Source organism: Schistocerca gregaria, chromosome X (assembly GCF_023897955.1).
Source record: "Schistocerca gregaria isolate iqSchGreg1 chromosome X, iqSchGreg1.2, whole genome shotgun sequence".
NCBI lineage: Eukaryota > Metazoa > Arthropoda > Insecta > Orthoptera > Acrididae > Schistocerca > Schistocerca gregaria.
Window position 1 is genome coordinate 71,580,657 of NC_064931.1, and position 144,179 is coordinate 71,724,835.

At 40.9% G+C, this 144,179-nt stretch overlaps 1 protein-coding gene and 1 non-coding gene across 3 annotated transcripts; both read right to left on the bottom strand.

The window, feature by feature from the left end:
• Positions 1-37,442: 37,442 nt before the first annotated feature.
• On the bottom strand, positions 37,443-37,517 carry Trnas-cga (transfer RNA serine (anticodon CGA)). Its single transcript has one exon. It is a non-coding gene; the product is annotated as a tRNA-Ser (tRNA).
• Positions 37,518-56,633: 19,116 nt separating this feature from the next.
• Positions 56,634-109,807, bottom strand: LOC126297803 (PRA1 family protein 3). 2 transcript variants are annotated; one of them, XM_049989006.1, is made up of 4 exons: positions 109,499-109,807; positions 94,073-94,290; positions 92,761-92,874; positions 56,634-57,321 (listed from the first exon to the last, which is right to left on the bottom strand). In XM_049989006.1, the coding sequence occupies exons 1-4, from the start codon at positions 109,693-109,695 to the stop codon at positions 57,236-57,238; spliced, it is 615 nt and encodes a 204-aa protein (XP_049844963.1). In that variant the 5' UTR covers positions 109,696-109,807; the 3' UTR covers positions 56,634-57,235. The 2 variants fall into 2 exon arrangements, with proteins under 2 accessions (XP_049844963.1, XP_049844964.1); XM_049989007.1 differs by lacking the exon at positions 56,634-57,321 and adding an exon at positions 83,713-83,798 and having other exon boundaries at positions 109,499-109,806.
• Between the last annotated feature and the right edge of the window lie 34,372 nt (positions 109,808-144,179).

A 144,179-nucleotide genomic window follows, 5' to 3' on the forward strand; every position in this document is an offset into this window, starting at 1 on the left:
GCGATTGTGGTGCAGAGGAACAGTCAATAAGACATACCGTGAAGAACTGTACTCCAGTCTTTTAGTAGTGATCTGAAATACTTGCACGAAGTGATACCTAGAGCCTCGACCTGGTTATCAAATTTAAAGTGTTGGACCTCCCTTTGTCCAGTGTAGTGCAGCAGTTCGACGTGACACGGGCTCAACAAGTCGCTGGAAGTCTCCTGCAGAAATAATAAGCCCAACTGCCTCTATAGCCTACCATAATTGTGAAAAGATTGCCATTACGGGATTTTGTGCACGAACTGACTTCTCGATTATGTCTCATAAATGTTCGACAGCGTTCATATCGGGCGAGCTAGGTTTCAAAGTCATTCGCTCGAATCGTCCAGAATGTTCTTCAAATCAATGGCGCACAGTTGTAGCCTGGTGACATAGCGCTCTATCATTGAATGGCTGCAAATAGCCTCCAAGTAGCCGAACGTAACCATATTCAGTGAATTTTCGGTTCAGTTGGACCATAGGACCCAGTATATTCCATGTAAACACGGCACACACCATTATGGAACCATCACCAACTTGCAGAGTGTCTCGTTGACAACTTGGGCCCATGGCTTTGTGAAGTCTGCGTCACACTCGAACCCTACCGTCAGCTCTTACCAAATGAAATCGGGACTGATCTGGCCAGCCCAAGGTTTTTCAGCCGTCTAGCGTCCAAACGATATGGTCACAAGCCCAGAGATACGCCGCAGGCGATGTCATGCTGTTAGCAAAGGCACTCGCGTCGGTCGTCTGCTGCCATACCGCGTTAACAGCAGATTTCGCTTCACTGTCCTAATAGATACATTCATCGTAAGTCCTGCATTGATTTCAGCAGTTATTTCACGCAGTGTTGCTAGTCTGTTAGCACTGACAACTCTACACAAACGCCGCTGCTCTCGATCGTTAAGTGAAGATCGTCGGCCATTATGTTGCCGTGGTGTGAGGAAATGCCTGAAACTTCGTATCTTCGGCACACTCTTGACACTGTGGATCTCAGAATATCTAAGTCCCTTACTATTTCCCAAATGCAATGTCTCATTCGTCTACTATCAACTACCATTCCGCGTTCAAAGTCTTTTAATTCCTGCAGGGTACCCATAATAATGCCAGAAGCCTTTTCATATGAATCACTTGAGAACAAATGACAGTCCTGTCCATGAACTACCTTTTTGTACCTTGTGTACCCAACACTACCCATCTGTACATGTGCATATCGCTAGCCCACACCTTTCCTCACCTCAGTGTATAATGCCAAACGATAATAATAAAAAAGGGGGATGAACTATCTGCATTGGATAGTTAAAAAAACCTGTGATGAATTGGCAGCATACAGACGTCGGTTTATTGTCAGAATACTATGAAAATGCAATCAATCTACGAAGGAGATTGCTTACAAACGCTCATGCGACCCACCCTTGAATAACGGTCAAGTGTATGGGACCTGTACCAAATAGGACTAACAGATGATATTGAATGTGTACAAAGAAAGGTTTCTTTGGCCCTTGAGATGACATCACGGATATGCTGAAAAAAATTGTACCAGTAAATGCATCAAGGTATAGACAAAAAATCCTGTGAAAGTCTATTTACAAAGTTTCAAGAACCAACTTTAAGGGCCGGCCGGAGTGGCCGAGCTGTTCTAGGCGCTACAGTCTGGAACCGCGCTACCGCTACGGTCGCAGTTTCGAATCCTGTGTCGGGCATGGATGTATGTGATGTCCTCAAGTTAGTTAGGTTTAAGTGGTTCTAAGTTCTAGGGGACTGATGACCTCAGAAGTTAAGTCCCATAGTGCTCAGAGCCATTTGAACCAACTTTAAGTGAAAAATATAGTCATATACAGTCCCCAACGTATCTCTCCAATAGTGATCACGAGGACAAAATGGAATTAATTACAGCGCTCACAGAGGCGTTAAAGCAATCATTCCTCCTGCACTACATATGCGAAGAAACCCTAATGGCATATACAGTGGGAAACGCTCTCTGTCATGTACTTCACAGTGGTTTGCTGTGTGTGGCTGTAGATGTATTTGTACCATCTGCTTGCAGGGTATCAAATCCGATGGGTTAACTTAAACTTGTGTCATTGCTAATATAGGTCACAGCTAGTTATTCGTCCATTATTAATTATTTTCGCAACCAAATAATTTGTGTATGAAACTTAAGTGACCAGTAATATATTGAAAACGTAATGCCCTCATTACGCCACAAAGGTGATCATGTAATACAGGACAACAGCTACCCAATTTGCCAAGTTACACTACACAAATAATATGCCCTGTCTATCGACATGCAAAATAACAATGACAGTGTAAATATACGAGAGTTGCCCAGAAAGTAATGCACCGTATTTTTTCTTCAACAATTTTTTATTGGACTTCATGAGAATTACATACAAGAAAGAATGTGTTTTATCTACACACCCTATTTTTCCATGTAATCTCCATCCCATTCTATGGCCTTCCTCGAGCGCGGAACAAGGGCGTATACAGGGTGGTCCATTGATAGTGACCGGGCCAAATATCTCACGAAATAAGCATCAAACGAAAAAACTACAAAGAACGAAACTCTTCTAGCTTGAAGGTGGAAACCAGATGGTGCTATGGTTGGCCCTCTAGATGGTGCTGCCATAGGTCAAACTAATATCAACTGCGTTTTTTTTAAATAGGAACCCCCATTTTTTATTACATATTCGTGCAGTACGTAAAAAAATATTAATGTTTTAGTTGGACCACTTTTTTCGCTTTGTGATAGATGGCGCTGTAATAGTCACAGATACATGGCTCACAATTTTAGACCAGCAGTTGGTAACAGGTAGGTTTTTTAAATTCTATTTAGCGACGAAGCGTCATTCACAAACAGCTGTAACGTAAACCGGCATTATAAACGGAGAATCCACGATGGCTGCGACAAGTGCATCAGCTACCTTGGCGGGTTAATGTATGGTGCGGCATTATGGGAGGAAGGATATTTGGCCCCCATTTTATCGATGGCAATCTAAATGGTGCAATTTATGCTGATTTCCTTCGTAATGTTCTACCGATGTTAATACAAGACGTTTCACTGCATGACAAAATGGCGATGTACTTCCACCATGATGGATGTACGGCACATAGCTCGTGTGTGGTTGAAGCGGTATTGAATAGCATATTTTGTAACAGGTAGAGTGGTCGTCGAAGCACCATACATACCATGGCCCACACGTTCACCGGGTCTGACGTCTCCGGATTTCTTTCTGTGGGGAAAGTTGAAGGATATTTGCTATCGTGATCCACCGACAACGCCTGACAACATGCGTCAGCGCATTGTCAATGCACGTGCGAACATTACGGAAGACGAACTACTCGCTGTTGAGAGGAATATCGTTACACGTATTGCCAATTGCATTGAGGTTCACGGACATCATTTTCAGAATTTATTGCATTAATGTGGTATTTACACGTAATCACGCTGTAACAGCATGCGTTCTCAGAAATGATAAGTTCACAAAGGTATACGTATCACATTGGAACAACCGAAATAAAATGTTCAAACGTACCTACGCTATATATTTTAATTTAAAAAACCTACCTGTTACCAACTGTTCGTCTAAAATTGTGAGCCATATGTTTGTGATTATTACAGCGACATCTATCACAAAGCGAAAAAAGTGGTCCAACTAAAACATTTATATTTCTTTACGTACTACACGAATATGTAATAAAAAATTGGGGTTCCTATTTAAAACAAAAAAAAAACGCAGTTGATATCCGTTTTACCTATGGCAGCGCCATCTAGCGGGCCAACCATAGCGCCATCTGGTTTCCCCCTCCAAGCTAGACAAGTTTCGTTCTTTATAGTTTTTTCGTTTGACGTTTATTTCGTGAGATATTTGGCCCGGTCACGATCAATGGACCACCCTGTATGCCCTGTCATACCAATCCTTGTCCTGGTGGTGGAGCCCATGCTTCACTATGTGAATCATCTCACCATCATCCTCAAAATGTCTTCCACAAATTGCATCCCTTAATGGCCCAAACAAGTGGAAGTCTTAGGAGGCTACGACAGGGCTGTAGGGTGGTTGGGGTAACACTGTCCAACCCGGATTTGCGTTGAGTTCAGCACTCATATGACTTGTGTGGGGCCGAGCGTTCTCGTGTTGCAGCGAAACATCTCCTCAGTTGCTGTAGTGTCGAAGTCACCTGAAGTGAGTCTCGAGTTTTGTTAATATGTTAATATATGCTTCTGAATTAATAGTACCACTTCTTGGCATCACATCAATGAGAATCACACCTTCACAGTCTCAGAACACAGTGACCATGACCTTACTGGCAGAAGCAGTAATTTCGAATTTTTTCTTCTGTGGGGAGTGAGAATGGCGCCATTCCATTGACTATCGTTTTGTTTTGGGCTCAAAATAGTGAACCCAGGTTTCTTCACCTGTCACAATTCACCACAAGAAGGCCTCCCTGTCAGGTTAAAAACGTTGCAAAAAATCAAGACAAATGTGTTTTTTTTTTTTGTGCAATTTGTGATCCACCGTTAGACACCACAGGACCCATCTTGCACACACTTTTGAATATCCAAGGGTGAGGATAATTGCATCCACACTTCCTTTGCCGATTGACAGATGCAGCACCAGTTGTCAAATCGTAATGCGTTTGTCCTCGCGAATGACAATATGAGCTCGCTACAACATATCAAGTGTGACAGCCGTTGATGGTCTCCCTGCCGCTACAATTCGTGAAGCTCCGCCGAACCGTCTTCCGATGACCTCATCCTCCGTGCCCATAGACTAACTGTACTTCTGTCGACAGCAGATACTCCATAGACTTTGCACAAGCGTTTGTGAGTATTCCCCACAGTGTCTCTCCCTGCAGTAAGAAATTCGATGACGGCACGTTGCTTGTAACGTACATCACCTACAGACGCCATTTTGAAACTGTCATGCAGCTACGCAATCTGTCGGAAGAGACGGAAATTTAGCCCACTTACTCAGGAGACTTCAGATAATTCATACGTAACGTTTCCCATTCGTAGCATTGTTTTCGGCTGAGAAAAAAATGTGGTGCGTTACTTTATGGGCAACCCTCGCATTTTACAGGGCTTTATGAATCCTTATACAGAACTGCTAGAAATTCCATCAAAGTGCGGTTAGAACAAAAGCATTCACTGTTGGGTCTCGCCGTATTTTTTTTCCAATTTTACTCTCAGAAATGGAGAGGGAATTACAATGTGTCTCTCTTTCATTGTTTGTGACGCGACCTTGAAGATTGGGACGACTGAAGTTTGTGTCGAGGAGCGGAGAAAGGTTAACGGAGATGTGTGTGACGCCCACGTATTCGCACCAGCGGAGAAAGGGAGAGCTTACTTTCACCGCACTCGCATGGTGGCCGCAGAAAAAAGAAAAATATCCCGCTTCAAGAAAGTGCTCCGTGGCTGTGGGAGAGAGACCTAGTGCCACGTGATGCCTATTTTTCACTCTTCCCGGAATACATTAACAGCCGCGAATTCGTAACACGGGATCTTTTTGAGCAGCTATAGGTCTCAGTATTTGTACAGAGTTTTACTTATTAAGACTTTCATTATAGTTAGAACGCAACATACACGGATGGTGTTAATCGGCAGAGAGGTTTTAAGTACTCGCATTAGCAGCCTGTATAATATGTAGCCTACACAAGGCGAAACACAATCATATTATTCACACATGACACTTATCGATAAGTAGGCTTCACAGCTGGAAACTCACATATAGTTTCAGAACAAAACTAAAAGGGAATTTTGGTTACTGTACTGAACAGTCGTTCGCTTTCGACGACGATAAATCAAACTTATGTTCATCATGAGCTGCAAGAGGTAGAGAGGTAGCTTTCCTTTAGCGCAGGAAAATTTTGATCAAGATTAAGTTGTATCAACCGTACACTAACCGTATACGCCGATCGACAAGCAGATTTCTGCACATGCAATCGGTCAACGCGTATCTTGTATGTTCACACTCATGATAAACGACCCAGTTTATTGTAAGCTTGATAGTCAATGGAATGGCGCCATTCCCACTCCCCACAGAAGAAAAAATTCGAAATTACTGCTTCTGCCAGTAAGGTCATGGTCACTGTGTTCTGAGACTGTGAAGGTGTGATTCTCATTGATGTGACGCCAAGAAGTGGTACTATTTAGTATTGTAAGGATTTCCAGCAGCAAGTAGCTACGCTCTCAGAAATGATATTTAATTTTCAATGTGGTACATCAATTCGTAATAGAAGTAATTGTTTTATGTCCAGTGTTCGCAACTTGCCTTGCAGAAAAAGCGTACCTGTGTCAGATGCGCAAAGAACGGTCAGGATGGTCAAGACAGTGTCTCTTTAGGCGAAGGTAGTTTTCCCACATTAATTTATTTGGCGCGCTACACGGCGGACCCGAAGTCTGGTCGGACTATCGTATAATACGTGTATGAGGAAAGCAGTTTCACCTCATGAGGGGCTAATAGCGACGTTAAAATTGATGGCAACGGGAATAAATTTTAAAGAACTGGAATTTTCGACTGCACTGTCCAAGCAAGTACTGAGCGCTATCATACTGAATGCTAGAAAAGCTTTAATACGTTCATTTCAAGACGGATTTCGTAAAGACAAGAATTCTTCAGATCGAATAGAATTCGTTACTTTGACTCTTTGAGGTAAATAGTCAGCAATCAATTTTTTATTAGTGTTTCCTTGTTTGCTACGTGTCGAATTGCTCTCATTTTCTCTATTAAAGAATTATTTTAGGCTGAATTCTAATCCAAATCTCTGTATTCCTTGCTTTTTACTTTCCACATACATGTGTGACTCATACTCCAGTTAATTCCGCGTTGAATTCTCTGGAGCACTGACAAACTGAACAAACATGCGAGTGAGACGCATTACGACGTTGCGTTTTCAGTCCACACACTATCATTAGCCTGAGAGGATGTGATCTGTACCTTCAAATTTGAGCTGTTTTGGATAAATTTGTGATTACAACTTCTAGCATTACGCATATTTCAAGTCTGAGCAGATATAATGTGTGTGCTTCATGCTGTTTACCTGTAGAAGAGACTGAGTTCGAAATGCCAAATTAGAGCCTACGCAAGTGAAGTGTTGAAGGAAATCTGTACATTCTGAAACTATTGTAAGACAACTATGCCCAGGACATATTCATGCCTTGCCCATTTGCATTCGTTCACGTTAGAGAAGAATGATGAGGCATATCGTTGCTTATACTTAATGGTCTATTGCTAATCTGGCTACAGTACACGAAAAACTTCGTGTCTTCCTTCGTGTGCACAACAGATCACAGTGTGGCTCTCTTTAACTGTCCCAGTTGCATGTGAGACTTGCGGAGGAAGACTGAGGTTTAACTTTCCGTCGGCGTCGATGTCATTAGAGAAGGAACACAAGCACGGATAGGAGTAGCAAATCGGCCTTTTCCTTCTGCATTTTAGATAATGTGCATATAGTTGGTCAGGGAACTACACTTCAGGTACTCGAAAAACGGAGTCTGTTATCGTAACCACTGCATCACGTTGTTCGGTGCATATTCTGAAACGATTTATCAGCACTTCTCTCAGATACTGTCAGTAGGAAAATATCGTCACTGGATGTTTATCAGATAAGTGAAACGCTTTCGACAGTATTTTGGTGTATTGAATGGTATGTGTACCTCATTTTATGTGGATAACAGCTAGGACTTGTCGATAAGAAAGCAAAAAAATTAGCACCTGCTAACAATTCCTTCTGGAGCATGTCAGAGTGCATAAATACCAGTGAGCTATACTAGACGGTCTAGTCACATTAATGTGACCATAGCCCATGTTCGACTTCAACGTGCAATAACCAGTCACAGACGGCAGATGGCAACACTTGCGCGGGAAACAGTACAGTTGTCATAATGCTGATACGGAGCGATTTACCTGACATCCAAAACGGCACGATCATTGGCTTTATGTCCAAGGGTGGAAGAATTTCCGAAACGGCTAAATTTGTAACTGTGCACTTGCCACAAGGCAAAATAATGGTACTATCCAAAACAGAGCCGAGGCAACTGTCGTGCACCAGGGGCCATAGATGACAAGGATCAACAACATCTGCAGAGATGAGTACGGGTGAACAGATGTGCAACTACTGAGCAACTGACGACCCAGATGAACCGAGGAGCTCCAGACAGTCTCCCCTCAATGACCATTCACCTAACATTGCTGCGTATAATACAAAACGTGCTGCCCTTCTTTGAACTCTCTCCACGTACTCTGTTAATCCTTTCTAGTAAGGATTCCACGCTGTGCAACAGTACTGTAAGAGGGGATGGACAAGGGTGGTGTAGGCAGTCTGTTCAGTAGATCTGTTACAAATCAGTTACTTCAAGGACAACTCCGAGCCAGATGTCCTGTAATGTTCATTCCTCCGACCCCAAACCACCATGATTTGCGACTTCGGTGGTGTCGTGTGAGAGCTCATTGGAGGAAAGCATGGAGGTCTGTTGTGTTTTCTGATGGAAGCTGGTTCTACCTTGGTGCCAGTGACGGCTGTGTGTTGGATAGTAGGAGGCCAGCTGAGAGCCTGCAACCAATCGGTCTGCATGCTAGACACATAGGACCTACACCTGGAGTTACGGTCCGAGATGCAATTTCATATGACAGTAGGAGCACTCTTGTGGTTATCCCACACACCGTGACTGCAAATCTGTACATCAGTCTTGTGATGCGACCGGTTGTGCAGCCATTCATGAACAGCATTACAGTTTTTTTTTTCAACAGGATAACGCTCGCCCACATACCGCTGTTGTAACCCAATGTGTTCTACAGAGTGTCCAGACGTTGCCTTGGCCTGTTTGATCACCAGATCTGTCTCCATTCGAGCACATATGGGGCATCAGCGCATGACAACTGCAGCATCATCCACGAACAGCGGTAACAGATCGTGTATTGACTGAGCAAGTGCAACAGGCTCGGAACTCCATGCCACAAACTTATATCCAGCACCTGTGCAACACAACACATGCGGTTCTGGCGATTGGATCAGTTGTTAATGTACCAACATCTCAAATATGGAATGGCTTATGTCGCACTTGCGTTAACCTGTGATCTTAAGCATGTTACCTAGACAAATGTATTCCCGAAATTCTGTAATTCTACATTAATTTTTTGATGCTGTGATATTTTATCTGTCGTCATATAAAAAACGGTAACCACACAGACCTAATCGTCAGCTGAGCTTGGTAAGTGATGTCATACACGTCGGCTTTAAATGGTCAGTCATCAGTGCTCAGTGTGAATTACTTCCCACCAATCGAACATGGCAAAAGGGTTGGAGTATGGTGCTGATAGGTTAAGAATCGTACAACACAATTTCAAATATCACTGTATCAAACTGCACCCACATCTGGGAACTGATGAAGTTGTGCGAGTACATCACGGCAGATACAACATTGATGATTTCATCGAATATTTAAAACAGGCAGTACCAGATTTCGAGTTACACGCGGTCATCAGCACACTTAAAACTGAAATGAAAATGGCCGAGCACGTAATAGACTTTACAAACGAAAATTCAGTCAGATCATTATTTGATTTCCCAAAGAATCGAATTCTGCATAAAGGCCCGAAAAAAAAAAAATGACGAGTCAGCTCATTCAGCCGATATACTACTAGTTAGCACAATCCGAGTCGAGTTTAATATTGCAACGAATTTATTTCTCAATGACAAACTAATTCATATCACCTACAGCTTCTTACAGAATATAGCATTGTGGAGACACCACGGAACGGAATTTTCTCTCACAGTGACTGTTCTGGGGCTGAGGATTGTGGGCTAGAGTGACAGTCTTGTCGATGTTCATGGTGGAGAGATCATGATATTCCTTCATTTAAAGCAGAATGGCCGTTCATTATAAAACCCCATACACATCAAGCAGCACTTCACTTAGCAACTGAAACACAACGTGTTAACACGGAAGAATGATAAGTTTCTTTAATATTTAGGCTTGAAACTGTGCAAGAACAATGTCACCACTCTACATAACTTTAGTTGGGTATGAAGAATTAATCATTCGTCAAGAATACTTCTCAAGCAAACGTTTTTGCATCATCAACATTCAAGAGCAATGATGAAATCGGCATTGTGACCCAACTTCAGGATTCTTTGACCATTCCAAGCAGGAATTACCTGTAGGCCCTACTCGGAAAGTCAAATCACAAAAAACGATGGGACTCCCACAACAGTATCTCATTTTAGATGCAGCACATTCGTGTTCCTCTTTCAGGAGATAAGATACAAGTTGAATAGTGTAGAAACCGACTGCAGTAGGACTGTATATATGACTTCAACCTTAGTAACATACATTTCAGTACCATATTCCGACTTTAACAGTTTAGAAAACGCAGAATGTTTTATGGATATACCACCATCAGCAAACAGGTACAACCAATTTGTGCATGCATACCTCTCAGAATTGTTACAGTGTAGTTTGAGGATATGAAGATGAGTCTATATAACGTGAAGCAGGAACTTATATTAGTAAGAAGCGGAACAGACAGTAATGCTTATAATCAAGGTGCCAATGGAGAAGAGACCAAAATTTTACCCAAGAAATTAATTTACATGGTGCCTCATGTCTCTGTAAATGCTTGAACTTTTAGAAGTACTTTAATGAGGGATTCACCTGCTTTTAAATTTCATGGAAGCTGTTTGAATATCATCTGCCTTGAAGCTCATCTTGTCATTCGTTGACCGTTACTATATCTCCTGAGTTAGAAATGCCTCAGTTTATCATTCTTGCATTTCAAGCTGATAGGAAAGAGAACATCAAATGTGCTTCAAGTGAATTTGACAATTGTAGTTTAAGAAACGCTTAGGTATACTTAAATGCTGAATTTTACCCATATGACAACTTACAGCAAGATTGGTCTGACATACAGCCTGCTTTTTGATCAGTATGCTATGTTTTGTTCTGCATACTATGAGAATGAGGAATCCAAAAGAGTTTAAGGAGTTAGCTCCAATTTTCATGATAGACTGCTCCAAATGGAATGAATGAGTGAAGGGTGGTCCTTTTGCTGTTCATATTGAATTTGAAGCCTCTATAAACTTCCCAGAAATCACAGCAGTGTTCACATTAATTCTGCATGATTGGACCACCAACTACAGCCCTCTTACTGGAGTTGTGTAGAGACTTGTAAAAATTGATAGGTGCAGCATAGGCAGCAGACCATTTCATGATGTAATCTCAAACTGCTAACACTGTAATCGATGTCCAAGGCTGTCATGGTGAAAATGTACTTTCCACATTTAAAGATGTTGCATTTTTCACCTTTATGAAGGAGGGGCAGGTTACCTCAACATTTTCAATAATCATAGCTTCAAGTGAACTCTTCAGGGACATGTACTGCCTCAAGACATATAAAAGTGTGTCATAGTTGAGCTGATATTATCATAGCATCAATTGGGAAGAAGATGGAATGATTTTTGAAGATCTAGTGACATTACTTCAAAATTGTGATCATACAGACTCAATTGTTTACATAAAAGGTGGTGAGAAATCTTTACGTATATGAGATATTTACAAGACGTCACTGTTAGAGATCTGAAAACATATGGATGTCCCCCACTGCATCACCTTAGTCTGTAAAAGAAGAAGAATCATTACGTATGTGCAATAGATAATGTAAAAGTACTATGTAATTGGGTTATAAATAAATTATTTTAAGACTCATGTTTTCTTGTTTCATAAAAACCCTTCCTCCTTAGGGGCTGTGATGACATGCATCCACTCCTGGTGAAAGCTATAAACATACTGACTTAATATTTCTCTCTACTTTTCAATCCTCATATGCTGCCATGCCTTTATTACTACATCCCACTGACCTTACACGTACACACCCTCCACATACTCTCCCAAAGAAACTTCAACCATCTCCCCATCCCAAATCATGAGCTTTGCCCTGACATTTACCCATCCTATCAGCCATAAGTCCATCCAACCATTCCCCCCTCATCAGAGCTGCCTGTCCCTTCCCTCCATAAATTTCTTTATCCTCCTTTCTTTCTCTGTCTGCCTTTCTTTCCCCATTCCCTTCTTCTGAACAGCTATTAGCCTCAACAATACCCCACTCCCCCACTACTCCACTCCCTCTTCTGTCTCAACAGCCACTCTTACCTCATTGATACTATGCACCAGTCCTCCATCCTTATGCCACTACATTTGTACCCTCCCACCCCCCCTCCCTCACCAGCCAACCTTTCCCTCTTCAACAGTAGACTCCCCATCCAAATGCAGGTACTTCCAGGTTTTAGTGTCAGAAAAATTCTTCTTTTAAATATCAGTGTTTCAGCACCATGTTTTAAATGTTTTTAAATGTGCTGTTATTGTGTCTCGTTCTACCCTTTATTATTACATTTTTTAACTACAGGTGCAAGGAGTCCTTTCTCTTAGATATACAAGAACTTACATTTTATTTTCACCTATAAAAAGTTTTAAAGTAATTGCTACATCTCACCTTTCTGTTACTTGCTTTTCTTTCATCTAGTTTAATTTTTATTGCCAATTGCCTGAAGAGGGTGTTGCTATACTACTAATAGCCCCCCAACACCACACGCATATGGGGCTTGGGGTTATTTAATAACAATAAAGAAAAATAATTATCAATGTGAGGACTGAAGAGTGAGTCTTTTTGGAAGTCAGGAATGCAAACATAGTTGCAGAGCAGAGGTGCGAAGGCAGGTGGGTGAGCAGGTGCAGGGCACACGGCACTTCATGCAAAATTTGCAGATGTACAAAGTGCATTGCATGTGAACTGCAGTCAAGTCTCTCCCCCATTAAAGCGGAATGGGGTGGGGGAGAGAGGATGCTAGGGGTGAGGAGCGCTTCATGCAAAATTTGCAGAAGTGCAGTCAGGATTATTGTTTTGCTTTTTTAGGGCACAAAAAACAACTGAGGTCATACGTGCCCAAGTCAAAACTATACAACACAAACACACAGATGAGGGAAATGACTATATGTCAGTCCTAAGGGGCAGAATAGAAGACAGCTAAAAAAGGCATGTGGAAAAAGGGATAAAAAAAAACACCATACAAAAATGCGTGCGTACAAAGTGGTGGGGCAGCGGCACTGAGCAAATGATGATGGCTAAAAAGGCAGTGCCCAATACACATCCAAGTTAAAAGAATCTCCTCCTGGCAGGAGGGACGAGAGGAGGTTCTCCAAGGTGCCGGGACAGGTGTAATAAGCCAAAGCTTATTCCCATGAAGGGAGGACCATTGGCAATGCCAAAGGGACACCACATCCTGACAGACGGCAATGCAGAGATCATCGGAGGGAACAGATGTACTCAAAGGCTGTGGTACGAGGACTGCAACCTTGGCTGCAGTGTCAGCAGCCTCATTTCCTGGAACATCAACATGATCAGATACCCACAGAAACATAACATTGTCTCCGCCAATACTGAACAAGTGACAGTTTTCCTGGACTTGCTGCACTAAGGGATGAGCAGTGTACAGTCCACAGAGACTTTGGAGGACGCTGAGTGAGTCTGAGCAGAGGACACAATTGGGAAGGCTGTGTCGCCGGATGTACTCCGTATACCTGATACAAAGCGAAACACTTGGCTGTAAATACTGAGGAGTGTACTGAAAGCCGATATCAAAAGACAGGTGCCAATGACGAAGGCACACCCGACTCCATGGTCAGTCCGAGATTCATCAGTGTATACAAAGGTACTAGCGCTAAGTGCCATGCAAAGGTCATGAAACTGGAGGTGATAGATCAAGGCTGGAGAAGTGTCTTTATGAAGTGAATGAAGGCCAAGGTTAATATGGGCCACTTCACAAAGCCAAGGTGGTGAAGGGTTGATACCCACAGGGAAATTGCAGGTAGCACAAAGTAATGCCTCCATAGCAAGTGATGAAAACAGACTCCAGCAGGTAACAGAAAGAGAGACAAGCCCCATACATTTAAGGAATCATCAAAGGAGGGGGCATAGGGAGGGTGGCCACGCATGGCAGACAAACAGCACGAATACCTGCTGAGGAGAAAGTCATGACTGTAGGACAGTGGTAGTTCAGCAGCTTCAGCATAAAGACTCTCAACCGGGATGGTGTAAAAGGTGCCCGTGGCCAAACGTATGCCATGATAATGGATAGTGTTGAGACTGCATCAAAGGGATGGGTGTGCAGATGCATAAACAAAGCTCCCATAGTAGAGTTTCGAATGGACAAGGGACCGGTACAAATGGAGGAGGGTGGTTTGATTGGCACCACAAGAAGTACCATTGAGGACATGTTGGACATTGAGGGACTGCATATAGCGGGCTACCAAGTAAGAGACATGGGAAGACCAAGAGAGTTTCCTATTGAGCATCAGCCTCAGGAATTTCATAGTGTCAACGAAAAGAATGGCAACAGACCCAAGATGAAGAGATGGTGGGAGAAACCATTTGCGCCGCCAGAAATTCATACAGACGGTTTTGTCAGTGGAAAAGCAAAAGCCATTGGCGATACTCCAGGAGTGAAGATGATCAAGACAGTGCTGAAGACGCTGCTCAGTGAGACAGGTCCATGGATAACTGCAATAGATGGCAAAATCATCGACAAAGAGGGAGCCAGAGACACATGGCAGGAGACAGGCCATTATAGGGTTCATGGCAATAGCAAAGAGGATGACACTCAGAACGGAACCCTGAGGCACACCATTTTCCTGAATAAAGGTGTCCGACTAGGCAGAACCACACACCTTGAAAACTCAGATTTGTAAAAATGCCAGAAGAAAACAAGCAGGTGCCCATGGAAGCCCCATGTGTAAAGAGTACGGAGGATACTAGTTCTGCAGCAGGTGTTGCAGGCCTTCTCCAAATCGAAAAACACAGCCACATTCTGGGATTTCCGCAGAAAACCATTCATGACATGTGTGGACAAAGTAACAAGGTGGTCTACTGTATAATGCCGCACTAGAAATCCACACTGTGCATTCGTGAGTAAATGGCAAGACTCAGCCCACCACACCAGCCGGGCATGAATCATATGTTCCATCACCTTGCAAATGCAGCTGGTAAGAGAGATGGGGCAGTAGCTGTAAGGAAGGTTTTTGTCCTTACCGGGCTTAGGTATGGGAATGATGGTGGCTTCACACCAGTGTCTAGGAAATGTGCACTCAGCCCAGATGCAGTTGTATGTGTTAAGCACAAAGTGCCTGCCTGCAAGAGAGAGGTGCTGCAACATCTGAATGTGGATAGTGTCTGGCCCTGGGGCAGAGGACTGGGATGAACTGAGAGCATGATTTAGCTCCCTCATAGCGAAGGCGGAATTGTAGCACTCATGATTTGGAGAAGAGAAACGTATCACCCAAGCCTCCTCTACCCGTTACCGATGGTAGAAGACAAGGTGATAGTGGGAAGAGCTAGAAACTTCCGCAAAATGGCAGCCCAAGGTGTTGGAGATGGCAACGGGTTCCACAATGACATCGGCACCTACTGTCAGGCCAGAAATGGGGGAATGGATCTTGATTCCAGAGAGCCATTGGAGGTTGGCCCACATGGCAGAGGAAGGTGTGGAACTGTTAAGAGAACTCGTGAATGAAATCCGACTAGCTCTTTTGCTATCCTGAAGAACTCAATGACACATTGCACACATCTGTTTATAATGAATGCAGTTTTCCAGCGTAGGGTTGCAGTTAAAAATGCGGAGAGCACGTCTCCGTGTACAAATTGCATCACAACATGTCTCAGTCCACCAAGGGACTGGAACACAATGTGGTAAAGAGGAAGTGTGAGGAATGGAATGTTCTGCAGCAGTAAGGATAACGTTGGTGAGATGCCCAACTGGTCATCACAATTGAGGAAATCTGGTTCTGCAAAGATCATCAGGGAGGAGTAAAGCCTTAGTAAGCTGCCATTTGGGCATGCATGTGGATGGGGTTGGAGGCAGCAGATAGGGAGCACATGGGAAATGGTGACTTGAGTAGGCATCAGAAAGAACGGACTACTCAAGACGATGGGCAAGCTGGGCAGTGGAGAAGGAGGGGACCAAATGGGAACAAGTGTGCGAGGAGTCAGGAAGGAAAGTGCGCTGAGGCACAAGGCACGCGGTGTGCCGCGGCACGCGGTGTGCCGCGGCACGCGGTGTGCCGCGGCACGCGGTGTGCCGCGGCACGCGGTGTGCCGCGGCACGCGGTGTGCCGCGGCACGCGGTGTGCCGCGGCACGCGGTGTGCCGCGGCACGCGGTGTGCCGCGGCACGCGGTGTGCCGTGGCACGCGGTGTGCCACGACACGCGATGTGCCACGGCAGAAGGTGTGCCACGGCAGAAGGTGTGGTAAGGCAGAAGGTGTGGTAAGGCCGAAGAGGTGTTAAGGAAGAAGGGGTCGAATTGGTTAAGAAGGTCAGCCAAGAGGGCACCTCTCTGGCAGGTCCTGGGAGAACCCCAAAGGGGGTGATGCACATTAAAGTCACCGAGTAGCGAAAATGGGTGAAGTAGCTGCCCAGTAAGCTGAAGGAAGGCTGCTCTGCTGACAGCGAAGGACGGAGGTACATAAATGGTACAAAGGGAGAAAGTCAGGTGGGGAAAGGAAAGGCAAATGACAACAGCTTGAAGATGGGTTGACTATGAACGTCATCCTGTATGAACATCCTAACACCCCTATGAGATGGCATGCTGACCTCAGGGGGAAGGTCAAATCGAATTGGTAAGTAATGTGAAAGCTCAAAGCTGTCTTGAGGACTCAATTTCGTTTCCTGAAGTCAGAGTACAAGGGCATGCTGCAATGGTAGAAGCAGCCGTAAATCCTCTTTGTGAGACCAAAGGCCGTGAACGTTCCATTGGAGGACAGTCATGAAGAGGAAGAGATGTAGGAGTGTCAACTCGGTAGCTGCCAAGACACAGTTGGTGGAGAGTGACTACTACAGAGCACTAAAGGAGGAGTATCCTGCTCCATGGGGTCCACAGAAGCATCGGCATGCTTGTGGATTCAAGCGCTGAAAAACGGTTGGTGGTTTGGTGGTGCGCGCCGGAGAGAGGTTGGCCGGGCTAAGTGACCACATGGCAACATTGTCGAGCAGGATCTTAGAGATGATGAAGGAGAAGAACATTTGTCTTTAGCGGACTTTTAGAGCCCTTCTGGTTAGAGGAAGACTTGAGTGTTGTTTGGCTGGAGGGACAGAGGAAGTTGTCAGGAGTAATCCTTCTCTCCTTTCCTGCCTGGTGGTTGTGTAGTGGGTAGCTTCGCCTCTTTAGGCGAGAGGTTGACAGTTTGTTGCACAATGGGACGGGGGGATGGCAATGTTACGTTGACAATGGGCGACTAAACAACCTCAGAGCCAAATTTGAGGTCTCACGTCTGTGTGACTATGTCCTTCATTGAGTGAGGGGTAACAAGAACTGAACTATAGGTGCCTGATGGGAGAACCCAGGGTTTGCGACTAGTCAGTAAGTTGTGAGCTATTGGGTAAGATACTTTTTCCTTTACCCAAATCTCTTGAACAACCCGCTCATCTTGATACATGGGACAATTCCAGGAGGATGCAGCATGGCCGCCATTGCAGTTGATACAGTGGGGAGAAGGAGGTGGACATTAGCTCTCGTGTGTATCCCTGCTGCAGGTTACACATATGGGTGGGTTCGACAAGACATTCTAGTGGGATTAAACCAATTACACTCGTAGCAGTGCATCAGATTCACAATGTATGGCCAGACTGTGATGATTTCGTAGCCTGCTTTAATCTTGGATGGCAGCATCACCCTATCAAAGGTGAGAAAAAGAGCATGAATGGGCACCAAGGAGGAATCGAACTTTTCCGTTACGTGATGGACAGGAATGACACCCTGATCAGAGAGTTAAGACTGTATTTCAGTCTCGGTTAGACTGTCAAGCAGCTTGGCGTAAACTACACTACAGGAAGAATTCAAAGTTCTATGTGCCTTGACACGAACAGGGTAGCCGTGGAGAAGCAAGGCAGGCAGTAGTAGTTGTGCTTGAAAACCAGAAGCCATCTCCAAAAGCAAAGTGCCATTCCGTAAATGAGAGCAGGATTTCACAGGGCCAGCAGTGGTATTAACACCTTTCTGAATAATAAACGGATTGACCGTGGTGAAGGACTGACCATCATACTGACTGTCATCAGTACGTGATACCACAAGGAACTGCGGTGCAACGGGAAGGGTCTTCGAATCAGTAGCCTCATCGACATCGACGTCGATGGAGAGGATGATGGACTCATCATGAGGAAATCCCCCATGATTGACAGCGTCTCTGATGGCGTGCTCCTACCAAATGGGGCCCCCTTCACAAGGAAGTGCACCACCACCACCACCACCACCACCACCACCACCACCACCCCCACCACCACCACCACCACCACCTAGAGAGAAGGCTGCACCACTCACTTGTGGGGTGATGCAAAGTGGGCCAGGGTTGGCGTGGCGCTGTGCTGAATGAATCTAGATGCATGGCCTGCAATCTTTGTGAAACAGTTTTACAGAATCCGTTCCAAAAAGAAATAATTGATTTCTTAAATATATGTAGCTTTATATGCCAGCTTCATTCTGAAGTGCTCATCATTTCTACACTGGCCATAACTATAGTGATATTTCACATATGAGTATCAAATTCGAGAGGATTGCAATCAGAAATAGGGGTCACTATGAATTTGTGTTTGGTGGATATTATACATTCTGTTGCTGACCATGAGATGCAGTGAGATTTTGAAATTTTCATAAAACTTGGGATCAATATCTGCCTCAGATCTTAAAAGAATTGAGCATCTGCAGCAAGTTCACTTCCGATCGCCAGCATGCGGGAATGAATATGGTAACACCTCTCATATCTCATAAACTGCTGGAGATATCGAAATGAGCTTTTGGCAAGTGGTACCATGTGAAGAGGAGAGTACTTTGCCGTATGGTTAAAATATGGAACTTTATCTATCGCAATATAGCAGAAGCTATAGTTTATAATTCTTTTTATCAGTAATGTAATTGCTTAAGACTTATCAATAGCAAGTGAAAACGTATGAGTACAGGATGTAAATAATATTGCGATATACATGATAAAACATGGTACACTTGTGAAAAATACTCTGTGATAAACTATGGTCTTTCTGAACAAGATGACTATTATTTGCACTCACTTGAAAAATTCTGCACTAATACTGTGTATAATATTAAATTCCTCCCCCTCTAGTATCATAAATAAAATATTGTTTCATTTTGCAGGTTTACATTTGAGAGTCTAGTATTAAGTTAGGATATAAAAGTTAGCATCTAAGCCAATGGACATAAAATTTGTATTGCTCAACAGTTCACATTCCCAAAGCAAACAGTAATGTTTAACTCACCTGTTCTCAGAAACAAAAATAATCATGCTTTGTTATTGTAATGTAAATTTGCTTCCCTGTAATAGTACGGCAGATCCTGAGCATGTAATGAGCTGATTGCAGTGGTTGACTTTCTCACAAGAGTTGCAAAGAACTTTACAAGCCTGATTGACAATACTCTGCAGGTAAAAGAACTAGCAACATATGTGTAAGTGAAATTTTAGATGTCTTCTTGACCATGATGGTCAGCTGTTCAAAATGCAAACAACAGTATTTTTATCAATATCACCTGTATATAAGTCAACACTGAAAATCTACAAACCTTCATTAGACACTTGCAGCTGTTCGAATAGGCCAATGTATCAAGCTAAAAACATCAATAATAAATTTAACCTACTTGTAGATTAATTTGTTCTATTGTTTGAAGCTGTATTTCCTAAGAGAATTACTTTAAGTGTCTACCTAAGTGACTGTAGGAGAGAGTGACTCACTAAGGGAATCAAGCTATTCTGTAAAACAAAGGGAATGCTGTATACAATATGAAGAATTCTATTAAACTTCAGGACAAGGGACACTACAATTCACATTTGCACTTCAGTAACTCCATGGGTAGATCAGAAATTACAGCTGGTGACTACAGCAAGTTTAATTCTTTGTAATATGTAGATAAATTACTGTAACATGAGAAATTCAGTCCTCAACATGCTTAAAATAATATCATTGTTAATAGTTTATGTTAATGTAGGATGTATAAAACACTTGAAGTAATGAACAATAATTTATTTAAGTCAGACATATGTACATCTACTTCCTGAAAGAGCTGTTACAAAATCCAGGGAACAACCTGGTTCCATATTTCCATCTTAAAAGGCAGTAAGCCTTTTCTACATTCAGTTGAATTACACAGAATGATTGATTTGTTGTACACATTTGATATATTGTATTTCGTGAAAATACATTACCAGTCTTATTGTCTATCATATTTAATAATTGTGACTAAGGATGACTTATGTTTCTGACAAATGTAGTAACTCAGACAGAGTAATAGAGCAACAAAGATTTGTTAGAATGTATGTGACAAAGATTTGTTGGAATGTATGCACCATGGTGTGAAGGTGTCACTGGGATGATGCACTACCGAAGGACATTCAACAAAGTGAAAATGTAGCTAGTCATTGGAAACTAATAATTAATGGTAATACTGAGTATGACAACATATCAGAGCAACTGAATACCTGAATACCTGCAGCTGAATACCTGATCCACAACTGAAACAACTCTTTTATATCGTTACTGCACAGCTATACATTTGTTGAAAAATCCTGCCATAAGCTAGAAGCAGATCAGTTTCCTTGTAATGAACTTATGTGTAAACAAAATAAATCAGAGGAACTAATTCTGGGATTAACTAAAGATGTACAACATAAATCAAAACTGTAACGATTTTACATTGATTCCAAATTAAACTGAATGGTGTATGATATAATGCAGTGACAAAACACTCCTCAATGTTTGCAAGAATACTCTCCATGTAAATAGGACACACACACACACACTACCTTAAGAAAAGAAATTCTAGCACTCTTTCACTTTATTCCTGCCATAGAATAAATTGTCTCAATTAAGCTGAGTGCATGGAACACCTATTCTGTATTTTAATACTTTCACTTTGCATTCTAATAAAAGAGAGTCTCTTAAAACTAAGAGAGCAATGAACTTTACATGAATATGACAGTTAAAGAACAATTTTTTCACTTGGTGCTGAATAGTGTGCTGTTACAAAATTTTCTAGCAGATTAAACCCATGTGCCCTCCGAGTCTGGCACACAGCCTCACACTGCCAAGGTGTTTTATGAGTTAGTAATAAATTAAGACTCACAGTCTGGATGAGATGAAGATTTGGGAATGGAGACCAACTACTGTGTCTGATATTGAGCTATTCCAAACTGTGAGTGGAATAAGCAACTACTAGAATGTAACTGTCTCTCAGTAAAATAATATGAGCAAGGCAATAACTAATTGTTACACGTATGCAACAATACTGACAGCCTGTATCAAAATTTAGATGGACAGCTGTTGTGACACATAACTACATGAGGAAACACCCTGGTATCATTCTGATTGAGGAAAATGGAAGCAATCCATTTTGGGCTTTCTCTATGTAGTATTGTAATATGCTACTGGAAGTTTTGTGTGTCTGCATGCCAAAATAAAAGCCTCCAATTGTGTACATAGTTGTAATGAACTACATGAGGTTTAATACAAAATTACTTAACAGATTTCTTCTTGTTGGGCAGCACAGGCTCAACAAATCAAAAGGAAGATGTAAATATTTTTGCATAGAATAGCTTTAAGACATAAAGACTTTACTAGGAAAAACTGGCCCAGTTTCAACCTTAGGCCAATATAAGGTGCACAAATGGGTTGTGTGTATACAATATGATAACATTTGACAATGATGAGGTTGAAACTAACCATTAGTGCTGGATAAAGTATTTACTTCAGCTGAATAGCCTGCATGGAAACAGTTATGACTTTTTGACATTTGAAACTGTTGGAAGCAAACTATCCAAAAACTACAGGCTATATGGACCAAATGAGAATTAGTGTGCATTCAGTTGAAGGTACTACACCAATATTGATCATAGAACCTTCCTCTGCTTTCACTGGACCAAATACAGTTTAACTGAATGTGTGACAATTAACAGAAATTTCCTGTGACATCTGATAAATGTCCTAGCATGTAAACTGTACATAAATTAAAGTGTGTCAAGTTTCCATTTCTTGAAAGCAGCAGTAAGGATGTCATTCTTTTTCTTAATGTAATTGTTTAATTATGCATTGGTGGATGACTAACAACTTCAGTATTTTGTGTGTCGAATGACGACTATTGCAAACAAATCTTTCACCTGAACGGCATTTATGGCTGCATTTTGAACAAGCACCCTTTGACTGTTGGATGACAAAAATGTCTTTTCATTAGGGGCAGATATTAATTTCTGTACAGTAATGTAAATAACAACATTCACGACAACAGGCTGAGGGGAAAACAGATCTCCCCTCCCCTCCCCCCCCCCACCCCCCCCCCCACCCCCCCCCCCCCCACCCTTGTCTGAATTTTTAATTTAACTAAGATGTTGGTCACCATGCAGGCACATTTCTTCATCTAAGACAAGGTATTTGCTGCACAACTCACACTGCTGTTTCTTCAGTACAGTGTGAACACAATATCCTGCTAAATATGTTAACATTGGATGGTATGTATCTGCCTGCCTGAAATCTTCCTCCAAATACATAACGTCAACCATAAACTTAGAGTCTGTTTATATAGTCTCTTTTGTGTCATCATTACAATTAAAGGTGAACCCTTCAGCAACAGGCAGTTTACCCAAAGTACTTGAATTCAACATGAATGGTAACACGTTCTGCATCCTCACCTTGGCTTCCACCTCAAAAATCTGTCTCACAGATATGAGGTACTGAGAACAGCCATTGATCAGTAGCTGCTAAACCTTGTTTCCAGAGAATCAGTTTGAATTTTTCCAGCCAAAAAATAAGTGAAGCCAAGCTCTTTAGTACAGTACCTTACCATCTCAATCAAACCATTGGTTGTGTGTGTCAGAGTTATATGGGTTTCCTTTGAAAGAGTATTATTTTTCAGGCCTGAGTCCTTCCACTTATCGAGCCACACAAGAAACTTTTCCAGAAAAACTAATTACTACTTAAAGTCAGATGGCACTGGAAGGGATTATTTAGTCAAACACCTTTGTGAACTGTCTTAACATTTACAGTTTTCCACCAAGTATACTTGTAATAAATTCTACAGTTGCCTAGTAATGTAACACATTTTTCTATACTCCTATAGTTAAAAGCTTCAGCTGTATATTCATTGAATACTTGCAAACAAAACAAGGCTCACATTCTGTTTCTCAAGTGAAGATTGATAAAGAGACTTCAAAGTAAGACCTTAAGAGTGCTTAAGTAGACCATTACATTCAATCTTATGAAGCTGCCTCAATGCTTCAGAAGATGCCATTAACACCTGAGAACCATCACTGCTTCCATCAAATTGTGGATATCTGAGCAAAACTTGAGTCCTTTTGATTAACCCAGTTATTATGTATACGCTTAAGGATGTGGACAAAATCAATTATAAAAAATAGTGGCCGAGTTGGATTAGCTGGATGTGGGTAAACTATACTGAGTTTTTGAGATGAGCTGAAAAATGCTATAGATTTTCTATTTATAGCATTGTTGTCACTAACTACACAAATAACTTTGAAACCAACATCAAAAAGGTCACACAATATTTTCTTCACATACAAAAATAACTGTTCAGCTACAAGGTTTCTCACTGGAAGGACATGCACTACTTCTGTAAAAGAAGACAGCAATGATTGTGTCATAAAGACATATTCTGTAGTAGCAGCCTTGTCACTACCAAATGCTGCCCCCACAATGTTTCCTCCCTTGTAATCAAAATAAGGCTTAATATGAATTCCATCCATCATTAAAGAAATGGTACAATCACTTTCCTGCAAATATTTAAATCTTTCCTTAATATACAGGAGCATAGCCCCTTCAGTTTGCTCATTATGAGGACCATTACTATATGAGGAACATATTTTCTGTAAAGTTCTTGGATGAGGAAGAATAAGATTGCCAAAACACATGAAAAATTTGTAGACATGGGGGGGAGAGAATGCAGGATACAACAAAATACAGAAAAGTGAGGATTAAACCTGTAGTTTTCCTCACTGCTACATAGCAACTTACTTGCTCACTTAAAAATTGAATTTGTTTGTTTTTCTTCATCTACAGGACCACATATATTTCCTGTATAAGAAGGCAGTGGCTTTTTAATGAGTTTTCTTTTGCACGGACTAATTCTTTCACTTTGTCCAATACTGTAAATAAATCATTGATATTTTAAAGTTTGTCTGATATTTTGCTACAGCCTATCTTACTTATCTCAATGTTACTTTGATAGGCAGACAACTGCAACTCATTTGTCACTATAATGGATACAGAGACAGATGGAGTGGCTAATACAGTAAGCAATAGAAACAGGACACAGTCACTTCTCCTAACAATGGTCCAATATCTGGGAATGGTTTCTCTTTCTAATCACTGCAGAAATGCTTAAAAAATAGAAAATAGCTTCCTCGAATCATACTCTGTTTTGGTTACTACACTATCATTAATTGCTTTTAGCAGACGTTTATTATCTAATCTAGCTTGCCTTTCCTCTGCACTTTCTCAAGAGCTGGTGGATGGAGTAGACAAATAGCTTGGGCAGCCTGGTAACACTGATGGAACAGCAATCTCTCTAAGTCTTGCTTGGTCTTGAAAGCTTGACAGTAAGCTTTGTGCCTTTCACTTCATCATAACATTCCGCATGCCGGCAGACATCATATTTAAGTGAAGTTCACAAACCTACAACAGAGTATTGTGAGTCAGTACAGTATACAGCATGATATATATATATATATATATATCTGTGTGTGTGTGTGTGTGTGTGTGTGTGTGTGTGTGTGTGTGTGTGTGTGTGTGTGTGTGTGTGTGTGTGTGTAAGCTCATTCATTTTCCACCAATATCAACTTGACTGGTCACACCTTAGTTTGACTGATGACCTCAGCAGTTAAGTCCCATGGCGCTAAGAGCTATTTGAACACCTTAGTGGAAGTACATAAACCATTTAGGACTAGTGATAATATACCGTGATCTGCAACAACATGCATATTGCATTGTAATATTCTTTTATTAATTAGAACTACAAGCACTAGGAGCATCCATCAACATGCATCAGTATATGATGAATATACATGTGAATTGCTTGTGTTACAGCAGTACTGTGATATTTATGGAACTACAAGAGTGAAGTTCCTATTATGGATTAAGTGTCACCAAATTTCAGTGATCTGTTGGATTCTACATGATAATATAGCAATTATTTTGTAATTTTTACTTTACAGTTTCTTCATTGTCATGGTATATGAGATACCAACAGCTGCAGAATATTATATCACAGTGGGTGTTACTATGCCAGCACATATTCAAACTGTGTCATAGCAGGTAATGATGATTGAGGGTCTTGATATAACACAAATTTCATGTTTGGATAGAAAAACAACTGCAAAGCAAATGCATGTCAAACACAACATAAAGTTGAACAGATACCAACATAAATGACACACCCCAATAAGACAGTCATGAGCTTCCAACTGAAAGTATGTTAAGAAGATATCAACTAAACCTTCTGTACCAAGCTGTGCTGTATGAACTAAACAACATTTGACATGTCAATTAACGAACTGGAACATTTAAGATAACAGACAGATTAAGTAATTGGATGCTTTAAAATGTGAATATCGTTATATGAGGCAGCTCAAGTGATACAAGACACCACTGAAATCTGGTTGTGATGACACCTATTCTGCAGCATAACCTGATGTGTAAGTTAGGTTGAAAGATGATTATTTGGTTGTGAGTTGGCGAAGCCAATGATTGTGAATGCCTAATAATGGGAAACAAATAGAAAAACAACATAGATATGCTTCGTACAGAAGGGCCTTTCAAACATGAAAACTACAGTTTCAACATTCGTTAGTACTCATGCTAACTAATGCAAGAGATAAAAATAATATCCACTCACAAACAAAGAATAAGATGTATCGGTAATGTGTAACAAAATACAAATTGCAGAGAAATTTAAACACGAATAAAATGTAACACAAGCTACAAATTTATATTTCGTTTTCAGCTACATCTACATTTATACTGCGCAAGCCACCCAATGGTGTGTGGCAGAGGGCACTTTACATGCCACTGACATTACCTCCCTTTCCTGTTCCAGTTGCGTACGGTTCGTGGGAAGAACGACTGCCGGAAAGCTTCCATGCACGCTCGAATGTCTCTAATTTTACATTGGTGACCTCCTCAGGGGGTATAAGTAGAGGGAAGCAATATATTCGATACCTCATCCAAAAACGCACCCTCTCGAAATCTTGACAGCAAACTACACCGCGATGCAGAGCGCCTCTCTTGAAGAGCCTGCCACTTGAGTTTGCTAAACATCTCCATAACGCTATCATGCTTACCCAATAACCCTGTGACGAAACACGCCACTCTTCTTTGGATCTTCTCTATCTCCTCTGTCAACCTGACCTGGTATGGATCCCACAGTGATGAGCAATACTCAAGTATAGGTCGAACCAGTGTTTTGTAAGCCACCTCCTTTGTTGATGGACTACATTTTCTAAGGACTCTCCCAATGAATCTCAACCTGGCACCCGCCTTACCAACAATTAATTTTATATGATCATTCCACTTCAAATCATTCTGTACGCATACTCCCAGATATTTTACAGAAGTAACTGCTACCAGTGTTTGTTCTGCTATAATATAATCATACAATAAAGGATCCTTCTTTCTGTGTATTTGCAATACATTACATTTGTCTACGTTAAGGGTCAGTTGCCACTTCATGCACCAATTGCATCCGCTGCAGATCTTCCTGCATTTCACTGCAATTTTCTAATGCTGCAACTTGTCTGTATACTACAGCATCATCCGCGAAAAGCTGCATGGAACTTCTGACACTATCTACTAAGTCATTTATATATATTGTGAAAAGCAATGGTCCCATAACACTCCCCTGTGGCATGCCAGAGGTAACTTTAATGTCTGTAGACGTCTCTCCATTGAGAACAACATGCTGCATTCTGTTTGCAAAAACTCTTCAATCCAGCTATTCAGCTGGTCTGATATTCCATAGGCTCTTACTTTGTTTACCAGGCGACAGTGCAGAACTGTATTGAACACATTCTGGAAATCAAGGAAAATGGCATCTACCTGGGGGCCCGTACGTAATATTTTCTGGGTCTCATCAACAAATAAAGCAAGTTGGGTCTCACATGATCACTGTTTCCACTATCACTGTTTCTGCTATCCATGTTGATTCATACAGAGTAGATTCTGGGTTTCCAGAAATGACATGATACGCGAGCAAAAAACATGTTCTAAAATTCTACAACAGATCCATGTCAGAGATATAGGCCTATAGTCTTGCGCATCTGTTCGACGACCCTTCTTGGAAACTGGAACTACCTGTGCTCTTTTCCAATCATTTGGAACCTTGCATTCCTCTAGAGACTTGCGGTACATGGCTGTTAGAAGGGGGGCAAGTTCTTTCAGGTACTCTGTGTAGAATTGAATTGGTATCCCGCCAGGTCCAGTGGACTTTCCTCTGTTGAGTGATTTCAGTTGCTTTTCTATTCCTTGGACACTTAATTCGATGTCAGTCATTTTTTTCATTCATGCGTGGATTTAAAGAAGGAACTGTAGTGTGGTATTCCTCTGTGAAACAGCTTTGGAAAAAGGTGTTTAGTATTTCAGCTTTACGTGTGTCATCTTCTGTTTCAATTGCCATCATCATCCCAGAGTGTCTGGATATGCTGTTTCAATCCACTTACTGATTTAACGTAAGACCAGAACTTCCTAGGATTTTCTGTCAAGTCGGTACATAGAATTTTACTTTCGAATTCACTGAACGCTTCACGCATAGCCCTCCTTACACTAACTTTGACATCGTTTAGCTTCTGTTTGTCAGAGAGGTTGTGGCTGTGTTTAAATTTGCAGTGAAGCTCTCTTTGCTTTCGCAGTAGTTTTCTAACTTTGTTGTTGAACCGCAGTGGGTTTTTCCTGTTCCTCGCAGTTTTACTTGGCACGTACCTGTCTAAATTCATTTTACGATTGCCTTGAACTTTTTCCATAAACACTCAACATTGTCAGTGTCGGAACAGAAATTTTCATTTTGATCTGTTAGGTAGTCTGAAATCTGCCTTCTATTACTCTTGCTAAACAGATAAACCTTCCTCCATTTTTTTGTGTTCGTATTTCAGGGATGCTGCAACGGCCTTATGATCACTGATTTCCTGTTCTGCGCTTACAGAGTCGAAAAGTTCGGGTCTGTTTGTTATCAGTAGGTCCAAGATGTTATCTCCACGAGTCAGTTCTCTGTTTAATTGCTCGAGGTAATTTTCAGATAGTACACTCAATATAATGTTACTCGGTGCTCTGTCCCTACCACCCGTCCTAAACATCCAAATGTCCCAGTCTATATCTGGTAAATTGAAATCTCCACCTAAGACTATAACATGCTGAGGAAATTTATATGAAATGTATTCCAGATTTTCTCTCAATTGTTCTGCCACTAATGCTGCTGAGTTGGGAGGTCAGTAAAAGAAGCCAATTATTAACCTAACTCAGTTGTTGATTATAACTTCCACCCATAATAATTCACAGGAACTATCCACTTTTATTTCACTACAGGATAAACTACTACTAACAGCGACAAACATGCCACCAATGGTTGCATGCAATCTATCCTTTCTAAACACTGTCTGTGCCTTTGTAAAAATTTTGGCAGAATTTATCTCTGGCTTCAGCCAGCTTTCCGTACCTATAACGATTTCAGCTTCGGTGCTTTCTATCAGCGCTTGAAGTTCCAGTACTTTCCCAATGCAGCTTCAACAGTTTACAATTACAATACCGATTGCTGCTTAGTTCCCGCATGTCCTGACTTTGTCCTGCACCCTTTGAAGCTGTTGCCCTTTCTGGCCTACAGAATTTTTATAGTAGGTAAACTTGGTGAATGTCAGTAAACTGATATCTCAGTAAAAATGCAAGAGAGCACAACAATCTGTTTCTCTTATGATGCATTTTGGTGAACTTGCATATTTTGTTGACAATCTTGTAGACTGAAATACGATTACATGCTGATGCTGTATTTTATTGGGAAGGTCACACACAAAAACTCAGCACCAAATATTTAGCCAGGTTTCTTTAACTTATCATATACATCATATGTTTCAGAATTTAACAGGCTTACTGCCCCACATTGCCCACTCATGACACACTGGTAGGCTGAAAAACTAAGTGTTGCTGAAATTAAGAGGATAAGCATATCAGTTACTACACCACAACTAAAGTGAAAAGCCCTATCCCAATTAATTATAGTTCTTATTGCCATGAGAAATTTGTTCAGAGATGTTGGTAGTTTACCAAGTTCCCTCACTCTAACAGACTTCAGGTCATAAATCAGGAAAAGATACAAACACAGATACAATAGTGGGAGCAAAACTCATAGCACTGTATACCTCATGCCCATCATGTGGAATTGAATTTCACTCATTGATTCACCACGGAGTGACACTACACTCCTATTTTACAATGACCTGATTAACCAGTCTATTCCACTTAGGAGAAGGTAGAACTAATGGTCAGAACACTAGGGATGTTATGTATGATGGGGGCACATGAGACCAAGAACTCACATTTGAAACATACAAGGAGGATCTGTGACTAATAGCCTAGCAAGTGAGGGATGAATTAGATGTAAGATGAGGCTCTCCTACATAATGTGATGCGAACTGTTTTGAAGACCAACACAAAGAGGTATTCAGCAGTTTTATTGAAAACAATAGAAAAATGAAAGAAACATAGTGGTAATGCATTTTGACTGAATAAAGGAAATATAACAAAACAAAGAAGTGATTTAATGTAACAAAATAGTTACCTAGGCATTCTCAGTCATTAATTTCAGAAATATCATTACTATTCACAGGTACTTTATGCATATTTGTTTACATGACACACATGTATATCAGAGTAACTAATGAAGGAAACATGAAAAAAATTCAGTTATAGAGACAAATAGTACAAATGAATTTCTTTCTTTCATCAATGCTGCATCACAGAATTTATGGTTCCAGTTTAAGCAGGAAGTGCATCTTACCCATTCCTGTCAACTGAAATGGTATAAGAATCTTTTTGTAGCAAAACATGCAATCAGTACCTCTTGTGTCCACATCCATACAGTGATAATCATTTGAGTTGACAAGTAGAGGTCATTCTTCATACCGATAATCATAAACTTTGTGTCTTCTAACTCTAATGTGCTTCTGATTTTTCGTTGCCAACTTCAATGACACAATTATCTTCTGCAAAAACTACATCATTGAAAGAGAAAATAACTGTGGTATGAAATCCTTTGATGGAGTCGGGCATGGTTGCTGCCTCCACAAAAGCTTTTCCCACCAGCTGTTATCTCATAATGTGTCACTATGCCATTATTCAGGATGAGCCACAGTAAGTCTCTTGACAGAAAGAAGCTTCACAAGATTTCATAAACCAATATTATATGATTTACCTAGGCAAAAATTATCACCTCCAGATTTCTGGTACAGTCAGGGGCACCTGCAGAAGAGGGCCAGCGGGGGCAGCTGCCCCTACTGACAACTCATTTAGTTTATGAATATGAAAAAGGACCTGTAACTGTAGAGCCTGATGTTTTATAACATAAAATACCTGATAAGTATCACTAAAGTGGCCTGAAATTATTGATAAAATGACATAAAAGTGATATAAAACATTTGTTAATTGAGTTATAGAATGAACTAGAGTAATGAAAAACTTTATAGGTAGTTGAAACATATGTTGAAACAGGTGTCATTGGTTCAAAAGCACATGTGGAAAGCATTGTCCATATGAATCTTTAGTGACAGGAAAACAATTAATTGTGAGAATAGGTTTCATGTGACACCAAAGAAAATAATGGAAATGGTGGAAAAACATAAAACCTGGGTATCCAACAGAAGGGTTTTACTATAATTAATAGTTTGTTTGTTTATAACAATGATCAGCTGCTTAAAGTGCACTGCAGAAACTAACAGCAGGAAATGAGGAAATGATGAGCAAATGACAAAGTCATCAAAAGTTCTAAGTCACACATAGGAGGGGGGGGGGGGGGGGGCGTATCTCTGGCTGAAGGTTTTACAAAGGAATCAAATTGTTTCATCCACTGATGGAACAGACTGCAGTGAATCCTCCATGATTAATGGAATCCTGATCATTTCATGTCTTTTCTATTTCTGGGAGAAAACAATCCGGGGAAGGGGGGGAGGGGAATGTTGACCAGCAGCAGACATGCACAAGATGATTATATTGAGTTTTCCCTCTCTCCTAGTGAAAGCTTGTAAACCACAGTTTTTCCCTACAGAGAAATCATTTGTATGTTTTTACGTTGTACGGTTGTGATCCCTGTGTCATCTATGGTGAACAGTTGGGTCATATTGTACTCAATTTTTTCCAGTTTAGGTTTTACTACCCAGAAAAAAATAATTTTGTTCAATGAACTATATCATCATAGCCCTTGAAATACTCTCTGGAGTTGTGACTGAAAGAGCTGGATTCATGTTCAAAAACAGAGTCAACCACTTTCAAACAGCACTGTCACTTGCATTAGGAAGTAGAGGTGGGGAAATTTATCTTTATAGCTGGTTGCACAGTCATCTGCTTTACATTGTTCCAAGTAAGACTAAGAAACTTCTGTAATGCAGCAATTAACAAGATCCATTTCAAAATTTACTCTGGTTTTCTCCTGGGTTTCTCTCTTTCTACTGCAATTACTTCATTTTCTCCTTTCTTACTTTTTCTGATTTAGTCACAAATAGTTGAGCTCAATACTCAGAACATTTTCTCCATTTTCAGTGTTCTCATTTCTTTATTTTGAGCAGCATCATATCAGTTGATATCTTAGAAGGTTGTCTTACAAAGACATTGATGCCAACATATCAGATTTATTAAACCAATATAAAACAGTTGGAATTTGAAGGGTACTTTCCCAGATAGCAGTGTGTGTTAGAGCATCACTTCTGGTCTGGTGAGGTGCTTTGGCCAAATCCGTCCAGCAAATTAATAACAAAGATTGGTGTGCTGGCTAGCCTGCACATAGTTTTTGGCCAGTTTCCTGCATCCCTTTAAGTGAATACTGGGCTGGTAGCCATGACCCAACTCATTTACAAGATTCACAGCCATTTAGAAAAATTTTCTCACTTTCGTACACTTAACACTACACACAGACAGTTGGGGTACCCGAGACTAATGGGGGTGGTGACAGCCAGGAGATCTGGCCACCCCTTAAATTAACCATGCCAAATCAATAAATTACCATCCAAACCCTGTGCTGATGTAGGACAAAGGCATAAGAAAAAGAAGAAGAAAACACAAGGGTAATGCATGTGATCACCAATATGAATATTAACAATATCGCCTGTAAATGGCATTAAGTACAGGTTGGTGGGCAATATTATCCACACAGCCAATTGAAACACTCCCTCAAAAAACAGAAGTACAAAAAAAGTCTATTTTGCAAAATACTATGCTACTGGATTCTACATTTAACACCCATTGTAATGGTGTAAACAGAAATAATATTTAATTGCATGCACTTGATTGTTTCTCAGCATGAATGGAGGTCAAAACAATGACGAACAAGATGAGAAAACTTTCACCTCCATTATTGTCTTGTCTGTCAGTGTTAAGAAGTACCATGCTAGTTTGGGGCTTACCAAAGCTTGAAGCTTATCATATGAAACCAAAGATGGTGTTTATATTGCCTTCTGAGTAGTTGTGGATAACATTTGGGACACTCCCTTGCTATCACACACTGTATTACATGGACTATGAAGTATACAAAATGCACAAAAGCTCCAAACCCAGATGGCATTCAGAAACATGTTCTAAAAGAGTTGATAGATAAAGCAACAAATATCACAAATGTGAGCCTCCACCACCAACACTTCCCTTTCTAATAAAATGTGACAAACTTTCTGATATTAAGGATGCCAGAGAAAGACCATCTATTTCAACAAAATTACCCACTCCTCTGTTTTCTGAACTTGCTCACCAAAATTGTTGAGAGAGAGATTTCAAAACGTCTGTCCAGGCACTGTAACTGAGACTGGAACAACTCAGCTTCAGGCATCACCACTCAACAACAAAGCAACTTCTCTGTTGGGAAGTGGGATATATCACAGACATCTGGACACAAGAAAGGCAACAGAAATGTATTCCAATCATCATCATCATCATTTAAGACTGATTATGCCTTTCAGTGTTCAGTCTGGAGCATAGCCCCCTTATAAAATTCCTCCATGATCCCCTATTCAGTGCTAACATTGGTGCCTCTTCTGATGTTAAACCTATTACTTCAAAATCTTTCTTAACCAAATCCAGGTACCTTTTCCTTGGACTGCCCCGACTCCTCCTACCCTCTACTGCTGAACCCATGAGTCTCTTGGGTAACCTTGCTTCTCCCATGCGTGTAACATGACCCCACCATCTAAGCCTGTTCATCCTGACTGCTACATCTATAGAGTTCATTCCCAATTTTTCTTTGATTTCCTCATTGTGGACACCCTCCTGCCATTGTTCCCATCTACTAGTACCTGTAATCATCCTAGCTACTTTCATATCCATAACCTCAACCTTGTTGATAACCTGAATCCACTCAGCTTTCGCTCCCATACAACAAAGCTGGTCGAAAGATTGAACGGTGCACAGGTAACTTAGTCTTGGTACTGATTTCCTTCTTGCAGAAGAGAGTAGATCATAGCTGAGTGCTCACTGCATTAGCTTTGCTACACCTCGCTTCCAGTTCTTTCACTATGTTGCCATCCTGTGAGAATATGAATCCTAAGTACTTTAAACTGTCCACCTGTTCTAACTTTGTTCCTCCTATTTGGCACTCAATCCGTTTATATTTCTTTCCCACTGACATTACTTTCGTTTTGGAGATGCTAATCTTCATACCACAGTCCTTACATTTCTGATCTAGCTCTGAAATATTACTCTGCAAACTTTCAATCGAATCTGCCATCACAACTAAGTCATCCACATATGCAAGACTGCTTATTTTGGGTCACATATCTTAATCTCACACAGCCAGTCTATTGTTTTCAACATATGATTCATAAATAATATGAACAACAGTGGAGACAATGTGCAGCCTTGTCTTACCCCTGAAACTACTCTGAACCATGAACTCAATTTACCGTCAACTCTGACTGCTGCCTGACTATCCATGTAAAGACCTTTAATTGCTTGCAAAAGTTTGCCTCCTATTCCATAATCTCGTAGAACAGACAATAACTTCCTCCTAGGAACCCGGTCATATGCCTTTTCTAGATCTATAAAGCATAGATACAATTCCCTGTTCCACTCATAACACTTCTCCATTATTTGCCGTAAGCTAAAGATCTGGTCCTGACAACCTCTAAGAGGCCTAAACCCACACTGATTTTCATCCAATTGGTCCTCAACTAATTGGTATTCCAATAGTGTGATGAAATTAATTTGCAACTTTTGACATTTAGATCAACAGTAGGAAAGGGATACTATTCTTCCAGTAACATCAATGATTGAGTTGATGTCCTCTCCCATGCCAACAACATTTCAAGTGGTCATAAAATAACTTTGCAATTAACAGCTTGAAGAGGTAGAGGGCATTGTTGCCAGCATGTAGCCAGACACACGTGAAGTGGGCTGTACAAACAGCTGGCCAACTAATAGTGTTGCATGGTAAACCAGCTGCTCCCCTTAGCCATTAGATGTGAAAATGTTTGGTTTAATATTTAGCATTGCTACAAAGCCCTGTAGCAAGCACATGTGGATCCAGGATTCAGGTCTGGGGGACTCACAGTTTGTTAAATTTAACTAGTTGCCAGTCATATTTTTATAACAACAGAAATAATAGTTGAATATATTAAATGTTTTTCTATATTAACAATAATAATCATAATACTTTACACATCTGTGCTTAGTCCATTGCTTTGACATAATTGCAACTCAGAGGAAAGCAGCACTTGGAAAGTTTTCATTTGAAAATTTTAGTAGTACATACACCACACATTTGTTTTAAAAACTACAATAGCAACAAACAGCCATAATTATGACAAAATCAAAATTTGCATGAAAAAACTGAAGTTTGCAGTCATCATTAATAGTATTTTACTTAACACTATGATTGAGAACTCAGGTCTGCAAACCTCTGCAGATTATCAGGACAAGCCCATCCACATAGGCAAGAAACTTAAAAGTAGAGCTTGCAACTTTCTAGAATTCTTTGTCATTTTGAGACTCTCACTTTCTTTGTTACTTTGTTTTCCTAAGGTGGCTGTAGAATATGGAACTTTATAAGTGTGAAAATGTAAACACTTTTAGTAAAATGTTATTGAGGGGGGGGGGGGAGGATAATGCACCCCCCCCCCCCCTCCCCCCCCCCCCAATTCCAAGCCAAACCTCTCCTGGGTCAATATCAAGACAGTCTGGTTTTTAGAAACTTATCTTTGCCCAGACTGTTTCCAGTTACATTCCCCCCACAACTATCAGAATGCCAACATGGTAACAGGAACATGCATATCTATAGCATGAGTCAGTGTGTGACTGAAAAGAGTTCAATGGCTCAGGTTCACTCTGTTGAAACTTCTATGTAAATCTGTGTACAAGCCTCTGATTGACTACAAATCACTATAAAATTTAAGGCGATACAAGTTCATTGGCACCACTGCTGAGCTGGTATATGTTCATCCAGTTTGGGTCTCTTTGCTGATAGTTGTGGAGTAGAAATTAATAAAATACAATGAACAGCAAGTTGTTATTAGGGGAGATTTTATGACAAAAGTCTTGTAAGAAGATTTCTCAGTCTCTAACATGTTTTAGTGACAGTCTCACCAAAGGATAAGAAAGTTTTTGGATTATTTCAACAAAACATTACTCGAATATGAGGAGTCATTCCATGGTCACATGTTGCATCCAATGATGGCCCAATCCATTATTCTTTGGGTTTGTCCACTCTGCAGCTGTACAATACAGGCTGTCACCCAGTAGTCTCTATGATAGTATCTACCACATTTGCAGCAATTACTTAGGTCAATACTCATCCACAACCAGTATGCTTTGCCACAGAGCATGCCAGTGACAGTTGGTAACTGTCTACCTACTGCAAAAATTTTTGCAGATGTTGTAACAGAGTGCAGATCACCTAGCCAGTCAAAGGTTTGCTACTATTTATTGTTACTTCTGAGGTGGTTTTTTTTTTTTTTCAGTTAAATTTTCATCTGCAACATTCGAGTACAATTTGCTGTTACCTACATGCTGAGTAAAATCATTGTTTAAGCATAAGTTGTTTGTTCCTGTAGAACATGCAGACACATGTTACTCTGCACTGTTGTACCCAGCCAGTAGGAAGTGTGGGAGATAGAGCACATGTTGGCTGCCAGTCATCATCTGGCGTGTTGGGTCTATCTGGCACTGTCTTTCAGTTAGCTGGGATGTCAACCATCTCTTCTCTCCCCCATTTTTTTTTCAGAATTTTTTCCAACACTAAAATTATCATCTTTGCTTGAACACCTAGACTGGCTGACTTGGGGATTCTTATAGAGTGAGGTGACAAAAGTCATGAGATACCTCCAAATATTGTGTCGGACCTCATTTTGCCTGGTGTAGTGAAGCAAATCAACAGGGCACACAGACACAACAAGTCATTGGAAGACCTCTGTACAAATATTGAGCTATGCTGCCTCTATTGCTGTTCATAATTGTCGAAGTATTGCTGGTGCAGGAATTTGTGCACGAACTGACCTCTTTATTAGGTCCCCTAAATGTTCGATTGGATTCATGTCAGGCAACCTGGTTGGCCAAATCGTTTGCTCAAATTTTTCAGAATGCTCCTCAAACCAATTACCAACAGCTGTCACCTGGTGCATTGTTATGAAGTCCATGAATGGCTGCAAATGGTCTCCAAGTAACTGGACATAACCATTTCCAGTTAATGATTGGTTCATTTGGACCAGAGGACCCACTCCATTCCATTCTTCACATCTACACTTTTGCAGTTGTCTGTCACTAGAGGGCTCCAAATTGTAGCACGCAACATGGCAGGGTGTAAAGTAACTATGTTAGTGTGAGGAAGAGCATGCGGTAATCAAGTTCTGAATTCAAAGAATTCATCCATAACTGGAGCACTGTCTCCTTCATGCCAGATCACAAACAAGCACTGCAACAATCTGATGTCTTAGGTTCACTGTCATCAACCATCCTCCGTACAGTCCTGACTGATTCTCATCTATTTCCAAAACTTAAAGAACACCTTTGAGGACTTCACTTTAATAGTGATGAGGTGGTGGAAGCAGAGTGAGGTTCTGACTCTGTCAATAATCCAGAATGAGATTTTCACTCTGCAGCGGAGTGTGCGCTGATATGAAACTTCCTGGCAGATTAAAACTGTGTGCCCGACCGAGACTCGAACTCGGGACCTTTGCCTTTCGCGGGCAAGTGCTCTACCAACTGAGCTACCGAAGCACGACTCACGTCCGGTACTCACAGCTTTACTTCTGCCAGTATCCGTCTCCTACCTTCCAAACTTTACAGAAGCTCTTCTGCGAACCTTGCAGAACTAGCACTCCTGAAAGAAAGGATACTGCGGAGACATGGCTTAGCCACAGCCTGGGGGATGTTTCCAGAATGAGATTTTCACTCTGCAGCGGACTGTGCGCATGCCAGTTTATTGTTGGGAGAAATGTATTTGTCACCAGGATGACTATGCTCTTACAGAATTATGTAGCCATGAAGAATAAAGATGTAGAATGTTGATAACATCTGTTTTATTAAAAAAGCTTTAAGAGTTTCCAGATAAAGAAATTTTGAGACATTACCTTTCAGCATGCCCTTGTACGTCTTTCTTTAGGTGGTGTTTATCACTTACTGACACTGCCGTAATATTCTGACACACAGGGTGAGTTTCATTATCTTGAGACAACAAAATATCTCACATCAGGTTCCAAAAATTCGTGTTCAGTATTTTAAAACTGCTATCCATCAAAACCCATGTTGAGCCCCTCACCCCATCTCCAGGGGGTAGGGTAGGGGGTTACATTGAAATCTTATATTGGAACATCCAATTTTTATTACATAATAGAATTCCATGTAACATATTTTTCATTGCATGATAGATAGCACTATAACCAATAAAAAACAAAATTGAGTTCAAAAACCAAATTATCTTAAAAAAAAAAGCTTTGGATTGAAAAACCAAAACCAGACAAGTTCAATAATTGTGAAGAAAGTTTTCTGAGGTATCTCTCTGCCCCCCCCCCCCCCCCCCCACTCCCATTACCACCAACAGGATGCTCGTTTGATGTGTTTCCTCTCACCTCACACCAACGGGGTGCTTCTTTGTAGAAATTATTGCACAGTAAGTGCTTAAACATGTTGGCACACATTGCAGTGCCCTTACTTATCTGCACATGGAATAAACAACACAGCTACGAAGTATTTCCAATGTCATCTTCTATGTGCATCACTGATTAACTGACTCATCTTATTATACGTTGTTGACATTTCATTATAAACTTCACTCTTCAAGTAACCTCGCATACAAAAGTGAGGCAAAGCAAGATCTAATGATCTTGCAGGTCAAGATGCTGGACCACCTCTTCCAATCCACCAACAATTGTACAGACAATCTAATGCTTCCCATGCTGCTAAATAATAATGTGCTCCACCGCACACACACACACACACACACACACACATCTCCATCCATACATACACAGACACAGCTTGTGTCTGTGTGTGTGTGTGTGTGTGTGTGTGTGTGTGTGTGTGTGTGTGTGTGTGTGTGCGTGCGCGATTATATACCTATCCTTTTCCCCCCTAAGGTAAGTCTTTCCACTCCCAGGATTGGAATGACTCCTTACCCTCTCCCTTAAAACCCACATCCTTTCATCTTTCCTTTTTCTTCCCTCTTTCCTGACGAAGCAGCCACCGGTTGCGAAAGCTCGAAATTCTGTGTGTGTGTGTGTGTGTGTGTGTGTGTGTGTGTTTTATTCATTGTGCCTATCTACCGGCGCTTTCCCGCTTGGTAAGTCTTGGAATCATCGTTTTTAATATATTTTTCCCAAATTAGAGAGAATGTGCAAGAAATGATATCATCTCAAATAATAAATTAATGGTTGGTTGGATTAAAAGAGGAGGAAAGGGACCAGACTACGAGGTCATCAGTCCCTTGTTCCAAATAAAACAATGTCACAAGTGTGCGAATAAAACAAATGAGATTGACAACTCAAAACGGAATGAAAGGGGGGAAAAAATCACTTGAATGATGAAGGGCCACAAACATGTAAATGGACAAAAGGAGACAAGAAAACCACAGAAATGAAAGAAATGGCATGAAGAGAACAAAATAAAAAAGCAGATTACCATGGCTGGCTGACCATGAGGATAAAAAAGGAGCAGCCAGCCACTCTGCAACACATTAAAACCTCCACCCTAGAAGCACTAGGGTGGAGGACACAGAGGGACAAAAGAAATGTGTTAAAACTTAGATTAAATGATAAAATCCACTCTCACAAATAAAAAGTAAAACTAAAGCAGCTGATGAGTCGTCGTCAGATAAAATTAGCAGCAATGACTCTAGTAGCCCAAGATTTCATTGCTGGGCAGTCAAAGTGGGACAGTGCACCAGAACATGGGCCATTGGCAACTGGGTGCCACACTGACACTCAGGAGGGTCTGCACAGTACAGGAGGTAATTGTGGGTTGCCCAAGCATGGCCAATGTGGAGCTGGCAGAGGACAACTGATTCCCTGTGAGAGGCCTACATGGAAGTCTTCCACAAATTCATAGCCTCCTTAATGACATGTTGTTTGTTGTGTGTACTGTTATGCCATTCCGTCTCCCAAAGCCAAAAAACCCTATGGCATAAGTCAGAATGCAGGTCAGGTTCAGAGATGCCCATCTCTAGAAGCAGTTTCCATGTGGTCTGTTTGGCCAGCTTGTCGGCAAGTTCATTGCTGGGGTCCACACAAACACCACTGAACAATGGAACTGGTCCAGGGCATAGATGGACTCCTGGATGGATGCTACAAAAGGATGGTGAGGGTGGCACTGGTCGATAGCTCGCAGGCTGCTCAAGGAGTCAGTACACAGAAGAAACAATCCCCTGGGTCATGAACGGATATACTGAAGGGCACGAGAGATGGCCACAAGCTTTGCAGTGAATACACTGCAGCCATTGGGCAAGGAACACTATTCAAAATTGCCTCTATGGATGTAGGCGAAGCCGACATGGCCATCAGCCATCAAGTCGTCGGTGTAAACCACTTCAGAGCCCTGTAACCTGTCAAGAATCAAGAGGAAGTGACAGCAGAGAGCGGCAGGAGTAATTGAGTCCTTAGGATCATGCGAAAGGTCCATACAAATCTGTGGCCTGGGTGTACACCATGGAGGTGTATGAAGACGGACCTGGATGGGAGGTGGTACAGGGAAGGACTCCAGTTCAAACAGAAGGGATTGCATGCGAACTGCAATCATTAGCCCTGACCTGGGCCAGTGATGTGGGAGATGAACTGCTGCGGGTGGAAAAAGGAGACGGTAATTCGGATGCTCAGGAGAACTACGAATTTGTGCAACATAACTGGAGAGCAGTTGTGCACATCAGATCCGTAACGGAGAGACTCCGGCATCCACCGGGACACTGGTCACTGGACTCGTTTTAAAAGTTCCCGTCACTAGGCGAACACCACAGTGGTGCACTGGGTCGAGTACACGCAACGCTAAGGGTGACACTGAACCATAAACCAGACTCCCATAGTCAAGGTGGGATTGAACAAGGGCTTTGTAGAGCTGCAGCAGATTAGAGCGATCTGCACCCAGTTGGTGTTGCTGAGGCAGTGGAGGGCATTGAGGTACTGCCAGTACTTCTACTTTAGCTGATGAAGGTGAGGTAGCAAAGTCAATCAGGCATCAAAAACCAGTCATAAGAATCGATATGCCTTCACTACAGTGAGTGGATCATCATGTAGGTAAAGTACTAGGTTCCAGATGAACGGTACAATACCAACAGAAGTGGATGACACACGACTTATTGGCCGAAAACTGGAAGCCGTGGGTGAGAGCCCATGAAGGAGCCTTATAGGTGGCTCCCTGTAGGTGCCGCTCAGCAACACCAGTACTAGTGGAGCAGTACAAAATGCAAAAGTCGCCTGTACACAGAGAGGGTGAGATGGACAGCCATACAGCTGCTGCTAGACCATTAATGGCCACTAAGAATAGTGATACATTCAATACAAAGCCCTGTGGGACCCTAATCTCCTAGATATAGGGGCAACAATGGGAGGCACAAACTTGGAAATGGAAAGTAGAGAGCAACAGGGAATTCTGGATAAAAATCTAGAGCGGGCCTCAGAGACCCCACCCGTATAATGTGGCAAGGATATGATTTCATCAGGTGGTGTCATACGCTTTGCGTGGATCAAAAAAGATGATAACAAGGTGTTGGCATCTGGAAAAGGCTGTTCGGATGGCAGACTAGAGGGACATAAGATTATCAGTAGTAGAGCACCCCTGGTGGAAGCCGCCCGGACATGGAGCAAGTAGGCCACGTGACTCCAGGACCCAGCCCGACTGGAGACACACCATACATTCCAGCAGCTTACAAAGAACATTGGTGAGGCTGATGGGCCAATAGCTATCCACATCAAGTGGGTTTTTACTGGGTTTGAGCACCAGAACAATGGTGCTTTCCCACCATAGCAATAGAAAGACGCCGTGGCACCATATCCAGTTGAAGATGATGAGGAGATGGTGCATGTAGTCAGACGAGAGATGTTTAATCATCTGACTGTGGATCTGATCTGGCCCAGGAGCTGTGTTAGGGCAATCTGCAAGTGCGCTGAGGAGCTCCCACTCTGTAAGTGGGGTGTTACAGGGTTCACTGTGGCATGTAGTGAACAACTTTCCTCTCCATCCATCATTTGAGGTTGCAAAAGGCCGGCGGGGGGGGGGGGGGGGGGGGGGTGGTAGTTTTTCAACACAAGAGGCTCGAGTATAGATCTCAGCAAAGTGCTTGGTAACTGTGTTTGTGTCGGTACATAGCACACTATTGATGTTAATGCCAAAGACACCTGTTGGGGGTCTGGTACCCAAAAATACGTCTGATCTGCTCCCAGACTTGGGAAGGTGATGTATGGCACCCAACGGTCGACACGTACCTCTCCCAACACTCTTGTTTCTGTCATTTTATAAGCTAGTGTAGAAAGGCCTGGAGCCGCACAAAGGCTATCAGATGCTCTAGGGAAGGGTGCCACGTATGTCACTGTAGAGCTCTGTAATTGCCTCAGCATCTTCCGGCAACAACCAAGGGACTGTCTTTCACTGGGGGGGGGGGGACCCTAAAGAGCGAGGGATCACATTTTCTGCTGCAGAAATGAGTGAGGTAGTCACCTGCTCAACCATCACATCAATGTTACAATGTGGGGAGAATCAACGGTGACATCAGAGGTGAAAGTTTCCCAGTCTGCCTTGTTCAAATCCCATCTGGGCAGGCATCCATGGGGGCAGTGACAGGTAGATGGGGAAGGGGTCACTACCACACACATCATCATATGCTCTCCAGTGGGTAGACGGGAGAAGTCCTGGGCTGCTAACTGATAAATCAATGGCTAACTGCCTGGAGCCACACTGAAATCTGTGGCGATCCCAGTATTTAAGAGGCAGAGGTCAAGTTAGGACAGTAAATTTTCAACATCTCTGCCTCGGCCAATAAGCACGGTACCACCCCACAAGGGGTTATGGTCATTAAAATCTCCCAGAAGTAGGAAAGGTTTAGGGACTTGATCAATTAATGCAGTTAATACATTCAGGGGTACTGCACCATCTGGAGGAAGATATACATTGCAGACAGTTATTTCCTGTATCATCCATATTCTGACAGCCACAGCTTCAAGAGGGGTTTTAAGGGGCACAGGTTCACTACAGAGTGCGTTTAGGTCAAACGCAAACTCCACCTGACACTCGATTATAGTTGCTACGGTTCCTGTAATAATCTTAGAGCCGTGGAGGGCAGGGGTCCACATGGCTGGCAACAATGTTTCCTGAAGGGCAATTCAGAAAGTAGGTGTAAAGCTTAACAGTTGCTGTAGCTCAGCCAGGCAGTGAAAAAAACCGCCACAGTTCCACTGAAGGATGACGATATTGTGAGACTGGGAAGGCATGGAACATTCAGTGAGGACTTTTACGCCTCAGGGTCACCTGCTGCCACCAAGTTTTTCCTGAGCAGTCTATATCCATTGTGTCTGAGGGTCCGGCGAGATCCAGGTCCTTGGCCGACGCCAGAATCTCCACCCCATCCTCTGATGCAGAGCTTGTAGGTAGCAGTGGTGTGGGTGCCACCACATGTCCCTTCTTCTTGGATGGGGAGGGGTGTCTTCTTTGCTGATTTCTCACACTGTTGCTTGGGTTTCCCTGGCTGGGAGGACTTCACTGTATCATTCTCCGGGACTGAGGATGAGCACGAAGCCTGACGACCAGCTACTTTTGGGCTCTTCAGTGAGTGGTGGGTGTCCTCTTTCCCACTAGCAGAAACCTGGGAAGGAAGTGACCCAAGGGTGCCCATCCTAGCGAGAGGAGCCGAAGAAGCCTTATGCTTCTCTGGCTCAGAAGTGGGGACTGAAATGCCTGACAGTTGGCGGGGGGGGGGGGGGGGGGTAGGGTGATGTTGCTCCCCAAGTAAGTGGAGCGGGAGCGGGAGCAACATGGAGGGAAGTGCCCCCCCTCCCCCCCCATCAAGGAGGCAGTTATAGTCTCCCCACTCTGAGAGGCTGGGGGAATTCGAGGAACTGATGGGGCGACAACTGTTCTCGCAGCGGCGGAATATGAGGTGGTCATAGCCACAGGATGTAGGTCACAGTGAGCAAGGTTAATGATGGTCTCTGCCGTTGGCACAGATGGGAGGCAGGGCACATGGAATACTGGGATGCGATAGATGTCCACAATCTCGACAGGTGGGGCTGGAAGTACAGCACTTAAAGCACCACATCGGGGGAGGGATATATGGCTTGACGTCACAGCGGTAGACCATCACCTTGACATTCTCGGGCAATGTGTGACCCTCGAAAGCCAAGACGAAGGCACCGGTGGCAGTCTAGTTATTCATCACACCCCAATGGACATGCCGGATGAAATGAACACCTTGCCGCTCTAAATTGGCGTGCAGCTCGTCATCAGACTGCAAAGGAAGGTCCCTGTGGAATATAATACCCTGTACCATATTTAAGCTCTTATGAGGCGTGATTGTAGCAGAAATATCTCCGAAGTTGCCAGAAGTGAGTAATGCCTGTGACTGGACAGAGGATGCTGCTTTTATGAAAACTGACCCAGAGCACATTTTGGACAAGCCCTCCACCTCCCCAAACTTGACATACACACACACACACACACACACACACACACACACACACAAACTGAGGCTTCATAGACATGAAAGATTCCCCATCAACTCTTGTAGATATGAGGTACCGGGTCAAATAAGCTTCACTGCCATCCTTAGCCTGGTGTTCATCCCATGGTGTGCCCAGGGATGGGAACGACTTGGGGTCATATTTCTTGGCATTGAAGTTAGACTTTGCCCACTTAGAGACTGCTGGCAGCGGACCACCAGCAAGAGACAACATACTACACTTCATGGCATGTCATCCTGCCACCCACTCCGACCAGGGGCCCTCCCCACCGGGGCCACCCAGCCGAAGCAAAGGCCACCTGGCAGGATGGCCATTGCCGGGAGTCCCGATCCACCAGGGTGACAGGCACCTACTCCTTGGCATACGTGGGGAGTTAACAGTGCAGGCGTCAGCAAAGCGATCCCTTTGTTGTCAGGGGGCCACAGCCAACAGGGTACATGGCGGACCCACCACAACGGACTGGCCACCATTCTGGATATGAGGTGCAGAGAAGTTGATGGTCGTCGTCAGCACAGAAAGTGACACTGCTTAGGCATGGTGGAAAATGCACCCAGGAAGGTGTCCTCACCTAAGAGATGGAGAATGGGGAGGGGGGGGGGGGCTGCAATGCGACGATGAGAAAATGTGCTAATGATCTCAATGAACGATGGACACGATGCACCATGTAAGGCACCCTTCCCCAATTGGCTTGTTCTTTGGGAACATTTTGAAAAATGGAGGTCAAACCCTACAGGGGACCATCACATAAAGGACAAAACATGTGAGACTCCTTTTAGTCACTTCTTACGACAGGCAGGAATACCTCGGTCCTATTCTAACCCTCGGACCTGAAGGGGGGAATTAATTAATGAATTTTTCAAGAGCTTCATGGAGAAAACAGCAAAACACTGAGTCTTTTGCCACACATGACTGACTTTATGTTTTTGACACACTGCATTTGAGTTACGAAACCTTATTATCTCAACAGTCATATTATTCATTGATTACAGACCCATCTATCATGAACCACAAAAGTTTTACATACAAAAGTTACATATTTTTGCTGTAGAATCCATTTATACAATAAAAGTTAAATGTTCCTATTTAAGATTTCAAAGTTGCCTCCCTACCCCTACCTCATAGCCAGGAGGGATGGAGGGGATGGCAGGGAGAGTCAACATTGGTATCACCAGAGAACATTTTTAAAAATATCGAACACATATTTTTCCATTTGTTAGTCTGACATGTAGTTCTTTTTTTCTTGAGATATTGCATTGTCTCAAGAAGGAAACTCATCCTAAATAAACAGTGAGTACACTGCTATAATATTATGGTGTACAAAAGCTTGTCTGCATGGTATCTCGGCTATACATCCCCTCGCTCTTTTCTGAATTTTAAATATTCTTTTCAAATACCATAACTATCTTATGCAGTTCCTCATATATGAAATTAGTAGGACAGAGATAGGAACACAAGTCCATAGTTCATTTTTCTGAAAATTTAATCATCGACAACTTTTCCTGTTTTCTGCATGAGGAAAATCTTTGTGTTTATTTTTTTATACAGTGCACAACACTGACATGATGCACACATCCTGGCCATCAACCACTCTGATCCTGCACAAACTGATATCAAAAGTGGGATCCCCCAACTTTCGGTCTATAAAGTGGGATTTGATTTCGTGGAAACATTTGCTATGAGTTTAGCATCAGAAATTAACTGGGGCCGGTGAGAGACAATCTGAGTACTGAATCAGTATGCAGCCAGCTTAACATTCTCCTCTCTATCCTTAGCCATTGTGACCAGCACGATCCACACTAACACACAGCCAGCCACTGACTGTCATCACACGCAGTCCCAACACACATGCAGTTATGGGGGTCCTCGCCTCTGAACCAAAGATGTTGATACCTCACCGCATTGCATCACCTCAATGATGAGATGTTTATTGTAAGTATTGCTAAAGCACAGATTTAAAACTGCTAACCTGTCCAGCCAGGAGTTCTGAGGATGCAACAGGCATTAGAGAAAAAAATAATATTTTTATGTTGATGAATTTTCAGGACCAAGTTCAGAGGAGAACTCCTAGCATATTTGCATGCTCATGTTTAAATTTTTTTCTTTGCATGCCTTGTCACTAACTTTATAACAGAAATACGTACTATCAATTCACAAATGGAAGGTTCTATAGAGGCAGGCAGTATGGATCCACACAAAGCATTGGAAATTCATATAGAGGCCTTTGTCCTGAGGAATTTACAGCTGTATGAACAGCTGTGAGCAAAACAAGAAGTAAGTAGGCTTGTGTGTTCAGTAAACTCTAGATGAGTCTTTTACACACACACACACACACACACACACACACACACACACATTGAAATTACTTCTCTTATATTGCAGTCAGGAATCAAACAGTTTTCCCACCGTTAACTTCGTAGCTCTGTTTCAGAATGCATCTGAAAATGTCGTGTGTTCTTGCAAAATGCACATGATATTGGTTGAAAATGTTCCTAGCTTGGGAAGTTTCAGGTGAATGTTGCACATACGAAGCTGACTGTAGACCCAAGATCCTAAGGGGAATCACTACGGAATGTCAGTACCTTTGACGTGTTGACCAAGGAGTTATTGATCATTACACCAATAAAAAGGGCACAAGTTTTTACAGCGACAAGTTGTCCAATCTGCATCAGTGAACCAGAGAAGATTTTGAGGCTTTTTCTGATCCCAGTGGATTCATTTCATGTCTTAGTTATATCCTTGGTTCACACAAAGGGAGAAATGATGTGCTTCCTGAAGAGGCAGAGGTGAGAGTTGTGGGTGTGTTTATCAAGGGAATAAACTCTAAAATTAGTGGAGAAATAATATTTGCATCACCCCCATCTACACAAGAGGCTGCATGCCTTGTTTACTGCTGAGAGAAGAAACACACAGCTGATAATTGGTGGTACTCTGCTGTCCACACTGTAGAGAGATCAGTCATTTAAGTGCCAACTATAACAGTTCACAGAACAGACAAAACAGAGGGCATGGAGGACTTCAATGAAATAGAGTTAATGGAAGATATGGATCGAGAAATGGGAAGGGAGCCAGTATAGCTGCTGCTCTGAGCTTCCATTGAAATCAGTTACTCCTGTTAGTTTTCAAGAGTTAACTGAGATAGTAGACTTGATTGTAAAAGGCAACATAATTTTAATAGACACAGGCATTCACAGATGAGCCTATTACTTTTAACCTCTAGCAATAAACAAGCATTAAAGCCACCACACTCACATTAGTGGATTCTGGATAGAAACTATGTCTGCTGGTGACATGTCATGTCAAAATGGAGACCAGTGAAGGAAAATATAAGTGTGATATGGGAGTGCTTGGGAAATGAGGACAACGCTGATGTTACTCTTGGGAACGATTTCCTGTGCCACTTCTGTGGAGTTGTCAACTTTTGGTCACAGAGTGTCCAACTCAGTGCACCAATTTGGCAGAGAGGACACTGCAAAGGCACGAGTAACTCAGGAAAAGGAGCCTACTGCCCAAGTTCACACCAAACCAAGTTCTTAAAGTTCAAAGTGTGCACCCCTAAATTTATTCATGGGGAGCAGGAAGAGTTCTCTGGATAGGAACTGAGATCCTAGAGCCCAAAGGAATCCTCTCTTTGGTTGATAAACTCAGCAGAAACTATTTTAGATCTGTCTGCATCTACATGACTATTTTGCAATTCTTCAGACCACCTTCAGGCTATTTCTCTACCATTCCACTCTCTAACAGCATGTGATAAAAACGAACACTTAAATTTTCCTGTACGAGCTCTGATTTTCTCTTGGTTTATTGTTGTTGTTGATGAGTCCCATACTCCTTTACAGAGCGTAGGGGAGTGTTGCGGGAGACCCGCGCCGCCTTACTAGGCAAGGTCCTAGTGGAGGTGGTTTGCCATTGCCTTCCTCTGACCGTAATGAGGATGAATGATGATGGTGAAGACGACACAAAAACACCCAGTCATCTCGAGGCAGGAAAAATCCCTGACCCCACCGGGAATCGAACCCGGGACCCCATGCTCGGGAAGCGAGAACGCTACCACGAGCCCACGAGCGGCAGACCTTGGTTTATTATGATGATCATTTCTCCCTGTGTAGGTTGGTGGCAATAAAATATTCACATTCAGTGGAGAAAGTTAGTGATTGAAATTTCATAAAAGATCTCACACTAATGAAAAACACTTGTTTCTCCCCTATTTCGTGAAAATACAAAATGAGCTGCTATTCTTTTCCTATTTCATGATAATACAAAATGATCTGCCCTTCTTTGGCCTTTTTTGATGTCTTTTGTGATATTGCTATGTGGTAAAGATCCCATACTGCACAGTATTACTCTAGCACAGGATGAACAAGTGTAGTGTAGGCAGTCTGCATCTTCTAAGTGACCTACCAATAAAACAGTCTTTGGTTTGCCTTCCCCACATTATCTATGTCGTCGTTCCAATATAAGTTCTTTGTTACTGTAATTCCTAGGTAATTTATGCTGAAAACTTTACATTTGTGAAATTTATCGTGTTACCAAAATTTAACAAACTCCTATCAGTACTCATGTGGACAACATCACACTTTTCATTATTTAGTATCAATAGCCACTTTTCACACCATTCGGATATCTCGAGTAAATAATTTTGCAATTGGTTTTGATCATCTGATGACTTTACTAGGTGGTAAATAACAGCATCATCTGCAAACGATCTAAGTGGGCTGCTCAGATTAATTCCTAAATCGTTTTTGTAGATTAGGAACAGCAGATGGCACATGACACTACCTTGGGCAATGTAAGATATCACTTATGTTTTTATCAATGATTTTCCATTGATTACTACACACTGTTGATCCAGTTGCAGAGCTGAAACAATACTCCATAGGCACACAATCCTATTAGAAGTCACTCCAAGTATAAGCAAAAAAGAGGCATTTGTTGAGCTGAAAGCATTAACAGAGAAATATATATTCCCATGTGCTTAGACAACTTTGGAATACAAGAGGTAACAATTTCATATGGAACAGTACTGGCCAGTGTAGAAGAAACTGAAGCAGTAGGTACTGAATAGCATCATATACAAGAAATAGAGACTCAGGAAATCTCAAGGGCTCACAATTGTGTTAGAGGGTGCAGGAAGCAGTCCATGAAGAATCAAAAAAACTTGTTAAACCAAGGACTGAATACAATCACACCACCCATTAAACATTAATTGAGAGAGAAGTTAATGCATTTGATGGAGCCAGACAGGAACCTGTTGCAATCAAAGTTAAAATAATGCAAACGGCTGTTCAAGGAAAGATAATATTTACTGGCACAGAGTTCACACAGCATGAAATTCCAACTGGGGATATGAGGCTGACAGCTCAGAAGCTTTACCACATCCACTATCATCTACAGTCAGTTGTAGAAGAAAGCTTTCAACAGCCATTAGATGTGGGAATAAATCAACCTTCCTCTAGCCCATGAGCCTCACCCACTGTCATAGTATCCGAAGCAAAAGTATCACTGTGGAAAAAATTTACTGCATCTGTGTTAATCAGTGAATCAAGTAATCAAGTTACAACACTGGACACACATTCAGCCCCCTTTCCCATCCCCAATCCCCCCCCCCCCTCCCCCATGTCAAAGAAACCTTCAACCACTTAGGAAATTGCTAGTATTTGAGGGCACAAGAAATGAAGTTGGAGTGCCTCCAGATACCTATAGCTACTTAATATAGACCCAAGATGGCATCTTTAGTGTCTTCCAGGCTATATGGATGCCTCAGAATGTCTTTCAGACTAATAAATGCACCCCTACTTTTCATCACTTTGCAGACTTCTATTACGTAGATTGAAACCCACACATAGGTGTCTCGTATATCGGTACCTCAACAATATCATTGTCATCTCTCTGTCAATTGAGGAACATGCGAAATGATTAAGAAGGATACTGTTGCATTTACAAAGTGCTAATCTCAGCCGAAAACTGGAGAAGTGTCCTTTTGCAGAGTCTCATGTGCAACACCTGGGCCACATTATAAGTTCTGCAGTAGCTAAGCTAGACCCATGCTTCACTGAAGCTACGGACTACTTTCTTGCACTGAAAAATGTGAAAGACCTAGAATCATTTCTAGGTCTTGCAGACCTGTGTAACATTATGCCATAATCATGAAGCCTCGGATTAAATTATTGGAAAAAACGGAGGGGGGGGGGGGGGGGGGGGACCATTCAACTGGAACACTGAATGTGATATGGCAATGCAAGAAATTAAAGATGATCTAATAAAATCCCCTCTACTCAGATATCCAGACTTTGAGAAACCATTTATTCCCTTGTGTGATGCTAGCAATTATGCTATTGGCTGTGTTCTAGGCCAGAAACAAGATGGTGTTGAGAAACCAATTAGTTATGCATAACGACAACTCAATAAAGCAGAAATTAACTACAGTACTACTGAGAATGAGCTATTAGCTCTGGTATTCAGCATAAATTATTTCAAGTGGTATCTTTATGGGAGATATTTACAGTAGTTATGATCATGCTGTGCTTCTATGGATTCTAAATTTAAAAATTCTGAGTTCGTAGATTGACACAAGGGGCTCTAACACTTTCTGAGTATGATCATGAAGTCAATCATAAACCCAGTGCACTTCACCAAAATGCCAATGCACTAAGTAAGAAAGTCCATTTGTTGCAAGTGGATGAAGTGCTCCTAGCTGAATTGAAAGAGGAACAGGAAAAAAATGAGGAAAGTCAGCAACTTGCCATCCTGCCATACCGTGTGTCCAAAGATTGTGTGTCATACCTTAAAACCCAACAAGGAAACACAATAGTAATACCAAGAGCACTTCACTGATGTATTATTGTACAATAGCCTTGTGGTCACTAAATATTGGTGGTATGACAACACTGAATATTATATCTGTACCTGCATCTCTCCCACACAAGGCACACAATAGACTAAGACTAAAATTCTGCTGCAAATACAAACTGAAGCCTCCATTCCTCTTTGAAATAGTAGCTTTGCTCACCATATGGCCATGTCCACAAACACAGCAAGAAAATATGAACATATTATCAATCACTGATCACTTCTAATGTTTCCTAGTCTTGGTCCCAACTACTGACAAGGCAGCAGAAACTGTGGCAAAAGAATTTGTTACAAATTTTGTTGTACATTTTGGGAAGTCCTGCAGCAATACACTCAAATCAAGTGACAGACATCATGTCTTCATTCATCATTCACGTCTATAAAAGCTTGGTGAATGAAGAAATGGAGGACACATTTTCATCCTAAGGCGAATGGAATGGTGGAGCACCATGGTGGAGTTTTGGGGTTTCCCCTGAAACTAGAATTATTCTTTAAAAGCTATATATTTTCAAATTGTTTACAAAACAACTTTCCCCCCTTCAAAATAATCTCCATTACAACTAATACATTTGTCCCACAAGTGCTTCCACTATTCAAAACTTTTTTGTAGTTATGGTTAGAAATGGCCGACAGCTCCTCCCCCTTTTTTTCGCAATTTCTTCAATGTTGTCACATTGGTGTCCTTCCATGCCCCTTTTCATGTGGGGAAATAAAGTGTGTCAAGCCTGGCGACAAAGAGTGGTCCAATAAAATAAACTGGATTACACCAGGAATAAAAGTTTATAGTGCCAGGGAAAGACAGCTTCACAGTGAGTTAAAACATAACAAAAATGCTGACTTTCTGGGGTATGTAAAGAGATAAGAATACATTCAAAAAATGTATAGGCAGCAAAAAAATTGTCTAACAATGTGTATATTAGTAAACATGAAAATAAGTCACAGGCAGTTTGGGGTGTGGTCAAATCTGAGTTGGGAGTAAAGAACAAGTGCCAAGAAATTGTCCAAATAAAAATTAAAAATCACAGCTCACCAAGACAAGGTAGATGTTAGCTTTGTAAATATAAAACAAAATGGCAAGCCTTAAAACATTCAAAAGAATTATCAGAAAAGATGTAGTAGATGCTATAGTGTCTTCAAAAAAGAAATCAACTGGGTGGGATGAAATTCCAACCACTGTAGTCAACGCTGTATATAACATCACTTCTCATCCATTGGCTAAAATTATTAATCAGTCATTTGAGGAAGGATAATTCCCAGATGTGTTAAAACTCTGTTCAAGAATGGCTCACCAGATGACATAGGAAATTACTGCCCTAATTTGCTGCAGCCAGTTTTTGCTGCAGCCAGTTTTTGCTAAGGTGATGGAAAGGATTGTTGCAAAACATCTTGAAAACTTTCTTATAGAAAATGATATTAAAGTTAAAAATCAATTTGGATTCCAAAAGGGGAAAAATACAATAATTGCTATCAGGGAATTCACTGAAAAGATAAGCTCTGCTTTAGACAAGGGTAAAAAGGTCACAGGTATTTTTTGTGATTTGATCAAAGCTTTTGACTCGATCAATCACTTACCACTGTACTTCTACACAGGTTAGAGACAGATGGGATTGTGGACAGGGCATTGCAGTGGTTCAAATCTTATTTGTAAGAACTGGAGAAAGATTTTTACAGGGATCCCACTGGGCTCAATTTCAGGGTCCTATCTTTTTCTGCTGTACATAAATGATTTACCTTTAAGCATTGATGTTCACTGGGTTTTATTCACAGATGACACCTTGTTTTAATTGAAAATTACAATTTAGAACATATTCATGATACTATGGAAAATGTAATCAGAAAGCTAGAATTATGGTTTCAGCATAATGGATTAAAACTCAATGTCAAAAAACACAATTAATGCAGTTAGTGCTAAAACATCATCAGTATCTCCAATAAAAACAATGTACGGAAATCAAGATATGACTGAAGCAAATTATGAAAAATTTCTAGGTCTAAATCCTGACAAAAATTTAAATTGGGTGGCACATGTAGACTTCTTACCAAACAAACTAAACAGCTTAGATTATGGGGAGAATATCTTATCTAGTTCCACCCTTATGGACATCAGGAAGATAGTCTACCACAGCTAGTTTGAGCCTATAATTCGATACGGAATAATTTTCTGGGGAGACTCTACAAACAGCCCGAGATTACTTACTCTTCAAAAGACAAACATAAGAAAAATGTGTTTAGTCCAAAAAGAACATCATGTCACTCATTATCTAAATTAAAAAAAAAAAAAATCGTGTCCATTCTTTCTCTGTACATGTACAGAATTTCTATTTTCATATACAAAAATCAAAACTCACTAGAATATTTTCATTTTGACAACAATTACAGTACTCGTCTCAGACACACTTTCAAACTTTACTCTCATAATTTAAAACTTTACACTCAAACACCACTGTATATGGGATTAAAAATTTACAATAAATTAAATAACATAAATCTGCTAAATATGGACTTTGATCCACTGAAAACATCGTTATTTAATACAATAGCAGAAAAATGTTGTTATTTAATTGAAAATTCATGCTGGACAGTTAGGCAATTTGAAAAGGAAAGAAACAATAAAGATTATATAATGTACAATAAATTGTTAATATATTGTATAAATTGTAATGGAAGCTGCAAAATGACCATAAGTGTTACACAAGTTCTTGTTAGATTGTTCATGTCTAAAAATTCAGAAATACCTGCTTAAATATGTTAGTTATTGTAATCTTATTTTTTTAAAGTAATTTGACATGTCTCCAGTACAAAAATCTTTGATTTGTAACTGCAACTTACGAGCTGATGAAATTACATCCTACATTCTGCTTGGGGCAATGGAACCATGCCATTTTTAGCCAAATACTGTGACAGATTGGTTGTGGGCAAAGTTGCTTTGTCATGGTGGAAGAACCAATCTCCAGTCTGCCCCAAATTGTGTCTGTTTTGACTAACAATGTTGCACAAGCTTCTTAAAACTTTCAAATAAAAGATTTGATTGATGGTCTGACCTGGGGAATAAACTCTGAATGAACTACGCCCTTGGCACCAAAAAAGCACATCTGCATTGTTTTGATGTTTGATATGACTTCACTTTTTTTTTAGACAGGGTGACGATGACATCTTCCACAGGCTTGACTAGTGCTTTGTTTCTGGGTCATAACTGTAGCACCATGACTCATTACTGGTAACCACCTTTGACAGAAAATATGGATCAGTTTCAAGCTGTTGTTTCAAAGCATGACATGTTTCAACTCAATGTTCCTTTTGATTGTCAGTCAGAACCTGAGGAACAAGCCTGGCAGCAACCATTTTCATTCCCAAATCTACCATTAACATTTGCAGAACAGAGCTCCAAAATAACCCACTAATCTCTGACAGTTCTTCACCAATTGTCTGTCGTTGCACTGTGGGTAAAAGCTCTTGAAATTTTTCAATATTTTAGGTGATTCGGGCAGTTGATGGACATCCAGAACAAGATTTGTCACCAAATGACATGTCACCATTTTTAAATTGATCAAACCACTCATACACTTGAGTTTTTTCCCATATTGGTAAGCTGTTTTCAACATTAAAACAGTTTGAGCAGACTTTTTAGTGAGTAGAAAACAAAATTTCACAGCAGCACGTTGTTCACTTAAACTTGGCATCGCAGAAAACAAAACAAGAATGAAACAGTGCTCGAAAAAGCAATCACTGCAGCTGAACAGAACAAGCCAGATAAACAACACAGGTGGCACTGACCTGGCAATGAGCTGTGCTATACATGCCCAGCAGTAGAAATGCTTACTACACAACCTGTGCCCACGGTAATGTTATTCCTGTCTTTTTTGGGTACCTCCTTGTACACAAAACCATACCTAGGATGTTTTCTTATTAGATCACTAACCCCCCCCCCCCCCTCCCCCGACTGAGATAGATATTTTCCATACATTATATCTGCCTTCAATAGTCGAACCCATGAGTCAACTAACATACACCCTATGAGGTTTTGTAGGGGCGAAACATGAGCTCCCTGTAAATTAAAAAAATGATTGAAGAGCAGTCACTGACCAATAAAGAGGTAAAAAGCTGCTATTTTACCACCCAAATGGGGGGGGGGGGGGGACGACGACGACGAGGGTTGAGTGTTATTGAGAAATCCTCCATTCAAAATGGGTAAAACAAGAAATTCTCATCTTATGAGGGCCACACTGGATTTTGTGACACACACCACCTGTGAATGCAGAGTTACAACTAGCCAAATCTATTATGATAGTACATTTCAACAGCATAAAGCATTAATGTGGTTATCTGACACTACCACTAGCTGTAATTTCTGTCAATCTTCCACAGACTAGATTTGGTAACTCACAAGGGGTTAAACAATGTAAAAAGTTTTTGCTTTCAGCAGCCCATCAATATGCTTTACATTCCAAGCACCCATACAAATTATGATCAACAGATTTAATTCTGTTTCTTCAAACTCCATTTCACAGAAATAATCACACTTTTTTGTTGAATTTGATGTTAACCTCCAGAATCTCATACCTTATGACCATACAAGGACCAAACTTGGTAGAATTACTGTCAAGGACATGAAGAGAAATAATGCAGAATCAATTCACCTGAAACACTTTTAATGTACTGCTACAGCACACCATACCATTACATACTGGTACCATTACTGTTACAAAAGGGGCTCAATATGGCTCCTGTCAGTGTCCAGAAGAGTCTGAAAGCACAGGATTGGATTCTGCACAGCAGAACGAAGCATGTCTGTAGGTATACTGGCTACCTTTCTTGATATGCTTCAGATCCGCACGTGTGAACGTTCTCCTGGTAAACCCTGTTCTTCAGATAGCCCCGCAACCCGAAAACACAGGTAGTGAGATCAGGTGTTCGCACCAGTCAAGCATTGGGGGGGAAAAAAAAAATCAGCTGACAATTTGATTGTTTCCAAATGTGTTTTGGAGAAGTAGGTGGACTTCAAGAGATGTGCGGTGGGGGCTCATCTTGTATGAAAACTGTTGAGTTCAATGTGTCTCTCCCATAGGGTGCGTATGACATGTGGCAAATCAGTTGTAATTTTTTTCTCCTCCTGTTTAGATCAACTAAAAATGAAATGAAACCTCAATAAATTCCTCACTAGCATTTACAGTGAAACAGAGAGATCAACTAAAAATGAAATAAAACCTCAAATTCCTCACTAGCATTTACAATGAAAAAGAAAGAGAGAGAGAGAGAGAGAGAGAGAGAGAGAGAGAGAGAGAGAGAGAGAGAGGGGGGGGGGGGAGGGATTACGGATGAAAATGTAAGACACAGAATTTTAAATTTCATTTTAATATTATAGTCAACATTGTATCACAGTTTTGTAGTACTGTTCACATATAGTATGAACAGTTATTCAAAGTTAAATTGAAAGCCCAATGACACAATCATTTTTGTCCATTTTATCTTATTATTATAGTTCACAATAGCTTTCAATTCTATATCAAGAAAAATAGCATATATTTTGTCACTTCACTAAACATGAATATGAAAATACAGCATCTCCTTTTCTTTTCAGTTTCATCTGTGCCTAAAAGTGGATTTTTATGATACACATATAGTCTTCTGAGCGAAACCAAATCACTTATTTTCTGATATGCTAAGAGTAATTTGTCTTATCAAAGTTGGGAGTATGCAATATGAAGGTTCTAAGGAATACAAGATCTTTTTTTTTATTCCCTCGTTGTTAAAGATATAGCATTCAGCAATTGGTAACTTCTCTTCATCTTCATAGTCTTATAAAACTGAAGTGCAAGATGCACAGCTGCACTTTTACATATTTCTTTCAAACTGATTGAATTGTACACTAGATCACTGCAACACATGTACACTGCTGAACTTACACACAAAATATATTTTCTCCCCAACAATAAAATTAATTTGGTAAAGGCGATTTCTGGTGTTTGTCTGGAAATATTTCCTGTATCTTGTGAGCTTCTTCTTTAATATATTTAATTTTACCTGCAACAAAATTAACCAATAAGACAAGCAACTTGCTCAATACGTCAAGTTTAAAAACTGCAAAGAAATTACTCAGTGAGTTAATTTGAAATACGTATACACAAAACAGAGATCAAAGAGTAACTTCATATATTCAACACAAGGACTCGAAAAGCACAGTTTCAGGGGTTGGACAAAATCAGGAGACACCATAATAAATGCATACTTGAATATAAATGTTAGCCAGGCCATGCCTGCAAGCTGTACTGTTGTTTTTGACCATGAACAGCCCCTGTGCAATGTCCTCAATACATTGCAAGTGTCAGTCATGGTCAGAACAGTGTTCTGTGTAGTTATGGGTGCATTATGTAGGAGCTAAGTGAAGTTGAATGTAGGCAAATTGTTGGTGCTCGTATGGTGGGTGCTTCCCTAACAAAGGTAACCAAAGTGTTTGGTGTTTCAAAAGGCACCTTAACAAAGGTTTATACTGCAAACAGGGAAAGCAGAAAAAGCAGCATCCGCTAAGTCATAATGTGGACAAAAATGTGTGTTGAGTGATTGTGTCACACAGTCATCAAAGATAAATGTGACAAAAAAAACATGAGGACAACAGATGCAATAGTCACTGCAAAATTGAATGTCACACTTGCGAACCCTGTCAGCAACAAAATGACACAAAAAGAACTCCGTAAGTAGGAAATTGCAGGTAAAGCTGGAATTCCAAAATCGCCTATCAGTGAGGCAAATGCCCATAATAGGAAAACAGTGCTGAAGTCATAAAACTTGGACTATGGAGCAATGGAAGAATGTCATTTGGTCGTATGTCTTCCTTAACACTGTTCGCAATTTCTAGCCAAGTTTACGTCCAAAGAGTGAAACATTGTGGGGTTTGGTAACGATTTTGGCAGGCTTATCATGGTATTCCATGGGCCTTATGGTTACTCAGCAAGGTCATAATAGGGCCAAGGATTATGTGACCATTTTGGTTTATCAGGTCCAGCCCATGGTACATTGTTTGTTCCCCAGTGCTAATACAGATGCTATGTTTCAAAATGAAAGGGGCACCTGTTCACACAGCTCGCATACTCCAGGACTGACTTGTTAAGTACAAGTATGAAATCTGACATCTCCCCTGGCCTCCACCGTCTCCAGATCTCAGTATTATTGATCCTTTGTGGCCTACTTCGGAAAGAATTGTGCATCACCACTATCCAGCTCCACCAACATTGCCTGAACTTCTCAATATTTTGCAGGAAGAATGGTATAAGAATCCTGTACTTATCTGTTCTAAGATAACTGGAAGCCATTTTGAATGCCAGCAGTTTCGTGTACCACATTAGGCATGTGTTGCGTTTTTGGTGTTTCCATATTTTTGTCAAACCTCTATATACAGATATAAATGAAAACATGTATGAGACTGTATAACCAAGGCATGCAATAAATATGGGACAATATATACTGTGAGACAAATAGTAAAATACAGACTGCACTCATCACAAAGTTAGAGAGATTTCTGGATCAACTGCAATTTGAATAGTGATTGTGGCATGACAGAAAAGAGAGAGATTACACTTTACATTTGAGTTACACCCAGCATTCGTCTGGAGTGCCTTAATGAAACCAATCCAGATTTTCTATTTATCCATATGTCAGCCACAATGTAGATGCTGAATCTTCCAGTGCCATATTTTATTTGTTAAATGTCACGTAACTGAAAAATAATCAGCACAGCATAAAAATGTAGTGGAAAAAAAGATACAATGAAACAACATCTCAGACGTAAAAATGTGACAGATTAACAGATTAAACAGCTCTTCTCAGGAAGTTGATTAAATATTTTTAGAACAAGTGGAGACTTATCCAGAATTCGTAGTGGATCTCCAGTCACCTTTAATGCTGACAAAATAAAAAGTTTATTTGTAGCATGCAAATTCTTTATTTCTATTTCGACACGAGGAGTGTGTTTGGCACATCACTCATGGACAGGATTCTATCCTCTTAAGCAAAAATTTATTACCTTATTTACAGTAAGGACACAAGAGTGAGCTCACTGATACAGGTTGGAAAAAAATACTCTTATTGTGGTTTTATAGAAACAAAGGTCTTCAGGTCTTAATTTAGCTGGTAATAGTGATGAGGAAGGGGAGAAACAGTGACCTATCTAGTTTGATAAACTGCATGAGTGTTAATAGTGCTGAACATTATGAAGAACTGTTGTTGCTATTGGCTAATACCACAAGGAGAAATTATAGCACAGTAGACATGTACTAGCCTCTTACTATGACAATTACAGACAGACTGGTGTACAGAAAAGGTTAGCATCCATATCATAAAATAATTTATACAATACTGTTAACCAACAGAGAAAAAGCTGTAACAAACAATATCCATAACTGAAACCAAGACAGGTTTTGTATATTTTTAGAAACACATTACACTATGAACTTAATTCAGAAATGAAAGCAAGGGTAAAGTTCCCACAGTATCTTTACCATCAAAATTAAACAATCTCACAGGGAAGTTAACACAATAAAATCTCTCTTACAATTCTGAGGTATGTGACGCAGCAAAGTGAAGCTTTTGCACATTAATTTACTCAAGTTCAGTTTTCTAAAAGTAAACGTTAGATTCAAACAATATATTCTGCCTCCACTTTTGGTCTGTACTACAACTGTAAAACTATGAATGGCAGTATTACATAATTTATCACTATCTAACTCACTCTATCCAAATATTTAAAAAATTAAATACAAATAAAAATCTAAGTTTCCTATAATACTCAGAATTAAACATTTTGCCCTCTTACATATAACACAAATAAACAAAATTTACTTCAGTACTTTTTTGTATTTGCACAGAGTGATTAAAAATGGTAGACAAAGTACAATCATAAACTGAATTTTAACCAAACTTTTCCCAGTTACTAATCCAGCATTATGTAAACAGAACTTGCTTCCTGCTTCTTCTTGCATTTCAGTATTCATATTAATCTTTTTTTGTAGGTTTTATGGAAAAAAATGTAGCACAATCCTCATGACTTTCAAGGTTTTGTTTTCTTTTTAGCAGAAACCTCTTCGTCAGTACAATACCACCTTTGCAATGGGCATACAAGTTAGCCTTCATTCTCTGTGCAGTTGCATAGAGAACATGTCTCCAATTGTTAACTGGACAATGCTGCTTGTCTACGTTGTTCAGTATATGGGCATGCCTCTAAGGGTCATCTCAAGCTTAAATGATAGAGACACAAATACTGTCACTTTATGCCAAAAAGATTTCTCAGCATCATTTCTCTCCTCTTACCTCTCTTCACTTGGTGGTAATGTACAAGGGAAGTTCAATAAGTAATGCAACACATTTTTTTCTCCACCAATTTCAGTTGAAATATGTGAAATTAGTTGTGGGACAGTGCGAAATATTTTTGCTTCAGCCCCTACAGTTTCACTATTTTCTAATAGGTGATGGCAGTATATGTAGCCTTCAAAATGGTGTCTATAACAGAGGTGCATTCCAAGCAGAGAGCCATCATCAAGTTTCTTTTGGCAGAAAACCAGAGCATCGCAGATATCCACAGGAGCTTTCAGAATGTTTACAAGGATCTGGTAGTAAATAAAAGCACAGTGAGTCATTGGACGAGGTGTCCGTCGTCATTGCAACAAGGTCATGCAAACATGTCCGATCTCCCATGTACCAGCCAGCTGCACACAGCTGAGACTCCTGCAATGTTGGAACGTGTGGACACACTCATTCAAGGTGATCAACGAATCACAGTCAGACATCCCACTGCACAAGTAGACATGTGTGTTGGAAATGTCAACACACTTAGGGTACTCAAAGATGTGTGCGTGCCGCATTCCTCGCCACCTAACAGAAGACCGTAAAGAGCATTGAAGGACAACGTGTGTGAAGTTTCTTGTGCATTATGTGGCTGATTGTGATAATTTTTTGTGGATCACCATCACAGATGATGAAACATAAGTTTATCACTTTGAACCAGAAACAAAATGGCAGACCATAGAGTGGTGCCACACAACATATCCTCAGAAAGAAAAAGTTCAAAGCTGCATATCAGCTGGTAAAGTCATGGTGATGGTCTTCTGGGACTCTGAAGGGTATTATCTTGTTTGATGTCCTCCCTCAAGGTGCAACAATCAATTCTGATGTTTATCGGACTACTCTAAGGAAACAGAAGAAATTACTTCAGCATGTTCATCACCACAAAAATGGAAATTAACATGTCTTTCTTCATGACAATGCAAGGCCTCACATAAGTCTGTGCACCTGAGAGGAGCCCACAAAACTTCATGGAACTGTTGTTCTGAATCCACCCTACAGCCACAATCTTGCACCTCCTGACTCATCTGTTTGTCCCAATGAAGGATGCCCTCTGTGGCAAGCAGTACATGGACAATGGGGAGGTTACTGATATAGCAAGATGGCTCTCACATCAACTGGTAGAGTGTTACCATGTGGGCATACAAGCCCTTCCAGTAAGCTGGTGAAAACCATCTCATTGAACGAAGATATGTTGAAAAATATGGTTTTGTGGCTAGAAGAGTGGGGAATAATATGGTATATTGTAATTGTGAATGAAAACCAACCTGCTTTCAGGAAAAAATGTGTTGCATTAATTACTGAATGTCACTCGTACGTGTAGTTTTCTTTTTGGCACGATGGTGCCAGGTACTAAGAGAAGTGTGAGAAGGTATCTGCCCAGGAGTTGGTGCAGTTACTCGATCAAGTCACTCAAATGTGTGAGCAGATAATTTAGAGTTGCATAAGGAGTTAGAGAGGTTACGGGAGGAGAGAAGGGAATGGTACCCTCAAAGTGTGTGTGTATCCATACCACATGCTAGCACCACCAGATTAATGACTCCTTTACTGGGTAATTCAAGGGAAGATGTTTTGGCAGTCCATAGACAAATTACACACAGCTGCAAAGTTAGAAGGATAGAACAATGAGCAATGGTTGACCATGGATCTATCAGTGTAAACAGGGGATGCAAGGGCATATGTTATGAGCCATAAAAGGTTACAGGATGCTTGTTCCTTCCAGGACTTCTGAGAAGGGTTACTGGAACACTACAGGAGGAAAAAATATGTCTTGTTAGTATAAGGAACAGCTGAATAGTGTATCCAGAAAGAAGGGAAGACCATAGAAAATTTTGGACAAAATTAAGCGACTTAGAATTAATCCCTATGTGCTTACAGACAATGACAGTGTTAATAAAATCATTCTACAGGAAGCATAACAAAGGACTCTGGCCACATTGATGTGGGGTTTGCCAGCTGACGTTTCCTGCAGAGTATGAGTTTTGACTTACTGAGTTATTTCCTGTTGGATCATAGGGCAGTAGTAGTGACCTCCCATCTGGTTTTGTTGGTATCCAAACATTTCACTTCATTCCACGTTTTGCCAGCTTTCAGAGCTAGTTCTTTCACCACCTTCTCCAGGTTGTCTTCATGCAGCTATATCTACGTGTTCCTTGTGGGTTCCAAACAAGTACTGCCTTTTCAATAGTATCAGTTTTTTGTACTGTGTGGCCAATCCATCTCCATTTACTTTCCTTTATTTGCTCACAGGCTGATCACTAGTTTGTTATCTCCCATGATTGATATTTTATCTAGTCAGCTAACATTTATACTCTGCAAACACAGCAGTTAATGAAGACTTATAACTGGTTTACAACTGTGTTTGTCATCTACCATGCTTTTCAGCTATACAGGACTCGCCCACTTTAAGTTGCTATTGAACGGTCACAACTTGGTTCGTCTCACGGTATTATGACAGACAAGGTGTAGCTGGCTAAATGCTCTATTTGCCTTCCATAACCGGTTCTTTACACCCTACACTGGCCCTCCACCCTTCCAGATGGTACTTGCTAGGTATACAAAGGGGTCTACTTGTTCCAGTTCCTCTGTACGCTGTTAGCTACTAACAGCATCCACACGCATATAGTACAGTTACAGGATGTGCTGCACAGCTAACACAAAGTTAAAGGAAGTTCGCTATTTAGGGTATATTTTTGGTTGGGGGGAGGGAGGAGGGGGAGGGGGTTGTGAAGTTGTGAACAGAGACCCAGCTCATATAAGATGTGCAGTATTTTCTTACTCCTAATATGGAAAAAGAGTTGCAGTCCCTTTTAAGTATGGCTAACTATTACAGAAAATTTGTGCCAAAATTTGCATAAGTACCATGACCCCTCACAAATCTTCTGAAAAGTGGATAAAGTTTTACTGAACACATGATTGCAAAAAAGCTTTTATGTGGTTGAAGCACTTATTGGCCACTGATGCCACTCAAGCTTTTCTCTATCACCAGAAGCAGTTCATACTGTCATGTAATGCTGACATGTGATGTTGACATGTGATGTTGACCACAGATCTGTCAGTGTAAACAGGGAATGCAAGGACATATGTTATGAGCCATAAGAAGGGACAAGATGCTTGTTCCTTCCAGGTTTTTCAAAAAAGGTTACTGCAGCACTACAGGAGGAAAAAATATGTCTAGGTAGTATAAGGAACTTGATGGGTATTAAGTAAAGAAGTAGATGGAGCAGAGCACCCAATGCCTACACTTCCAGGCAGCTATGAAAGGTGAAGAATAATTATTCTACAAAAAGAAGATGCAGAGCCTGATTTATGGTATCTCATATTCCCGTTGTATGGCACTTGCTTCAACATAGTAATGGATCAAGCAGCATTACAGCAGGTTGTGGGCCTGAAAAATCAGACTAGCCGCAAAACCTGCTGCACATTAAGGCTTAGTGACTTTGACTTTGAAGTTATACACAGCCTGAAGAAAGCTCGAGGTAATGCTGTTGGCCCCAGTCAGAAAGGACATGCCATTTAAGATGTTGACATTTCTGCAGACTAATGGTGAAAGGCAGAGGGTGCTGACTCAGACTGTCAGCAGTTAGCAATCAAAACACAGTTCCATTCTGATGACTGGAAATTCTATATTTAAAAAAAAAAGTGTTGATGATGTGGAGCAACACCAACATGTTTGTAGGACTAAGTATGGAGACAGGCCACCTATTCTATCCTGGCAGGACATGGGGGACAATGAACTACAAAATGACACATTGCAGAGAACTGCTGGTGGTGGACACAAAAGTGGAAAGTGGAGCAACATGTGAAGTACTGTATAAGCTGAGCACAAGGAGCAAAGATTAGCCACAAGTGGGAACCATTGCAGAAGTTGCCGAAGGACAACCCACTGTTCCAAATGACTGGCATCCATATCTTCAGTCCTGTGCACAAACACCAGGGGGGAATTGGTCCAATTCTCATGCTGTCATACCAAAGTAACAGGCAGATCAGTAGCTCATGCAGCATTGAACCAATTTTATACCTGAACTGATGAAGCTCCAGCAAATTTGGAAGTTATGCATGAGCGCACTGCACCCACAGGCTAATGTAAGAACAGAGCCCAAAGCCAGAAGTAAAATGTTGAGTTACTATGAACAGTCATCACAGTGACAGATGTTTACAATATCTTATATAGTAGCAGCTTACAACTCAAAGATCCAAGAGAGTACTGGACTGTCACTACGAGAGGTTGACTATGGGTGTAGAATGGCATCCCCTTTAAAGTTATGCAAACCACCTCCTGACAAAGATGTGTCAACCATCCACAACACTGCAGAAAGGTTTAGAGATGTTTGGTATCAAGTGTGGACACAAATATCAAAGCTCTATAGCGGCAAGAAATTTAACAAAAACATAAAAAGTAACTACCTAAGTTCTGAATTGAGTAGTAGGTAATGATAACCAACCCTTATATTCCTAATGGTAAAACAAATAGATGGATTATACATTATCAGGTAGTCAAGAACATGTCCCAGGTCAATGTGTAACAAAAACATAAAAAGTAACTACCTAAGTTCTGAATTGAGCAGTAGGTAATGATAACCAACCCTTATATTCCTAATGGTAAAACAAATAGATGGATTATACATTATCAGGTAGTCAAGAACATGCCCCAGGTCAATGTGAAATTACAGCTTCTGATATGTACCACTGTGGTGCAGGTGGAGAGATTGCGTCCGTTCAGAGATATTCCAGAAGCTCTGCCAAAGTTGGCAGCAACTTCCTCGAAAGACAGGAGGGAGATGGTAGGAGGTAGAGGTAAGAAGAGTAAGACCCAGCAAAGTCAGCAAATTCCACCTGCAGCAATAGTAGCCCCTCCACATGAGGTTGTGAAGTAAGCCATCACCGATGTGGGAAGATACTGACTGCAAATTTCAACTTTTACAGGAATTACAATGCCGAACCCCACCTATTCTCTGCTTTACTACCTGATCTTCCTCTGAAGATCCTGTCGAATGAAAACCTAACATGCCTAAACACCACTTTGCACTCAACACTTCTCACCTCCATAGACCAAACGACAACAGCACAGAATAACCTAATTTCAATGGAACAGCTACTGGGACATGTAAGGCAATATCACAGAGAGTATCAGAAGCAACTCTTTACATTATGAACTTCTAATTCGACGATCTGCTTTATCTTTATCATGATAAGCACTCCTTACTCTCTATTGCTATCACAAGGGTAGAATCATCCAAATCCATCTTCTGTGCATCGTTCCACCTGCAGGAATATACCACCATGTCAGCCCTTGTAGAGAAATAGCATGACAACTGGGGGAGGAAAAAAAAAAGAAAGTCTCTGTACATACAACTGCCTGACAAAAACAGTGAAGCACATACCAGAGGAGAAGGGAATGAAATGTAACTTCATGAGTTGAGTATGTATATAATTTTATTTCAATCCTCACAGATTCAACTTAATTTTACAAATAACTTGGTAGTAAGACCCCATTTATTAGCATGACGTTGCATCCCCTCTAGCCTGTGTGCTCTAATTCGGCTGGGCATTTATCATAAAGCCTCCCCTGAGGCAAGTTGATCCCACAATTCTTAGCTGGTCATTGATATCCTGGATACTGGCACTAGGATAGAGTTGACATCCAAGCTAGTTACACAAGTGGTCTATCAGGGACATATTTGAGAATCTTGGTCACAAGAATACATCAACATTATGTAAACAGTTTATAAAAACATGTGCCATATGCGGAAGAACATAGTCTGTTAAAAAATGGCACCACAGTACTGTTGCACGAGAGGTAACATGAGGAGACAGTGTGCCCGATGCACAAGTGTGTCATCATTCACTATCAGATACAACCTGCAGTTATTATTTATACTCTGGTAAAACTATTATATGCAGAGCATAAAAAAAAGTGAAGCACCCGAAAGATGTGGTTGAATGTCAGTATAACATTGTACATGTACACACCATCAGAGGGTATGTAAGGGATTACAGCTACAAATCTCTGTGGTGGATAGAATGACCACCAGAGTGCATAAGTGCATAAGTGCATTTTGTGTTTACTGTTGTCACCAAACCTAGTAGGGTACTGTAGTGCTATACTATTTTTTAGGCACTACTCCAGAAACTAGCAGACCAGTCACAGCTTTTGAAGACAGCTGGATAGTGATAAACTGTTGACATGCTGGTTGCAGCAACAAGGCTGTTTATACAGCATGGGGTGGACTAAACCAAGCACCACAATAACGCAATGCAGCGGTAAAAATGGAGCTCTTGCAGGACGCGTCAAGCTGTTTCCACATGGCCAGGCCCTGGATTTTTTGTCCAGAGTGCAATTAGAAACTGTGTTTGCACAAGTGCGCTGTGAGCCAGTATAAATAACCATTAATTTTAGCAGAGGAGAGCAGTCCACCCAGCACTTACAGGGATGAGGGGCCCCGTCAGATGACCGAGTGCTATGGGACAACACACAGCTGCCAAAATCTTAGCCTCCACTGCCGCACCTTCTGATAGTGCTCAGTCTTCCTCCTCAGACTGTACTTTTCTACATGTGGGCCGTCTCCTGGCCCACTCCTATAGTAGTCAGACTCCTGCCCTGGAGGGCAGTGGAAAGAGACCAGGACAGCTGAGCCACCTACTCTTCGGTGCCCGTACAGACACCTAGGCACTACGCACTGTCACTTGCAAGGATGAGATCCACCACCAGCAACTGGCTTCCGCTGCAAGCAACGTGACAGTCTTCGGCATCACCAGTTCCATCTGTGTGCAGCCATGTCCCTGTAACTCAGGTGTACACGGCTGCATAAGTTTCTGCAGGCAGCATTCCTGGATGCCACTGTCACTACTTGGTAGCCATCAGCTCGCTGCTGCCACATGCCATCCTTGCAAGATACTGTGAGGGGACGTGGCTGCTGCCTCCACTGAGACCCCAAAAAGTAAAGTTGAACGAGTATTAATAATATGTTTTAACTTTTGATGTCGTCTAACTAAGCTACCAGTTGCATGCTCCCTCATCATAGCACACCCCAGAAAGCTGCAGTATGTGCAGAATATGAACAGCGTCAGATGTCGGACTATGACTAAAGGACATTGAGACCATATTTTCAGCACCTAACAGAGTTTTAAAGGAGCCTCACTGTGGGTCTTCAGTCGACCAGCTTGTTGTATCATGCAGTATCCAGATTTGTGGGGCATTCGAATGTGACAGTATACATACTTATTGTCAAAGTTATGAGTGACCATGTCTGACGACCACAGTGTAGCATCACTGTATTGTGCACTAAGCACACTGTAATCCTTTCACATCTGCACCTGCCATCGGAGAACAATTAATAAACTCCCTGCAACCGTCTGTGGCAATCTGCAACACTGGTCAGTGACTAACAGGAGCCAGACTAGAATATTATTGTCCCATGCATAGTCTGCATTAACAAAATACCACAAACAGTTGTTCTGGAGTTGTGCTGTGACTGAGAAACATGGACTGCTAATGAATAGCATTGCATCATGTTCAACTGTGAAGCACAGTTCTGTACTAACTTTGATGAAAGTCATCTGCGACCTGGGGAGAGGTCCCATTCTTGATGTTTTGGAGAGGCACAGTGGTGTTCCTTGTGGCATCATGGTTTGTGAAGCCTGCTTGTAAGGAGCTTGAAGGAACTAACGATTCACTGTGCGTGTGCGTGTGCGTGTGTGCGCAGAGAGTTACAGGTTCAAATGCAGCATGGGATGCAGGGCAGTGAATTCTCCACAGTGGGGAGGAACATGATGATGCAGGTCGAAGTAAGTGCTCATTGCCATACTTATGCTACTTGCAATAATCAGTTGGCACAGCAATTCGCCATTGCTCTGCACTGTTACATTGGTGTCAGTATGTTCACTCAGTCACTAACCAGGGGTGTTACGAAAACGAAGTTGCTTCTGCAGTGGAGCTATGTGACCTCATTTCATCCAATTTAAACATTTTCTCATGTGAGAATACTGCACCACCTGCCTTAATGGTGTTCTGATGGCAAGTGGGATACATTGTTTACGTGTACTGCAAGTCATCATTCCATGTGAAATTTTTCCACACTTGAAGTGCTCAATGGCGGTAGTCCTGAACCCATGCAAATATGCCTATGGCCTGTATACACAATGAATAAAAGTAAATGTGCTGGTACGTGGCATCTGAACCACACAGCGAAGTCGTCATTTTATATGAAATGTCATTGACAAGTATTGAAATGACTGTACTGTACACTGTGTGTCCTCTGTTACAGTCTGTGACAGCTGACAATAATTCCTCTAAACAACATTCTGTTGACAATCCAGGTTGACTCTGGTGATGAAAGTTTTCTCCAACTTTAAGTACTCATCATTTAGCCTTGACATGATGGCACGTAAAGAGCTCAATGCCCGGTCATCATCGGAGACCGAGAGCCCATTTATCTGGCATCCATTTCAAATCAAAATTAAATGCACTGATATTTTATTTTTTGTCATCCTTGCCTGCTGAGCAAACAGTGAATACTAGCACTAATGATTACACTTGTCTCGGATGCTAAAACATATTTTTCTCAGTTTTCACTTCTCATGACATGTTTCATCATCAAATCTGTGATATAAAATTGCAACATAAGAAAAATTTGAGAAAAGATCACTACAGTGGCATAGTGAAGCTGACAATGGGAATCTGCACTATTTGATGATGATCACTAAGATGATGATGATTTTATTTCATGTACAATATGTTTCAAGCTTTGTGCCTGTCTGCAGGTGGGTTACATTCAATTACATGTTTCCACACTCAGTGCTGAAGATCACTGTTCAGATAAAAAACAAATAATGTGATGATGAGTACATAGACACAAGTGGAATAATTGGAAGTTGATAAGTGACATGTGTTGTACAATAGTTTAGTAGTTAAATACAAATGGTGTTAAAGTGGAAACAACATGGATACTCCAGATGAACATAAGTACTATAATGCTTTACAACACACTTTGCTCATCAACTTCCAATTGTTTCAGTTGTATCTGTTTATTCATCCTCACATTATTAGTTTTTTATTTAAACAGTGATCTCCAACACTGAGCATGGAAGCATTTCATTGTATGTATACCACCGGAAGATGGGCACAACCCCCAAACCAGCCATACATTAAATAAAATTATATAATATGACTTTTAGAAGTTGTTATCCTACATCCTATAAAGGAACAGTCATTGAGTTCAACTGCATCCATTATGGATAAAAATCACTTAAAGGGATTCCTATTTTGGCTTAAGTGCCAACACTCAACATGTTCTGTGAGAAAGACATTTTTGATACTACTTTATCAGTTCATCCATGCAATTTAAAGTCAAGCAGCGGTTCAGAGCACAACTTCAACTTTCTGCATCCTATGTTCAAATGCAATCTAGTGCTGGTTTTTTGTTCTTCCTTTTATTGTTCCATAAGTATGGAAAATCAATATTTTTGTGACATCAAGAAATACAATGGAATTATTGATAAAAGAAATAAGCATTTTAAATCCTATTAAAAATAGGATTTTATAATCGCAAGCCTTATATAAATCTCATAACTAAGAATAACCAAAAATGAAATGTAAATCCTAATATTTCAATATTTGCTTTGTTTTTTATCTTTTAAGGAAACCAATGCATAAAAAAATCAAAGCATAAAAATTCAGAACACCAAGGGCAATGTACGAAGTCTCAGTCACATTTTTTTGTGTGAATATCATTAGTAAAAGCAACATCATTAATGTTGCTAAATAGCTTTCAATGTGGCACTAATTTTATGGCAAACTAAGCATTTTCTCAAAAGCAGGAGTTTGCAACTGATTGTTAATGAAGGTGCTTATTTTTGTTGCATCACTTCTTGTGATTTCTCTTCACTGTGCAATGAGAATAGGACACTCCTGTAATCAGCAAATGTATTCTTCACATGACAGTAAAAATGTAAGTTGCAGGGTTCACAGAAAGGCATACTCTTTGGCAGAATTACTTTTAATGAACATGTTGGTATTCAGATTTCACTGACAAAACAGCTCATAATGTGAGGAGGTATCACTTTGTTCATCCCAAGAGCCAATAACGTATAGAAACGGCTCCATTTCTTACTGACTGTCACAAAACTTTGTTCAAAAACCAATGATAGGTGTCCTTTTTTGTTTTGTTTTAGGGCACAAAAACAACTACAATCATGCGTGCCCATGTCAGAACCTGAAAACATTAACGCCAAAAAGGAGTTAATTTTTTTAATAATAATAGAAATAATCAGTTATCAGCTGCACTATTTTTTTTTATTAAATTAACTTTGGAAAATAAATTTACCATCCTCAGAAGATCATACAATTAGACTTGAATCAGAAAGCAATCATCAGGCAAACTCTGGACAAACTCTGGACAATGGAGTCCTACAAAAATGGGTATAAAATAAGAATTAAGTGATAACCGGTGTTGGATCACAATTAACAGCTGATTAAAAACAAGAAGTGCACAGTGAAAACAGAATATAAATGTACCTATGTTACAATTTTTACATAGTACTGTCAATCTGTTAAAAAGAAATGTAAAAAATGTGAAGATGTGGTGACCAAAAACAACTTCATATCATAAGCAAATATTAAAATACTATGATACGCACTATGATTAGCCCTGACAGACTGATAAAAGATTTCACTTCACTATAAAAGATCAGAAGCAACAAGCACTAGTGTGCCTAAAAGCTTACGAAAACTAAGCACAATAAGGATGCTTGTATCTTTACTATACGTCAAACAAAACAGAACATCAGTCTTAAAAAGAAATGAAACACCATTATTACCTTACATCATGTGCTAATCAAGTGTATAAATTTATACACAAAAATAACATGTCTGGTGAAAAGGGGGCTAAGAATTGGTACAGTGACAAAGTTTATTTAATAATTAGCTGTCATGGTGCCATGGGCCGATGGAGGAGCGGTGCTACATTGAACTTTCATGTATCTTGATGCAGAGACCGGCCGAACAGCAAGTTGCCTTTCTGTTTAGGACCTCTACCCACAGCTCTTATAAATAACAGCTGCAGTACAACACATTTACATTAGTACCTTACAACCTTGTCATATTGCTATGATGGTTAAAAAGTGAAAAGTGGTCAACAGCCCACATGGCATTCGCTAAAATGGCCAGTAACTTACGTGGCTAACATACTAACATATATAAGAACCTAAGTGGTTAAGAGAAGGGCATTTGGTCTGGAGATGGTGAACTGTCAAAGGTTGATGACAATTAGCACAAGTAAGGCCAGTGGTGACACTAACGTGACACAAGCTGCTGACAGACAGCAACATGGAACTCATTGGAAGGAATGGAAGAAGTAGCAGGCAGAGATTGCAAGACTGCAACCTTGGCAGCAGCATCAGCAGTCTTATTTCCCCATCAGACAAACGTGACCAGGAACCTAGAGACATCACAGTGGTTCCCTCAAGATTGAGCAATTGGAAGCTTTCTTGGATTCACTGCACTAAGGGATGGATTGCGTATAGCACACACACATGCTCTGAAGGATACTGAGAGAATCTGAGCAGATGACTTAACTGAAAAGCCTGTGTCGTAAGATGTGCTGCATGCCCTGATAGAGGGCAAAGACTGCTACTATAAATACTGAGCAGTGTTCTGAAAGCTGGTACCAAAAATTCTCGGTGCCAATGATGAAGGCACACCTGACACCATGGTCAGTCAGAGACGTCAGTTTACACAAAGGTACTATCGCTAAGTTCCATGCACAGGTCAACAAACTTACAGTGATAGATTGAATCTGGAGTAGTTTCCTTATGAAACAAATGAAGTCCAAGGTGAAAACGGGCCGTTTCACGAAGCCACGGTGGTGAAGGGTTCACATCCACTGGGAGAGTTGCAGGTAGCGTGAAGTTAAGCTGCTGGCGCAATAGTCGAAAGCAAACTCCAGGAGGTAAAAGAAGAGGGAAGTGCCCCATACTGGTGGTCAAAGAAGTCATATAAGGAGGAGGCATAGGATGTGTGGCAGGGTATGGCAGACAAACAGCATGCATATCCACTGAGGAGAACACCATGCCAACAATAGTAATTCGGAGGCTTCTTCGTAGGGGCTCTCAATCAGGCTAGTGTAAAAGTGCCAGTGACCAAATGGATTCCATGATGGTGGATTGTATTTACACAGTGTAAGATGGACAGACATGCAAGATGCATTAATGAAACAACCATAGACTAGTTTTGAACAGACAAGGGATCAGTACAAAGGGAAGAGGGTGGTCCTATCCCCTCCCCAGTGAGTACCACTTAGGAACACGCAGAACAGAGACCAGATGCAGTGTATGGCCAGGTAAGACACATGGGAGGACCAGAAAAGTTTTCTATTAAGCGTGAGCCACAGGCCTTTCATAGTTTCAGCAAACAGAAGAGCAACAGGTTCAAATGTAAGGATGGTGGAAGAAAGCCATTGAGCTGCCAGTTTTGTCAGTGGAAAAGTGAAAGCCATTGTCAATGCTCCCTACGTAAAGATGATCGAGACATCGCTGAAGACGCTCGTCAAGGAGCCAAGTCCAGGGAGAACTGCAATAGATCACAAAGTCATTGACAAAAACAGAGGCAGAGATGCCTGGCAGGGAACAGGCCATAATAGGGTTAATGGCTACAGCAAAGAGGATGACACTCAGGACAGAGCCCTGAGGCACAACGTTTTCCTGGGTACAGGTGTTTGACAAGGCAGAACCCACACATAACTTGAAAACTTAGTCCTGAAGGAAAAAGGGCAGGTGGCCTCAGAAACCCCACATGCAGATAGTATGGAGCACACCAGTACTTCAGCAGGTGTCGTAGGCTTCTCCAGAACAAAAAATACAACTACAGTCCTGGTACTTCCACAGAAAACTGTTCACAGGTTGGTTGACAAAGTGATGACATGGTCAACAGCAGAATGTCATGCCTGAAATCCACATTGTGCAGTGGTTAGTAAATTGTGAGACTCGAGCTGCCATACCAGCCGGACATGAATCACACGTTACAGGGAAGGTGTTTGACCTTCCCAGCCTTAGGTATAGGTATGAATGTGCCATCTGCTCAGATACAATTGTATCTATCAAGGAGAAAATGCATGCCTGCAAGAGAAACGTGCTACAACATTTGGATGTTAACATTGTCTGGCCCAGGGGCAGAAGACTGGGATGAAGTGAGAACATGATCTAGCTTCCTCATAGTAAAGGTGGAATTGTAGCATTCACAAATCTAAGAGGAGACGAGTATCATCCAAGCTGCCTCCACTCATTTCAGATGGACGAAGGTGGGATGATAGTGAGTGCAGCTCAAAATCTCTGGAAAATAGAGGCCTAAGGTATTGGAGAGATAGCAATAGGGTCCATAATGACATCACCTAGTACAGTCAGGGCGGAAATTGAGGACTGGGCCTTGGTCCCAGAGAGCCAGCAGACTTTGGACCACATGACGGAAGAGGGAGTGGAACTGTTAAAAGAACTAGTAATTGAAATCCAGCTAACTGTTTTGCTTTACTGAATAATGTGATGACACTGCACACACAACTGCAACTGTTTAAAATGAAGACAGTTCATCATCATAGGATGACTGCTAAAACTGTGGAGAGCATGTCTCCACACACAAATTGCATCATGGCACACCTCCACCAAGGGACCAGGACACAATGTGATAAAGATGAAGTGTGAGGAATGGAATGTTCTGCGGCAGTAAGGATAACGTTTGTAAGGCATTCTACCTGGTCAACCCAACTGGGGAAATGTTTGTCTAAGGTCGCCAAAGACGAGTAAAGCTGTCAATTGGGTTTACACATAGGTGGGGGTAGGAGTCAGCAAATGGACAGCATCAGTTTCAGAGAGAACGGACCACTGGAGAAGACGGACAAACTGGGCATTGCAGAATGAGAGGTTAAATGGGAATAGGTGGGCATGGAGTCTGAAAGGAACGAGAGCACTCCAGTGTTAAGGCAGATGAGGTTGAGTTGATTGAGAAGGTCAGCCAAGGACACACTTCTGACAGGTTCTGGAAGAGCCCAAAAGGGAATGGAATGCATTAAGGTTCTGGAAGAGCCCCGAAGGGGATGGTGTGCATTAAAGTCACAGAGCAGCAGAAAGGGGTGAGGGAGTTGACCAATAAGCTGGAGGAAGTCTGCCCTAGAGATACCGAAAGACAGAGGGATGTAGACATTACAAAAAGAAAAGGTGAAGCTAGAAAGGAAAATTGGACTGCAACAGCTTGCAGTCAGGTGTTCAGTGAGACAGTTTGACTATGAATCAACCCGGATGAGCAGCATGATCCCCCCCCCCCCCCGAGAAGGAATGCTGTCCTCAGGAGGGGGAGAAGATCAAGACTGACAGGAAAGAAATGTGAGAGGTCAAAGTGGTCGCAAAGCGGCCATTTTTTTCCTGAAGGCAGAAAACAAGCGGATGCTGTGATGTAAAGAGCAGTTGTAATTCTTCCTTGTTCGATCTAATGCTGCTGATGTTCCATTGGAGGAGAGTCATGATGAGGAAATGCGAGACGGGAAAAAATGAAGGGCTGTCACCCTTTGAAGACTCGCTGTTATAGGGCACAGAGGCTAAAGGATCCTGTTCCACAAGATCTACAGAGGCATTGACACTATCTGGGCTGGCCTGCAGATTCCAGAACAGAAAAACAGTTGGCACTGCGCACTGCTGAAACAGGGGTTGACTGGATGAGTATCATGCAGTGACAACACTGAAGAGGATCTCAGAATTGGCGAAGGAGAGGACCGTTTATCTTTTTTTTGATTTCTTGAGCCTTTCAGACTGGCAGATGAAGACTCAGATGTTTCTTGGCTGTAGGGACGTAAGAAATCTTTGCACGAGTATTCCTTCTGTCCTTTCCAACCTGCTGGTTGTGTAGTGGGCGATTTTGCTGCCAGAGGCGAAGATTTGGTGGCTTGTCGCACAAGGAGGCGGGGGGAGGAGGCGGGGGGGAGGAGGCGGGGGGAGGAGGCGGGGGGGGAGGAGGAGGCGGGGGGGAGGAGGAGGCGGGGGGGGAGGAGGCGGGGGGGGGAGGAGGCGGGGGGGGAGGAGGCGGGGGGGAGGAGGCGGGGGGGAGGAGGCGGGGGGTGAGGAGGCGGGGGGTGAGGAGGCGGGGGGGGGGGGGGGTGAGGAGGCGGGGGGTGAGGAGGCGGGGGGGGGGGGTGAGGAGGCGGGGGGGGGGGGGTGAGGAGGCGGGGGGGGGGGGGGGGTGAGGAGGCGGGGGGGGGGGTGAGGAGGCGGGGGGGGGGTGAGGAGGCGGGGGGGGGGGTGAGGAGGCGGGGGGGGGGGGGGGGTGAGGAGGCGGGGGGGGGTGAGGAGGCGGGGGGGGGGTGAGGAGGCGGGGGGGGTGAGGAGGCGGGGGGGGTGAGGAGGCGGGGGGGTGAGGAGGCGGGGGGGTGAGGAGGCGGGGGGGTGAGGAGGCGGGGGGGTGAGGAGGCGGGGGGGTGAGGAGGCGGGGGGGGTGAGGAGGCGGGGGGGTGAGGAGGCGGGGGGGTGAGGAGGCGGGGGGGTGAGGAGGCGGGGGGTGAGGAGGCGGGGGGTGAGGAGGCGGGGGGTGAGGAGGCGGGGGGGAGGAGGCGGGGGGTGAGGAGGCGGGGGGGAGGAGGCGGGGGGGGGGGGGGGGGTGAGGAGGCGGGGGGGGGGGGGGTGAGGAGGCGGGGGGGGGGGTGAGGAGGCGGGGGGGGGGGTGAGGAGGCGGGGGGGGTGAGGAGGCGGGGGGGGGGTGAGGAGGCGGGGGGGGGGTGAGGAGGCGGGGGGGGGGGGTGAGGAGGCGGGGGGGGTGAGGAGGCGGGGGGGTGAGGAGGCGGGGGGGGGGGGGTGAGGAGGCGGGGGGGGGGGGGGGGGGTGAGGAGGCGGGGGGGGGGGGGGGTTAGGAGGCGGGGGGGGGGTGAGGAGGCGGGGGGGGTGAGGAGGCGGGGGGGGTGAGGAGGCGGGGGGGGTGAGGAGGCGGGGGGGGGGGGTGAGGAGGCGGGGGGGGGGGTTGAGGAGGCGGGGGGGGTGAGGAGGCGGGGGGGGGGGAGGAGGCGGGGGGGGGGAGGAGGCGGGGGGGGGGGGAGGAGGCGGGGGGGGGGGGAGGAGGCGGGGGTGGAGGAGGCGGGGGTGGAGGAGGCGGGGGTGGAGGAGGCGGGGGTGGAGGAGGCGGGGGTGGAGGAGGCGGGGGTGGAGGAGGCGGGGGTGGAGGAGGCGGGGGTGGAGGAGGCGGGGGTGGAGGAGGCGGGGGTGGAGGAGGCGGGGGTGGAGGAGGCGGGGGTGGAGGAGGCGGGGGTGGAGGAGGCGGGGGTGGAGGAGGCGGGGGTGGAGGAGGCGGGGGTGGAGGAGGCGGGGGTGGAGGAGGCGGGGGGGGAGGAGGCGGGGGTGGAGGAGGCGGGGGTGGAGGAGGCGGGGGGGAGGAGGCGGGGGGGAGGAGGCGGGGGGGGAGGAGGCGGGGGGGGAGGAGGCGGGGGGGGAGGAGGCGGGGGGGGAGGAGGCGGGGGGGAGGAGGCGGGGGGGAGGAGGCGGGGGGGAGGAGGCGGGGGGGAGGAGGCGGGGGGGAGGAGGCGGGGGGGAGGAGGCGGGGGGGGAGGAGGCGGGGGGGAGGAGGCGGGGGGGGAGGAGGCGGGGGGGGAGGAGGCGGGGGGGGAGGAGGCGGGGGGGGGAGGAGGCGGGGGGGGAGGAGGCGGGGGGGGAGGAGGCGGGGGGGAGGAGGCGGGGGGGAGGAGGCGGGGGGGAAGGAGGCGGGGGGGGAGGAGCCGGGGGGGGAGGAGCCGGGGGGAGGAGGCGGGGGGAGGAGGCGGGAGGGGAGGAGGCGGGGGGGGGAGGAGGCGGGGGGGAGGAGGCGGGGGGGAGGAGGCGGGGGGGGAGGAGGCGGGGGGGGAGGAGGCGGGGGGGGAGGAGGCGGGGGGGAGGAGGCGGGGGGGAGGAGGCGGGGGGGAGGAGGCGGGGGGGAGGAGGCGGGGGGGAGGAGGCGGGGGGGAGGAGGCGGGGGGGAGGAGGCGGGGGGGAGGAGGCGGGGGGGAGGAGGCGGGGGGAGGAGGCGGGGTGAGGAGGCGGGGGGGAGGAGGCGGGGGGGAGGAGGCAGGGGGGAGGAGGCGGGGGGGAGGAGGCGGGGGGGAGGAGGCGGGGGGGAGGAGGCGGGGGGGAGGAGGCGGGGGGGAGGAGGCGGGGGGAGGAGGCGGGGGGAGGAGGCGGGGGGAGGAGGCGGGGGGAGGAGGCGGGGGGGAGGAGGGGGCAATCGCCCTCGTGAGCAACACTACCAATTTTTTCATATTTCGACAGCATATTCCAATGCGATTGTAGTGTTGACATTCGTAACAGTGCATCAGGTTTGGATTTTATGGTTGGAACATGACGACTTCATAGTCTGCTCGAATCTTTGATGAAAGCATTGCTCTATCAAACGTAATAAAAGGAGTGCGTGTAGGCACTAAGGTTGGATCAACTTCCTTCATTACCCAATCGACTGCAGTGACGTCCTGATCAGACAGGTATGCTTGAATTTCTCCCTCAGTCAGGCCATGTAACGACCTAGTGTAAATAAAACCACATGCAGAATTCTACGTCTTAATGTTTGATGGGCCTCAACACGAACAGGACAGCCATGGAGGAGTGAAGTTACAAGCAGTTGTTGGGCTTGAAAATCATAATTGGTCTCCAAAAGCACAGTGCCATTACATAAACGAGAGCAGATTTCACAAGCCCTGCAACCAGATCAACAGTTTTCTAAATAATGAAAGGATTAATCATAGCAAAGGACTGACCACCTTCAGTACGTAATACTAGGAATAACTGAAGTGCACCTGAGAGATTCTTGGAATCTTTAGCCTCATTCTGTTTACATTTAGAAGATGTAGACTGAGATCGTAATCAGCTCATTCTTAGAAAATCCCCATGATTGCCGGCACCGCCAATGGTGCACTGCTTTACCCTCTCCCCCACCCCCCACCCCCCCTCCCAATTTGGGAAGGTAACATCTCAAACCCCTCACTGTGCCTGGCCTGGCCTGGCCTGGCCTGGCCTGGCCTGTCCCAGGGATACTTGTTAATGCTACCTGTCAACCCGAGGCTGGGAATTACGTGTTACCCAGTCACCTGTTACTTGTTAGACATGTGGGCCAGCCTGCAGGAGTGCACAAGGAGGAAGAAGAAAAACAAACTTCAAGCACTGAAGCAGAGGGACTTATTTATTTATTTATTTATTTGTATGGCTAGGGCCACCTACATCCTAAGTTTCATAATTGTATGTCTTACAGTTTAATAAACACAGGTGTTCAAAATACATATAATCTTTCTAAAACCTCCTGTATAATGTTAACTGTCTCAAGAGACAGATACCTTCATTTCACACCCACTACAAGGTCCCCACTGATATAATAACAGGAGAATTTTAAGATGATGGGAGAACTGATGGGGTGACTCCAAAGTGCATTAACATAGATTTCCTTCTGCAGAGTTAAAATATAGGTTTCTTTAAATAAAAAGTTTGTCTCAATTCAACACAAAGTATTGGAACCACACAGAACTTCTCAAGGCCTGACCAATCGACATGGATAGTAAATGGAGTATCAGTCTGATGTTTGTAGTGCTACATACAGCACTCATAGAATTTATTGATGTACAACGAGTATGAAAATCAAAATTTTTCTGTCAATACATGCATAATTTTGATCATGTATGCTTTGTTTATAATTAAATATTAAAATCTATCCTTTCTTTATTAAGCACCCTGTTTCCTGTAAATGTTCCAAAGCCTTTCCAAAGTTAACAGCAGTAGTTCCTGCATGTGTATCTTCAACCTGTTCATTTTCTACTGTAGTGCTTCTTTGGGAAGTCTGCTATCCCCTATATCGACGACTCCAGTTTCATTACAGGTAAGTTGTGGAGTTTATTAAACTGCAGCAGTTTAATCTTAACAAAAACATAGAAGATGCTAGTAGTATCCTGTAATTGTGTTTTCATTCTCTGACTATCAGATTTTATTCTTGCAACTTTTTAATTCAAACCGGAAACCAGCAGTTTTACCTGAAGTGAAATATGCAGTACTATGGCCTGTACAATTGCAAACTTTGTGGAATTTTAAGGCATCACCAATCAGATCAGGAAATTCTTTAAAAATTACATTAAAAAAGCTGGAGATAAGATACCATATTCGAAAACATACAATGGTCAATTTATGCATACATCTTTACTGATGCCATTCATCAGCTACTAAATTTTTACAGCCAGCTGTATGCAAATTTATATAAACATGCAGGTATACCATTTTATTTTATGTATATAGTATGGTAAATTTTTTTGTTATAATGTGAAATTCAAACACACTGCATATGTGTATTGTTTAGCATTCACTACAGACTAATTCATGAATATAACTGACTACAGGTTTTTTCACCACTTGCTACCTAAAAATAAAAATAAAATTGTTAAAAATGCAATGACAGAAATGGAAATTGTTACACCACGAACACGATCCATGACTGCCAAACATGCTCTACTATTTCCATGATTGGAATATATTCGTTAAAATTTCATTCCTATGTAAACTTATCTTCTGTACAGAAAAAAGCCATTCCTGCAGGTGAATGGCATGAGTACATACTCTCATTTCGTGTGACATTACTGGAAATTTTCAGGTGGAGATCACATTGAAGAACACCAGATGATGTGCGCATAAGGCTTACTGCCACATTTTGGACTTTGAGAAAGATTGAATCATTGGCGAGATGGACAGGGGAACATGACAACTAATCAAACAGGCAGTTGGTCATAGGACAATGACAGAGGAAAGAATAATGTCAAGATGGACTTTGGCCGAGGGTGTAGCGGCACCAAGTGCAGGCATGGTCCTTCCAAAAGGAGTACACCGTAAGAAGGTAGTTGGACTGGTTCTGATGAATAGACAGAATCAACAGCTGAAACCGAGGTAGAAGGTTACAGGTAGTGTCACCACAGACCATGAGGAACAAAATATTGGAGGCTGGGTTTACATCTCAACTCACCATGTGTCACTTACCTCTGACGCTGTACCAAGGACAGAAGATACTTGCATGGTGTGGAGCGAGAGCCACCTAGGATACCTAGTGGCATTAGGTAGCATTCAGCAAAAAGTCTCATTTCTGCTTGTGACAGTACTGTATTTGCCAGTGTAGAACATGCACTTTTTCCCTTCGAAAATAGATGTAAAAACTGGATGAGTCTTATACACTGTTAGGAAGTTAAGGTAGATACCTATAAACTCCATTTCTTCAAAATGTGTGTTTTGACCTAAGGCAATTCACTGTTAGCTTCCCTGCAAATTTTGAGCATTCCATTTGTATAGAATTCAGTGGCTGCACATGCCCCAGCATTAACAGCTTTTATATTGTTCATTCAGGCTTAAGTTATTGATGTGTTCAGTGCGGAGATCCACTTGGGTCATACCTATATTGTGGTTTTATTTGCAAACTATGGCTAAAAAACGGTACTGCTATACTGTTGCATTTAAGCTGCAAGTGACTGCACATGCAAAAAGGAGCATGGAAACAGGGCAGTAGAAATGCATTTCAGGCCACTTTCAACTGAAAAACAATAACTTGGTAGCACCAGGAAGATGTTTTAAAGAAAACACCTTACAGTAAATATAATCTGAGAAGTGGACTGTTAAATGATCAAAACTTTAAGCAGAACTCAATACTTGGAGTTTAGAGAACAGACAAGTCAGAATTTCAGTTTCTCAAAAATAGTAATTCATCAAGTGAAAGCAATATCCACTAAAAGGGATTGTCGATTTTACTGGATCAACATTATGGTGTTCATGATTGATGACGAGGTATCAACTATACATGTGACCGAAACAAAAATATCACAGAAGATGGCAGATGAGTATGAAGAACAAATTGTAGAATTTCATCGATTCGTCATTAACAGAAGGAAAAGAGAGAAGTTTGAACTCTTACAAACTGAGAACATGGATGAGACTCCACTAACCTTTGATGTGCCTTCTAACAGAATTGTGGATTCCAAGGGCACAAAAAGTGTTATTGTTAAAACTCTACACAATTGTTTTATCCTGCTGTGCTGACGGAACTCAATTACCACCACTTTCGGTTTTTTAAAAGGAAAACGCTTCCTAAGGAACAATTGCTGAAAGGAGTATTTGTCTATGAACACAATAAAGGCTGGATGGATGGAGGAGGAATGAGGTTGTGGATAGACAAAATTTGGTCTAGGCAACCTGGAGGTCTCCTGAGGAAGGCTGCCCTGTTAATATGGGATCAGTTACTTCTCACAGAACAGAAGTCATTAAATACAGACAGAATGAATTCAAGACTCTGTTCACTGTAATTCCATGAGCGCTAACTAGTTTACGTCAACCGTTAGAAGTGTGTATTAATGGATCATTTAAGGGACTTATGAAGGAGCAGTGGAACAGAAGTATTGAATCTACATATTTTAAAAGCACACTATAACTGTCAGGCAGGAGGAAGAGACCTAGCATTTCTCAAGTTTGTGAGTTGGTCAAGGCTTCATGGAACACACACAAGGCTTCATGGAAACTGAAACAATGATTACATCATTTAGGAAGTGTGGAACCAGGAATGCACTGGAAAGTACAGAGGATGATTTGTTGTACAAGGATTCAGATTCTGACATGGAAGCTTCAAGTATTTCTTCTTTCAATTCTGAGGTTGAATTTTGAGGGTTTGAAGACAAAAATTAAAAGATGAGCAATTTTTCCTATTTATATTGCCCAGATGTTTCATGTCAAGCACATATATAACTGTGTTACAGTAGACAGTAGATATATTGAAACTTTTTCCCTAGCAAAGTCTTAAAATAGCAAGGTGTATCTAAAAAGTCTTAAAATAGAAGGGGCATCTTTTATGCTAGCAAATAAGGTAGACTGATACAAACCTGTGTGCAGGTGAAGCTGGGGGAAGGTCACAGGAAGCAGCAAGGCAACAGGACTGAATTGGCAGCTGAAGGGAGGCTGAATGCGTGGCAGTATATGACAGTGGTGAAACCTGATATACTCTCTAGGATCAGGGTACCAAATGGCATATTCCAGCATAAAAATACAAGACCCCACACTAAAGTTCTTAATACATGTGCCTTGATGAATGTACAGATCCTTGACTGGTCTGCCTGGTCCTTGGATATGTCATCCATAGAGCATGTCTGGTATGCAATGGGGAGGCGTGAAAAGAAGCTTCCAGTCCATTAAGGTGTGGCAAGAAAACCCTCAAGACAAGATTACTGATGATGATGATGATGATGATGATGGACATCATTTCTGAATGGAAAGAGTTCAATCATTCAATCATTAACACTTACACAAAGTTTGATAAATATCAGACTGGTGCTTGGTGGTGTACCACTTTCCAGTTCCAGCAGAGCATATCATTGCATTCATATATCTTACAAGCAGCTACAGTCATCAAAATCTGTTAAGAGCAAATAAAGGATATCTGACTGTTCTGCGCAAAACAACACACAATCAATGCTTTTCTACCATCTCTCCAGAAAAAATGGCTAATATCTTTGGCATTGTCAGCACCAACACCAAATCTGTAATTAAATGGCTTATAGATCCACAAGAAGAAAATGGTTCAAATGGCTCTGAGCACTATGGGACTTAACATCTGTGGTCATCAGTCCCCTAGAACTTAGAACTACTTAAACCTACCTAACCTAAGGACTTCACACACATCCATGCCCGAGGCAGGATTCGAACCTGCGACCATAGCAGTCGCACGGCTCCGGACTGAGCGCCTAGAACCGCTAGACCACCGCGGCCGGCTCCACAAGAAGAATTTAATTCTGTATTTTTTTGGGGCACATGCTATTATAAATTGTAATTTTTGTTTGTGATGTTTATACAGCCTCATACACAACTAATTCACTGTTAACTTTGTAACAAGATCATTAATTTACCACATCTTATAAACTAAACCACAACTACACTCATTCCAAAACATGTAATGACTTTGTCAAATGAGGAACTATGAATTTAAAGCAACTAATAATATCTACACTTAAATTTGTATTAATGTCCACCACCTGGAGAGCCTTCACTCTTGATATGTTTGTAGTAATATAAGATGTAATGTCTCATACCTTTCTACAGTCATTGCCATATTTACTTTGATTTTGCATCTTTCAATTTTGTATGCGCCTCTCCACTCATTTCACTCGTGAACTTGTCTGTAAAGTGAAATGATGTGCTGATTTTTCATGCAGAATGAAAATTAAGAAAAACTACAAAACAATGATGAACACTCAAAGCAGAACACACCAATGACCTAAATCAAGCTGTTACAGAATAACTAACAGACTGGATAAGCAACAGCAAAATTTTATGGGAATATTGTATGCCTGCCTTACAAAAATTACTGAAGAGCCTTTGTTCACTTGGGACCAATTTAAGATTTATAAATGAAAATGAAAGAACTGTAAAATGTGAGTAAATATGAAATTTCTAAGTGATAAATTACTACTTTCTACCAGACCTGTAAAACTGCACGACTCTTTGAACATGGGTGTACTACTGCCATCCCTTGATAGGTGACTTTTGATGAGGTCACATTATGAAGTAATACTGTCAGCAGCAAGAAAATCCTTTGACATAAATTGGTGACAATCAGATATCAACATACATATAATGATCTGAATACATGTTCATTTTTAAGCCAGGATTCTTTAAAAATGACAAGTTGTGCAAATGGAAAGTGAGTTAATAACATAACATTAAGTAAGCAAATTATGCATGTTGAGGAGCACTCATGACCTTTCATATTTACATCGACATTGGCCAATAATACGACCACCTATAAAGAAGGTTTACAAAGTAGTACTAGGACATGTTGAGAATTGAAGTTGTTTAGAAAAATACTGTGTTCAAAAGTGAGAACACTATGTATCTTATACTATTCATTTCTACTTCAAACTGAACCTCCATACTCTCATACTCTGTGACTGTACATAATTAACAGATTACAGTCTGTCATTACACCCTCTTTACATGTCTGTGCAGACACTCCCCAAAGAAAGCACCTTATCATACACACATTCTTTAGTGGTTACACTGTGGTCAATAATCTATAAATCATATTCTATTTAAATATTTCCCAGTTGGTATTTGAGAACAGGTTAAAAAGTTTAGCAAATCCTACATAGCAATGTTTGAACAATGTACGTGGAAACTAGCTAACACCTGTGACAAACCATGCAGGTAACATTGTGTGCTTCTTTATAAAAGTTGAACAAATCAAGACTGTGGAACTATATGGTATGTGCAGGAATCTTTCCATTCAACAATAAACTACTCCAAAGCTGAGTATTTAGAGCCAGATTAGGGAGCTAACACAAACACTTCCTTTTCAAATGGACCATCCTGCTAGTCACCAAATGTGATTTAGAGAAAATATAAATCTAGATAGTCTAATAGGGATTTAAACTGTGCTCCATCCTAAGCAGAGTCCAGTCTGAACTATTGCACTATCATACTTTGTACGTTTAATGAGAAAGATTCTACAAAGCAGCTGTGGAAAATGCAGAATACTACTACTACTACTACTACTACTACTACTACTACTACTACTACTACCTGATTTGTAATGTGCATTCACAAGTGCATAACAACACTCCTATATTCAAACAAATGCTTTAATTAATGCTGCTTTACATAAATTAACAATAAGTGCAAAATAGCATTGACTTCATTAAATGTTGTTTGCACATAAGAAAATTTTTTTTTCATGTAAATACTGTTTATCTGAATGAAAATTCCCATTTCAGAAAATCATTCACATCCTGTAATAGAAATCTGCAACCAGATCTACTACTACTACGTCAGGGAACAATGTATGTTACACACAAAATAGTGCTTTCACAGTTTAATATCTCAACATAAAAGTTTCACAGAGAATGGGAGATGCCATTTACATACATACTTACCTCTGTATAACCATTCATTCACTTATCAAACCACAACTTAAGGGCATCCAATCCAGTTTAATTTCCTTCTTTCTAATCCATTAATTAATAATCTTTCTATCCTACTCTTCTCAGTACTTCTTTATTTCTCACTGTCCACCCAACTTAAATGATGGGCTTATTCTTTAACTGATGTCATTCTTTCCAGCCTGTGCCATGTCCAGATCTCAAAAGCTTCACACCTTGCTCCATCTTTCTTTCTTCAGTGCCTGTTTTAGCACCATACAGGAGGACACTCCAAACAAAACATTGTATTAGTCTTCTCCTTAAATCTTTGTCCACATTGCTGCAGAAACTTTTCTTATAAATGCCTCTCACCATTGCTATTCTTGTTTTTAATTTCTTGCCACACTTCAAGTTGGTTTCTATCCTGCTTCAAAAATATTTAAGGCTTTAGCACATGCTCTAGTATTTCTCCATTCAGCATTATTTTTACTTTTATTTCCACCTCTTGGCATAAAATTCCATTTTCTTGGTACTGATTTTCATTCCATAAATCTTTCCTGTAACTTCAATTGTATCCACCATATCCTGTAATTCTTTTTCATCTGTTCTAAAAGGGTGGTGATATCTGTAAACCTCAAACACCATATTCTTCTTCCTCCAATCTTCATCCCCTTATCAAGTGAGCAGTAGTCCATCATATTTTTAATGTATAGGTTGAAACGGGTAGGAGACAGACAGCACCCTTTTCTTCTTCCATTTCCTAATTCTGTCCACTTGATACTTTCTCCTCTCCCTTTTACTGACTTTTTTTTTTTAGTTAAATATAATGAGTCCAAGTTGTCTGGTCTTCCAGCCCACTTTCACTTTAATGCTTGTTTTATAGTGTAACAAACAAGGTAAAAGTAATAAAAGTAAAAAAAATAACAAAAACTAATTTGGGTTAAACTATTAAATAAAAATCTTGCTAACTTTTTCTCAGCTCATCATGGTTCTTTTCCTGGTCACTCCGAAATACTCCACACAAAAAGGAAATTGATCACACTGAAAGTATGACAGAATTTTAATAATGTTGCTTCACTTTTCCCATTACTTCTCATATAATTTCTGATATTAATATTAAAGACAGGAATGCCAAAGTCATTACTGTCTATCCCCTAATTTATCAATGACCATTTTGACAATGAGAATACAGTACAAAGTTTCAATTGAAATACAGAAGTAGCTGCAGCCAGTTCCTAACATTTATCTTAGGTATCTATTGCTACTAGAGTTCATAACAATAGTGGATAGGCCAAAGTCAATTTATATGTATACAAAGTTAATTAAACATTCTATTTTTGATAGTACATAACATTCTGTACAACTGAAAAGGAAATGAGGGTGCTTCACAGTAAGTTCTTTTAAGTCAATAGGGTATTTTAAAAGAATGCCTGAAGTATTTTATAACTGCCTCAATGAACAGAAAATTATGTAACAGTTAATGTCCTCAGCAAGAGGCAGGTGGCTCAATTATGATTAATCATAATTGAGCCACCTGCCTCTTGCTGAGGACATTAACTGTTACTTAACATCATGTATACTGAATACAATCTATAAAATAAGCAACTGTTCAGAAACTAGCGTAATAAAGGTAAGTTATTAAATAGTCAAGGTGCTGAGTTGTCCAAAAGCACATAAAACCAAAATTTGCTGGCTTTTAAATGAGCCATCAGGTGCACAGGATGATAGCAACATGACAGAGGCACCAGTGGTGCATGATAATGATGTGAAGGGAGGTGGGTGGGTGTGTGTGTGTTACAAGACAGAGGAATGGGGAATTGCAGGGAGGATAGTGAGGGGGGTGCAAGATGAAGCAGGGTTGAGATGGATGTGGTGCAGGGGGCTAGCAGAGATCGAGGTCAGGTAATAAAGTATACCTTGCCAAAACAATTCCCACAGACAGGTTGACATATGACAGTTCCATGCAGGTGCCAGCATGTTTACGGGTCCTCTACAAGAAACTTTTCAAGCAACTCAAAATTTCAAACCCCTTATCTGATTCAAGTTCAGTGACTACCTCATTATCTAGACCCAAGACCAAAACGCACAGTCCTCATCCCTCCAAAGGCTCAACACCAACCCTCACATTCACTTCACCTGATCCTCCTCAGCCCGTGTCACTTTCCTGGACATTGACCTCCACCTCTGATGGCTTCACACACGTACCTTTCTCTATAAAAAGCAAACTTACCAACACATCCTGCATTTCTATAGTTGTTTTCCCTTCCACACACAAAAAAGAAAATCACTCCCATAAAGTCTGGACAGCACATCTTTAGTGGCAAGAATTTCATTTCCCAGTGTGCTGAATGTTTCATAGATACCGTCACAGACAGGTGCTATTCCCAAAGTTAGTCAACAGATTTTCCATGCCATACCCTCATACATCCCTAACCCTCATACATCCCTAACCCTTCCACAATCTCCGAAAACCAGCTGGAAAAGAGCACCTCCCTCAGTAAGCAATCATCCCAGACTGGAACAACTCGACCTTGTCTTTTGCTACAACTTCAACTGTTTACGATTATCACCATCTCCTTCCTTCCCCCTCCCACTCCACCCAGCACAAACTCCACCCTGGAAAAACTACAGAACTACAGTCCTAGCATTGTGCATTCAGTTAGCAAAGATCAAAAATATATTCCTGTTGTATTAAAATGTTACTTGCCAATATGCCAAATTCGCTGCCACTAGTCAGCCCACTATGTTCAGAATCATTCCTATACCAGTAACATGTCAATCCAGATCTCCTAGCTGGAACTGTTATATCATATAGTAACACTGATCACCATCCAAATCCAGTAAAAGAAGTGGTTACTGCAATCATGAGTCTCAATAAATGTGGCACAATTTTTTTTTTTTTTTTTTTTTTGAAAGTTACTGCTCTGTTTATCACTAGATTATATTTAATACTGATCTTTATGTTACTTCTTTCATAGTCTAGCTACACTTACCATTTAACTCTCATCTGGAATTTCTGCCATAAGAAAGGGTATTGTTTTGCAGGAATGAGGTCGGACACACAAACGTGTGTGACAAATATTAGAACTTTAATTGAACCTTAATGTGGCTTTCTGTTACTGAACTATATACCAACAATGACTGCATTTGGCAAAAATATCAGTATCCCAACTGCCTCAAATTATGTCCAATTTTGCAAAGGGAAAGTTGCGTGTGCAGTACTTAAAGTCAAATCCAGTATAAAATTACAAATATTACTCATTTCAATACACAGACAAGTACTCAATTACTCTGCTAAATATTGCTGTGATAACTTGCCATCATTGAAAAACTGTTCTATTAACAATTCCAACTTATCACAACTACCACTGTCACAATCATTTCCACTCCAGCTTAAAGGAACAGATTAACTAAAGCTACTGCATCGCAACTACTCCATTACAGTAAATCGTACTTCTGGGTGTTCAGCTGAGTTGTCATTTCCATTTTATGTACAATACTTTGACGATTGACCCAGTCTTCTCCAAGTGCTGTGAGTACACACAAAAGCATAAATCCCAGCACCTGAAGAGGATGAATTTGTTGTTCACGGAGGTATTGTGCAAAAAAGAGCTCAGCTGAACGCCCAGAAGTGCATCATTACACAACATTCTTATTTTGCAAAGGAAAGATGTCATCCTAGGAGAGGAAGAGAAGTCTTTCCAGTTAGGTTTCTTAGCAACCCATCAGGGGTATTCCAGCCAACAATGCAGTATGACATTACATTACAGCAAAACATGCAAAGTGATAACTTCATAAAAATAATTTGGTGGAATTCCACATGTTAATTATATGGACATATATATCACAACAGACTAACAATGTTCAATCACAGGGCTCTAATTAACACCATAGTTGACAAAGTACACAGGAAGCTCTAAGAAGGTATTTTCCAAATAACATTTTCACAGTATACTTGGAGAGAGAGAGAGAGAGAGAGAGAGAGAGAGAGAGAGAGAGAGAGAGAGAGAGAGAGAGAGAGAATGTCCATAAAAACATTTCCACTTCCCATTTGAAGGAGGTTTATTGGATTTGTATGTGAAAAATGCATTAATTCTTGGCATTAATTTATTGTTCCATCTTTTAGGCTGTGAGGCAATACATATAACCTTTATGAAAACACCACCAACATAGCTTTTACTTACTGTTATTCAGTTTATAATAATACATTAAAGAATTACACATTACTACAACAAATGCACCATGGCTACACTCAAGATAGTCTGCGACATGTCAAAATGAAAATGAACTGAACTTTTAAGATTTATTGCAGAAATAAACACAGCCATAAAACATGCCCAGTTGTTAAAGTGACAAAAGACACAAAGAAGTACAAAAAACACACACACACACACGCACACATACACATGCACACATCAAGCATGTCTTCAAACATGCAGTACACAGTTTCACTTCATAGTACATTACAGCTTCAGAAAAAGTCAGTCCAAATTTTTGACAAATGAAGGAATGAGAAACTTTCTGTATAATCTAAATGTGTGTTGAATTCCACAGAACATACAAAAATACTCACACATCTCATTCAAAATATGTACACTATACATCTACATCAATACAACAAATATTACGGATATACAAGGCCCAGTATAAGCTTGCTAATTGGAGGAACAAAGGAGTCCCATTGTGTTCAGTTGCTGAACACAAAAATATTCAAATGCAGCCTGGCCAAGTTCTTACATCTCAGCTGTGCCAAAATAGTAACATTTTAAAGGGATATCATGAGAGAGCTGTTTATCTGTCACATAGACACACAAGTTTCAATACAAAACCATCAATGACATCAGACTGAATTGCCACATATGTCAAACTAAACAGAAATGGAAAGTACAAAAGTCAAATCCACTGACAGAGTTCCAATCCACACTTTTTCATACTTATAATGGAAAATAAAAAAGTCCCATGTCAAATACAGTTAGTGAAATAGCACATTTTTTTATGTGATTAAAGATAGTACCAAAGAAGGTAGCTTGCTTAAGATATGACTCGCAGAGTTTTGAGAAAATATATAAGTTAACTTTACACGGAATTATCCACACTCAACATATTTTTAATATATGTTTAAGACAATTATTGACTTCTACAGCTGCATTTCAAAATTTGTGAGCATTTTTATGCATCACAATGCGAAGATTTTGATTGTAAATTTCTGATTAGATGAAGTGGAAATTATGAACTGTGTTATCTAGGAGCATTATTATATACTTTTGGATTAAAGGAGAGCACTTACCGAAAAGTAAAAGCATTGAGCTGTAGATAGGCACACACAAAAAAGAAAGAAAAAAACTTGCAAGCTTTCAGAATAATCCTTTTTTGAGTTGTTTTACTCAAGCTCAAAAAAGGATTCCTCCAAAAATTAGCAAGTTTTCTTTCTTTTTTCTGTGCCTATCAATAACAACGCTTCTACTTTTCCGTGCATGGTCTCCTCTAATCCAAAAGTATTTACATTCTACCAGAACTTTCCTCCAACAACATGTAGTATATCATTCCCAGAACATTATTTCATGAATTTTTATTGACCTGTGTCCTATTTTCTGTCTACAGCTGTGATAAAATGTCAAGCGTTTCATCGAATGATTGTGATTTACTTTTTTTTGTGCCACTGAATCCGATGTTTAGACAAAACTATTTTATCAGTTCAGATCAAGAATTTTCTAAAATATGACAATTCTGTTTTCAAAACCCAGCCTAGCAGCAATCAATGCCTTCAATCAAAAAACTGACAAACACATTACATCTGCATAAAAACAGACACCACTTGCAGGAAATCCAAAAACTCCCACGAAGGTCTGCTGCTGCTCCCCCCTCACTCAGAATGTTTGTGCAGCTATCAAGATTAAATTTTTTATGCACTCAGTAATGATATGATGTCACTAAATATAGCAGCAAAACCTAGCTGTGCAATTCAGACACTGATTCAGACAAAACTTTTTTACCTTTATACTAAAAAATTACAGCCTTCAAAAATACACTTCTGTTCAGAAATTAATTCTCCTCTTCTGCTGATCTACACTGTCAGCACTGACATATTTGAAAGACTGACAACATCTCCTTTAGGTTAACACTTTTTTTTGTCCGGTTTCTATAACCCATCAACTCGCTTTCATACTCTGATTGCACAATGATTACATGAGGAATAAGTGAACATCATGACATACTGTTATAGGAAAGAAACTTAAAGATATGAATATGTAATAAAAAGTAAAGTTTTGTGAAATTCTAGCGCTAGTTCAGTAAGTACAAAACTGTGAAAATGATGCAAAAAATTTTACAGAGAACCTGTTTTGGTATCATTTAAGACAGCTCTGCAGATAAATATTCAGAGCAAACTTCACAATATAAATAACAGATCAACATATTAAAACGTTTCCTTAGTTCTTTCTGCTCTCTCAACATATGTGTAAATAAGTGGTAGCCAAGCTTCACAAAAAGCAAATGATGGATTTAAGTGCTATTCACAAAAAAATAAAAGTTTTCTACTATAACACTTCACTGGAAAGAAGTCGTGCCTAAGGGCTCTACTTTCATTTCCGTAACAATTTTTATCTTCGACAATTTTCTCTAGACTAAAAACATTGCACAGAAAGCATTATGGAAATCGTTGAAGTTTATGTTCAGTATTGGTTAAAAGTGTCCACAAAGCACTTTATCAAAGGGCAAGAATATTGTAATACTGTATCTACTTTACGAATCTTGTGAACAATTTGAAACAATACCATAGCTTATGTCCTCTACACTGATATTGGCTCCTTTTTTTACTTAGTAGCACAATTTGATTTAAAATATGACAAATATTTTATTAACTTTTGTCTAAGCACAAACACATTTTCCAAAGACTAAAATCGTTTCAAGCATGCACCACCTTTTTTTCCCTCTTGCTTGTTTTTGGGCCCAATGGACAAGAACTTTGCTATTTTAATTATTGAACCACAAAAAGTACCTTGATTTCATTTCCAGCATTTCAGTCTGTTATACATTAAATATTACTATTTGGTACAGAAAATGTTATATTAAATAAAATACAGCAGTTATATAATTTATTTGCTACAGGCAAGTTCATGAAGTGCACAATTCTGTGCACATAAAAATGCTGTGACACCACATGGAAACAGTGGTCAACAAAACTTCTTAAAAATTATATATGTTTAGGTTTTTAGGACATCCATACCAATGGATTCCAGAAAAACACCCATTGGTGTTCTCTTCAAACATATTGCCTCCATCGTATTAACAAGTTTATTCTTCATGTTTCGAAGTCTCATAGATGCATGCACAAATGTTACTGAAAGAAATAAAAACAAAATTAGTAACATCAAAGAAAATTTTGGAAAATTGAAGCCAACAAGTTAAAAAATGGAGCTACACTGATAAAAGTAAACAGGCTTCCTTTTTCAAGTAACCTGGCTACATTAACTCCAAGCTACTTTTAAGTGATGCAGCAACTGAATAAGTTTGATTACTGTCATACACCTATGTTGGGTGCCACACATTTTTGATGCTTTTTAGAAGGATTTGTCAGCATAAAGTTAGTTATATTGGATAATGGCATGTCAATATCAGTTCAAGAAACAAAAACATAAGATTAAGATTGGGGAGAAGCAAAGCTCTATGTGTATAATAGACCAGAACAGACAAGTGCAATTTCTGTACTCCCTCTAGATAGAAACTGTACATCCAGTAAAAGCAATACTTTTGTAACAACACAACCAAATGAATATTTGTTGTAATCAATGACCAAAAGGAGGAGACAAAATATATAAATTTTCTGAAAATGGCAGGCACCTGCCCAGTAAGCAACTCTGGTAAGGGAAAGTGAAATGTAATGTGACGTTGATAAACAGAGGAAAAGGGAGGGGGAAGAAAGGAAAGAAAGGAAAGAACATGTTTAAAAGTTAAGAACGTAAAGCTGTTATCAACCTACATGTCAGTTTGACTGGATTAATAACAAAAATAACTTTATTTAAAATGTGTGTGGCTGTATTAATTTAAACTAGTCTAATACAAAAATTATGGTTATGTACATAAAAGACAAACCGATTAATTTCAGCAATGAATAAGTTGGGATGTTTAATATGAAAACAACTGTGCTATACTAAAAGGAGACAAATCTGTTACAATCCTACATACAGTGTGCTACTTTAATAACTCATTAGCACCTAGTCCTTACTGCACAAATAAAATTTCCACAAAAAGCTGAAAAATTAAGACAAAGGTTGCAGATTGTCGTCTTCAGTCAGTATACTGCCATGCACACAGGACACTATGTACACAGAAATGTTTTGGGATAAAACTAGTGATTAGAAAACTAGTGTATTTTATTGACATATTTACTGGAATCATAACTACAAAAAGCAGGTAGACTGACATATTTACTGGAATCATAACTACAAAAAGCAGGTAGACGATTACTTAATTTCATTTAATTTTAAAATATAGGTTTGCTTAAATGGCTTCACTTGACATTTAATAAACAAATTTACCTGCAACAGGAAGCAATATACCCATCAGAAAAACTAACATGGATCCCAGCAAATAAACAGCAAAGTGAATGGCAACTAATATAAGTATTAGTCCAAAAACTGGGTAGTTCTTCTTAAATGCTCTGGTTGATGCTGAAGAGTTAATGAAATAGTAAAAAAGGCAAAATGCACCAAATGTTGACAGAAATCCCAGAAACAAATCCACTGGATGAATAACACTGAAAAAGTAAGAAACACAATCTGTAAACTTTTTCTTTTAGGAGACCAATACAAAACTAAATTCAGTTAGAGATTAATTAATATCCAAATTACAAGATATAAGTTTGTTAACTGTGTGTTCCATGGATCATAACTGACATGCACATCTTTCCAGCACCTCCCTGTGGGTCAGCCTTTAAACTTTGTTTTCTGTTCATTAATTACTCTGTTTTATATTATACCACTTGACTCTAATCAGATAAGTTGTTTAGTTTGGCTACTTTTGCATCATGGCCACAGAGATCATTCACTAGCTCATGAACATTTATATCACTGACTACATTTTCATCTACAAAAATGTTGTCTATTAGTGTTCTGTATTCATGTGTGATTTTGATGGGAAAATTAACAACAGAACATATGCCGTGAGTGTTAAGTAATATTTCAACATTGTTCCTTTTATCCGAGTCTAACGCAATATTTAATAGTAAAGTCCTCAGAGCCTTATAGGTGGGAAATTTGTAATAGTAGAAGTGAGTATGCTACAAATGTAATGGATATCAGTTGGACCAACACTACTAAAATAAGCCAGTGAAATAATTAGGTCAGTAGACAGGTAATGCCAAACGAGTGTTCCCCCAGGGCTCTGCATGCGACAGTGACAATTGTCCATGCCACCTCAGTGACGATTCATCATAATGAAGGTGTTAAAAGAGAGGAATAGCACAAACTATTTACCAGAGCGCTACCACTAAAACAGAAAATAGGGTGGAGCAGAAAAAGGGGGAATAACCTCATCTAAACACAATTAAAATAGAGCAAGAGGGATGACCAAGGCAGCTGGGGAAAGAGGTAGGGTCGAGGGACCCTCAGAACCAGCATGTAGTGGAAGATGCCCCAGTCCAAACCACCCCACCCCCATCCATAAAGTAGATGATGCCTACGGGTTTATAGAGATTAGGCATTTTGTCTATCAGCCCCTCGTTGCTTTGGTAATTCAAATAAAGCAATGTGGAACAAGAAAAGGAGAACTGACAGCTCCAGGTTTTGCATCCTTCCCATTGTGGATGAAAATAGGTGCAACAGTAATTTAAGTAAGTAGTAGTTCAAGTGAGAGAAAACCCAGGCAGCTAAAATCTAACCAGTCACTGAAGGACACTTCAAAAGAGGTAATCATTGTCATATTAAAATGGGCTGAGAAAATGAAGACTGTAAGGAATTGAGAGGCAGTTAGCTTAAACTGTTACAGAAATAAAACAGAGAGAAAAAAAATTATAACAGCCTGACAGTGCAGAGGTAGAAAGTTGCTGTAAGGCCACTCGGGGCACATGCCGCAATGAGAGGAACCCCTCTCCCCCCACAGATCCATCCAACACTAAACATTGAAGTGCAATAAATTTTATTATAAAATCTGCTTTCCCTCAGAAAACTTATAATGTTAGCTGTTATCCCATCATCTGCAAGTATCTGTAGTAAGGAGGTAGACAGGTTAATGGCTCAGATCAGGCCACATACTTCAAGAATATGGGCTATTGTAATATTACTAACACAGCTGCTTTAAGGGGAGACTTCCAGAGGTGAATGGAACTCATGGGTATGTCTGGTGTAGCTCTCACAGATTCAGCACAGTATGATATCTTTACGAGAGGCTTAAAGAGAAGTGTGCCACACCTCAGTGGTACCTTTAATTTCTCCAAGCTTGTTGAAGGTCATGGTAGCCTGCCATTCCGTATGCCAGAGACTCAAAATTTGGTGTCGAACTTACCATCTTAGGTCTGTGCCTGGTACTCCAAATTTAAATCTGTCTCCTGTGGTTGCTTCTTTAGATAATTTGTTCATTTCCGAGAATACCCACATGGCTCAGTTACTGTTGTTATGGAGGTATGGATGTCAACTAATAGGTGTCTGATGTTAGTGACCAACAAGTTTCTGGGATAGCATTGAGATATGTCTTGTCAGCAGCTCCTTAGTGGCAAGATATAGCCCATGGTATGACTTGCAACTCTGCAGCATATACACAAATGTATCAGCAGAGAATACTTCCTGTGTCCCCTAGCATGTGCAAAACACACAATCCACTGTGTCATTGATTTCCTATCCCTCTATGTAGATGTGTGTCGAATTTGCGTACTCACGGATAGTTTAAATAAATAGGCACATTGTAATGTGGAATCAGCATTTTCCTTAGAGCTACAGGAGATGTGCATCTGAATCATAGGATTGGGTACACACCACAGTGGGGGAGGTGGGTGCCCAGACGGAACACTATACAGGGTGAACATTAATAAAACTGACAAACTGCCTGGATGGATTCCTGACAAAATGGAGGAAAAAGGTCCTATAAACATGGGTCCAGAAATGGACAATGTGCATGCAATGACAAAAATAATCCTGGAACACAGTACAGAGCTGCAGTGCATCAACATGACAACTGGTGTCCCAAGTGGTCTACACGAGATGCAATGCATGCGTTCACACGTCGCATCATGGAGTGCTGCACACTTTCGTGCATCCCAGTCTCTCAAAAAATAACATCACAGGTGTTGTGAACATGCTGTTGAATGATCTGCACATCAAGAACTGATTCAGCAAACACAACACTTTTCAAACGCACCCAGAGGTAAGAGTCCAGTGGGTTTACGTCCAGTAATCTAGCAGGCCATGCTACAGGGCCTCTGTGTCCTACCTAATGTCAGGGCAAGACGATGCTGAGGTGTCCGTGAGCTGTAATGTGGAAGAGAGATGGTGTGTCATCATGCACAAACCATATAACCTGTTGTTCTGCCAATGGCTCACTTGCAAGCGGCCCAGGTAGAGTATTCTGCAGGAAGTCCCGGTACATTCCTCCGTTTGAGTGTTGTGGAATAATAGCCCGTCCACGTATGTGGACACCAAGAATCACTGCCCACACACTGATTAATTGATTGATTGAGAGGGGTTATGGGGCCCAACAGTGACATCAGCCTGGCGATTCCTAACTTAGTCTCAGAAGAAAAAGGGTCCAATAGAAGTGGAGGGATCCAGTCAGAGGAGTAAAATGATGAACATTAAAAACGCACAATAAAAGCATAAAAGGTGAGACCAAATCCAAAACCTGGAAAAAAAAAGGGGGGTGGTCATGGTGTCACAGACCAGGAAGACTGTAAACGAAGTCCCAACCACAACCAACAAGTCTCTGCTCCAAGACTAAAGTAGGACCTCATATCTGGAAATAAAAACCACTTTCATAGAGGAAAATGAGGACCAGTTCAACCATCCATAGACTGTCTGCTAATACTAAATTTAAGCAATTGGAAAGACTATACTTAACATGAAGTGCTGAAAGAAAGGGACATTCCACCAATATGTGAGATATCGTCAGTTTGGCTCCACAACCACATTGTGGGGGTGTGTCGTTACGTAGGAGGAAACAATGGGTGAGCAGGGTATGACCAATGCGTAAACGGCATAAAACAGTGGACTCCTTCCCAGAGGAGCGGATGGAAGAGCACCATACTGCAGTAGACTCCTTGATTGTGTGGAGTTTATTACTAAGAGCAGTAGCACTCCAGGTGGCATTCCACTTTTGCGCAAAGAGAGATCTGACATAGACCCACATATCTGAAGCTGGAATCATGAAAAGAAATAGTTGGTAAGTACCTGCTTCTCTAACCTAACGGTCAGCCAGTTCATTTCCTGGGATGCCCACATGACTTGGGCCCCAGAGAAAGATGACTGAACAGATGGCACACAATAGTGGAGGGAAGGTCATGGATAGCAGAGACCAAAGGGTGACAAGAGTAGCATCGGTCGATAGCCTGCAGTCTGCTCATGAAGTCTGAACAAATTAGAACACTGTGGAGGGAGACCTGAGAAACAAAATGTAGGGCCCTCTGAATGTCTAGAAGCTCTGCTGTGAAGACACTACACAATCCCAGCAATAAATGGGGTTTGAAGCCAGTAGGAAACGTGAAAGGGTATCACCTTATCGAGTGTCTTAGAACCATCAATGTAAAAGAGGGTGGCACCCTAGAACTCTGCAAAGATGGCCCATACACGGCACTGTTAAACCATAAGAGCAACACACACATTAGGACCCTGGAATAGATCAGTCCTAGTACATGGTCTAGGCACCATCCAAGGGTGAGGGGTATGGGAGGAAAGACACAAGGTGCACTCCAGTGAGTAGAAATGGAGATCCCGACAGATGGAAGTGAGACACATGCCAACCGGCAATCCCACCCATGGACGGCTGTTAGGAGGGAGACATCCCTCATTGGCAAAGAGCACAGGGTACACAGAATGGTCAGGGAATTTGCAAATAGTGAATGCAAAAGAAACAAGGAGTTTGTTCTGTCAGATGTGCAGAGCGGGATTCCCATCTTCTGTGAGGAGACTCAACAAGACTAGTGCGAAAGGCACCAATAGCCAGACGCACCCCACAATGATGGACATGGTCAAGGAGTTTCAAAGTGGAAGGAGCTGCTGAGCCATAAACCTGACCACCATAATCTAGTCTGGACAAGACCAGAGCATGGTAAAGATGGGGGAGAGTGGAACCATCTGCACCCCAAGATGTGTGGGCCAGGATGCAGAATTAATCTTCCGCATACATGTAGTCTATAGGTGGCGAATGTGGGGCAGCCATGTCAGCATATTATCAAAAATAATGGCAAAGAAACGGGACTGTGCTACAACATTGAGGAGCTGGTTGCCTAAATAAAGTTCTTCATTGGAGTGCACTGTGGGTCAACGACAAGTGTTTTTTTTGGAGGAAGAAAACTGGAGGCCATGAGCAGTGGCCCATGCAAACGCCTGTTGGATGGCGCTCAACAGATGTTATTGAGTAAGAGCTGCACCAGATTCAAAAATTGCCAACATACAATGCTGGGGCAACCAGAGGCCCAACAGAGGTCACAAGCCCATTGATGGCAATGAGGAAGAGTGTGACACTTAGCACAGAACCGTGTGGGATACCATTCTCCTGAATCTGAGGGGTGCTGAGTGAAGTGACAGCTCTAACCCGGAAGAGCCTGTGAGATGACTCACGGATAAAAATCTGAAGGGGACCACGGAAGCCCCAGTCATGGAGGGCAACTAAAATGTGATGGCACCGGATGGGGATAACTATATTGTCCGGCAATTGTGATGAAAAAGCACTCGAGCCAAATGAGGTTGAAGACACTGAAGAGCTGTTGCCTCTAGGGAATGTCCAAGTGTTGGATCATTTGGTTGTGGATGGAATACAGGCCTGGGGCCATATCTCATGAAGAACTAAGAGCCTGCACCAATTCTCCATTCAGTGAAGGGTGCAGTATAGGGCTCAAGGGCTCAACACGGTGTGGGGTGAAACGGAGGGGGGGACACAACTCTGTTTCTGCCAGAGAAAGGCAGTAGGGTAGGAAGAGGACAATGATGCTGTCGCAAGGTGTTGTGAGAACCAAGAACCAATGGATCAGTGCACAGAGCACCTTGGAGGCTCAGACCCGGGACAGTTGACTGTCACTGGCAACCCAGAAGGTTATGGAACTTGGACCAAACCCGTGATGAAGTGGCACGTGTCCCCATGGAGGAAGCATTGCACTCCCAGCATTCCTGTTTACTTTGCTTAGTAAGGTAACAAGCCTTAGCACGGAGATGCTTGAAAGTGATGATGTTGGTCTGTGATGAATGCAGCTTAAATCACTGCAGCCTCCGTTGGCAGTCCTGGACAGCGACTGCAACAGTCTTGTTCCACCAGAGTATCGATTAAGGACTAGAGGGACCTGAGGATAAGGGGGCAGCTGTGCCAGCAGCATAAAGAATAGTGGCAGAGATGCCTCCCACAGCTACATCAATGGAATTCGAGAGGGAGGCGTCAAAAGTGGTTGGCTGGTTGGTTTAAAAGAGGGGGGAAGGAACCAAACTACAAGGTCATCAGTCCCTTGTTCCGAATAAAACAATGCGACAAGTGTGAAAACAAAACAAATGAGACTGACAACTCAAAACGGAATGAAAGGAAAAATCACAAGAACGATGAAGGGCAAAAAACATGTAAATGGACAAAAGGGGACAAGAAAACCACATAAATGCAAGAAACAGGATGAAGAGATTAAAATGACAAACCAGATTACCATGGCTGACTGACCATGAGGATAAAAAAGGAGAAACCAGCCACTCTGCAACACATTAAAACCTCCACCCTAGAAGCAGTAGGGTGGAGGACACAGAGGGGCAAGCAATATGCATTAAAACTTAAGCAGCCGATGAGGCGTTGTCACGTAAAATCAGCGGCAACAAGTCCGGTAACCCAAGATTTCGTCGCTGAGCAGTCAAGGTGGGACAGTGCACAAGAGATGGCCACCAGCTATGCAGTGAATACACTGCAGCCATCATGCAAGGAATGCTGTTCAAAACAGCCACTGTGGACATAGGTGACACCAATATGACTATCAGCCATCAAGGAATCTGTGTAAACCACTTCAGAGCCCAGGAACACATCAAGAATCAAGAGGAAATGACAGCGGAGAGCGGCAGGAGTAACTGAGTGCTTACGGTCATGCAAAAGGTCCAGACGAATCTGTGGCCTACACTTGGGCTGCTGATGACGGAGATGAACTGCAGTGGGTGGAAAAAGGAGCTGGTATTTCGGATGCTTAGGAGAACTACGAATGTGTGCAACATAACTGGTGAGCAGTTGTGCATGTCACCAGACTCATTTTAAAAGCTCCTGTCACTAGGTGAATGCCACAGGTGTGCACTGAGTCGAGTACACGCAACGCTGAGGGCACCGCCAAACCATAAATGAGACTCCCATAGTCAAGTTGGAATTGAACAAGGGCTTTGTAGAGCTGCAGCAGAGTAGAGCGATTTGCACTCCAGTTGGAGTTGCTCAGGCAGCAGAGGGCATTGAGGTGCTGCCAGCACTTCTACTTCAGGTGATGAAGGTGAGGTAGCCAAGTCAATTGGGTGTCGAAAACCAGTCCTAAGAATTGATGAATCTCCACTACAGTGAGTAGATCATCATGAAGGTAAAGTACTGGTTCCAGATGAACGGTACGATGCCGACCGAAGTGTATCACACACATTTTAGCGGCTGAAAACTCTAAACCATGTGTGACAGCCTATGACTGCACCTTGTGGATGGTTCACTGTAGACACTGCTCAGCAACAACAGTGCTGGTGGAGCAGTACGAAATGCAGAAGTCATCTGCATACAGAGAGGGTGAGATGGGTGGCCCTACAGCTGCTGACCGTTAATGGCCACTAAAAATAGTGACACACTCAATAAGAGCCCTACGGGATCCCAATCTCCTGAATATGGGGGGAACTATGGGAGGCACGAACTTTGACACAGAAAGTATGGAGTGACACGAAATTCTGGATAAAAATCTGGAGCAGGCCTCTGAGACCCCACCTGTATAATGTGGCAAGGATATGATGTTGCCAGGTGGTGTCATACACTTTGCATAGATCAAAGGATAGCAACCAGGTGTTGGCGTCTGGAAAAGGCTATTTGGATGGCAGACTCAAGGGACACAAGTTTATCAGTGGTAGAGTTAACCTGGTGGAAGCTGCCCTGACATGGAGCCAGTAGGCCACCATGACCCAACTCAACCTCCGACATACCATATGTTCCAGCAGCTTACAAAGAACGTTGGTGAGGCTGATGGGCCAATAGCTATCCACATCAAGTGGTTTTTTTCCGTGTTTGAGCACTGAAACTATGTTGCTCTCCCGCCATTGCGAGGGAAAGATGCAATCACACCAGATCCAGTTGAAGATGATGAGGATATGCCACTTTTAGTCAGACGAGAGATGTTTAATCATCTGACTGGATCCGATCCGGCCCAGGAGCTGTGTCAGGGCAATGTGCAAGTGCACTGAGGAGCTCCCACTCTGTAAATGGGGCGTTACAGACGCTCACTGTGGCGTGTAGTGAACGAGAGGTCTTTCCTTTCCATCTGCCATTTGAGGGTGTGAACGGCTGGGGGGTAGTTCTTCAACACAGAGGCTCGAGCATAGTTCTCAGCAAACTGCTCGGCAATTGCGTTTGCTTCAGAACATAGCACACCATTGATGTTAATGCCAGGGACACCTGTTGGGGTCTGGTACCCAAAAAGACGTCCGATCTTCATCCAGACTTGTGAAGATGACGTATGGCACCCAACGGTTAACACGTACCTCTCCCAACACCTGTTTCTGTCATTTTATAAGCTGGTGTACATGGCAAGGAGCCGCTTAAAGGCTATCAGATGCAGTAGGGAAGGGTTTCGTTTATGTCGCTGTAAAGCTCACTGATGCTCTGTAATTGCCTCAGTGACTTCAGGCAGCCACCAAGGGACTGTCATTCACTGGGGGCACCCTAAGAAGCGAGGGATCGCATTTTCTGCCACAGAAATGGTTGTGGTAGTCACCTGATCAACCATCACATCGATGTTACCATGCGGGGCAGATTTAACGGTGACATCAGAGGTGAAGTTTCCCAGTCCACCTTGTTTAAAGCCCATCTGGGCAGGTGTCTGTGCGCCTGACAGGGGGCCAGTGACAGGAGGATAGGGAAGTGGTCACTATCACACAGGTCACCATGTGCTCTCCAGTGGGTAGATGGGAGAAGTCCTGGGCTGCAAATTGATAAATCAATGGCTAACTACCTCGAGCCACACACTGAAATGTGTGGTGGCCCCCGTATTTAAGAGGCAGAGGTCAAACTGAGACAGTAAAGTTTTGACACCCTTGCTCTGCCAGTAAGCACAGTGTCGCCCCACATTGTGTTAAAATCTCCCAAAAGTAGGAAAGGTTTAGGGAGCTGATCAATCAGTGCAGCTAATACATTCAGGGGTACTGCACCTTCTGGAGGAAGATATACATTGCAGACAGTTATTTCCTGCATCGTCCATATTCCGACAGCCACAGATTCAAGAGGGGTGTGAAGGGGCACCCCCATCTGACACTCGATTATAGTCACTACGGTTCCTGTAATATCCCTTATAGCCGCAGAGGGCAGGGGTCCACATTGCCGGGACCAGGTTTCCTGGAGGGCAATGCAGAAAGCAGGTGTAAAGCTCAACAGTTGCCGTAGCAAAGCCAGGCAGTCTTAAAATTGGTGCAATGACATTGTGAGACTGAGAAGACAGGGAACATTCAGTAAGGAAGTTTACGCCTCAGGATCACCTGCTGCCACCGACTTATTGCCTAAGCAGTCTATATCCATTGCATTTGAGGGTCCAGTGAGATCAGGTCCTCAGCAGACGTCAGCTTGATATGCTTCATGTGCCAGGCTTCTGCCCTGATACCACCCACTCCGACAAGGGAGCAAAGGGAGTGAGTGAGTGAGTGAGGAAAGAAGGGAGGGAGAAAGGAAGGAAGGAAGGAAGGAAGGAAGGAAGGAAGGAAGGAAGGGAGGGAGAAAGGAAGGAAGGAAGGAAGGGAGGGAGGAAGGAAGGAAGGAAGGCAGGGAGAAAGGAAGAAAGGAAGGAAGGCAGGGAGAAAGGAAGAAAGGAAGGAAGGCAGGGAGAAAGGAAGAAAGGAAGGAAGGGAGGGAGAAAGGAAGAAAGGAAGGAAGGGAGGGAGAAAGGAAGAAAGGAAGGAAGGGAGGGAGAAAGGAAGAAAGGAAGGAAGGGAGGGAGAAAGGAAGAAAGGAAGGAAGGGAGGGAGAAAGGAAGAAAGGAAGGAAGGGAGGGAGGGAGGAAGAAAGGAAGGAAGGGAGGGAGAAAGGAAGGAAGGGAGGGAGAAAGGAAGGAAGGGAGGGAGAAAGGAAGGAAGGGAGGGAGAAAGGAAGGAAGGGAGGGAGAAAGGAAGGAAGGGAGGGAGAAAGGAAGGAAGGGAGGGAGAAAGGAAGGGAGGGAGAAAGGAAGGGAGGGAGAAAGGAAGGGAGGGAGAAAGGAAGGGAGGGAGAAAGGAAGGGAGGGAGAAAGGAAGGGAGGGAGAAAGGAAGGGAGGGAGAAAGGAAGGGAGGGAGAAAGGAAGGGAGGGAGAAAGGAAGGGAGGGAGAAAGGAAGGAAGGAAGGAAGGAAGGGAGGGAGAAAGGAAGGGAGGGAGAAAGGAAGGAAGGAAGGAAGGAAGGAAGGAAGGAAGGAAGGGAGGGAGAAAGGAAGGAAGGGAGGGAGAAAGGAAGGAAGGGAGGGAGAAAGGAAGGAAGGAAGGAAGGGAGGGAGAAAGGAAGGGAGGGAGAAAGGAAGGGAGGGAGAAAGGAAGGGAGGGAGAAAGGAAGGGAGGGAGAAAGGAAGGAAGGAAGGGAGGGAGAAAGGAAGGGAGGGAGAAAGGAAGGGAGGGAGAAAGGAAGGGAGGGAGAAAGGAAGGGAGGGAGAAAGGAAGGGAGGGAGAAAGGAAGGGAGGGAGAAAGGAAGGAAGGAAGGAAGGAAGGAAGGGAGAAAGGAAGGGAGAAAGGAAGGAAGGAAGGAAGGGGGAAAGGAAGGAAGGAAGGGAGAAAGGAAGGAAGGAAGGGAGAAAGGAAGGAAGGAAGGGAGGAAGGAAGGAAGGGAGAAAGGAAGGAAGGGAGAAAGGAATCCACAGTTGTAGATATTAGGGAGGAAGTTCTTCCCCATATGGCTCACACTAAAGACAGGATATTTTGAAGTGGAGGTCAAACCTCAAGCGGGTGCGTCACACCAAAAAGGATGAAAGAAAAGGTAAAGAACAAAATTGTAACCAATATGGAAAACCAAGTGTATAGCTAGGTCAACATAAATCAAAACACAGAGAGGAAGGAGGTGGCAACAGGGACCGATGCTGATAAGACACCTCCCTGAGGATTAGCTGTAGCCCACATAAGACTGATGCGGACTGACGATGCCAGTTCTGGTAAAAGTTGATTTGTTAGTGAAGTCATTAGAGACTAATCACAGACTCAGATTGGAGAAGGATGGTAGGAAGCAAGGAAAATAAAAGAAAAGGTCATTAGAAAGTGTAAGCTCTGACATGAGAGGAATGAGGCAGGGAAACTAATTGTGGGTCTCTCAAATGAATTCCATGGGACTTAAGTAATTTGGGGAAACCATGTAATGTCTTTGCTGACATCTTATTCTTACTTTACATTAACTGGATGCAATTATTCTCAAGACCGGTGACACACTTGATCCGCACCTGGTGATGACAATGGTGAAGAGATCGAGCGGCAGGACAATGGCGGAGTGGGGCTGTTAATTCCTTTTCTTTATGCAACTGTGGCTTCTAAACCTCTATCTTAGGAACAAAACACTGAACACAAAAGTGTCAAATCACCAATGCCACACAAATCCACCATGGAAAGAAACTGGCATTAGATCTAATTGCTCACATAAAATTATTCAGTAAGACAACCAAATCTCCCAAGAATAAACACACTGTAGTCACAATTAAAGAAGTCTATGCATTTTATGGAGTGACGACCAAGCACCTGCTAATACCTTCAAGAACAATGTTAACTGGGTAAAGCCTGCTGGCCTATGACGAATTTTATATAACTACAGTATTTGTCACACTGTGGTCCAGATTTATTAAACCGTCCTAAATAACAAGCTGGCTAAACTTTTACAGTTCAAAGAAAGAAGGGCATACATACTACCTCCAATCACAATATGTCTAGTAAAATATGGTGGTGTCACACTGACTGTGTGACAGTTTCTACCACACAACAAACATGCGTGTGTGAAAATTCCATAACTCTGTGCTTCCCTTTATAGGCATTCACTCATAAATGAAACTGATTCCACCAAAACATTGCCATAAATTTAATTTTCTAATCCAATTTCACAAGTTCTCCCAATTTTTACATATAATCTACTTCTAAATAGGATTTATTACAAAAGTCATTTTTTCAGCAGAACTATACCTCGGTACATCTGAAGCACCTAATTATTTCAACATAAAAAGTAAATACTATGTATATTACATATTTTTAAATTGGTATGACTAAAGATCATCATCACAATGAAATGCAATTAATATACTTTGGTACATTCAGCTAAAGTTAACACACATTTAACTTTTCACTTTTTGTGATAAAAGTGAACCCTAACAGCTACACATACACTACGTTGACATGGTACATCCTGTTTACAGAACGAGTTCCCTATATCCTCTGTCACCTGGCTAAGGCTAGCCCTTGGCTTCACAATATTTGTGACCTAGTACACATTTCCTAATTTGTCCTGTACCATCTGGTCTAACCCCCCTCCAACAGCTACTACCTAGCAACAAGACTTCTTCCTACTCTCGTTGTACCAACCTACACTGAGTTTCTTTGCAAGAAGTCTGCTGCACCATACTGTGACATACAGCTGGATGAGGCTCTTCCCATCCTACTTCAGCTACTAAGTCAAAGGGGGGAGTTGTTACATATATTAAGACAGAACCCAAATTCAAAAAACATTGAGACAAATAGATTTTGTAGTGATCAGTGCACATGAGTGTGTGTTCGTGAATTAATATTGAAAAATAGTTCACTTTTAATTGTAACTGTATATAATCCCCACTGGGAAATTTCAAACTGTTTATGAGGAATCTTGATTCCTTACTGTTCTGCCCGATAGACAGAAGCAAGCAGTTAACAGTTTGTGGTGACTTCAGTGGAGATTTTCTTGTGGATTCTGATATGAAAAATGATCTGGAAAACTTATTTTTATCCTATTATTTCATCTCCGTAGTTAACTCTCCAACATAGTTGGATAGACAGTAGGAACCTAATTGGTAATGTTTTCTATGGTGAAGCTTAAAGCAAGAAAAATAACTGTTTACTCAGTAACAAATGCACCTCTTATCATGATGCAAAGCCAGTGCCTTACAGTATGGATTCTCCTAAGTGGAAATCAGTTATGATAATTAATACCTATAGAACAAACGTTTTTAAGAGTGGCTTACAAGAGATGACCTGAGAGTAAATGTATAATGACTCAAATGTTAACATTAAATTAAATCTATTTCATGATAAATTCATATCATCTGAAAATAGCTCTCCACATAAGCTGATAGGACTGAACAGACATGTCAAAAACCATGGATAACTAGAGGGATTAAAGTATTTTGTGAAAGGAAAAGGTATCTGTTGGCAACAAATAGGAATCCTGCACTAGTTTCACACTACAAAAACTACTCAAAATTACTCAGAAAGATTATTAAAATATCAAGGCACATATATGTCAGAAATCAGTAATTCTGACAATGGAATTGTGGCTAGCTATATGGAATGCAGTGAAACAAGAGACAGGACAATCAGCAACATAACAAGATAACATCACTACTGAATTGAATGTAAGGGCTGTAAATGATGAGTAATAGGTATCAAATATATATTTTAATTATTTCTTAACTATAGCAGAAAGTATAGGGACAAACAGTTCATAAGAAAAATAACAGCAGTGTGTTGACAAAGTAACTCACACAATTCAATCATATGAATGTATTACCAACTTCTGAAATTACTAAAAGATTTGTTGCCATATAATATGACCAGTCTTATCCAAGACATTGATTGTGTTTAACAGTAGTCTTGTACATAAAAAAAATTAAGTTTTACAGGAGTGTGGAATAAAAAAACCTTCTCAATATCAAACAAATATAAAATTATCACTATCCACATTCCATTAATAAAATATTAAATTAAAAATTGGAAAATAAATTTCAAGCTACATATTAAACAAGAGACATATGATGTTGCTATATGAACAAACTAATGTATGTGACTGCAGTTCAACACTACTGATAAGTAGTGCATCACTTTCTCAAGGTACTCTGCAGAGAGAGACAGACATATGCCTTTTGGCCCTCTTTACGAAAAGTGATAAGAGAGATGTGAATTACTATTGACCTGTTTCACTGCTGAAATTTTCTAAAATTTGAGGTGATGATGTATTCTAGAATAGTATATCCCCTCAGCAACAATATCCACAGCAAATCACACTTTGGGTTTCAGTAACGCCATCTGCATGTTCACTCACCAGATTTTACAAGCAGTAAATAAGAAAATACTGCCCGTCGGTATTTCCTGCGAGCTATCAATGGCATTTGAGAGTGTGAATAACAGGTATACTCCCAGATAAATTGAAGTCTTATGGGATCAAGGGAACAGCCTACCAATGGCTAGTGTCATATCTAATCAAAAAGAAAGCAGAAAATGATACTTACTCCCAGATAAATTGAAGTCTTATGGGATCAAGGGAACAGCCTACCAATGGCTAGTGTCATATCTAATCAAAAAGAAAGCAGAAAATGATACTTAGCATTTAAACCAATATAGTTCAGGGTCAATTCTGACTGGGGGGGGGGGGGGGGGAGAAATTATCATACACGGGTCCCCCAAGGCTCAATCTTAACTCCACTATTGTTCCACATATATGCAAACAATCTTCCATCTAATATACAAGTGGAATTAATTATTCTGTGCATGACACTAGTATTGTAAACAATCCAGGTATACATACAGACACTGAGGCAATGATAAACAAGGTTCTTAAAAGTTTCATCGATTGGTTTTCTGTGAATGGTCTTGCCCTTAATTTTAAAAAGGCAACATATTCGGTACTGCACATGACAATTAATGGAAAGGAAACAATAAATAGGGTGGAAACTTCAAAATTTTCAGGCGTCCATGTTGACGATAATTTAAACTGGAAAACACATTTAGAAATTCCGAGAACAACTCGGTCCAACCACATTTAAACTCAGATTCCGTTCTGGGGTTTCATCTATAAGAATGAAAGGCTTTGCTGCTCCAAACCGTGCTGCAAGAATAATATGTGGTGCTCCCCCCCGATTCTCTCATAGGAATCTGTTTAAGAAGTTCTTCACAGACTATATATTATCTCATGAAGTTTGTTGTAAATAGTCCACTGCAGTTCACAGGGAAAATGAGGTACATGATTACAATAGCAGCAGGAAAAATAACAGTCGTTACGCCACATGAAACTTGTCTTTGGCACAAACAACAGTGCAGAATGCTACAACAAAAATTTCTGATCACTTACCCAGTGATATAAAATGTCAACAGACAGCAGTGTAAAATATGAAAACAAACTGAGAAAGATTTTCCTTGACAACTCCTCCTACACCGTAGAATTTCTAATACTGCAATGTGTGGAACGTGGTGGGTGAGGAATTCTTAACCCACGTCTGTATATTATTTTAAAAAAAGAAAAACATTCAGCATGTAACCATATTTACAAATTAATTTACGATGCGAGTGAATGACTCGTTCCACATCATTATGATATATCGTGTAAAATGATCGATGGAACGTGTAACTAACTCATTCTATGATAGGTAATTATTTCCACATAACTTAGTATTACTCACCCCACGATCGCGAAAATTACTATGCCCAGTAAGAAATAATTTGTCTGGTAATACAAAAGATTGTTTACAACTCTTTTTTCCCATTTGTCAAGATCACGAAAGTTTGGGATTTGAAATCTCGCCGACTCCAGCATAAAATCGCCTAGACTTCGTAAGGGTGCTATTTCTACATCCATCTTACTACCTTTTTTGTTCATTATTTCGGGACTGACTTACTCAACGCTAACAATACCACTAGTCTCAGCACTGACAACCAATGCCAAGATAGTAACTTCCACTGACGAATAGGTAGTGCGTCAGATCAAAGCTTGTACCCCGGGTGTTTATGGGTAACAAATATCATACGTTTCAGAGATATCACTTTCGATAAAAGAATCGATAATATGCGGAAGAGGAATGTCAAATAGCATTGCGTGTGAATAAAATACGCTGAACTAAACCAGTTATGTATCACCCAAAACTGTATGTTTCTGTTGTCGATACCTGGACGATAAAGAATATGGCACTTAATTAACTAAAAGTCGGTGGAGGTATGGGCAAAAGCTTCTGCCAGAATTCTACATCCACATAATTCGTAAACCACTGTGACGCCCAAACTTTGTAAATAGATATTAGATTGATAGCTTTACCTAGTATTCTACGCATGAACTGAAGCCTGCCACCGGCTTTACGCACGACTGAGCCAATGTGATTGTCCCATCTCATGTCCCTACAAAGTATCACACCCAGATATTTTTATGACGACCGATTCCAAATGCACCTTGCTGATACTGTACCCATAGTCTACTATGTTCTGTCTTTTGTGATGTGCACCGTTATACATTTTCGAATATTTACAGAAAGTTGTCAGGATTATCGAGACCATAATGGATATTTGTGCACTTTTTTCAGACCGTAGTTTATTAGAGATAACTGCATCACCTGTGAAAAGTTTTGAGGTCACTATTAATATTGTCTGCAGGGTCATTAATATCAAGCATGAACAGCAAGGGTAACAACACACTTTGCTGGGGCACATCTTAAGTAATGCCTACATCTGATAATGACTCTCCATCCAAGATAAAATGCTGCGTCCTCCATACCGAAAAACTCTCAATTAGTCACAAATTTTGCTTGATACACCGTACACAGTCATACCTTTGACAATAAATGTAGGTGGGTCATTCCACTGCAAATCATCAGATTTTAGACTAAGTGTGTTGGATCATGGTTACAGATTTAAATGAAATTTGGTACAGTTAATACCTCCACTAAAGTAAGTCCATATCTCAGCTACTGAGAGCTGAGCTAGGCCCTCCCAAAGTTACAATTTTGGTCGTTTTTTTTTTTTTTTCAAAAAAGATGCTACCATGTGTGGCATCCTAGATCCTGTACTGAATCAGTTGTAGTCAAAAGATTGGACTCATTTGAAGGGTAGTACTTCTACCTTGCAGGAGAAGCAATAATGTGTTGCAATGGTTTATGGTTCGGAAGTAATACATAGACAAACAACTACACAAGCTATCACATGTTTGCAAGTTTCCAATATTTTTTTATCTCATGTGTGAATGATAGTACTGAAACAATATTTGGGGTGTATAGAGAGGTGATAAGGCTGAATACACAAAATAAATTTGGTCGTGTTAACTTGCATGCACACATTGACTTTTGGAGTTTTGAAAGTTCTGAAATCATCGATAATCACTATTTGGGACCTCTCCAAATGCAATGTGTGCTGAAAATTGCTTCATTATGTGGCTTGTATCTACATCTAATTACCCCCAAAATATCTTTGTGTTAATCCAATGCATAGCTTTTTTACTCTACTCCTTAATGGTGTGTATGTGTCGATAAGGACAATATTGTAAGTGTCACAGAATTTGACACAAGAGATCCATTATTCTGCAACATATTCAGCATGAATTAGTAGAAACAATATGTTTCACACTCTGAACACATCAATCCAAATGAAGGCAAGATACCACTTAGAATCGTAGACACAAATAATGTAAGAAGACAGCCTGATATTTTGCAATGATACTGCTTGGTATTGTACTGGAGGCTGTTGTGCCTGTGCATTGTGTGTGAGATAACCCATATCATACCTCATGGGGCATGAAGTATGATACATCTTAACAACATCCTTTCCAGCAGATATAAAAAGGTGGTACTCTCTTGTGTTTGGAATTGTCCTGCACTGATCAAATCTTTCACTCAGTAGCATTGCACTGTTACTTTCAATGTCTTCTGAGGACACAGAGAAGAACTGTATACCCTTTATCTCTTGTGATGCAAATTCAAAAATTGCTTGTGCAGTGAGGATTGGGTGATGAAGTTCATGACGACTCCTCCTGGCAGCCAGTCTTTTGACTGCCACCCCCCCCCCCCCCCCCCCCAACTCCATCACAGGCACTCTTCCTGTGGCTAGTGGCAAAGAAATGCCACTTAGCATCAATTCTGAAGACCTCAGGATGCAGTGTCAGATTTTTTAAATTTTTCCAGTTTTTATCTTGAGGTGATGCTCCATCTGAAAAGCAGTGAATTTTTTCTAAGTGTGGCATTATATCTTTTATACGGGGAATAAAGGTTTTTTCGTAATAGTGTACTGCAGCTATTGAGAGAATAAGATAGTCACTTATTATGCACATTGTCTTTACAGTTGATGATGCTGACCCTGATTTCAGTAGATACACTACAAAAGGATGCACTGTGGCCTGGGATTGTTGCCAGTGAAATCCTTGTGTTGCATCTTGTACAATAAATGGCTGATTCTCAGAAAAATCTCCAGTCACAATACACTCTGTTGGGCTGAGTGTTTCTTTCAGTGAAGCTAGAGAATGTGATTGATGTTTTGTTATAAAATGATGACTTTTGAGCAATTCCAGTTTGTTGCAAAAATTATGTATGAAATCATCAACTGTTTCCACCACTGGTATCAACATACACTGATCTGTTGTGATCCACAGCATATGCTGGACATCTTCAGCCAAACAAAGTGCTTCTGATTTTGCAAGAAGAGCTGAAATACATTGCACTCCAGGGCACTTATCACACTTATAAAACACACAGTCTTTGCTTTCTGTAGAGCAGACAATCTTCTCAAGTAAGTCTGTAGTTGTCTTACTAAGCTTGGCGATGTCTAACATCAGCTTCATATTCTGATGGTGAATGCAAAACCCGCTGCATGGGTTCCATGAGCACCAGCAAGTACACACCAGTTGGGATGCAACTGTACAAATTTCGAGAAACCAATTTTATAAGTGGGAAAGTACTCTTCGAAGGCTGCATACAGCTCCTTCAAAGTCACAAAAACCAGGCATTTCTGCTTGTGTTCTTTAACAACACATTCCGATTGGATAGATACAAAGTCTTTCATCACTGGACACAAATGACTGTACTCATCATCTTCATAAAATATACAAACAGTATCTTGTACATTATCACATAAAGACTTATGTCCATGATGTGTCACATCAGGCAAGATTCCTTGTTTTTCCTTCAGTGCCCTGGCCTTCTGAACCAAATATTCTGACACCTCAAATCCCCTAGCACAGTATGCAATTGCCCACTTCAAAAGAAGGAGACTGATAATCTTGATTTTTATTTCATAGGTAGCTGTATTACATTTTTCTTTTAGCTGTTCAATAATATCAGCAAAGTCTGTCTGGTTGGAAGCTGAAGGGATATGATCCTCACCATTAGGTTTTGTAGCTTTGAGACCCTTTTTCAAGTGCTCAAGGTCAGCAGAGCAGATTTTCTTGTACTTCATTTTGCCATGTGAGACTTTTTTTACTACTACTCAGACACCGATTCTTAAGTGGTGACACACTGAGAGCACTACGTATTCAATGCAGCTACAAATTTTTCAGCAAGCTGAATACTATCACTTGTATCAATTGAACATTCATTCTCTTGGTTGCCTCTTATACTGGTGTTGACCATGCTGTAACACTTTGAGCACAGAGATTTGCCAGGTGTAAAATTGACATTACCAAAAAGCTACCTACATAGCTCTGTGGAAATAACTCTGAGATTTTTTTACCACAGTCTTGCGACGAGAGAATGGATCACAACATACATGACCAAAAATGTGTGTAAAATTGTTCAGATATACCTTCTCATGATGGTAACACAAAATTTCCTCATAATCAATTTGTAATCCTGTATGAACAGCCAATAGGTGTTTTGTTTCATCACTATAGTCACACATATGTTTGAGTCCTCATTGTCCACAGTAAGATAGTTTATGAAACTCCTGTCCTGATGCTGTACCAAGGAAACATTTCTCCATGTCATACACACACTGACCATGCACTTCACGACTCACTTCCATACTGAACTGTAGTGTCATGCACATTCTTCATAAGATGATTCAATACTGTGCACAATGACAGCACAGCTGTGATTGGATGGTGGTGGTGGACCAGTTAGGATTCCTGGGCTGGCACAAATGTATTACAGGTGGTGTCTTAGGTTGCTATCTGTACATAAAAACGATAAATTATTATTACATGTATCTGGCTTTCCACAAGTGATGAATGGGACATTTGGAGTTAGGGAAATCAAAAGAAAATGTTTAATGTAATTCCTTGATTTCTTTAGTAATTCAAACATTTATTATTTGATAGACAATATTAATGGGCAATTTCAGTAATTCACCATTATTTTTGTCTGCAGTTTTGACTAGTAGTTCTGGATTAACACCATAAAAATATAATAGAGTGAAAATTTAAAAAAAAATGCTGAATTTAACTTAGTGCACTGTGGACACTTCAGAAAACATCCCAGAAAGATAGCAGTGTCATAGTTTGATGCTTCAGGGGATAGGTTTTAACTTAATTATCTTATATAAATTGTCCCATCCATCACAAGTAGCATGTGCCATCCATCACAGTGTTTATCCATCACAGTGTTTATGTATGAAAAAACAATTTGAATTAAAATATAGCTTACAGAATTCAGTAGATCTTGATCATGACTCAGTGAAATAAAGGTCTTTCTTTACTATCAAAAACCAAAGCATGATTTTAGTGACAGATGGGAGAGCTTTCATTGTGAAAAAGAAATTAATGCAAAAGAACTTGGTGATGCGAACACGTTTCCAGATTTTCTAGCCATGCTACTGAAAACAAGCTTAATAATGAACTATTTGTCAATAATGGTGGGCAATCATTGTAACAGTGAACTGTTTGTCATTAATGGTGTGAAATCAATGCCAACTTGGCAACCTACCGTCGACGACTACCAAGCTACAAGTGTAATTTCTCTAAGATGATGGTGATAAATGAATGTTAAAAAAAAGTTGCAGAATGTTTCTGTCCTCTACATGTAATTTTACTGCTTTAGGATTTCATCGATGAAACTATTCACAGTCATTACTTTCACATTTTTAACATCTATTCACAGGCTCATTCACTCATGGAATGCCTGGTATAATATGGGGTGTATCAGTATTAGAACATTGTTAAATAATTTACAATAAATGGGAGTAACACAAAGATATTTTGGGGGTAATTAGACTTAGATACAAGCTACACAATGAAGCAATTTGCAGCACACTGTGACCTTGCACGCATTTCATTTGGGGAGGTCCCAGATAGTGATTTTCAACAATTTCAGAATTTTCAAAATCCAAAAAGTCAATGTGTGCATGCAAGTAACACAACCAAATTTGTTCCATGAATTCAGCCTTATCAGTTCTCTTTACACATCAAATACTGTTTCAGTACTATCATTCACACATGAGATAAAAACATTGGAAACTTGCAAAAATGTGATAACTTGTGTAGTTGTATGTCTATGTACTACTTCCAAACCATGAACGATTGCAACACATCCTTGTTCTCTCCTACAAGGGAGAGGTGTTACCTTTCAAATGAAACCAACCTTTTGGCTGTATCTGATTTAGTACAGGAGCTAGGAGGTCACACATGGTGGCATGGTTTTTGGAAAAAAAATGGCCAAAACTGTAACTTTAGGAGGGCCTAGCTCAGCCCCCCGGGGGTTTTACATTTCAGTACCTGAGATATGAACTTACTTTAGGGCAACTATTAACTACCAAATTTCATTAAAATTTGTAACCATGTTGCAACCGCCATCTGATGATTTCCAATTAAATGACCCAGGTGTGGTATTCAGTTAAACGCTTTTTGGAAATCAAGAAATGTTGCAGCCATGTAACTGCCTTGTACATAGCTTTCCTGATGTCATGCAAGAAAAGTGCACATTGGTTTTCACACAATTGATGTTTTTGGAACCCATGCTGGATTATGTTTGGGTTCAGAATATGCTGTAACATTTTATGACAAATGTATGTCAAGGATATTGGATGGTAGTTTTGTGGATCATTTGTACTACCTTTCTTGTACACAGACCTCACCTCACTTTCTTCCAACTAGTAGACACATTTTTTGTCCAAGGAATCTATGTCAGATTACACTTAAAAGAGGGGCTAACTCGGCCACAAATTCAGTGAAGAATCTGATAGGGATTCCATTGGGCCCTTGTGTTTGGTTCAATTTTAGCAATTTCAGCCCTTTCTCATGACTGAAGTTAATGCCTATATGACTGATATTTGCAGTGGTGCAAGAATTAAACTAGGGCAGTACTCGTGGATTTTCATTTGTAAACTGATTTGTAATCATTTGAAAACTGATTTCAGTGTTTCTGCTTTTGGTTTGCTATTCTCCATTTCAGTTCCTGCCTCATCCATGAGTGTCTGGACACTAATATTTATATCAGTAACAACCCTTTCCATATGTCCAGACTTCCTTTCAGTTTTGTGAGAGATACTCCAATAAAATTCTGCTATGGCAGTCATTGAAGGCTTCATGTATTGCCATATACAACAAAATGTGTTTCATTCAGCATCTCCCTATCTCTTGCCCTATGCTTTGTTTTACATGTATTAGGCTGGCCACTGTGGCCGAGGGGTTCTAGGCGCTTCAGTCTAGAACTGCATGACCTCTATGGTCGCAGGTTTGAATCTTGCCTTGGGCTCGGATGTGTGTAATGTCCTTAGGTTAGTTAGGCTTAATTAGTTCTAAGTTCTAAGGGACTGATACCTCAGATCTTAAGTTCCATAGTGCTCAGTGCAATTTGAACCATTTTCTGTACATGTATTGTGCAGTTCTGTAATATCTGTTGCTATAGAAGTTTGTATACAATGACTGTATACCATGGAGGGTTCCACCCATTATGGACTATTGTACTAGGTCTATACATATAAAGTGCCTGATCAACTATTTTTCTGAATCTGAGCCACAGTTTTTCTACATGCTCTTCTACAGAGTGAAATGTTTAAAGTTTGTTGTTGAACTATGACAGTACTGCCTCTATATCTAGTTTGCTGAAAATATAAATCTTTCTACTTGTTTTATTTTCCCTTTTTGTTGGTTTTACAACTGTCTCATTGTTACTGATGCTAGTTTCAATGTGGATACCCTCAGAGATGTCACGTGTATTTGTTGCTCTTAGATTTAATATATTTCCATCATGAATGGGTTTCTGTGTAATATGTTGTAGAAAATTCTTGGAGAACACATTCAGTAGTGTTTCACTGGACATCCTGCCATACCCACCACTTATGAAACTGTAATTTTTCCAGCTGGTTATTGGATGATTAAAGTCTCCTCTAGTGATAACAGTATGCTTTGGGGAACTTACATATTACTGAACCTCCACAATCTAGCAAGTAATTTCATTGTCTATATTTGTGGATGTGAGTTTCTAGTCTACTGTGACAAGTAAACAATCTACATTTACTATTTGCCTATTCTTTTGATATACACTTTAATTTTCCTCGAATATCTCACTGCTATCAATCTTGGGTTTCAATCAGCTCTCTGTACCTGGTATAATGTGAGATCCACAGCTTTTTAGGAGCCCTTCAGTCTCTGGCATTGTGTTGTAAATTCTTGGGCATTTAATCACTAGAATTTTATACTCTTGCATGTACAGAGCATTTATTTGGATTTCTATTGACACTATCAGGTCCTCTACAGCTGGACTGGATGGTGAGTCACTTAATCTAAAAAACTCTTGTGCACTCACCAAACACAGTCAACTACCTAGGTAGCAGCCTGTGATGTAAAGTGCACACCTGATCTATTTAGATGCACCCTATAGTTCTCAACCTTATGCCACACGACCATGAAATCGCAACCTAGTTTGGCACAGGACTTCTACAGTCTCTGGTTCAGTCCTACCACTTGAGTCTGAACAAGGGGGCCACAATCAGTTCTGGAATCAGTGCTGAAAATTATGAGCTTTATTGGACATATCAACCTTCTCTGCCAGTTGCTGGAATCATCCAAGTATGACCCCCCAGGGGGCTCACAACTCTTTAGTGAGCTTGTGCTTGGCTACCACAGGGCCCCAGCCTTTGCAGCACCTTTTTACTTTCCATGTTGCATGTCTGTCCTCCTGCTATTCTTTTCCACCTCACTCAGGAAAAATGCCTGGGATATTTTTGTGAATGTGTTCTGAGGTTTTAATAGCCCCTCATCTGCTTTTTCTTTCTTTCCTGAGTCTCCATCTCCTAATCTTTCTCTGTATCAGTGTTTAAGCTTCCTCTGTTTTTCTTCTTCCTCCCTATGTACTCCTGAAGTCCATCCCATCTATTTGACATGTAACAGGTGACTGGGTAATTCGTAATTTCCAGCCCTGGGTCAATAGATGGGATGGACTTCAGGAGTGCCTCAAGGGTCGGTGCTTGGACCTTTACTGTTTATACTAATGATTAATGACCTGCCCTTATTCATAAATTCTCACACAATATTGTATGCTGATGACACAACTTTTCTACATAAAAGCTCTGATCTAGGTACACTAAAAACACTGACTGAAAATACCCTTGCCCAGTCCTCATTATGGTTCAAAGCTAACGGCTTCCTACTAAATGAAAACAAAACCCAGACACTTTACTTTAGCCTCAAAGAGATTCCCAATTACCAAGAATTAGAAACTGTTAAATTTTTGGTGTTACTATTGACAATAAATTAACATGGGAACCACACATTAAAAATATATTGGCTAAGCTTTCAAGAGTCTTTTATCTAATTAGAAATTTAAAAAGACATGTCCCCAATGACTATGTGAGATCAGCATATTTTGCCTTCTTCCAAAGCATCATCTCTTATGGAATCTTACTGTGGGGTAGTAGCTGTCATGTAAATGACATTTTACTTTTACAGAAGAAAGTGATCAGAATAATAACGGATTCTGATAAAATAGAACATTGTAAACCTCTGTTTATTAAATTGCAGTGTCTTACAGTAATAAACTTATTCATCTACAATGTTTTATTGTACATTAGAAACAATGTCTCTAATTTTGTGTTGAGAAATGATATTCATAGCCATAATACTAGAAAAAGAACATCTGTAGATGTACCATATCGTAGATTATCAAAATCGCAGAACTCCTACCTAGTTCTCGGACTAAGGATGTTTAATAGACTAAGTGCTGACTTTAAAGAACTGCCTGTAAATATTTTTAAAGCTAAATTATACAAGCTACTAGTGAACAATCCGTTTTACACCATTGATGAATTTTTTAAAGATGAAAATACTGTATTCTAATGTGTACCTATTTTATGTTTAAACCAATTTACATCGATATAGTAGTTTATGTAGAAATATAAGCTATTGCTGTAACCAGCTGAATGACAATAAAATTTTTATTATTATTATTATTATTATTATTATTATTATTATTATTATAGGCAGGGTTTGCACATACCCCTAGTACAGGCCAGGCCCAGGGAGGGGTGACTGTCTGAGGTATTACCTTCCCAAGTTGACAATTGGTCCCTCCATCAGGAGTTCAGGAGGAGTGACCAGAGGTGTGAATAACTGCCTAAGGCAGGTGAGCCTCCCTCTGAGGGCCCCCCAGTTGGAAGCAGCGCGCCATTGTAGATGCTGGCAATCGTGGGGGATTTTGGCACAATAAGCCAATCACCATATCAGTCTACGTCTACTAAACATAAATGGATAAATGGAATGAGGTTAAAGATTCAAAGAATCTCTCAGCCACACCTCAGTTCCTCGTGGTGTCACATACTGAAGAACATCAGTCCTTTGTTACGATTAATCTGCTTATTACTCAGAAAGGTGTTGATGAAATTGCAGGCCCTGTGAAATCGTGATCTTGTTTACATTATGGAACATTGCTTTTGGAGAATAATTGTGATTTTCGAGCCCAGCGACTGCTTGCAACTCCACTCCTCCACAGCTATCCTGTTCATGTTGAGGCCCATCGAACACTGAATTCTCCATGTCATGTGATTTATATTTCACTGGTCGATGGTCTGACAGAGAGAGAAATTCAAACTTACCTCTCTGGTCAGGGTGTCACTGCAGTCCATGGGGTAATGTAAAAGGTTGATGCAAGGGAAGGAAGAATTTAAGTGTCTCAATTTGTATGGAAGTGTGACATGCATGAAGATCATGCACTTTACATGGAATTGCATCTCCATATCTCTTTAGCACTGGTCCAAAACTTTCCTCGTATGTCGGCTGCCATTTTTCCATGGCTTCTCACTACCATTGAGGGGAAATTTATAAACAGAACACTAATTATCGACACTGAGCATCATGCCAAGAGGTAACACAGCTAGCATAAAAATGGTCTAGTGACAAAGTGTGCACTTTATGATCCACAGAGCGCGGTATCAAATTCCATTCAGAACACAACTTTTTCACTATAATTTTTAACCAAGCTTTTACTCCTTGCAGACGGAGTGGCCACAAAAGACATGTGGTTCAGATTCCACGTTAAACTCAGGCCTCCATTTTCCGATTAGGTAACTGGGGAAGGTTAGGGACACCTAAGTAGCTGCAGTGGCATCCAGTTGAAAGACCTGCAAGAGGCCTACCGGGTACACCAAACAGAATTGTCTTGTTAGTATGTTTTCTTAGGTGAAAACCTGGCTTAAACTACACAAACATTTTTTTTAATAACTGCATAACAACAACTCAGTTCTTGGACATGTAATTCTGATGAAAGTGGCTAGCAGAGAAAATAAAATCATGGCGGTGTTTGATGTCACAGACAACTTCCATCAACGAGGACTTGTAATTTATTGAAATGAAATGTGCCTTGCAGTACTACATTTTATAACAATTCCTGTAGGCCATCCCTTATAATAATGTTTGACTATTGTACATCTGAATATCAGTGAAACAGTTATTTGTGTATTCCCTTTAGTTGTCACAAAAATGTGAAGCATGTACTGAATGACAAAAACAAACATTTTTCTTGACCAGGCACACCAGACTAAGGAAAAATTAATGCAGTCATGCACTTTGAAGTAACCAGTAGTTTTATTTAGAAAGAACTGGGACAGAGTCAGAAATGGTCCCAGCCACTGCTCTGCATATTTTGCTGCATACCAGGCATATTTGATCAAATTTGTAAAGCGTGGCAAAGAAAACTGGTAATGCACAAATTACTGTTTTGCTGATAAACCTTTATCGAGAGGTTGAATCACACTAATAGTTCCAGGTGGACTCCACATTATATCTACAGATTTTTTATCATCCTACACAAAAACAGAGGCATCGTTATGTCCAGACCATGAATCAAACAAAAGCAATGAGTTAGTTTCTGCAGCTGGTAGTAATATGTTTCAAATGAAATGTTGAAAATTATTCTTTCCTATTTTTCCAGATTTTGATACATCGATTACAAGATTTTTGCAATTAAACAGTCCATTTTCTTTATTTTTGGCCCTTATTTGCCTTTTGGTTCTTGAAGACAGATATACAGCTGTGGAAACAGTAAACCACTCATACTTATCACTGACATTATCATATATGAATGTGTCATTGCATTCATTAATTGGACAACTGACTCCGTCTTTTTTTCATCCAGAAATGATAATGTGTGGTGTGCATGCAGTTCTTCCATGATACCTAACTGATCAGTGTTATAAACATCAGTTGTGGTCATAACAACAAGTTTCATCTTTATGTCAGGTAAGAATTTCTGTTTAGCATTGACTATCACTGGTGGCTGCTCTACACATTTATGTGATGTAAACTTGGTAATTTTGTAGCTTCCTATTCTGTACAATTTCTTGAACCTGAGTAGCCAGGTCTATGGAGCCTGGAAATTAGTGATGTTCATGTCAGACGCGATTCGGAGGGCCCAGTCTCGTAGATCTCCATCAGTAACAGTGCATAGCTTCTTACGAGCAGCTCATTTGGCACACATTTCTTACTTCATGTAATTCATTCTTCCATTTGTACAGTTGACACTCCAATTTTATGAAACGAAAATGCCTTTGCGCTCTGCATAACTTCAAGTATTTTTCCCTCCTTCGTTTCACCAATATTGTACTGCCTCTTCTTTGCCACTGAAGGCTGTTGCATTTAGTGTTTTTTTTTTAGGCTGGCACAACTTATGTCACCTGAACTACAATTCATGGAATCATCACAGTTATTTCTTATGTCTTCTAATGTATCCACAATTTCAAACGAAATGTTGATATAATTCGAATGAATGACAATGGAATCAACTAACAAATGACACATATGTACGTCCTCAGGAGAAGTATGTGATTTCAGCTGCAAGCCATGTTCTTCATATTTCATCATTACTAAATTGAGAATGTTAAGTGGATTGCACATTTCTGTGAAACAGGAAGGAAAAAAAGAAAGATGATAAATATTAATTCAGCTTTATCTGTATTGTCAATACTTAGTGATAATTTGTAATAAATGTTACTTGAGTGGCTAATTTGAGAGAATAGTAACTGTGCACTGTAGTGTCAGAAAAACTATCAACAAACAGTAACCTGAAACATCTTTTACCAGGTTGTATTGTTTTCCTGTGTGTGTGTGTGTGTGTGTGTGTGTGTTCTTTTTTCTTTCTTTTTTTTTCCACGTGTGCAGCTGCTACAGTACCAGTAGGGGTGTACATTTCTACCGTCACCTGGTACACTACAAATTGGCAATTTTCCCCTTTTTTTAAATTTTTTAAAAAAATACTTGCAGTGCCTCTTAGCAGCTAAAATTTTGACAGTGCAATTCTTTCATTGTCTTCTTCCTGTGTAAAAAATTTCAGGGTAGGTTTTGAAATGTCTTATTGGACTATTTACTTGTTACTACTATAAAAATTTTCTGTCTCAAGCAAGTTTCTGCATATGATATGGCAGTTCACACTGACCCATAATTCATAGCCAAGCAGTATATATTAAATGAAGCTTGTCACATGTTAATGAAAATACTTTGGACAACAATAGAGAAAATGTGTTACTAACTTACTATGTGGTCATATTTATTACAGTAATTGCCTATTGCTGTGAAAAATGGGCATTCTTGCTTATCACTATGTTTGAAACAATCCAAGCATAATTGTAAAGCTTATTTATGTCTTGTTGTTCATGTCTGCCTTTGTATCTTCCAGCATCCACTTATTTGTTTATTGTGGTGCTATGGGGCTTACTGTTTTCCTGATATGGCCTCAACTGCCTTAGAAGCAGTGGCTAATGTCAGCAGTTATGATGCTTTGTGATATTTAATAAGAGTTAACTAGATGTTGATGAGCAGTGGTTGGTGGTCAGAATTAGCTGTTCCAATTTCAGTTTTATGTTGTAGAAGTCTATCTTTTTTGTCTGTAAATTTGAATGCCTGAGCTACTTGTAGTACTCCTTCCAATAATGAGCATGTTAACTTGAACATCTCATACTGAACACCCTCTCAGGGAGATTTGTCATTAATAAATTAAACACTAAAGAGTCAGCAAATGTCACTTGCCAATTCTGACATGTGAACCCACTTGTGACTTGAATTGCAATGACTGCTGTGCCATTCGTACTTTCTGTGATTGCTTCATGATTGGTGCAATTTCAACCAAGATGCTAGCCCATGAGTTTTTGTTAATAAGAACCTAACATATTGCATATTTCTTGAAAATTAACAACTGTGTGTCTACTAATGGGTAAACAACCCAGCAACTAATACCCTTCATGATCAGACAATGACAGGACAAAAAGCATTCAAACTCAAAGAGTCTATTTCCTTATATGTTTTGAAATACTATGTCAATCATTTAATATATTTAAATCTACATAGATAATCCACAAGCCACCATAAGATTTGTAGCAGAGGATAGCCTCTACCACTACTTGTCACTTCCTCCCCTGTTCCACTTGCAAACAGAGCGAGGGAAAAATGACTGTTTATATGCCTCTGTATGAGCCCTCTCATCTCTTATCTTCATGGTCCTTATGTGCCATGTATGTTAGCAGCAGCAGAATATTTCAGCAGTTAGCTTCAAATGCCAGTTCTCTAAATTTTCTCAATAGTGCTTACCAAAATGAACACTGCCTACCCTCCAGGGATTCCCATTTGGGTTCCCCAAGCATCTCCATAACACTTACGTTTTGTTTGAACCTGCTGGTTCAAGTCTAGCAGCCCTCCTCTGAATTGCTTCTATGTTTTCCTTCAATTTGACATGGTATGGATCCCCCAACACTTGAGCACTACTCAAGAATAGGTCGCACCAGTGTCATATATGTGATCTCCTTTACAGGTGAACAACTCTTTGCTAAAATTCTCCCAATAAACTGAAGTCAACCATTTGCTTTCCCTACCACAGTTTTCACATGTTCATTACACCTCATATTGCTTTGCAGTGTTATGCTCAGATATTTAAATGACTTGACTGTGTCAAGCTGGACACTAGTAATACTGTATCAGAACAGTACAGGTTTGTTCTTCCTGTTCATCCACATTAACTCACATTTTTCCACATTTAGGGCTAGCTGCCATTCAACACATCAACTGGAAATTTTGTCTAAGTCATCTTGTATCTTCTTACTGTCACTCAGCTTCAACACCTCACCATACACCATGGCATCATAAGCAAACAACCGCAGACTGCTGCCCACCCAGTCCACCCAATTATTAATGTATATAGCGAACAACAGTGGTCCTATCATACTTCCCTGGGGAACTCCTGACAGTACCCTTGTCTCTGATGAATACTCGCTGTTGAGGACAACATACTTATTTAAGAAGTCTTCGAGCCCTTCACATACTTGTGAACTTATTCCATATGCTTGTTCCTCTGTTGACAGCCAGCAATGGGGCACCTTGTCAAAAGCTTTCCAGAAATCTAGAAATATGTAATCAGCCTGTTTCCCTTCATCTGTAGTGCTCAGTATATCATGTGAGAAAAAGGCAAAATGAGTTTGCATGAGTGATGCTTTCTAACATCATGCTGATTCACGGACATAAGCTTCTTGGCCTCAAGAAAAATTTTTTATATTTGAACTGAGAATGTGTTCAAGGATTCTGTAGCAATCAGAAGTTAGTAATATTGGTCTGCAATTTTGCGGGCCCCTTCTTTTACCTTTCTTATATACTGGAGTCATCTGCACTTTTTTCCAGTCACTTTGAACTTTGTGCTGAGTGATAGATTCATGATAAATGCAAGCCAGGTAAGTGGCCAATGCCATAGAGTACTCTTTGTAAAATCAAACTGGGATTACATCTGGACCTGGTGATTTATTTGTTTTCAAATCTTTCAGTTGCTTCTCTATTCCAGGTATGCTTATTTCTATGTCATCCATATGGAACTCTGTCTGATGGTCAAATGACAATATATTTGTATGGTTCTCCTGTGTGAACAATTTCCTGAATGTTAAATTCAAAACTCAGGCTGTAGTTTTGCTATCTTCAGCTGTTGCACCAGGCTGGTCAACTAGGGACTGCATGGAAGCCTTAGACCTGCTTATCAATTTTATACCCAACCAGAATTTTCTTGGGTTCTCTGCCAGATCTTTTGCTAAGGTGTGATGGTGGTAGTTATTGTGTGATTTGTGCATAGATCTTTTCACAAACGCATGAATCTCTACTAACTGCTTATCATAATTTGTGCATCCCCTTTTCAACCTAGACTGCAACAGCCTCTGCTTCCTCACCATCTTACAAATTTCATTATTAATCTATGGGTGGTCTTTTTCGTCCTTTATCCATTTACTAGGCATGTAACTCTCCAGACCATGATTTAGATTCTGCTTGAACTTTGTCCATAATTCCTCTACATCCTTCTTACTGGTACTAAGTGATGCCAACTCACTGTCTAAGTAAGATGTTAATAACTGCTTATCTGGTCTATCTAGCAGGAACATTCTCCTAGCCTTCTTGACTGATTTATTAACTTTCATAATCATAGTTGCTATAATGAGATCAAGATTGCTAATCCCTGTTTCTATACTGACATTGTTGATCAGGTCTGGGCTATTTGTAGCTACAAGGTCTAAGATATTTTCGTTGTGTGTGGGCTGCCGAGCTAGCTGCTCAAGGTAATTTTCAGAAAACATGTTCAAAAGTATGTTGCATGACTGTCTGTCTGTACCCTCTGAAAAGAATCCATAGGCATCCCTGTCTATACTTGGCAGGTTAAAGTCACCTCTAACTAGTATTGCATGATTTGAGTATTTATGCACTATTGACAGTAGACGTTTTTTGAATGACTCTATAACTGTCACAGCAGAATTGGGTGGCTGATAAAAACATCTAACAATTAACTTAGTTTCACCTACACCTGTTATACGTGACCAGATGATTTCACTGTCACACACAACTTTGACCTCAATAGAGATAATATTTTTGTCAACTGCAATCAAAACCCTCCTATCTGTGTTTCCAATATATGTTCCATGATTTGCTAAATATTTCAGAGCTTTCCATTTTGGGTTTTAGCCAGCTCTTAGCCCTTAGAATAATTTGACCACAAGAATCTTCATGGAAGGCAGTAAATTTGGGAACTTAATTATGAATACTTTCACAGTTAACTGATAAAATTGTGACAGCCGAAGTGTCTTTATTCTGAATGCTGTTTGACTTCCACTGCTGTGAATCAACTGGCATGTGTTCATCAGAGCACCTCAAATGACTATTTAATCTAAAAAATCCTCATGTGCACTCCACAAGTACTCTGCTACACCAGTAGCTGCTTCCTTTGTGTAGTGCACCCCTGACCTTCAAGGAGAGTCCTACAAAACCCCACATGATAATGCATGTCCAGAAATCTGCAGCCAAGACAGTCACTGAGTCAATGAAGCCTTTGGTTGTGATGGTTCAAATGGCTCTGAGCACTATGGGACTCAACATCTTAGGTCATAAGTCTCCTAGAACTTAGAACTACTTAAACCTAACTAAACTAAGGACATCACACACACCCATGCCCGAGGCAGGATTCGAACCTGCAACCATAGCAGTCCCGCGGTTCTGGACTGCAGCCAGAACCGCATGCCCACCGTGGCCGGCCCTTGGTTGTGACCCTCCACTTGACTCCAGACCAAAGGACCCTGATCAACTCTGGGAACGATGCTGAAAATTGTGGACTCTGCTGGCACCCTGCAGGCAAGCCCAGCAGTCTTTACCACCTCCACCAGCCTTCTGTACAAACTGAGGATCACGTCAGAACCCACGCAACAGGCATTGTTGGTGCCGACCTGAGCCACAACTTGCAGATGACTGCACCCTACAGGCTTGATAGCCACCAGTAAGACCACCTCCACATCTCAGATGAGGCCCCCCAGCAGATGTACTGAGTGCACATTGGCTTTCTTTCCAGCCCAAAACACTATCTGTCTAAGGGGCTCCATAATGCGCCTAACATTGGAGCTCCCAATAATCAGTAAACTCCTCCCCCTGGGTGCCTGCTCAGACCCTGCTGAAGGAGTGGCCACCTGTCCACTCACAGGGTGAATGGGTGAAGACAGGCAGCCAGTCTCCACTTTGGCCCTCTGCCTTGAGCAACACAAATGCGTTACCACCGGCCACTCACCCTGCTGTGACAATGGATCTGCCACGTCATGAGGACTAGGAGGTGCCTCAGAAGCACAGCTCATGGGCAAAACAAGTGACACCTGAGATGTCCCCTGCTGCAAATCTTCTTTCATTGGTTGGAAGAACAAGAATTCTAGAGCTGGTGACTGCAATTTGGAATATTGTGGTGTCTAATTGTTGTTTCTTCTGCAGTAATAGATGGAACAGTTGTTCTTTTTGTATTTCCTGCTGTGCAATGTACTGTTCTTGTAGATTTTAACAGTTTCCGTGTCTTTGGTATGCACTGCTGTGGCTATTACTTCTTCTCATCATAACATTACGGTTGGTGGTATGCTGATGATCATTAATTCACAAACATTTATGTATTTAATACCAAGAGCACATCTATAACTCCCAGTTGTTATCTGCTGGCAGGAACATGTTCTTGGCTAACCTAAATACTAAAGATAGTGAACAGAGAGAACCAAGGCATGAAAAGTGGTTATTAATAGTCTTGTATGACTCCAAGGTTGACATAGAGATTGAATTTGTTGATACGTAATATTTCTGCACTGAATTCCTATGATTAAATGAGCAGTGCTGTTGTTTGCTTACATTGTCTGTACATACACTATCTGATCAAGAGTATCTGGGCATCCATATTAATGCAGAATTGACCAGTGTATGTCATGAGATGCAGACCTGCTAGTATAAAATGAGGTGGGGAGCATTGTGTTGTCAGTAAAGAAGCAGTACCAATAGACTGGCTTGGTCAGAAGACCCTAATGACTCCAAACATAGACCAGTCATTGGGCATCACCTGAAAAGCAAATCCATCACCCCTTCTAAAGTTGCTGAAGTTAACTCTTGGTGGTATGATTGTGAAGTCAAAATGTGAAAGAACAACCACAGCTTAAGGCCAGGCAGATCTTGTGTACTGACGGACAAGGGTCATCGAGTTTTGCAGCGGGTTATGTAAACAATCACATGAAATCAACAGAAGGAATCACTCATGAGTTACAAATTGCTACCATTAGCCCAACTACCATGGTCATTGTGCATAAGGGGTTAAAAAGAATTGGGTAGAATAGTTAAGCAGCTCCTTGTAAGCCACACATTTCGATACTCAGTGTTAAGCAATGCTTGAAGTGGTGTAAAAAGCAATGCCACTGGACAATGGATGAGTAGAAACAAGTGATTTGGAGCCCAGTGTCTAATATCCCTACCTTCTCTGACTTTAGCTCTTGAGGAAGAAAGGACTGCCATTCATACCACCTCATTGAAAGTGACCTCAGAAGAGCTCACACTGTCATAAAGATGTAGAGTGGACATACTAAATATTAATGTCCATGAATAGGTGCTGCGAATACATAGAAAGATAGATCCCTTATCATTTACCTACAAAATAGCAGGTCAACAACTGGAAGCAGTTAATTCCATAAATTATCTGGGAGTATGCATTAGGAGTGATTTAAAATGAAATGATCATATAAAGTTGATCGTGAGTAAAGCAGATGCCAGACTGAGATTCATTGGAAGAATCCTAAGGAAATGCAATCCGAAAACAAAGGAAGTAGGTTACAGTACGCTTGTTCGATCACTGCTTGAATACTGCTCAACAGTGTGGGATCCGTACCAGATAGGGTTGATAGAAGAAATAGAAAAGATCCAATGGAGAGCAGCGCACTTCATTACAGGATCATTTAGTAATCGCGAAAGCATTACGGAGATGACAGATAAACTCCAGTGGAAGACTCTGCAGGAGAGACGCTCAGTAGCTCGGTTCGGGCTTTTGTTAAAGTTTCGAGAACATACCTTCACCGAAGAGTCAAGCAGTATATTGCTCCCTGCTATGTATATCTCGCGAAGAGACCATGAGGATAAAATCAGAGAGATTAGAGCCCACACAGAAGCATACCAACAATCCTACTTTCCACGAACAATACGAGACTGGAATAGAAGGGAGAACCGATAGAGGTACTCAGGGTACCCTCCGCCACACACTGTCAGGTGGCTTGCGGATACACCATCAGGTGGCTTGCGGACACACCATCAGGTGGCTTGCGGAGTATGGATGTAGATGTAGATGTAGTTGTCCAGATACTTTTAATCAGATAGTGTAGGAATCAACCCTGTGTTTATGATTATGCCATCAGCTGGGAAGAAGGATTGAAGATTAAGGTTTAATGCCCCGTCTATGAGCAGCACATTAGAGAAACAAGCCACTGGAATTATGAGAATAAGAAAAAGTAGTTGGGATGATAAGTTTGATTGAATGGTATTGAGGCAATATTCTCTGGATGAACGGAGAATCACTGGAGACTCAAAGTTGATCTGATGGTTGAACACTCATCATCCTGTTGATCAAGCACTGTGGCTTATACCAAAGATTTGGCACCCAGAGGATTCAAAGATCAACATTATTTTGCAATGAGTGCAAGTCACCATTATGTATCTGAAGGGGTATGAAAATGACCCTATCCTAACTATGATCATCCCTTTCTGCAGTTACCAGACTGTACTGCGTTCAAAAGGCTTCATAAAAGATGTATAAATGTAATGTGACCAGCCACACCTGTATCACTCATGTGACATCAGATATGGAAAAATTTCAGTATGTAAGCCAACATACACAGTGGCATGCAGATTAATGGAGGATTATTTCTTCAGGGATAAGTGTCATCTTTTATTTCAAAGTGATAGCAGACATGTTTTGATTTGCCAAAACACCATAACTTGGTTGTTTCATCTAGTTCTTTCTATACTGAATTGTGACTGTGCAGGTCAACACAGATTATGGCCTCTGTGCTCATGTCATTCCTTGTATCAGAAAACTAGGTGATGATTTCATCTTGCAAGATGACAATGCTCAATTACATAAGGCTCACCATGCAGACAAAAACGGTTACTACCAAATAATTTGGCACATGGGATAGCCAGTTTAATCTCATACTCTCAACAACAAAGAGCATGTTTGGCATGCTCTCATAAGAGATGATGTTGCTCATAGTCTTGATACCTACTTTGCAGGACAGAACAGTTTTGCAAAAAGAATAACTTACTTCCCATGTAGCCAATCACTGTATAATTGCCCAAATTAAGTTCTGCAATACTGAGCACTTCAAACATGTTCTAGGTTCCAATTTTGTTGTTTGACATTGCATTTACATGTTTTTCTATGCCATGTTACATGTTCTTCACTTGGTTAAGCTTTCATCATATTTGACACATAGATTCTGAACTTACTATCATTTTTGGGACTTTTCCATGAATTATGTAAGCCACTTTTAAAATGTTGATGGGTTCTTATCCTAGTTTTCTTATTTGACCTCGCTAGGGAGTTTTATGCCTCCAAATATGTGGAGCAATCAATGCCACTGAATTAGATAACAGTAAGTTCATGTATCTACTGAATATAGAATGTCAAGAATCACTATCAAAATATCCTACATTATTCTTAATCACTACAGTACATTATGGCTTTTTAAATCTAGCCAAATTGATGAAATCTGACTTTTCTTTGAGCCACTGAGATGAAAATAGGAGAGTGGTATGGTTACGAATGATCAACAAGATTTAATAAGTCAGTCCACCACACTCTTTTGTTTAAGGCAATATAACCACATTTAAAAATTAAGTCTATGAAGAAAATTATGTTGTATTGTCATTATAGTATGCATAGTGCATTAAGTGTCGGTGTTTAGTATTTAGGCATTATGAAATGGTGTCTGATGTAACCCTACAAAATGCTAAAATTTAAAAAGAAGCCCACTCTCCTGACTTTTCCCTTTGTTAAATAGCTTATTGTTTCATAGTTGTTAATAAACAGATTAGGGGGCATCAGATAAACAAACCATTTGGCAACCTCTGCAGTCAAGTAATATGAGAAATATGACTTTTTATCACGTTGATGAATTTCATGTGAAGCTCTTAGTAAATATAATCATGGGATATTAAATAAGGTAAACATGTTAATTTTTTTAATAGATCATACAAACAATATTAAATCAATTATTTGCTCACCACCAATATTATTTAGAACAAAACAATGGGAAGCCCAGGTAAGGATATCAAGAGTGCTATTCTTAATTAGAACTAAGCACCGTTGATGGCCAGTTCTGAGATAGAAAATGAAAATGTAAAGGAACATCTAAAATTAGACATTAAATAAAACAGGCAATTGATATTGCAGATGGGTTTAAAGGGATGGATATGAATGTGTCACTTCCTAGATAGCCTGAGATCAGGAAATTCACAAGGAAATAAGCTTTTAGAGTTACAATGTTGTAACAGGTAATACAGTGTCCTGAGAAAAAAGGTCATGAACTTGTGTGGTAGGAATAATATGGAAAAAATGAAGTGTCCTCAGACCTCCTCTTAATTACTAGCAGCTGAAGAAAAAAAAAGAGAGAAAGAAAAAGAAAAGAAAAAGGTGTTGAAGTGAAAATGATCCTACTTCCTTGCAGCTACTGCTTACATGCTCAATCATTCAAACTTATGATTTACTGGCTTAGGCATGAAGAGGACTGACAAGTTCATAAAAAAAATATATATATATTCAAAAATTTTTCTTCAATAAGTATATAGCAGAAGAGAAAGGAAAATATTGTAAAACGAATTTTATGAGAACAATGGACTCTTTGCAAATGGAATGGAAATGTTATGGTAAAATGGCAAAACAAAAATCACTGTATCATACCAAAAAAGAATTGTCCTTTCATGAAACACTTTGGTTCTCATAACACAACAAGGAAATTGTATTGTATGTACTGGTCTTGTTGTCTACAAAAGCATATTTTGCATAAGACTTTGGACAAGTCAAATTACAAGTACACTTCTAAAAGTGATTTCTAGGCATACTTATTTAATGTTACAATAAAACACTTTATACACATACTAAGTATTTATATAACACACTTCATAAATTTAAATATTGCAGTTGCGGAGACAGAAGAACCACACTGCCCAGCAACAGCGCCCTCGCTGGTGGAACTGCGAAACTCAGGTGCCGTCGGTATTGTCGCTGGCCGCAGGTATCAATGTCTTCTGGCGTCTTCATCTCGAGAAAATTTCTGTGATGACGGGATTCCATGCATTATTCAATTGGTAACCACTGTCCCGGTTCATTAAATTTCCAGCAATGCGTATTTCAACGGATTTTTTAATAATGGATTCCCAAAAAGTTGTTGCTGTGGCCAAAATCGAAGTTTTGTCGTACTCCATTGAATGTCCGTTAGAAATACAATTCCACCAGCGAGGGCGCTGTTGCTGCGCAGTGTGGTTCTTCTGTCTCCGCGACTGCAATGCATGCGCGGCAGTACTATCAGCGCACTATATGAGACGGAACGGAGAATGTCTTTGTCAGTCCTCATTCGGCTCACCTGAAGATGGCTGGCAGTTGTCCAGCCGAAATATCATGCGAAGAAGTTTACGACGACTGGCTGCAAGCCCGAAATCTATTTGAACAACTGATTCGCCGGGAAAATTTCAAATTTTACATTCTGCAATGGAGTTAAAAACAGTGGTGCTGTAAATATGGCTTTAGAGGTTTTTCAAAAGTTTTGGTCTCTGTAATATTTTTTATGTTTTCAGGAAGTTTGTTATAAAATTTAACTACCATGTGGAAAGTACCTTTTTGGCACAGAGGTGTGTTGATTTGGGTTATCTGTAAATTTTTGTTTTGTCTTGTAAAGTGATAATGTAATCACATATTTTTTTCCAGTCTGCAGTCCTTACCTATTACATTTATATTAAATAATATATAGATTTCCATAATATATGTACATGGTAATGGAGAAATAACAGATATCTTAAACAGAGGTTTGCAAGAATCTCTAGGATTGTATTAAAGCAAGATCTAATCGCCCTTTTTTGCAGTTTGAAAGTGCTATTAGCTGTTTTAGTTTCCCCAGAAAGTGACTCCATATTTCAGGCAAGAATGGAAGTAGGTTTTCTCACAACAGCATCATTTTAGTGAGCAAAGAAGGTAACATGTCCTGCTCAGTTCTGCACTGAGGTATCCAATATGCTTATTCCATTTTACATTGCTCTGTAGCCAAAGTCCTAAGAATTTGGTTTCAGTACTGTTACAGAGAAAGAATTTATATTGGATTTTAGCTGGAATACTGTAACATGTAAGTGATTAAGTTTGAAACATATCTTGAGAAATATATCTGAGTATGAGGGTTGGAACTTAAATAGTGGCAACTACTTATTCACAACAGATACAAAAGAGTTACATGTTTGCACTTGTTACTGTCCTTCAGAGTAGTCTCCAGCATTGTGTAGAACCCGTTGCCAATGATGTGGAAGATGTAGTATATTGTTAGCAAAGCCTGTTCTTTTGATGATGTGAATGGAGTGGTCTACTGCCTGCCTAATCTCTGGAACAATTCTGAATTGAATTCCACGAAGTGGTTCCTTCATCTTCGGAATCAAATAAAAGTCACAAGGACTTATGTCCGGGGAGTATGGTGGGTGGTACAGTGCTTCCCAGTCCCATCGACAGGACAGAGCAGCCACAGCTTGCGCTGTATGTGCCCACACACTGTCGCACAAAATGATGGTTGGGTTGTGCAGAAAGTGTGGCCGCTTCTTTTGCAAAGCTGGTCGCAGGTGATGCTCCATAAAAAAGCTTTGAAAAAGAAGCAGTGACAATTTCTGCGCAACCCACCCATCATTTTGCATGACAATGTGTGGGTGCATTCAGCGCAAGCTGTGGCTGCTCCTTTCAGTCGGTGGGACTGGGAAGTACTGCACCATCCACCATACTCCCCAGACTTAAGTCCCTGTGACTTTGATTTGATTCTGAAGATGAAGGAACCACTTTGTGGCATTTGCTTCAGAACTGTTCCAGAGATTCGACAGGCAGTAGACCGCTCTATTCGCACCATCAACAGAACAGGCTCTGCTAACAGTATACTACATCTTCCACATTGCTGGCAACAGGTTCTAAACAACACTGGTGACTATTTTGAAGGACAGTAATAGGTGCAAACATGTAACCCTTTTGTATCGGTTGTGAATAAATAGTTGCTCCTATTTAACTTCCAACCCTCATATAAAGGATGCATACTAGTCACATCTTATGCATGCCTGTATATTGGTATGCACTATGCCAGACACTTTATGAACATAACAGAAAACTAAGCAACCCATGAAAATCTGGAGTCATACTGTTAGCATTTAAACATTAGTAATACCATGTGAGAAATACACATTAGCAAACTAGTATTTGTTGGTAAATCTATAGATACTAGAGAAGAGAAACTGCATTTGACTATTTATATTAGTTCTCATAACTGACAAAAACTTCACATCACATGGTAGGGAAAACTACTTAAAAAGATCTTTTTTTTCTTATTTGCTGCCCCAGTACTTCTTTTTTATCTATCAGTCTACTACAGTCTTGTTAGTTGACACAGGCTCTTAAAAAAGTGTCCCATATATTTACAGGAGATATTACTGGTCAAAGATAGAAAAAAAGGAACCAACTATTTGTTGAGACTTGGATATTGTCCTATGATAGCCATCAGACTATTGGCACTACTACCCAATGTGGTTACCAGTCATTCCAACATTCTCAGCCCTACTTCTCAGAGAATCATGAACATGTGAAAACACATTAAGTCTGCTCTCAGATTTTGTCAGGGGCATATGCTCCTGTATTGTGTTAATGTTGTTGATGGGTGTAGAATACACCAATGCATTTATCTGTCTTCATAGAAATATAATTGATTAAGTTCAGGTGAACAAGGTGGCTGTACCACTGAGCCTCTTTGACTAACCAGTTCCTCATTAAACAGATATATACTGTCACATGAAGTTGTCTTCTTGTAAGGGTAACCTTCTCCAACAGTGTGGATAATTTGTCACACAGAAACTGGTGATAAACAGTACCTGGTAATTTGTGCCTTGAAGCGTTTGGTGCTGTGAGTCTGTCACCCACAATTTATTCCCACACATTGATACTAAAGTGAACCTGTAAGCAATATAAATAAAATAAATAATTGTGCAGAATTGGCCATGCCAGAGTGTGGCTTATGCCTTCAGATGCTCCAATTCTTCACACACTTGTTTCAGATCATCTTCAGCTTGTCACAACACTTAATCCTTCATATCTGGTTTGCAAGATCTACTGTGATCCCTTGTCCTTATTATGATCTTGTGTCTTAGGTCACCGAAACAACTTGCTGAACCTTTTTTTTTTCTTTTTTCGTGTGGAATGCAGATTGAGAATGTTGTTTAGCATTCAGGACACCTGTCTGTTGATTAACATAGTTGGTTAAATCGAGGGCAGGGCACCATGTCCATGATCTTCCAATTACCGCATGGAACAATATGGCTCAGTTTCACTGGTTATGTTTTTCATACTCTATTGAATTATTAATCTTATTCTAATACCAGTGCAACCCAAAATTATACAAATGGAATGACTGGTTCAGGAGACTGTTGCAAGTACTGAGACAAATACATCCAATAATGAATGAATGTCAACAGAATGACAGGTTATATGACTGTACTGACTGTACTTGTCACAAGTAAAATGGTCAACATTTAAAAATATATGTATTTGTTTCTAGACATATTTTGCAGAATTCTTGTCTCTAGTTTTGAGCAGTAATATCTCTCTTATGAATAGCAACATCCTGCATAACCTCAGAAGCATATACCTGATGTCATACAGTGTGGGTACAGTCAGATTTCCAGACATTCCATTGTAACATAAACATTAACGAACGTAAAACAAGGGTAATGGAGTGTAGTTAAATTAAATCAGGGGATTCTGAGGGAATTATATTACAAAATGAGACACTAGAGACAGTGGATGAGTTTTGTTATTTGGGCAGCAATATAACTGATGATGGCCAAAGTAGAGAGGATATAAAAAACAGAATAGCAGTATCAAGAGAAGCATTGCTGGAAACGATAAATATTTTTAGGAAGTCTTTTCTGAATGTATTTCTCAAGAGAGTAACCTTTTACAGAAGTGACACATAAACAGTAAGCAGTTCAGACAAGACAAGATTAGAAGCATCTGAAATGTACTGTTACAGAAGAATGCTGATGACTTGGTGGGCATTTTTGAAGAATACTGTCTTTCTGGTGTTCACTGTAATGTTTCATTTCTCAATACATTACAGCCAATGGCAGAAAGCTGATGTTCTTTAAAAATTCATTTTGACTGTGGACTCCAAGCCCCAGAAGTTATTGGATGGGCACATCAAGTGACCACTGGTATAGATATGTTAGACATTTCAGGATTTAAGGAGGAGGAGGAGATTAGTGTTTAACAACGAGGTCATTAGAGATGGAGCGCAAGCTCGGGTGAGGGCAGGAAATCGGCCGTGCCTTTTCAAAGGAACCATCTCGGCATTTGCCTGAAGCGATTTAGGGAAATCACGGAAAACCTAAATCAAGATGGCCGGAGACGGGATTGAACCGTCGTCCTCCCGAATGCGAGTCCAGTGTGCTAACCACTGCGCCACCTCGCTCGGTTTTCAGGATTTAAGCTAGCTTCCTACTTCTGCAGAGTAGATATGGATGGAGGAGGAGTTGCCACATTTATTAAAAACTGCCATAAATTCAAGAACATTGACATTAATAAATTCTGTTTAGAGCAGCATCTAGAAGCATGTGCAACAGAAGTAGAGTTCCATAACAGATTCTATATCATAGTAACTATTTACCGAGCACCTGCTGGAAATTATAATCTATTCATAAATAATCTAGAAGCTCTTTTGGGTTATTTAACAGGAAGAAACAAAGAAATTTTGATTGCTGGTGACTTTAATACAGATTTTGTAATGCAATCTTCCAGTAAACATTTACTGCAGATAGTAATGTTGTCTTTCAATCTAACTCACACAGTAAACTTTCCAACTAGGATCACTAAATCCTCAAGGACAGCCATTGATAACATTTTTATAGACAAATCAAGTGAACAAAATCATATCATAAAACCTGTTATAAATGGACTATCAGATCATGACATGCAGTTCCTTGTTTTAGATGTAAATTCTAAGCAGATTATCAAGACTGCTAAATCTGAGTACAGGAGAGTAGTCAATCAACCAAAAATTTGAGTGTTTTAGAAAACTGCCCAAAGATATGAACTGGAAAGATGTTTATAGTGCTCATGACATGAATGAAAAATATAACACATTCATGAACAATGTCAGTACCATGTTTGAAAACTGTTTTCCTCTAAAAGTTACTCAAATTAAACAGAAGTCTATAATAAAACCACACAAGGAATAAAGATTTCCTGTAAGACAAAAAGGAAAATGTATCTGTCGACCAAGAAGAGCTCCAGTGCTGATGATTTAGCTAAATACAAGGGATACTGTAAAATATTAAAAAAAAGTAATTCAGACATCTAAACAAATGCACTACAAGAAGAAGATAGCAATGTCAGGGAACAAAATAAAAACAATATGGGATGTAGTAAAAGAGGAGACTGGTAGAACCAGAAAGGAACAGGAGCAAATAGCACTAAGGGTAGATGACACATTAGTAACCGATGGGCATAGTGTGGCAAATCTATTTAACAAGTACTTTATATCCGTTACTGATAGAATGGGATTGTCAGGATCAGTAAATAATGCCCTTGAATATTTGAAACTAGCTTTTACAAATAGCTTCAGGTACATGAGTATGTCACTCACTTCACCAAAAGAAATAACTTCCATAATAAAATCTTTAAAAACAAAGCATTCTATTGGTTACCATGAAATATCAACAAAGTTAATTAAGGCATGTTCTTGTCGGTTTAGTACAATTCTAAGTTACTTGTGTAACCAGTCAATTATAACTGCGACATTTCCTGGCTGGCTAAAATATGCAGATGTTAAGCCTCTATTCGAGAAAAGGGATAAAGAGATACCATCAAACTGCAGACCGATTTCACTTTTGCCAGCATTCTCAAAACTTTTAGAAAAAGTAATGTACAGGCAGCTTCTCAACCATTTGACCACAAATAACATATTATCAAGAACACAGTTTGGATTTCTGAAGGGTTCTCATATTGAGAAGGCTATTTACACCTACAGTGAAAATGTACTTAATTCATTAAATAACAAGTTACAAGCAGCAGGTATTTTCTGTGATTTGTCAAAGGCATTTGATTGTGTGAACCACAACATCTTTTTAAATAAATTAGAATTCTATGGTGTCACAGGCAGTGCTATAAAAGGGTTCAAGTCATACCTCGCTAACAGGAAACAAAGGGTGTCAGTGCAAGGGACTAGTGAATTAAGTCATCTGTCATCATCAGAATGGGACAAAATTACATGTGGTGTCCCACAAGGATCCATCTTAGGGCCATTGCTTTTTCTTGTGTACATTAATGATCTCTCATCAGTTACACTGCCAGAAGCAGAGTTCATTTTATTTGCAGATGACACAAGTATTGCAATAAATAGTATGTTGAGTGTAGTTCTAGAAAGATCTGCTAATGATATTTTCATGGCTATTAATAAATGGTTTAAAGCCAACTCACTGAAACTTCGAAAAGACTCACTATATGCAATTCAGAACCTGTAAGAGGTTCCCCCCAGCATATGCACAAAGTATGAAGAATAGCAGATAGAGGAGGTTGACAGTCTTAAATTACTGGGATTACAACTTGATAATAAATTGAGTTGGGAGGAGCACACCACAGAACTGCAGAAACACCTTAACAAATCTGTATTTGCAATTCGAGTGTTAGCAGACATAGGCGACATAAAAATGAAAAAGCTTGCATACTTTGCCTACTTTCATTCCATAATGTCATATGGTCTAATATTTTGGGGCAACTATTCAAGTCAAACAAAAGTTTTCAGAGTCCAAAAGTGTGTAATACAAATTATTTGTGTAGTAAATTCATGGACGTCCTGTAGAAACCTCTTCAAACAACTGGGTATACTAACTACTGCCTCTCAATATATTTACTCCTTAATGAAATTTTCCCTAAATAATATATCTCTTTTTCCAACAAACAGCTCAGTTCATACATACAATACTAGGAGCAAAAATGATCTGCACAAGGACTTAAAAGCACTTACTTTTGTTCAAATAGGGGTCCACTACTCAGGAACACTCATCGTCAATAATCTGCCAGCAAACATAAAAAATTTAGTTACAAATAAAGATCAGTTTAAAAGGAGCCTGAAAGACTTTCTAGTGGCCAATCCCTTCTACTATATTGACAAATGTTTTAATAGAAACAAATGATGTATTGTATATATTCATACTATTAGTATTGTTATTTCAGCTTTAAAAAAAAAATGACATGTTCTACATACACGAGGATCTCCTCAGCATGGATCTATGGAACGAAAAACTAATGTAACCAAGGATTGATGTACACAGATTTTTATCCAACGGGGGGGGGGGGGGGGGGGGGGGGGGAAGAGATTATAAAATTGCTGCTTTTATAATACTGATTTGGGGTGTCTGAGAACATGTTGTGCCCTAAGAACTTAATTTGACAAGAGCTACACAAAACTTATTGTGTTAATTGTTTGACAGCTATCCAGTGAGCTATGAAATAATATGAAAAACTATTTGCAAACTATATTTTTATTCATTTTGAGGTTTTAGTGAAAATTAAACATCCAAAAGAGAATAGCAAGCAGACTCAATGAAGAAATCTTATAGAAAATTGATACACTTCCAGGTGGATAAAAATTAAATAAAGTTATTAAAAAAAAGTACTTATTCAACTTTGATACCATTGTTTTTCCTTACAAAATTTCACATGTTTATGTGTCATTTCTGTAGAAGGCTACTCTCTTGACAAATACAGCTGAACATGCTAATGGATTTATCTCATTATTTACATGACTTCTAACAATGGAATATCTAGGATGGCCACTGTAGCCAGAGAGAGAGAGAGAGAGAGAGAGAGTGTGTGTGTGTGTGTGTGTGTGCGTGTGTGTGTGTGTGTGTGTGTGAAAAACAGCACCAACACTGCCACTGCACCAAGGAAATGGGAAATGCTATGATTTACCATGAACATCCTGAGAATCAAACAAATTTGAGTTTTTTAGTATTTGCTAAAGCTACAGTTCTTACTGTTGCACTCAGTATTGCTAAATCTCTCATTTAGTTGCATAACTGCCAATCATTTCTGGAGAAGGTTGAGAATCCTATAATGAATAACTTCTAGATTCCAAGAGGGATTTCTATGGATGGGTAGTTCAGATCAAGAGGCACGGAATAATTTGACAGAGGTGTCAGTTTGCTAACAGATGGAATTGTGTAAAGAAGGGGGGGGGGGGGGTTAAAAATTGCACGGGGAGACCAAGGCTTGATTACAGTAAGCAGTTTCAAGTGAATATAAATTCCAGCAGTTAAGCAGAGGCATAGAGACTTGCAGAGTATAGACTGGCATCAAACACTGCATCAATGCTGTGTTCAACTGGTGTCCACAACAACAGCAATGGGAGATATCTTGATGATAATTAAAGTTTTGTTTATCGTTACATTAATATGCCATCCGCAAGCAATGGGTTTACATAGTATAAAAGAAGTGACTGTGATTGTTGTGACAGTGCCATGACATTTAACAGTGCCGCCACGACAGTATGCGCAAACAGCGATAGAGGCGCTCCACAACTAGGCTGAGTGCAGGAGCACCACCTAGCTACGAATGACGCCAGCCGCATGTCACGGCATGGCAGTCTAATAAGAGATACTGAGTTGTTATCATGTAACCAGCTATTGTTTCTAAGTGAGTGTGTTTGAATATCCACGCAATTATTAGTGCTTAAAGGTTATAACACTTTTTGGTGACGAGGATGGGATATTTTCACTGTGTTGTGGATTTGTGTGTTCGTGACGGGGCAGACATGGAACAGCTTATGCAAGCGCTCATTGAACAACAAACACAGGTGACAGCTGCTATTCAGGCACAACAAACACTGCTGACGGCTGCTATTCAGGCGTTGTCGACGTCGCTTACTCATCGTCTGTCTTCCTCTTCTCCACCTCCATTCCCTCCTTACGACGAGGCCGCTGAAGACTGGGAGGATTATGAGAAGCATTTGCGGCAACACTTCTTGGCTTTTGGCGTTGTTGACGCTCCTATGTGTAAGTCGTTATTTCTATCTTGGATTTCCCCACGGATCTATCAGCTGCTATCTCAGCTAGCCCCTCTGAGGGAACCTGCCTCTCTGTCCTTCCAAGAAATGTGTGACTTATTGTCTAACTATTACCGAAAAAACACCCACATCATTGCCGCCCGCGTGGCGTTCTACCAGTGTCGTAAACAGCCCCACCAATTTTACCGGGCTTGGGCGGAGGAACTACACGGTCTGAGTAGGAAATGTCAGTTTGTCATGGACTCTCATCATGAGTCTTATGCTGATTCAATGGTTAGGTATGCTATTCTATGGCTTGCTCCTGACAAAGAAGTTCACTTTCAATTTCGTCAAATGCTACATCTACACTGTTCTTGGAGGGTTTAATCAACTTTCCTGGTATCATAGCATTACTTTGGTTACATGTATTGTTAGGTAAAGATTGAACACACTGAATGGGTTCCATAGCACAATTAACATCACTTATTACAGAAGGAACACAAAATACATTACTGTCAAAATTACACTTTCTACTTAGATCTTCTTTCACATCACTCCCCCAATTTGGATACTGACTTCGCCTAAGCGCAGCTGACTTAATCCAGAATGCAAATTTATTTATGTTGTCATCAATATGGTCCCAATCAAAATTCAAAATATTTTCACCTTCATTCTCTAAGCTTACAGATAACCCTCCTTTACTGTTTGGATCATTACTCTGCATGGCATTAATGAAAAACTGCTTTGACTGGACTAGTATCCCATAGCTCTCACTTACATCATCACAAACATCACTTACCTTACCTGTATTCACAAATAACTCTTTAACTTTATTATTCTTAAACTCCACAAAAACCTGATACTCATCATAATCATAAACATAATACTATCACCATCAATATTGTCATCATATTCTTCCAAAATTACTTCATCAATAACATCATTAACAACACAAGTCTCATCAGCATCAAAGTCACGCTCCTCAACTTCATTTGCAATTTATTTATTTATTTATTTACATGTCAAGTAACATAGGACAACATTGAGGAGCAAATCTCCAAGGTCATGGAACATGTCATTACATGAAATTACAACATAAAAGTAATAACAAATAAAAACAAATGTTTATGAACCCAAAAAAAGTCAGTCCATAAGTTTAAATAAATGCAATCAACAATGCAACAAGAATCAGCTTAATTTTTCGAGGCACTCCTCGACAGAATAGATGGAGTGACCCATGACGAAACTCTTCAGTTTCAATTTGAAAGCATATGGATTACTGCTAAGATTTTTGGATTCAAGTAGTAGCTTATTGAAAATGGATACAGCAATACACTGCACACCTTTCTGTACAAGAGTTAAGGAAGTCCGATCCAAATGCAGGTTTGATTTCTGCCGAGTATTAACTGAGTGAAAGCTGCTTATTCTTGGCAAAAAGCTAATATTGTTAACAAGAAATGACAGTAAGGAATATATATTGAAAGGCCTATGTCAAAATACCCAGACTCGTGAACGGTTGTCGACAAGAGGTTCGTGAACTTACACCACTTATTGCCCGAACCACCCATTTCAGAGTCAAAAATATACTATTAGAATGGGAATAGTTACCCCAAAATATAATACCATATGTAATAAGCAAATTAAAATAAGCAAAGTAGACTAATTTTCATGTTGAATGATCACTCACTTCAGATACTGTTCGAATAGTAAAAATGGCAGTATTAATTCTTTGAACAAGATCCTGAACATGGGCTTTCCATGACAGCTTACTATCTATCTCAACACCTAGAAATTTGAACTGTTCAGTTTCACTAATCATATGCCCATTCTGTGAAATTAAAATGTCAGGTTTTGTTGAATTGCGTGTTAGAAACTGTAATAACTTAGTTTTACTGCGATTTCATGTTAGTTTATTTTATACGAGCTATGAACTTAGTTCATGAACTGCACTATTTCAAACCAAGCCAATGTTGCACACAACATCTTTTATTACCAAGCTAGTGTCATCAATAATCAGAAATATTTTAGAGCTACCCATAATACAAGAGGGCATATCATTTATATAAATAAGGAACAGGAGTGGCCGCAACACTGATTCCTGGGGCACTGCAAGCAATGGGTTTACATAGTATAAAAGAAGTGACTGTGATTGTTGTGACAGTGCCATGACATTTAACAGTGCCGCCACGACAGTATGCGCAAACAGCGATAGAGGCGCTCCACAACTAGGCTGAGTGCAGGAGCACCACCTAGCTACGAATGACGCCAGCCGCATGTCACGGCATGGCAGTCTAATAAGAGATACTGAGTTGTTATCATGTAACCAGCTATTGTTTCTAAGTGAGTGTGTTTGAATATCCACGCAATTATTAGTGCTTAAAGGTTATAACACTTTTTGGTGACGAGGATGGGATATTTTCACTGTGTTGTGGATTTGTGTGTTCGTGACGGGGCAGACATGGAACAGCTTATGCAAGCGCTCATTGAACAACAAACACAGGTGACAGCTGCTATTCAGGCACAACAAACACTGCTGACGGCTGCTATTCAGGCGTTGTCGACGTCGCTTACTCATCGTCTGTCTTCCTCTTCTCCACCTCCATTCCCTCCTTACGACGAGGCCGCTGAAGACTGGGAGGATTATGAGAAGCATTTGCGGCAACACTTCTTGGCTTTTGGCGTTGTTGACGCTCCTATGTGTAAGTCGTTATTTCTATCTTGGATTTCCCCACGGATCTATCAGCTGCTATCTCAGCTAGTCCCTCTGAGGGAACCTGCCTCTCTGTCCTTCCAAGAAATGTGTGACTTATTGTCTAACTATTACCGAAAAAACACCCACATCATTGCCGC

Coding starts and splice junctions, on each gene's coding strand:
- LOC126297803 (XM_049989006.1), bottom strand. CDS start 109,695: ATGAACAAAAAAGGTAGTAAGATGGATGTAGAAATAGCACCCTTACGA. Junction 94,291..109,498: donor GTAATTTTCGCGATCGTGGG/GTGAGTAATACT, acceptor TTACTTTTTCAG/TGTTATTCATCCAGTGGATT. Junction 57,322..92,760: donor TGTTTTTCTGGAATCCATTG/GTATGGATGTCC, acceptor ATTTTGTTGCAG/GTAAAATTAAATATATTAAA.